Genomic DNA, 121,211 nt, shown 5'->3' on the forward strand with positions numbered 1-121,211 from the left:
TCGAGTTGACTTAGTTGAGTCATAAGGATTTTATGTTTATTCCTAGTGTAACAATATGATAATCCAGTTGCGAACTTTAGCAATATACATATATTCAGCATTTGCAAAAATACAGTCAGAGGCAATACGATAATTTCTTAAAATTATTCACTTATTGTTTTTGTAGAACTAATAAAAATAAATATGGAATTATTATCGGTTGCATTTACCCATAATATTATACGTACATACGTATAGAAAATTATACAGAAAATACCTAAAGTAAACCAGGCGAGCCGTGTTAGTTAATTGGCTAATCTATTTAGCCGGTTATAACTACTACATAACTGAATTTATTAGCCAAACCTTCATTGTGGGTGCTCCATTGTATATAACAGGTAGATGAAATTAAGAGTAATGCTGAGAAATATAGCCGATTATACAGGTTCTCTGCGTGTAACAGACGACTGAGAAGTGCATGTAATCATTTTTAACGTTCGGCGCAGTAAATTTTATATATTAGTTTTCTTTTTATTAAATGTAACATTATTAGCATTAAATTCACTGTCGTGACAAAACTTGTTTTCTCTTCACTTTGAATATGAGTGAAGTATCATCCACAAACAGTACACCCTATTTTTTCTGCAAGATTATAGGTAGATAATTAATGTAAATAATGTAGAGGAGCAATACAAAGATAGCTTTAAGGACCTTTTGGTACTTCTATATTGAGAAAAGTCCCAAGATATCTCGTTCCTTTCACGTCGATTATAATTCAGATACTTAGAAACGCAGCGCTTATTAGAATATCGATATTATAATATCCCATCACTAGACTACGCTGCGCGCGCCGCCTCAACACCGCACAGCCTCACACCTCATCTCACGTAGCCGTTGCATTTCCGACTTTATTTCATTTCGATATGGCATCAATTTCGATATCCATGTCGCGTCCTTCAGATGTGTTGTATGGTCCAAGTAAAATTCTCAGCAAATAAAGAACTATAACTAGCGAAATTTATTTTGTATCCGATCATTTGTATTCAAGCTTTAGTAGTTGATAGATTCTCTCTAGCCTTTAACTCTAATGGCAGCGACAGAAGATTGTATTTTATGAGTGTTCGTAAAACGAAATAGACTAAGTCTTACACGTAGGAGTTTAAATTTTCAGTTATAATATTAGGTTAGGTCGCATTGAGAAGGTAATATTGATGCTGACTACAATGTTAACAGACTTATCATCTAAAATTTTCACCCTTACAATAACCGCAATCATTTAAGAAACGTTACAAAAAAATGCACGTATCCAGCTTCATCTAATGATGGGATGTTGCAGTAGTGATAAAAATTGAAATTTCTTTTCCCATACGATACCTATAATTAATATTGGGGGTTAAAGTATACAAATGCCGTTTTGTACTGAAAAATACATTTTTTTTTTGTTAAAAATATATAACATTAATTCTGTCTAAGGTTTTAATATACATTATATTATTGCCATTTCATGTGAAGGTCATATTATATGGCTTTGCAATAGAAATCTGGGGACCTAGACTTAACAAAACTATGTGAATACAGTTTTCATTGCTACTTGAAAAGAAATTTTTGAACCAGGTAATAGTGTACAAATTGCGCGAAAAAAAAGGAAGGTTGGGAATGTATTATGTAACCTTCATATGAAATAGCATAACGGAGGATGCCGGAGGATTTTTAAATGTAGGTTCTATGGACTTCAACCTATTGCTCGAGCCGAGTGAGATATTGCAGTATCGTGGTGCAATAATAGTGAAGATCGGTTGACAAGGCAGGGGATTTAGATTTTATTTTTTAATTCAAAAACAAAATTACAGATACAAAGTCTTGCTTAAAAACTTGGCAATCCTATGTTTTAAACGTGAAGGGCTGATATTAAACACGATATTAAATAATCAGAAAAAAGAAAAACAAAATATATCACAAAGGTTTAAATTAATCTACAGTTAATGTATATACGTAAGTGGGTCAGTATTGTATGTATGTTAAAATCAAACCATGCCGAGTGAGCTTTTTAATATTGTGAGCTTTTTCTGCTGCGTTAATTCCACACCAGACCTGGTATTAAAAAATACTCTGATTTTCAATGTTTCCATCGTTACTTTCAATGCCAAATGAAAAAACAATTGAAGGTCAAACAACTCAATGTTAGAATTTGGAATGTTGTAGCCGCAATAGGAAAAAAAATACTCTTAAATTTCGCACCAAGCAGGGTTTTTTTAATTCAACGTAGACAGTATGCTTTAAAGTCAAATTCCTGCTTAAGCCCATTATATTGTTATTATATTATCTATATATATATATATAAAATTCTCATGTCACAATGTTAGTTGCCATACACCCCTGAAACGGCTTGATTGATTTTTCTGAAATTTATATGTATACTTCGGTTAGGTCTGAGAATCGGTTGTAATCTATTTTTTATACCCCAAAAGTGTAATCTCTTTTAATTTATATACACTAGCTGACCCGGAAATGCAATATCTGCCGGGTCAGCTAGTGTTATTATAAGTCCAGTTGTTATCATGTTCAGCATCGCATTTGACGACCTATATAGCCCAGTGGTTAGTGTATGAGCCCAGGTCCCTGGTTCTAATCTCGATAGGTGCAAAGATTTTTATGATGAATATAGTTGTTTGTTTCTGAGTCATGGATGTTTATATACAGATGCCATATTAATATATGCTTAGGAAAGTATTTGGCATTAAATATATCGTTGTCATACATTCATAGCGCAGGCTATCCGTAGAAGCAGCAGCCAGCTATTTGTTTGAGATTGACAGGAAAATAACATTTCTACTTTTAAGTGACCAGACTATAACCCCTAGTTGTCCAGGATTGTCAACAATAGTTCTTAAATAGTCTAATGAAGTCGTGTATCACCACCCTTAAATGTGTAGTGGAATGACACTGAATAAAAATCAATTTTGTACAAAAGGCTTCATTAATGGAATAAAGTGAATATAAAAGTACAAAAAGTTCCATCAACGGATCTTTTCAATGGATTTTATTATATTTATTATATGTACAAAGGAAGATTTAATTGACAATGAAAAAGTAATTTTAAGCCCTATAGAAGTTTTAACTTATTTTTTTACTTATCTTATATCTAGAGACAGCGGCAACATAGAAGGTTTTCACAATGTGACTTCCACAAGTGTGCTACTCCGTCCTACGATTTTTTTATCAATGTACTTATTTATTCAAACAACAAAGCTTAAAACTATATTTGGAATACAATGATTACATTAAATTAAAAGTACCATAATATTCCTGGCAGCATTTCCGCGATGGATAGCGGATGAAGAAAATATTTTTTATAACTCCATTGACCAAAATAGACTATTGCAGTTTAACTTCCAGCGCTTATGTTGCCAGTAGCCCTATTGAGGCGAGAAGATAGTACTATGTACATTCTCCGCGCCTCTGGGCCCCACGGGCCAAGTGTCTAGACACCAAACAGCACAAAGATGTACGCACTGATAACGACATATTTGTGACGTTTGCTGTTTTTGGCAGTCGAAGCAGCAGCCTCCGCACCAACTGACGTAACTTGGACATGAAAAGGACCAAGAGTATTCCCAGTGCCCAAGCCACCAGCGATTAGCAATATAATATTGAATAATATTGACACACTTTTTACACAAATTATCTTGCCCCAAGTTAAGCATACATAGCCTGTGTTATGGGTTACGAGTACAAGACAATGATATATTTAATACAATACACTTACCTAAACATACATAAATTCATATAAACATACATAAATACATTTAAACATCCATGACTCGGAAACTATAAACTTTAAACATCCATATTCATCATATAAATGCTTCCACCTACCGAGATTCGAACCCGGGACCTCTAGCTTAGTAGGTAGGATCGCTAACAAATCGGCTATACAGATCGTCATAGTACATAAAATTGTAACTGTTTTACATAAAGATTAAATATATCAATAGACGGCTGTGTACAAACCACTCGTCTTGCGGACGACTTGTGGCATACGAACCACACGTCACCTGCCACCGCTAATACTAAGCCGCTCATGTTTGGAGTGAAGTCACCGTTATGCGTGTCTTGTACCAGTGAACACAATATGTGAGACGGCTTGAAACCTTACGACTGGCAAATTGTTAAAAACAATTACATTAAACTCCGTTAAATTATCTTTCAGTTCAAAAATACTTAAGAACAATATAGAGGTAGGTGGTGAATAAACAGTAACAAAAGAAACTGTTTACGATTTATTACACCAAACACAACGGAGGTACAAACTAACGTACTTATAAATGACCAGAGATTGGAACTTGCGGACACTACGGTCTACTTGGGTTTCACGGTAGATAAAAAGTTGTAAGCAAATGTCATGTTTACCTATTGTTGGCGCTCCAATAAATAAAAAAAGATCACCATAAATGTCGCAACCTTTCAAAAACTGTCGACACATTGCGTAAAATTCTAATTCAAAGAGAAATTCAAAGTTTGAAATAATAAGCAAGTAGATATTATGAGAGTATTTCGTCACGCAAGCACAGCTTGTAGGATTTCAACATCAAACTTGACCTATTTCGAGAGGAAGCCGGGCTGGCAACAAGGCACTACCCGCTTGCCAGTGCCTATAAATATTGTACAATCCATTATTACCGCTTCTTATGACGAAATTGCAACTTATTTTATTTCATCTTGGAGTCTATTTCTGAATTCGATATCCATGTTAGATTACCAAATACTTGCTACCAATACATCCAAATTATTACTCGTTACCCAACTATAGCGGAACAAGAAGTTGGGCTATGAATTTAACCAATATGCATGTAAGTACGTATGCATATTCCTCTTAAATTGTAAAGCTATTTATTATTATTGATTATTTGACGAATGAGGTATCACAAAAAATTTAATCATCGGTCGATAGGTCACTCGGACAGTTGGCTCAGTTGGTAACAGCGCGCGGACATAACCCGAGAGGCACGGGTTCCAGTCCGGCATCGTCCAAGAATTTTGGTACAAGTTAAATTTGTATATTAAATCCCAGAAGTAAGGAGAATAAAAAATGTAACCACCGTATCATGTAAACTCGTATTTTTTATGTAGACAAGGCCTCACATGTAGAAGCACGTAACGCACAAAGGTCACTTAACAAGTTAATACCAGGTGACCCGTACGCTCGTTTGTCCTTCTTTTCCATAAAAAAAATACCAAACTGTTTAGATTTGCAAGAGCGACATCTCAAGTTAGTTTCCTAATAATATGTAATTGTTGTGGATGAGCAGGTTATCGACTGTAAAGTAGATCCTGAAGATGGAGCCACAACCTTAGAGTTGAACAACACATACATAAATTTCGCTCGATGCGTCACTCGGAAAGTTGTCTCAATTGGTAAGAGCACTCGGACAGAATTCGAGAGGCACGGGTTCGAGTCCCACATCGTCCATGAATTTTGGCGTAAATTAAATTTATATTACATATACAATTATATTACCTACACGTTTATACAAATAATCTAATCAAGAAACCTAAACATCACTGCACGTATTTTGCATAGAAATTAATATCATTAAAAATATGTCATCATCACCATACCAAATTTGAATATGAATTATACTTTTTTCATTCAGTAAATGAATGTAGTACTGTTGATGCCAATGTTTATTCCATCGGAATTTTTGCATAAAACCACACTTCCTTTTCATATTCTAAACTAGCTGCCCGACAGACGCTGTTCTGTCAATAGGAAAAAAAATTATGTACTTTGAAAAGATGTAGTCTAAAGCCATGGGAAATATGCATTCAAAGTTAATTAGTCAAATATAAAACAAAACTGTATTTTGAATGATTTTATAATATTTAGTTATAAAAAAATTCCGACATCTCCAACAAATATCGTTACTGAATACACAAATGTAGACAAAAACTTAACAAATTATATACTAAAACCTTCTTCAAGAACCACGCTATCCATGACAGCATGAAAAGGACTTGTTGTATAATATGTAGTTATTGCACGTAGCTGAGCTGAGCGTGATTGTTTGTAACATCCAAAGATGATATGATTTATATCCTGACAAATATGGTCACCACGCCCTAAGAAGCCGCCCAAGTCGTGGCGTCGCTAAATTCAGCGTGTCGTGGCAGTACGATTGCATCTGAGAATCTCTGCTCTTAATAGAGTCAGCATTACCAGGAGACTGATTATATGATGTTGTTATGATAACTCGCCGCCCAGGAACTGGTATATATCGAGTCATGTTCGGAAGTGACTTGTTCAGCTGATGGTAATTGATAGGCCCTACCCCTTACAATGCAGTGCCGTTCAGGATTCTTGCAAAACCTCAAAAATTCTGTGTGGTACTACAATCGCGCTCGTCACCTTGAGGCTTAAGATGTTAAGTCTCATTTGCCCAGCAATTTCACTGGCTACGGCGTCCTTCAGACCGAAACACAATAATGCTTACACATTACTGCTTCACGCAAGAAATAGGCGCCGTTGTGGTACCCATAATCTAGATGACTGTGCAAAGGAGCCTCCCACTGTGATCAGTTCCACCATTAGAAGAAGATAAGCGGAGCGTGACCTGAAGCCTCAGGTAATGGCCCAAATTGATAACGAAATGGCGCGCTTTAAATTCTTACATTACTCGAAGCATTTTAATTGGTAATACCTTGAACAAGAAACAAAATAGCTTTAAAAGAATATATACACCTTTATAATAAATTCCCAGCCACAGTTTAGGCATTATCTATAAATAGATTTAAATGTTTTATTAAAAAATGACTCTGTCGTAAATCCTACTGTGTAAGTGATCGGACAGCCTGGGACTAGATTATGATTATTTTTTAGCAATCACAATGATAGTACAATTAATCTTATTAAAAAGAACGCAAAACAAAAGCTGGCAGAGTTTCCTGCGCCGCTTCTTCTTTCCCAGAGCGAAATAACATCAAAAATAATTCTTTAGAAATCGATTTTAAGAAAATAAATGCCTTTTATGCCTTTTTAGGGCAAAGTACTTCTTTTAACGAGTGTAAGATGATGCTGTACCACAGAAGAAAGAAGCTGTATCTAAGAGAGGGAGAGAGTTTCGTACACTACTGAATAAGGCAGTTTTGTGGAGCATAAATACCGATGGAAAACAGAACTTAGTTTCTGGATATCTCTTACTCAGGTAAAGCTCCCTTCATTTTTGTTAGAAACAGAATGAGAAATAGTTTGAAAGTTTAAAGCTCATTTTCAATTTATCGCTGAATATAAAAAGTTAGAAATATCTGTTTGGGATGTTATAGCCATGATGCTTGAATTAAAAAAAAATACAATACTCACGTCGTACAGTATCATGTCTAGAGACTCAGTCGACACTTGCTTCGGTTCTTCTGTGAAACAACGAGAAAACACGCTCACAAAGCACTTCCACTGACTAATTATTTACGCTTAACGTACTCTATGGTAACAGTATCAACCATGATGCATTATATTTAATTATGTTTGTAACATTGTTTATTTTAATTTGATTAGCGTTAAGAAGTAAGCGTGCGTATTGTTTCTGATCGCATGCGAGACTACGGCGATGCGGCTACAGGCTACGTAGGCTCTGACTTGGATGTTAGCTGCTACGTTGCTACGGAAGGCGGGCAGTGCTACATTGCTACGGCATTTAATGATGCGTTTTCTCGCAGGTTTTTTAGACCTGAAGTTCATATGATGATAAGTGCAAGCAAATACTCCCTGCCTATTATAATCATAAAACGCAAAGAAGCCTCCCACTAGTAAGTTTTTTATGATAATAAGGGACGAGACGAGCTGGGCTTTCAGGTGATGGTAATTGATACGCCCTGCCTATTACAATACAGTGCCGCTTAGAATTCTCGAAAAACTCCAAAAATTCTGAGCGGCACTACAATTGCGCTCGTCACCTTGAGACAAGATTTTAAGTCTCATTTGCCCAGTAATTTCACTAGCTAAGGCGCCCTTCTGACCGAAACACAGTAATGCTTACTTATTACTGCTTCACGGCAGAAATAGGTTCCGCTGTGGTACCCATAATCTAGCCGGCATCCTGTGCAAAGGAGCCTCTCACTGGTATAAATTAAAGATAATAGTTTTATATAAGGCCAGGAATTATAAAGAAAAAATTCTTCCTTAGCTGACCTCTATTCCACAAAAGAAATATTCGTACCAAATTTCAAGTCCCTGGGCCATTACTGGCCTTATGGTGCCAGATATGTTGTGATGATACACATATATATACATAGATATGATATATACATTGGTGGAAATCTCTTGTATATGTTAAGATGAAGGTCTAAATGTTCTCGTAATACAAGCAAAATTTACCGCATAATTATTACCTGATTAAAACTCTTCACGACAACCAACCTTGAAAATTGTGAAATTAAAGTGTCTCCCTGCATTCAGAAGCTCTATAACTTTTACTCAATTAAAGTGGATTTACAGCGGATAAAAACTCATTCCTTTTGCTGCGAAGGAAATGAATACAGGGCAAAGTTTCTCGGCCTCATTTAAAAGGATTATTTGAATGTTTTATGGTTTCATTTTTATTATGAACGTTCTTTGGAATGTGGTCGTTAAAAGTCGGATGGACTTAATGGTAGTTGCAAGTTGAATTAATTTACGCGGTGAAATATTTTGAGCTATTTTGTGGATACATGAAAAACCTTTGAAAACGCAACCTCTATCTTAAAAGAGTACTCGTTAATATTTCTTATCTATGAAAACATAATTAACCAATAAGAGGAATACAATTTTCCTAAGTGCCACAAAAGTTAAATGATGGGGTACCATCATGACCTTAAAACTCTCAGGATTTGACTAATACAGGGTGGCGCAATAGAACGTGCATATTGCATCATCTTTTTTCGCGGGGTAGAAAGTGCGCGGGCGGGGGGAGTCTGCATCGTTGGGTAGGCGGACTCATGGAGTTTTAGTCACTATGAGTCACTTCGACGGGAAGCGTCGCGCATTTTGCGTGCGCGCATTTTTGAGAACTCTCGTTCATACATCGTTACTAGGCGTTTATATTGTTCTGAATATGGACTACGGTAAATTAGTGAAGCTCCGAGTGCTAATTGATTAAAATATGGGTACAGCGTTTTGAAGAGACTGGTTCAACGTTTAAACCACAAGCAAAAGGTCGTCCAAGAACATCTAGGACCGACGACAATATTGAGAGAGTTATGCAGTCTGTACGAGGAGATCCACAAATGTCTACTCGCAAGAGATCGTCTGTCTTACACTTATCGAGACGAAGTTTGCAACGAATTTTAAACTTGGATCTTAAACTGCAATCTGGTTCCAGAGCTTGAAAATTCAAGAATAGTGAATTCTAGGACTTGGTTTCAACAAGACGGAGCAACCTGTCACACATCAAATGACTCCATGGCGGTTGTGAAACGGATGTTCTCTGGCAGACTGATTTCGAAAAGAGGTGATATCTCATGGCCCCCACGTAGTCCAGACTTAACGCCTCCTGACTTTTTTTTGTGGGGATACCTCAAGAACAAAGTCTACAGCAATAATCCGAAAAACATCGATCAGCTCAAGGAGAATATCCGTGGTGAAATGGCAGCAATTATACCAGCATTACTGAAGAAAGTTTTCTATTGAAACGGAAACGGAAGTTATTACTTCCGTTTGCCATTAGAGGAGTGTCGTCGTAGAGAGGGTCATCATTTAGACGATGTTATTTTTAAAAAATAAACTTCAGTTATTTCTTAATAATACCTCAGTTTTATTTTCACTATACCTTTTGTATTTATTTTTAATCAATATTTTAAATATGCACGTTCTATTGCGCCACCCATAAATTAATTTATATATAAATTCATTTGTTGTTACTAATACAATTAGGTTTCATATAAAATAGTTACAACAGTAAATGTATATTTTACTCGTATTATACTTTTATAATAAGTCCCAACTACTCTTTTTGTTGTTGCAATTTATTTCAGTGGATTATTGGGGGTTATAGCTTAATTGGCATCAAAAACTATTGAAACAGAATAAATTTTTAGATAATAAATGCCTTCACGCACATGCATGTGTATATCGCAGGGATATGATAAAAACAGAGATTTGGTCAAATCCCTAAGTGATTTGATCAAATCACGGAAGATGTTAAAATAACGACAGAATTTAATGATTTCTCTAAACAAATCTAGTGATTTGATCAAATACCAGAATTTAATTATAATATATAAGTACCATTTTGTTCGATGAAATTTTGCCATCTTGTACGGTGAAGTGGATTACCACTAGTATGATGCTGTAAAAGGTTTGTTACTTCTGATCAAAAAACACGACAAAATATAGCTTTGGTATTCCCACAGTATGTATTTTTTCACACCGAACTTTGACCATGACCTTTTCTTTATTCGATTACGTACGACACTCTTGTGGATATCCACTTTTTGTCCCCAGTTATCAATCTGTTCAAAAATGGTTCGATTTAATTACGTCTCACGTCATATACTTACTGTTCTTTTATTATTCAATATTTTTTCAATACTATTTTCCAATGAGTAAAAAAACGCTATTATTTTCTCATGTGTTGGAACGCTGCCTTTACTGTAAAGGACTGATGAGAAAATCAGGTCTAAAGTAGGATAAAAAATTAACATTGGTATGTTCACACTAAATTGTTCGCATTGAACGGCTTCAAGAAACATTCCATAGGCTGACTGTGAACATGAGTAACTCCTGGAAAGAATTCTTGACATTAACTCCTGAGCCGTTATTACAAGTCTTCCCTCAACTATTGCGAAATTCAAGTAGAAGATTTTCAAACCTACTAGCAAAAGTTTCTTCTCCCTATTGTCTGTCATACTTTTCAAGTCTTTACCCAGACTTTACTTACGCAAAACTAAGCTAAGTGTGATAAAACGCGAACTTGACTTTTGTATTGGGCTGACTTAGCTTAAACATAGAATAATTTCAGGTGTACAATGACTATAAAAACGAAATCAAAGATTATGCTAGGCTTACACTCAGCTAAGTTTTACGTAAGTAAATCTGAGCAAAGTCTTAGGTAATATATCTCAGCCTTACCTAATCTCTCAAAATTACCAGCCAGCTATTTTGTTGCACGATCCATATTTTTGATTTCCTCTTATATCTTGATCTTGAAGAGATCTACTTCAACAACGCACTTATAAATATTGTAAAGGCCGTGATAGTTATACACGTTTTCCTTCGCTAAGAATAGCCTGTCTCCGATAAAACAACTGGGGAAAATCATTGATGTTACGGGTGACCTTCCGTCGAGAAAGCCCTATTTGGCTTTGATAAATGCCATATAATAATGAATTGAGCGTTACCTACCACATCGGCCAAGCTAATCAGTAATCAACACATCGCAATAGGTGACCTCTGCTTGGATCACGGTGCGAATTGCAAACACGCGCCAGAAATCGTGAGCAAGAAACCCTACCGCACGCGTGACGTCATACATCCAATTACAATCCACTAGGATTAGTGTTGAATTGTATTTGCACGTTTGAAGCGTGTGGGATATTATATCACGTGATAGTTATTGTGTAGTGTGAACGGATATAGGGCACATACTTGTGGAAAAAACACATGTAGACGATTAAAATATCAAATAAAATCAGATTATTTATTTTGATTATTTGGTGACTAGCTGAAACCCCTGACTTCGTCCGCGTACACACATTACTGAACACAGAGTGCTTATAAAAAAGTTTCTTAAAACTTTAATAACTAAATTTAAATCCAAGTGTCTAAGGAATCAAATTTATATAACTGAATTGAAATATATCCAGTAGTTTTTCCGTGATGCGCACACAAAAGAAAACCTCTTTCAATTTATTTAAGTATATAGATTTAGGTAAATTTTTTGATTAGGCGTTATTTTTCGGAAATCCATAGTTATCCAAATGTTGTGAGTGTTCTTGAGTGTAAATTCCGCCAAAATTATCTTTTTTCAATACGACACGTTTTTCGTCTCTGCACGAGGAATCCTTAGAAGATGTTGATTTGAATATACAGATTTACTCAATTGCCTGTATTATTAAATTAGTTCAAAAAATTACACAATATATTATGAATGTCAAAGGTTATCCCTTTTACCGCGAAGGTGATCTACGTTATGCTCTTTCGGTCTCCATTTTGTCTGAAAGAGCTTCTTATTTATTGTAAATGAAGTCAAGGCTTAATGTCAGTCAGTCACTTCAGTCTAAATAGCCCACAGTTCGGCCAATTTGGCTCTAATAGAACTTGTACATTTGGACGGAGAGTCGCTTTGGCTCCGACATAAGTGTCCTTATGGACTGTATCGGGTATCATGAGGAGGTAGGGGGTGGAAGCGGGTTTTTGTTTCTAAGTATGTACAGTTTAGTCGATGTATGAATAACGTCAGAGAAGGCAATATGCTAACAAATGCTTAGCTTTAATAGAGTTTTTAATTTTAAATAAATTTACAGAATTTATGACAAATAAAGTTTTTATTTACTTATTAATATTCTAGAGCTTAATAAATTTGAACACAAGCTTAAAGTTTCATTTACTTCTTACTTAAGACTACGAAAATATCTTAGATTCTTCTATTTGCTGTTAAAATTCTTCACAATTATCATCGTTGATAATCATTAAAATCTTATACCTATACTTATCCCTGAAATGCCTTTTTAGATGTTAACGTATCGTTATTTTACATATATATTACTCATCTCTTCTCAGGTCTTCACTCTCCACTGCAGCGCTCTATGAGATTATTTAATGAGCTCCTTAATAATAATTTTGATTCCATGGATGTGATCAATCACCGTTCCATGGATGTGATTAGCACCGACATCTCAAATGTCGGTGCTACAATTTAAACGAATTTGCAACAGTGTTATTTATAATAGTCTTTAATTATATATAAGGTTTGTTTTATTTATTTATTTATTTATTTATTTAGAAATACCAAAATTTCTTTACATTGATGCATTAAATATTTATAATAGAGACTACATAATATAATGTAATTAATGTAACAAAGGTGCAATTACAATACCGGATGCTTTAATAATTTTCACAAAGTAAATATTAATTTAAGAGAAAAATAAAAAACAAAAACTTATATGCGAACAAGTAATAATGGTTAAATTATTTGATAATAAACTATTACCACAAACAACTTGCTTCCGGGGATACCTAATAGGGACACGAAAATTAATTTTATTGAGAAGTTGAGAACATTCAATCTTGTCATTTAAAAGTTTTAATATAAAGATAAGATCAATTAGAGGTCGCCTGTCTTCTAAGGAAATCATTTTGAAAAATATTATTAGCTGCTAGTCTATTAGAATAGGAAGACAGACTTTTTCTTGAAAGTCCGTTCGCATAAATTAAATGTCAAATAAATATTTTTTCAATTCGCTCTATTCTTAACATGTGTGTCGCATAGTGAGTTCCAATATGCTCCTTACCAATGAGTTGTAAAGTGAAATTTTTATATAGTTATTACAAATACTTTTATGTTTCTAATTAAAAATCCTAACATTTTAGATGTCCGAGAGGTAACATACTCTATATGGGGAACGAAAGTTAACTTAGCATCAAAAACAATGCCCAGATCTTTAACTTGATTTCACTTATGAATAGGAGTACCATTAATGCCATAATTGTACGCTACGTTACTGCTTTTACGTGAAAAAGTAATAAAATGGCACTTATCTGAATTTAATACCATACCATTATAATGGCACCATAAAGAAATGCTCTCGAGATCTGATTGAAGTCAGGTACAGTCTTCGATCGAATTAATTTCTTTTAATATTTTCAAGTCATCGGCATAGAGATAAGGTTTTGATGGTTTTATGGAAGTGACGATATTGTTAATAAAAAAAATTGAAAAGAAGGGGCCCTAAATGAGAGCCCTGCGGTACGCCAGATGTAATAAATTGAAGAGAGGACTTCAAACCATTCACCACCACAAAAAAGTAGCGACTAGACAAATATGATCATAACCATTCCAAAAATATGTTGGATATACTATAAGCTGATAATTTGGCGATTAATGTTATGTATGACACACTCGGTCAAAAGCCTTACTGAAGTCAGTATATACAACATCAACCTGTTTCGGTCCATCCAGTAATTCGGTTATAGTTTTACAAAAATCTACGACATTGGTTGCTGTTGTTCTTGAAGGTACAAAGCCATGTTGGACTTCATGTAAGAACAATTTGAAGTGATTTTGTAGGAAAGGACAAATTATGGATTTTAAAATTTTGGAGATACTCATATTCAACATAAGAAATAATTTTGTATTTTTAACATTAATTAACCTTTAAAGTACTTTGCGATTTTTGTACTAACATTATTTTTAATAATACAACAGAGCTGTACATACCTGTAAGAAAGCTATTCTGTTCATAATGTTCATTTTATATTTTTCTTATTTTTGTTTAGTCTAATTAGTGTTTAGCTTAAAATTAAAAAAATTAAATAAAGATGATATTATAAGGTTTAAGTTCTTTATTATTTTTTTGCTAATTATTGCATATTTTGATTTTGAAGTAGGTAGCTACTTATTAATACCCGTCCGTGACGTCACAAGATAAAGATAAGCTCTCTACACCTCCACATTCCAATGTCCGTTTTTCCATTATAGCTGAAATAAACATCATAAACTCTCGTCCCATAAAGGTTTTATAGATCAAACTCTTTTTATGTTATCATTTTTGCTGTGTTTTTTTATGAACATATTTTAATATCAATCTATATCGGTAGTTATTTATTATTCTCTATTATTAAGTAAAGCATATTAAGAAACTAAATAGTATGAAATCGCTCAAAAGTTGCAGAAATAATATGCAAAATTTTCAAATTTAAGTGAAACAATCAGGCCATATAATTAGAGACAGCGTGAAATAGAAGAACATTTGGTTTATTATTATCCCTGCAACTCATCTCTGGTTTGGTCAGTATCAGCTCGACCCATTTGACCACGTGCAACGCAGAGCAGCTCGAATTGTCGGGGACCCAGTCCTCTGTGAACGGCTGAATCACTTGTCGTTGCGTAAACGACGCTTCATAGTGTGTGCGCCGTATTTATCACGGGGACTGTTCCGAAGAGCTGTGTCACCTGATTCCTGCTACCGAATTCCATCTTCGCACGACACGCCGCAAATTAGGATATCATCACCACCATATGGATGTGTGGCGGTCCTCCACAGTGCAAAGAAGAAAGAAACTCTTTTTCAAAGAGCTTTCTTCCACGCATTACAAAGCTGTGGAATGAGCTTCCTTGTGCGGTGTTTCCCGTACCCATGCGCTCGTTTGTCTTCCTTTTCCATAAAAAAAATCTCAAAAGTGAAACGGGGAATGAAAAAAAATGGGAAAGACAGTTTTTATGTTACAAAGACTATAATAAAAATAATATAACTTAAAAAAGACGTCATATAGATATGTTATTTGTGCAAATGTTATTAACATAAACACTTATTACTGATCATTGTTATTGAACATAAGTCACGATTGCAACTCAATAAACAACACCTCAATAATTAATTATTGTAAGCTAAGTTGAGTAATTTGCTAATAAATTATTTTCCATTCTTTTTTTTTGTTTGCTGTAACTCACATGCGCTTGCGGCTTGTGTAACTTTGTGAGCAAAATATAAATTCTTTTGCTATTTTTCATGCATACATGTGAAAATAATCTATTTTAATTTTACTGCCATTACCTACCTTGGATAATTTGTACGTATAGATAGAGCCTCTTCCTGTTAGGCAACGCATGACAACAAGCCAGGTTTATTAATTAAGTGTGCCTGACAGTTACGTCTTACACTGACGATTTGTAAGGCACTTTGTTTTAGTGTAGTAGTGAAAATGAAGGTCCACCGCTATTTTTTCGGCGCTTTCGTCGTTTTTTTGTCACAGTCTAACTAGACGTGTAGATTTATGAGACTAAAATGTTTTAAATAACCCAGAATATATAATATATTTTTATAAGTCTTCATTGTCCTCAGATCAAATGCAAGAAACATTTGAGTATTTTTAATGTAAAATAATATGGCTTTTAATTGAAAAAAAAAGTATGTGCGTGTAACCTTTACGCGCGATTGAAGTAAAACTTAATAATAATTAACTTTAGGAATAATTAACAGGTACATAAATACACTGTAATAATTATATGCTTACATTAATTAAAGCCGTATTACCAAGTAAGCACTCACGAATTGCTAAATAGCTGGGAGCATAGATCGATTTTTAGATTTTATTTGCTTTTTTTTTTCACGGTAATGCCGACGATATAACCTCATCTTTTTAGTTCAAAGTTGGCATTACATTCTTTACTTAGTATAAAAAAAAAGTTTATAATTATATTATTGTAACAAGCGATATTTTATTTATTTTACAGAGAATGATATAGAGTTACATAGTTACCTCGTAGTAGCGCCTAAAGAAGTTATAATTACTTCAAAAATCCATTATTATTAAGTACATAATTTTAACGACTGACATTTTATGTATTTTTCAAAGAATATTATAATTTAATATTAATTTTTATTATTATTCAATAAAATATTAACACTAACTTATTTTACAGGTCCGTAAATCAAGAACCTGATAATAGGGTCTTGATTTTCTGTTATATTTCCATTTATTAATGATAGAGTTATGAGTTCTCGGGACTCCACCATTTCATTTAACTGATAATTATTTTCATTTTATATTCTATATTAAATTTACTATAGCCACTAATGTCGTTCTATACATATAGACAATGCACCTCATACAAAATCAAATCCGCAATATGGCACATGCAACAAATGACATTATAATAAGCTTCAACTGCTATGTCTATACATTTCTGCGTTTACTCCAGTTGCTTAAAATATTATTGGTCAATAGGCATCAATGGAAACACTATTTCAGTTTCAGCTGCGTATTTTGAATTTAGAACCCGATTAGGACAGTGACATCAGTGGAGTAGCAGTTAGGTATTTTTTAAACCCAGAAGAAAAAGAGCGTTCCTATAAGTTTTACGTTCATCAGTCTGACCCTATTTTCCGATGTAGATATGTTCAGTCGGAGGTTTTTTACGTTTTTAATCAAAAATTACTTTCATATTATAAAGGGGAAAGTTTGTATGTTTATTTCTTGGCTTGTGTTTATATCTGTTACTTCTTTACGTTCTAAACGGATTTGGATTTAATAAGTTAAGGTAACCTTTAATGAGAGAAATTAATACTCAAATATAATATTTTTAATAACATAAAATAATTAATTAAACTGGTTATTTAAAATGTAAGGCTCCTTAAATTTAAATAAAATTTGTCTTTAAGACTTAGATATCTTTTTGGTATATGTGACAGCAAATTTGATTGTGCGTACACTTGGGGAAAAAAAAATCAAATTTTATGTATTACTTTTATTTTTGCGGTGGGATCTTGTACTATTGCGTTTAGATGTGGTTATATAAATAAGATTTTATCCCCCTATTGATATTCTACGACTGAGATGCAGTTGTCAATGTCATTGTCAAAACTTACACAACAATTGTCAAACAAGCCAAATTTGTGTTTACATTTTACAACTGTTTAGTGTTTACCTGTTGTTTTCTATTGGCATAATAAAATAAACCAACAATTAAAAATACATAACAAATTGGCTGTTAACTATATATGCTGGATTGTGAGTAACGGAAAGTATATATTGTTAAACACAGATGACTTTAGGACGTAAATATCAGAATAATTCTTCCGGGTAAATGGCTACATAATTGCATGGATGTCTAACGATGCATGATCATGGTTAAGGTATTAATAGAGAATTGATTAACTATTTATAGGAATGTTGGGGAGGTTCGTAAGGTCTCAACTAATCAGTCAAAGGTCGGGACGCTCTCTGGGTGTTCGTCTTCAGTAAGTGATATAAAATTATATGCTCCCATATCTTGCATGTATTCTTGTTGATAATAAATAAAACTTATATTAATTGCTATTCAATTTTATAGCGTATGATTTCTTATTTAAGTATCATTTACTTCTTTGTGAAAATAAGCCTTTGAGAGGTAGTTCTACCATGCATGATGTTACTATTAATTACATTGTTATTTTATTAATTTATGTATTACTCAGCTACCCTTTTATACTTCAATCAATCATATAATTTGCCTTAAGCTTCCATTGTTAATTGTATTGCTTGTTTTTTAGATGTTGATTAACACATTTAAGAAACTCTTTATACATCTCCACATGTTTAGCACTACCATTCCATGAGTATGCCCAACTGTACAAGTGGTAATGATATTTTCATTAGTAATAATTATTTTTATGTCTTTATAATATTATAACACCCATTTTCTAAGATATTTCCTTAAACCTTTCCTAACCCCAATCAACCCAGCCAAAATAATCAGTATCTGTCAATAATAGTTAAAAAATCTCCTACTTGACATATTTTCTCAATAGAGTTAGGTTGAGGAAACAGTTGTCAAACTCTATCTACCTTCCGGAAAGATCACAATTGAAACCATTATTATCATTTTCAGAATTTAATGTATTGTATTTCTAAAATATTATAATTTTAGTAGTAGAAGACATTGCTTTGCCATACAAATTATATCTTGTGAATATTTTGGCAATTAGTTAACTATGAAAATATAATTAACTCTCATAGTTGAAAAATGTAACATGAATTGAATGGTGGCTTGAAAAAAGGGTGGGACTTAAAGTTCATTGCTGTCTATTTATTGTAATAGTCTTAGTAGCTTAGACCCATTGAAATGTAGCGTAAAGACATTCACGCAAAAGCAGCATCCTATAATATTCAATACCAGTTGAAATGTGAACATGTGCAGAGTGTTTTACTTGATTTGAAGCTATTATTCATCCAACATATTAATAAAATTATATAAAAAGCTATGAAAGCCCTTGGTTGTGTAATAAGAAGCTCAAATGTGTGGGAGGCTCCATTGCACAGGATGCACGCTAGATTATGGGTACCACAACTGCGCCTATTTCTGCCGTGAAGCAGTTATGTGTAAGCATTACTGTGTTTCGGTCAGAATGGCGCCGTAGCTAGTGAAATTACTAGGCAAATGAGACTTAACATCTTATGTCTCAAGGTGACGAGCACAGTTGTAGTGCCACTCAGAATGTTTGGGGTTTTTTAAGAATCATGAGTGGTACTGCATTGTAATGGGCAGGGCGTTTCAATTACCATCAGCTCAAAGTCGTGCTTGTCTCATCCCTTATTTTTCATAAAAAAAAAAAAACACATAATTTCCACCAAATCAGGACATTGAAAATATTGTACTGCACCTTCTGTCATGGTAACTTAATAAAATATAGAACTTAATGTAGTAAAGAATATTCCTCTCAAATGTGGAGTCTCCGGCATGCCAAATATATTTCTAGAATAGAAAATATCCACGATTAATTAACACATTTTTATGCTACCATACTAATGACCGATATGATTCAAAAGTCCTATGAGCAACATTGTAAAAAGGATAATTAACTACCCCTTTGTAAATGAGGTATGATCTCTGACATTGCTTTCTTCTAGAAAAGCTCATTATAAGGTTGATTACCCAGTTCTTCTCTCAAAAATTTTATTGAGAACTTCGTTACTGCACTATGCCATAACGATTTATTATATGCAGCCCAATCATCTACTAAATACAACATAACAGTTATACACCAATCTAAGCAGTGAAACTAATAATTGATAGATTTTGAATACATCTTTTTATACAATGAAAATATTTTTGAATCAATAATCCTTCTCAGGTCTGAGGCAGACTCTTTTGAATGGGTGGTTTTTAACATTCAATAAGTGATTTTGAATCCTATTTTGAATGAAAATATCTGAATTTGAATCCATTGACTAACCTATAAATACGAAGTGTGCTTATTATTGGAACATTTTGTGTTTTATAATTTTCCTTCTTAGTACTTCTATTGTCTATTGGTGAAGATCTCTAATTAGTTCTAAGTTGAATACTCTATTTTTATTATGAGTAAATAGCTATTGATATTCCTAGAAGCGAATAAATAATCATGATCCATCTTTTCTTACTTATTTGAAAAAATTTTGTAATCTGTTTAATAAAGTTTGTTTCACACCAAGAACAGGGAATTTATTCAAATAATAAAATATTCATCAAACGATTATATAAAAACTCTGTCACAACATGTGAATATGAATTAGTCACAGAATTTTCATTTTGTTAGATATCACTATCAGACATGATTGAACCACCGGACTATGAGGATGTGTGCGACAGAATGATGGGTGATCAAGATGCATTGGCATATCCAGCCAATGATATAGAGTTGGTCACGGTGCCTCGTAAGATCAAGACTCTAACACACATACTCCCTGATGAAGATTTGTGAGTATTCTAAACCACTTTCTAGTTCACCTAAATGAATAATATATAATTATTAAAGAACATGTTTCCCTGTATCCCATAGTTGTTTTTTTTTTTTTTTAAGTTTGGATTTAGTGTAAATATAAATATAATATTTGCAAATCTATGCATTTAGTTTCCAAATATTTTCCCTAACAGAATACCTACCTAATGATATAAATTTTAGACTTGACCTTCAGACTAGACATAGATTACCAGTTGGAAGCTCCTTTGCACAGGATGCCGACTAGATTATGGGTACCACAATGGCGTATATTTCTGCCGTGAAGCAGTAACGTGTAAACATTATTGTGTTTTGGTCTGAAGGGCGCCCTAGATAGTGAAATTACTTCACAAACGAGACTTAGCATCTCATGTCTGAAAGTGACCAGCGCAACTGTCATCATCATCTGAATCATCAGCTGAAGGTCCTGCTCGTCTCGTCCCTTATTTTCATAAAAAAAACCTTGTTCATATGAAAATCTATAAAGTAAACTTTGCTAGTAAAATATGCAAGGCTTAAAATATTATATTTTGTATTAAATATGCTAGAAAAATTACACATTCACTCTTTGTTTTAAGAAGTTTTTTTTTAATTATTTGTTGCAGGAGCAAAGCACCAATGTTTGTAAGGGACTGCATCAGCTGCTACACATCAGATTACACTGTGGTGGAGTACAAGTACAGATGCTACTCTGGGTCTACGTACAACCGTGACAAGCTGGCCGACAGGATTGATAGGCTGCTTGTGGCGCCGCCCCAGCAGTATGAGATTGATGCCGAGTTTTCGGTGTCCACTGAGGAGCTTGCTTCACAACAGGTGAGTAATGAAGAAATACGTCAACACTGACATGTTTTTTATATAATATAGATTAGTCATGTCCGTCTGTATGTCACAGCCACTTTTTTCCGAAACTATACGAACTACACTCTTGAAATTTGGTAAGTAGATGTATTCTGTGAACCACATTAAGATTTTCACATAAGAATAGAAAAAAAAAACATAAAAATTTGGGTGTCCCCATACTTAGAAAAAAATTATATTGAGGTTATCAATATCATATTTTTCTAAACTGAATACTTAGCGAGAGATTAAAAAGGGTCCTTTTAAAATAAGAGAATAATATAACTAGAAAAATATATATGTATGTACATCATATATATTTTTTTTTAGTTTTCTCTCATGGTCATGTGACCATGCAAACTTCCACCGAAATTGGGTTTGAACGAGAGTTTTGTTTTTGTTTAAGTAGTTTTTTTAATACGTCAGAAATCGTTACAACGAACTACAAGAACTTTTGTATTATGTTACTTGCTGCCACGGAACCCTACAAGAGCAAGTTCGACTTTCAATAAAAACAAAAATCCTTAAAATAAAATATTTCTCGTGCTATTGCAATAAAAACAAAAATCATTAAAAAACAATATTTCTCGTGCTATTTTACGTGTGTAGAATAGCAATGTTGTAATAAAGAAGGTATTAAATACAACCTTAAATGATTATATTATTATACCGCATAATTTATTTAAATAACGTGTAATTAAATATCATTCAATTATCTTTATACAATTAGAAAGAAATTATTTTTTTTTATTTCAAAACATCAAAACTTGTATCTAAATTGAAATTGAAATTTATTTAATTCTCGTCCATTGGTTGTGGTTCTACACATATGAGTTAGAAGTATGATTGATACAAATGGTCTAGTTGACCAGTTAACGTCAGGGTGTCGAATTTACGTGCCGGTATGCGTGCGTATCGTAAAAATTCACTCTGATAATTTTTCCCTAGCGCGCCATAGCAAGTATTACTTCAAAAAGAGAATTTTCATCTAAATTCACAGTTATCAACACAGTTCGACTCCCAGCCATCAAGTGGACGCCAGTCAGTCGCATCAATATCGTCGTCGTCATCATGCAACGAGACCCTGACCCCGCGAGGTTCCTGGGCCAGCCTGGACCTTCGCAGCTCATCATCTGACCCTTTACTACCAGATTTTTTTGACAAGAAAACACAGGAACAGATAGACGCCATTAATGAAGCTAGAAGGTATTAGAAGTGGGAGGCTCCTTTGCACAGGATACCGGCTAGATTGTTGGTACCACAACAGAGCCTATTTCTGCCGTGAAGCAGTAATGTGTAAACATATCTGTGTTTTGTTCTGAAGGGCGCCGTAGCTAGTGAAATTACTGGGCAAATGAGATTTAACATCTTATGTCTCAAGGTGAAGAGCGCAGTTGTAGTGCCGCTCCGAATTTTTGGGTTTATCAATAATCCTGAGCGGCAATACTTTATAATGGGCAGGGCGTATCAATAACCATCAGCTGAACGTTCTGCTCGTCTCACCTCTTCTTTTTCGGTTTGTTTTGTGCTTTTATCTTATTCTTAAAGATATTAGATACACCTGTGAGTGTTTTGTGAAATAAATGTTTTTCTTTCTTTCTTTTTAATAAAAGAACAATAAAAAGTTAAATATTATAGATACGACATAACTATGCGTTCGTAATACTTATTAAGTGTTTAGCTAGGCGCTGCGTAGAGAACCGCTGACAACTGTGAAGGCTTGCGTGAAGCAGGGCGCGATGTTATGACGTCACGCCGTATGTTTTTTTTTAAATAATGGGGAATCGAACTTTATCAGACATACAAAAATAATGGCTTAATTTTATTGAAAAAAAAACTAGTGTATTTCTAGCTAATTAGGCTATGCGCTTTTTTGCAAGTAAATATTATGTCTTAAAAAAACACGTCAAAGCCTAGCTGCGTTAAGGTGCAATATAAAATTATTTATTGGAATAAAAAAATACTACATTATAATATAGTGAGTTAAGATTAAAGTGATTATTATTGTTATTAATGAATGTATACTTTTTCTAGATTGGAAAACAGACAGTCAGATTTACTTGGACTGTACTCACCATACCTGGATGAGGAAGAAGCAGTGGAGCGTCGGCTGACAGCGGAGATGCCGTGCGAGCTCATTGGGCATAGGATACTTGTCGTTTGTCATCAGCTAAAGTGAGCACCTACCCTTGTTGTCTTTTTTTTATGGAAAAGAAGGACAAACGAGCGTTTGAGTCACCTGGTGTTAAGTGATCACCGCCGCCCACATTCACTTGCAACACCAGAGGAATCACAAGAGCGTGGCCGGCCTTTAAGTAAGGTGTAGCGCTTTTTTTGAAGGTACCCATGTCGTATCGTCCCGGAAACACCGCACAAGGAAGCTCATTCCACAGCTTTGTAGTACGTGGAAGAAGGCTCCTTGAAAATTGTTATTAAATTAAAATTTAAATAAATAAACAAATTAAATTATTATTTGTCGTAATATAATGTAATGATTACAGTATAGATAAAACCTCGTTTGATCTAAATCTTCCATTCCATAACTTTTCACGAGAATATAGAGATGCATTTATTGTACTCAATTTTTTTACCTATAATTTACATTTAAGTTTTTTTACTTAGACGTATAAGGTATTGACGATTTGACATGACTGTTGACACACTTAACATATATTGTAATTGAAATTATTTATAAAACGATGAAGGTGTAAATGTTGATTTAAAATAGTGGCAATGAGTTTCTTGCCATTTCTCATTAAAGTTCACCCCTTTAAGAAGTGGCGGTAAAAATAAACACAAAAGAAATCTTTTCACATTCATTAGTGTCATTTGCTTGACCTACATGAATAATGTGATTTTGATTTGATTTGAATAATAATTTTACATCGTTTCAATTAATTTCACATTTAAACATAAACTCATATATCCACTTTCATCAAATTTCGCTAAGAACTGTTTAAACTAGTCATTAGAGGCCATTAATTAAAACAGGTATTTGTCATGTCGCCACAGCAAAACACCGCTCACAAAAAGTCTACTTTTTCGTTTGTCCTCCTATTCCATAAAAAAAAAAAGGATTAGGTAGAGCAAATAGGATTATAAATAAAAATGTTATAAATTATAATATTATTTGTGTTCAAAGCCGTTCCTACATTTAAGTTATTAAGTTAAATATCAAAAATAGGCGCATCATGCTTTGAGGGGTTTGGGTACCATGTGTAAGAAATCTAAGGACCACACAGTAAAATTTAATACTAGGAAATTAAGTACTAGGTACGAGATTTTTTTATAAAAATAAGGGATGAGACGAGCAGGACGTTTAGCTGATGGTAATTGATACGCCCTGCCCATTACAATACAATGCCGCTCAGGATGCTCAGGAAAAACCCAAAAATTCTGAGCGGCACTACAATTGCGCTCGTCAGCTTGAGACGTAAGGGGTCAAGTCTCATTTGTCCAGTAATTTCACTAGCTACACCGTCCTTCAGACCGAAATACAGTAATCTTTACTCATTACTGCTTCACGGCAGAAATAGGCGCCGTTTTGGTACCCACAATCTAGCCGGAATCCTGTGCAAGGACCCTCCCACTGGTATAAAATTACGTTACAAACACTCAAGTGGCGAGCTGTAAATAAGGGTCAACGTTCAGTTGATAGTAATTGATACATCCTGCCCCTTATAATACAATACAGCCCCTCCGGATTCTTAAAAATCCCAAAAATTCTGAGCGGCACTACAATTGCGATCGTCAGCTTGAGACGTAAGGTATCAAGTCTCATTTGCCCGGTAATTTCACCTCAGACCGAACCGTAAGTGCGTGCCTACACAATACTGCTTCACGGCAGAAATAGGCACCTAATAATTTGGATGCTAAGAAGTTCTCTCTATTGACAGACTGGAACTGGACGTGGAGCCCCTGTTCGCGTCGATGGCGCTCTACGACGCCAAGGAGAAGAAGAAGCTGTCGGAGAACTTCTACTTCAACCTGAACTCGGAGTGCACGCGGCAGATGTTGTCGTCACACGTGTCGCACGCGGACGTGTCCTCGTTGAGCCGCAGCGCCGTGTTCGACGTGCCCGCGCTCGCGGCCGCGTGCGACGTGTTCCTGGTGGTGCGACTGGAGAAGGTGCTGCAGGGAGACGTCAACGAGTGCATCGAGCCCTATCTCAAGGATGATAAGGTAAATGGACGTAGTTAAGCAGAGAGCACTCAAACCACACAAAGGCGCTTTTGAGTTCTAGGCATTTGAAGTTTCAGCTCAAAATAATCTTCCATATGAATATACTAGAAAAATTTCCAAAAAAAATATCAGTTTCCAGTTTTCACTACACGACAGTCGTCGACCTTTAGGAGTATGATGGCATACTTAACTCTATTTTGACCAAGTGTGGTTTGAGTCCTTTCTACCTAACTACGTCCAAATCACATTCATAAATTGATTACATAAACAGGATATTAAATCTAGGCCTAAAGTTCCCTAATTTTTATAACAGGCATATATGTGAAAATTAATAAGGTACACCTAACAATATTTTTCAGAATTTGGTTATAAGCCTTTAAATGTTTGGTTATAGCATTTTTAAATGACGCTAATGACTTAAACGCGAAAAGGTCTAAGTGGCAAAGTTCGGTATTCATATAATTACCTACACACTCTTCTCATAAAACAATTTTTAACATTAACGGTCTTGCTATGTGGAATGCTAAGTAACGGTTTATTAACACATTTACGCTTACATCTACGGGGTACTCTAAATGTAATGTTGTGCAAGAGGGCTGGAACGTCAGTTATTGAGAATTTTGGAAAAAATGTAATGGGTGTTATCATAATAATAATAATAATAATTTATTTCTCTTAAAATCATAGTTTACAGCAGCTAGTGGCCGGAGTCACCTTTTAAGCAAATAATGCCTGTACCAGGTGTCTCCACTCTTCCAATTCAGCATATTTAACAAAAGTTTTATTGACATGGTGGTGAAATAATAATAAAGTTATGAAATGAATATAAATTTAAAAAGGTTATGAAATGAATATAAATTAACAATTTAAATATTTGGAAAGTTACTTTTGAACACCTTAACAATTACAGCGACAAAGATTTACAATTACGATTTTTAATTCTTATCGAACATGTAAGTCAATTTTTATTATTATAAACATAAATGATAAATATGTGTAACTATGTGTGAGTGTGTGTGTGCGTGCGATACTGTGTGTTTTTGTGAGTGTTGTGTGCGTGTATATATGTTAAGTGCGTGTGGAATATTTTCTGTCTGATCTATGTAAACATTGGATAAGTTATTATACTCTGTACATTATTTAAGTTGTTTAAGTAAAATCTCCGTTGCCTCATAGTCAAGAGACTTTAACCACTTCTCTACGATTTTTTTACAATCGTTATATTGTTTTGAGTGGATATGTAGTTTTTTATTTATTTTATTGTAAATTTGAGCTGAGAGACTATTGTATTGTGCGCTAGCAAACTTTGTTTTTGTTCGAGGGACTTTAGTTACGTTAGGTTGCCTCCTACTTTGTTTATTATTTACGAGATATGGTACTTCTTTATGTTTTTTGATTAAAACATGTTTCAGAAACAGTTTCCTCACAGAGAGTAAACCGCACTCAAGGTAAAGTTGTTCTGTAGAATATCTGTAACGTTTGAAATACATGGCCTTAATCAATGCTCGTTGCGAGCGCTCAATGTCTAAAAACTTTATTTTTGCAGCACCTCCCCACACTGGAATGCAGTAGGTTAGGATGGATCCGTGTGCGAATCACTCGCATCCCATTAATTTATACATGTGTTTCCTATCATGTGTGCTACACGCGTGTAGAACGCGGATTGGTTACAAGTGGGACATTATCTTGCCTGTTGGCGTTTGTAGTCAACATATGCGGATGAAAATCCCCATGACAGGAAAACGGCCCTTATATAATAGATTTTAGAATGCACGCGTGATGCGTAGACTGCTATACGTTTTTCGTATCGCAGTATATATAGTTTTATTTACTTGCCTCTCAAGCTCTCTCTTATCAAAGCTGTAAATATAAAAAAAAAAACTATTTGTTGGAGGACTAAAAGAATTATAAAGTTTTATATAAGTACAACTGTGCCTGCTACTTCGCCACAGTGGAGTTGAATCTAACTCAGTTAGTTATTAAGTTAAATTGATTTTCCGTTATAATGACAATTTACATTATTTTAGGCATTTGTTACACCAAACGGCCAAGTCAATCTATTTATTTAAAACATAAAAGATTTTTAAAATTGATAATATGCCTCTATAGTTTGGTTGGTTAGTTGATTCCGTAATAACTTAAGACAGAAGGACCCTTAAGTAGGTACTATATAAATTAACCGATTTGGTATTGTAATACATCTCACAACTTTTTACGGTAGAAGAACTGAGTTGCGAGACTTTTTACATAACTTGTTTGATGTTATCTCATTCCTTTATTGTAGATAGTTCTTACTTTTATTCTTTTCCTGTACCTTCTACTTCTTGATTTCAACTAAATTTTTTTGAACTAAAAACTTGACTATATATTATATAATACTGCCACTAATCTTTTGTTAAATTGATATTATTGTTACTAATGATTTAGAAATATATTTTATAAAATTTTCACGTCATAAATGTGGCAAACATACCAACATAAAACTATATACCATAAACTTAAACATCAATCTAACATGTTTATGCAAATAAAAACTTTGACTTTTGATACCAACAACTGGATTTTCTTAGAGCTCTCTCATTGTATTGGGCAGGGCGTATAATTTACCATCAGCTGAACGTCCTGCTTGTCTCGTCCCTAATTGTCGTAAAACAAAGTGCGTTTGTGTTGCGACAGAACCGCGAGAAGGTGCGTGCGTCGGCGGCGGCGGCTTGCGAGCGACTGGGCAAGTTCCGCATGCCGCTGGCGTGGACCGCGCTGTCACTCAGCCACGTGCTGGCGGGCGGGGCGCAGCCCGAGCGAGAGCCCGGCGGCTCGGGCCCCGCGCCCGACAGGGACGGCTCCAGCACCAACAGCCTCGGTGAGAGACTCCGCGCTCGACTCATGAGCAGGGGCGTGCGTACCATACAGGCAAATAGGCAGTGCCTACCTCGTTAAGAAACTTAATATATATAGCACTAGTGTTATAGTTTTTTTTAGTTAAATTTTGTTCCGTTATTCTTTAACCAATCCTCTATTAACTCAATACAACAGTATTGCATTCTAATGAATAATAATAATAATAGTACTAATGTACCTATTAAACATCCACTCATTAAACTAAAGTATTAGATTGACCAAATGGTCCGGAAAATGTATGCGAAACACAAACAACTTCAATATTTAACCTCAAAGCCCAGTACTGTTCCCTACAAATTGATCTACAGTGCCTACCTTGTAGAAAACCAATGCACGCCTCTGGCTGTAGCTAAGATTTTGTTAAGAGTGGGCAGGCGTAGACATATCAAGATTAATTTATAATAAGTAACAAGAACACTTAAACACCGAAACCCGCGCCCCGCAGCTTCTCATACGTCGTATAAAGTAGATAATTGACAATTGGATTGTATGGGCTGAAAGTCTGAAACTATTAGACATACAAAAATGAGTTCTGAGGAACCATGTCATCGATATTAGTGACAAGAAAATCTGCATTCATAATTTAAAATAAAACTAGGACCAGGCATCGAAGCCTAAAGTATTGAAGACGTACATTATTTCTATGGTCGATGTTTATTCTACATTCTTGTGGATATCTCAAGGATTAAGTGCACAAAACAAGTACAAGTTTAAGCATAAATTTAACACCAAAAGATAAAGTGACATACAAATCGCTAGTGTAAGACGTAGCTTGTCACGTACACTAAAGTAATAAACCTGGCTTCTTTTCATCGGTTGTTTAGCAGCAAGAGGCTCTATACAAACGTAAAAATTATCTAAGGGGTAGCCCTATAGGGCAATGGAGAGGGCTATGCTCGAAGTTTCTTTGCGAGATTGAATCAGAAATGAGGAGAACCAAAGTCACCGACATAGTCCAAATGATTGCGATACTGAAGTAGCACTGGGCAGCGCACATAAACGAACAGGTGGCCGCTGGAACAGTAAAGTCCTTGAATGGCGACCACGTAACGGAAGACGCAGTGTTGGTAGGACCAACAAGATGTATCGACGATCAGGTCAAAATACGTTGGATGAGGGCAGTGCAGAACCGATCATCGTGAAAATCTTTGGGGGAAGGCTTTCTCCAGCAGTGGACGTCTTTCGGCTGATGATGAGCCCTGTATAGCACAGCGATATCGTCGATGAATATGTCTATCCAAGCTACCAAGAGAGTCCGCGATAAGCTGAATGAAACAACTTCGAAAACTCGTTTGATCCACCTGGGTCTTCCGCGTAGGGCCTCGCGGGCGTTAGGGTAACTGTTCGGGGCGATGGCCCCTTTCAGTGGTATAAATGCCGCCTGCTACTACAGGCGGAGCTTTGGGTGGGACCGGTTGGTCCATGGTGTCGTGTTCGGTGGTATCCTGCTGCAGTGCGATCGATCCCGTGTGGTTTCGCGAGAGATCTGCGGACTGTGGCAGGGTGTTTAGTCCGTGGTTGGCTTGCGCCCGCCGCTCAGTGAGGTCGAGCCCACGGGTAGTGTACCTGTTGAGCGCCCATCAGCCAGCGCGACGAGGACGCAGTCGTGTCGTCCTCTTATGTCCGGCGGTCGTCGATTGTAAATAGTAATGCGCGATGCCACGCAAATGCTGAGATCGAGCTTCATCGGCTCATTTGATCAAATTATTCACTTGCTATATATCCGAATTGCATAAGACCATTCATAGCGCGTTTTAACATACTTAGTACGCCATCTAGTAGAGAACATTGAAAGTAAGTGAACAATTATACAGTCGATCTTGTCGATTACTGAGGTATTGTGAATGATTGTTGTTGTTGTGTTTGTCCGCCCAGACCGCAAGGCGTCGTCCAGCAGCCTGGAGCAGCTCCGGCGCCGCGCGGGCGAGGTGGGCGGCTCGCTCACCCGCAAGGGCTCGGTGGAGCGCCGCGCCGCGCCCGCACCGCACTCCGCCGACGACGTGCTGCACTCGCTCGACACCTTCAAGCCTATTGTCATCACACTCACCAGCTTCTTCAAACAGGTTAACGCTTTTTTTTTCACGAAATTAAGGGACGAGACGAGCAGAACGTTCAGCTGATGGTAATTGATGCGACCTGCCCATTACAATGCGGTGGCGAAAGCAGTTGTGTCTAGAAAAAAAGAAGAACGAAAGGATGATTTTGATAGGAGGCTCACTGAAGATTTCCAGTCAAACATTAAGTTCTTCTGGAAATCCATCAAAACTGTTAGAGGAAAAACTTCTACCTCGGAGCTCAGTATAATCAGGAGTCAAGATGGGAACATTATAAGAGGAGAAGAATGTGTGCTAAAGAGATGGAAAGAGTATTTTGAAAGTTTGTTTGAAAGAGAGGAAGTGCATGAACAACATCCGGCAGCTTCTATTGAAACTAATATAAATGTTGATGAAAGTGAGATAAGCATGGATGAAATAGTGAAAGCATTGAAAAGTATGAGATTAGGTAAAGCTGCAGGGTATGACAGTATTACCGTCGAGATGCTGAGGGCTGGTCAGGGCATAGTGGCTAGCCTGTAATCGTGCCATTGTATAAGGGAAATGGGTCACGACAAGACTGCAGAAATTACTGCGGTATAAGCCTTCTCAGCGTCGTCGGTAAATTGTAAGCAAAAGTGTTGATTGAAAGAGTTGTGAATGAAACAGACGAAAAAGTATGGGATGCACAAGCGGGATTTAGAAAGGGAATGGGATGTACGGATCAGGTTTTTTCCTTGCGGTGCATAGCCGAAAAGTTTTTGGCTAAAAACAAAAAGGTCTATTGCGCGTTCGTGGATCTAGAAAAGGCCTATGATAGAGTGGTGAGGACTGAATGGTTTAATATCGAAAAAGGTGTTAGACAGGGATGTGTAGCGTCACCATGGCTGTTTAAACTGTTCATGAACAATTGCTTGACAGGTTTAAAAGAGAATGACAGTGGGTTGAGAATGAATGAGTTACTCGTCAAATGTTTTCTCTATGCTGATGACCAAGTATTACTTGCATCTTCAGCCGAGGAGTTGCAAGAGATGGTAACTGCTATGAATAGAGCTTCTGGTAGAAAGGGAATGAAGATGAATGTAAAGAAGACGAAAGGGATGGTGCTTGAAAGAGATGAGGTAGTGACAGACTGCAATATCGTGATTGGAGATGAAAAAATTGAACAGGTGAATGAGTTTGTGTATCTGGGTTCTAAATTTACAAGAGATGGAAAGTATGATATTGCCCTGTACTTTTCCCGGGGTGTAAAAAGAATAGGGGAGTCCCAGGCCCATGGGTGTCGTAAGAGGCGACTAAAGGCTTTTTAGAGGTGGGAGACTCACGCTGCCGTCTTTTGACGTCAGCACAATCGGGCCAGACTCGTCCGGGTTAATTACCACACTCGCACAGAATACCGGCGTGAAGTAGCGGCCTAGCGCCGCTATGTTTCGCATAGGTTAGTGTCGAGGACCGGTGGCCAACGACGTACTTGCACAGATCCCCTCCGCTGAAATCGTAGTCTTGGGTGATTTCAACGGGCACAATGCCGAATGGCTTGGATCACGTACCACAGACTACGCAGGGCGATCTGTGCATAATTTTGCATTGGCGTATGGTCTGTCCCAATTGGTTGAGTCGCCAACGCGGCTCCCGGATGTGGATAGCCACATGCCGTCCTAATTGGATCTTCTGCTGACTACACATCCCGATGGCTACCAGGTCTTTGTCGGCGCCCCTCTCGGAACGTCCGACCATTGCCTGGTCAGGAGTGTAGTGCCTATCCGACGCCAACGTCGACCACCAGCGACCCGCCGCGTTTGGCACTACAAGTCAGCAGATTGGGATAGGATGCGTTCCTTTTTTGCATCCTACCCTTGGGGCAGGGTTTGTTTCCCTTCGGATGATCCTAGTTAAAGCAGCATCTGACTGCAAAAAACAGGCGTATCGAACTTGGGTTGCGGCGCTGGGCACAAAGGATCCGAACTGCACAGTTCTTAAGAGGAAATACAATCGTGCCTCCAGATTTTTTAAGCGGCAAATCGCCCGTGCAAAGTCAAAACACGTCGTCAAAATCGGCGAGCAGCTTTCCAGTTACCCGACCGGAACACGCAAGTTCTGGTCGTTGTCGAAAGCTGCTCTTGGTAACTTCAGCCAGCCGTCCATGCCGCCGTTGCACATGAGGAATGACACCCTGGCCCATACGGCAAAAGAGAAAGCCGATCTCTTGTGCACTCTTTTCGCCTCCAACTCGACTCTTGACGACAACGGAAAAACACCGCCGACCATCCCGTGGTGTCAGAGCTCTATGCCTGAAGTACAGTTCAGACAGAAAACTGTTAGGCGAGCTCTGTTTTCGTTGGACGTCAGGAAGTCGAGCGGGCCGGATGGCATTTCTCCAATCGTGCTTAGAACGTGTGCCCCTGAGTTGACGCCGGAGCTAACGCGTTTATTCCGGCACTCTTATTCTAAAGGCGTAGTCCCTGACTCATGGAAGTCAGCCCTTGTCCATCCGATCCAAAAAAAAAGGAGACAGTTCGGATCCGGCAAACTACAGGCCTATTGCTATTACCTCCCTGCTCTCCAAAATCATGGAGAGCATAATTAGCCGTCAACTCTTGGTATATCTAGAGGGTCACCAGTTGATCAACGACCGACATAAGTAACAATACGGGTTTCGCCATAGTCGGTCGGCAGGTGATCTTCTGGTATACCTATCACATAGATGGGCAGCGGCTATTGAAAGCAAGGGGGAAGGCCTGGCAGTTAGCCTGGATATAGCGAAGGCCTTTGATCGTGTATGCCACAAGGCGCTCCTCTCCAAACTTCCATCATTTGGGCTTCCCGAGAGCTTGTGCAAGTGGACCTCCAGCTTCCTCACTGGGCGCAGCATATAGGTCGTTGTCGACGGATATTGCTCGAACCCGAAGCCCGTGAATGCTGGAGTGCCCCAAGGCTGTGTGCTGTCTCCCACGCTGTTTCTTCTGCATATCATTGATATGTTGGACACCTCCTATTATATGTGACTTACTATTCAACAGGATTTTTATACTACCAAGTAATTTAAATGACAGGTGACCCGTACGCTCGTTTGTCCTCCTATTCCAAAAAAAATCATTTTATTGATCGTATATTCGTAGAAAGTGAAAGAAATAGGAAGTCGACGAGAAGGGTTGAGTTTTTTTTTACATTTTATCATCCGCAAGTGTTGTATTAGTTTTTCGATTTAAAATGGTCATATTATATTCATTACATAATTTTTGAATATTTACATTACAAAATGTAAATGATGCAAATGATGCAAATGGGTGTTACAGAGTCTGGCATGGTCCCTAGCGCCTTAACTATGTTTTGACTTTTGATACTTAAAAGCGACATAGCACAGATAATATTTAAGGTTTGCGCATAATTCATTCACTCTAACATCGTATAAAATCAAAATATTAGTCTATGGTTACGATGCTGTTATGATAAACGATATGGAATACGAATATTTGTTAGAGTAGGCTAGGAGCGTTATATTCGGGGTATTATCGTATCGTTTCAGATATATCGCTGTCGATTTTGCTAGTAGAAATGCTGATTCGCGCGTTGCACGATAGCAGTGAAAATAACTCTTTTTAAAGCGTTCTGCACATCGCTCTACTCGAGTAGCCTGTGGGCAACACTAATAAATCGTACAGCGCCCTCGAGTCCAGTATAACAACACTTTCCGAGCACTGTTGGAGCTGCCACGTTTTTGTAGAGCGTCCGCTATGTTTGCACACGTAGAGGTTGATAGCTTTAGCGCCGTTCTACGTACAAAAGCGGCTTCTCTCCTACGCCGAATACGAGGCAGTAGTAACAGTTATCCGAAGGCGATAGCCGACAGCGGGGACTGTCCGTATGTTAGCCATTTAATAAAAATGCATATGTCCCTTCGTAGATATAATTACTAACACAATTAGATTATAAGTTTACTAACAATGGATCGTATTTATCTGAAAATAAACGTTTTATTTATTATAACCATACAGGAAACTGATAAACTTCGCGATGAGGATCTGTACAAGTTCCTGGCGGAGATCAAGCGGCCGAGCTCGGCGCCCAAGAAGCTCAAGTGCATCCCTGGGACGCTCAAGATAGAGGTGTCGCCGTGCCCGGACGAGATCAAGAACGGACTGACGCCAGAACTGGCCAGAATAAGTCCTTATGGAGGTTCTATTTCAATTACTTTTGATACTCTTTGTATGCTATTCTTTTATATTTCTTAAAACACTTACTATAAGATTTGCCTTCTGCTGGGCAAGTATCCAAATGGTTGCATCGGAGTGTATTTGTTTTGGTTCAAAGTCAAATAAACATTATTCAATTAGGCTTAAACTTAGCGCATTTGAATTGTAACTATAAATATTTCCTTTAAAATACTGCATCTTCCATATGTTCGGAAAAAGTGAAGCTCCTGCGAGCTTTTTTTTTATATAAGAGGGGGCAAACGGGCAAGAGGCTCATGAGATGGGGAGAGATGAGGCCACCGCCCATGGACATTCGCAACATCAGGTGTGTCAAGAAATACGTTGCCGGCCTTTAAGGTGGGAGTATGCTTTTTTCTTGAAGGTCCCTAAGTCGTATCTGTTCGAGAAAACCACAGCCGGTAATTGATTCCACAAAGTGGCTGTGCGAGGCAAGAAATTTCTAGCAAAACTCGCGATTGTGGAATGCCAGACGTCAACGTGATGTGGGTTGTAAGGTGCTGCATCCAATGTATGAATTGTGTCAAATATTTCTTAAATCTGAATAATATCAAATATTTCTTATAAAGTTATATAGAATAAACTGTATGAATATAAATATTGGATGTATCAACCTTTAGAGCTTGAATTCATTGTTTGTGTAAGAATGCTTCGATTACATAAAGCATGCTGTAAGTACATAAAATTGTAGGAAAGGTTAGTTTTTTTTAATTTATGCAATGTAATCATTAACACTGTGACTACTGTTTCTTATATTGGTGATCCATAAACGGTCGTTCCCTATATACTATCTTCAGATATAGATAAATTAATACCTTCTCCTGTCAGTAATTAGCTGTCAATAATCTGAAGCTGTCCCAATATACCCGATAAGTCATTCTTATCGCCTTATATTGGGACGCGTGAATTGCTTTTTCTATACAAAAAACTTCTATCGCCGGTAAGCTTTACGTCCTCCCACCGACAGACAGCGTGTACGGATAAGGTGAGTTACCGTCGCTAAGTTTATTGGTACAGAAAAGCTGGAGATATACTGAATATTGGGAACGGCCGTAAATAAATAAATAAATGAACATGATGGTCGTGATCGTGTTCAGACGAGAAGGTGCGGCCGTGCAAGGAGGTGTTAGTATTCGGGCCTTCGCCCCCCGCGCCCCACCTCCACTACCGCAACCTGCTGTTCGTGTGCGTGCGCGACCTCAACCTGGCCGCCTGCGCCTCGCGCGCCGGCTCCGCGCGGAACATCACGGTCAGTGTGCAGTCTCACTAACTCTCTAAGATAGGGATTCACTCGAAATGTCGGCTATAACCTTGTAAAAACGGAGACAGCAGAAATCCACTACGTTAGCAACTGTTTGCTTTCAAACTTTTACCAATGAGAGGCTCCGTTGTACAGGATGCCGCCTAGATTATAGGAAGCACAAAGGCGCCTATTTCTGCGGTAAAGCAGTAATGTGTTTCGGTCTGAAGGGCACCGTAGCTAGTGAAATTACTGGGCAAATAAGACTTAACATCTTATGTCTCAAGGTGACGAGCGCAATTATGGTTCCGCTCAGAATGTTTTTCAAGAATCCTGAACGGCACTGTAATGGACAAGGCGTGTCAATTACCATCAGCCGAACGTCCTGCTCGTCTCATCTCATTTTCATAAAAAAAAACTTAGCCGGATTATACTTCGTCGCCATATTGTAATTACTATTTCAAACTTATGTCAGATCTCACTGCACGTTTCAATTTTTACTTAGGCAGACCCGTCTTTAAATACGTAGTATTTACATACTCTTTGGTCAGTGTGCCTCATGCTCCGTAAATTAAGCAAGTTTACACATCAACGAATAATACGATAATAAGGTACGGTCGCTCTTTCGGTTGATCTTTTCAGTGGTAAACATCATTGCCATACAATGTTACTTTGATGTGCTTCGTCCAAAAGTGTGCTACGCCGGCAAAGAAATAGAATTGTTGATTGGGGCCGTAAGTGTTGCAGAATTACTTAAGACTTCCCACGTTTTATACATTTTTAAATCATATATTTAATTTCAATCTACCACCCATTCCCACGAGAAGAACGGGCGGAAGAAACCATGCAGACCTCTTTTTTTTAAATAGAATATTATTACAATAGAATTTATTCATTACATACCCTGAAGTGGTCACTCCATTCCCAAGCTATGCTATTATTTATTTTAAAAACTTTCACCACATAAACTTTTAGAATAATTCTTTTGAAAGTCCGAACACATGTATATTGTATATTGTCTGTAATCCTGTTGGAAAATCATACACTTGTATCATACGACCCTCGTCAGTAGTGCTTCTCTACTTAAAGTGTTGGCCACAGTGTCTTGTTTCCATTTACAAGAGAAAAGGGTGAGGGAGTATAATATTTACTGCAAATAATTAAAAAATAATTATCTATTTGAACCTTTGTGAACCAGAAAACAGTCGTCAGTACAGATACTTTTGATAGGAGATTTAGTAATTTTTGAAATGTGTGAACATGACGTCACAAACATGGCGGCCTGTCCACATCTTATCACGCATGGTTTTGTGGAACACACGCCGATGCCAATAACACATTAAATGTATAATATAACATTGACAAACTTTTACACAAATTATCTCGCCCCAAACTAGGCAGAGCCTGTACTATGGGCACAAGAAATTGATATCATATCATAACATCCATTACTCGGAGACAATCATCCATATTCATCATATAAATGTTTGCATCTATCGGGATTGGAACCCGGGACCTCTAACTCAGTAGGCAGGGTCAGGGGCTATATGGGTCGTCGTTAAATATTAATAGTTCATCGGTTGCTCCAGGTTCGGGTGCAGCTGATGTCTGGCGAGCATCAAGACAGTGCGCTGCCCAACATCTTCGGGCGGAGTTCGTGCCCTGAGTTCACGACGGAGGCCTATACCACCGTGCTGTACCATAACAAGTTTGTTAATCATTCAATATACCTACTTACAACAAACCATACAACATACCATAATTACCAGTGGGAGGCTCCTTTGCACAGGATGCCGGCTAGATTGTGGGTACCGCAACGGCGCCTATTTCTGCCGTGAAGCAGTAATGTGTAAACATTACTGTGTTTTGGTCTGAAGGGCTCAATTGTAGTGCCGCTCTGATTTTTATCGAGAATCCTGAGCACTGCATTGTAATAGTCAGGGCGTATCAATTACCATCAACTGAACGTCCTGCTCGTCTCGTCCCTTATTATCATTAAAAAATTATAAAGCGTCCCGATTTAACGGATCTTCTACATTTAAAACTTTTGTATGGATTCCAATACTAATATAATATTAATGTGAAATAAGCTTTGTCTATCTGTTATTTAGGCGCTGAATGGATTACGATGAAAGTTTGAGATAGTTTGAATCTCTGGAGTAGATCTAGATTAGTTTTTATATTTGTAAATAATCCCTTGCGGGGGTGAAAAATTTTGCGGGATCAAATGTTTACTCTTTATAATTATACTTTTTGTGAGAAATAAATAATCCTTTTCCATATTTGACCAACCAAGATTAACCTTATATATGGATTTTTAAGATTAATAGCTTAGCACAGGTTAAGTTGCATTTGTAACTTAGTTACAACTTATTTTTAGTCGTGAAAATCTCCAATTATTCTTTATGCCTCTCAAACATTCAAACAGCTTGTCTTTGCTTATTTTTGGTATCCACTCAAACTGCTTCAGTTTAACATTGAAAATTAATATTTGAAGGAGTTCCGAGTTGACAAGCTGAACAAATTACCATAGAGTCAAATTAAAGAGTTAATGCCTTCCAAAAACATTTGCAATTAGAAACTTTATTTTCTTAGTTATACAATGTATAATTCGTGTAAATTATAGATATTAAGTTACCGAGCTTCGCATCTTTCCCTTCGTGGTACAATTTTCAAATAAATGTGTGTGCGTCTGTAAAACAACGAAATGCACAGCAGTATTTGTTGACCGAGGTCTGTGTCAGGAACCCGTCGCTATACGACGAGATCAAGATCAAGCTGCCAGCTGACCTGGGTGACCAGCACCACCTGCTCTTCACGTTCGTCCACGTGTCGTGCCAGCGCAAACCCGTGGCACCTGACCACGAGAAGAACGTGGAGACGCCCGTCGGCTATTCCGTGAGTGAATTTATGTACAGCAGATTTATTTATTTATTCAGAAACAGACAGTCTTACAAATGAATACTAAATTAAATAACAGATACTAGACCTATAGTTTCCTTAATTAACAAATTTAATAGCGAACAGTCTTATAATTATACACAAATATAAAAATACTTCATTAAAATCATAAAAATCCTATAGTCTAGTCGACAAGTTGAAAATGGTACAAAATAGAGATACTGCTCTTAAAATTATGTGCGATAGCTCATTGGATCCGGAATGACGCCTAGAAAAATGTGCCAAACGCGTGTATTACCACATAAAAAATTGCAAAGTTATAAACAATTAAAGATGAAAAAAAAATGGCATTTCGTTTTTTGCCAATATTTCATAAACTATTAATATTTAAGAAATTTCAATTCTGAAAGAGGAGTTATATTCCAATAAAAAATCCTAACTCCTGGAACTCTATCTCAATTATTTATAATTTTAATTTAACGCTGAAAATAGGCGAGTACGGCACATTAATTAATTTATTTATCGGTTATTTTCGCATATTTTTTTTAATTTGAAAAGATTATGGTGTGTTCTGAACACTATAAATAATTTATTTCCGTCGGAAATTTTACTTAAAGTTAATTTTTAGTTTGGTTCTGCGCAGGCCATTTAATATATTGGATTAAATAGGCTAAGGTACAAAGTGTTGTTGCAATATGTTATGTATTGTCACTTGTTATGGTTGATAAATATATTTCTATTTCTGTCACTTTACACAGCTGGCCCAAGAGGGACTATTTTGTTAACAACTAAACTATCATGTACTTGAATTATATTCACTTATTAATTATTAATGTACTGAATATTAAATTTATCTTGTGTAAATAATTTATCAATTTTTTATTTAATATTTACGTTCACGCTACATACTCACTATGTAAACTTTTCTGTATCTATCATTCCCTACTCTGTGGTCCTGTCTTGTGGACAGTGACAGATAGTGCTAGTGCGCATGCAGTTATCTGCGTCAAAAGCCATGTACTGGTTTTGTAATAAGGCGGCATATATATTATTCAAGGATGTGGTTACTCGAATTTCAAACGTTTTTCTACCGAGTGAAAGTTGTAAGCGAGTACTTGGTAGTTATTGGCGCATATTATATACATTTACCCTCTTTTTCGCTCATTTACCGTGTCGAACGCTATCATCGTCACAACTACCGGTTAAACTTATAAATGCAACTCGGGGAAACTCAAAAAATCCTTGAATCGTTGTAATTTGGACCATATTTCTATCCATAACCATACCACTGATTTCTGTAATAAATATAGCAGCTGCTTTGTTTAAAGAATTCTCGATTTGTCAACATTTAAGTGCATTTTAAAATTGTATGTATTTAAATGAATGTTAATATTGTAGTGGCTGCCTCTGTGCCGCAACGGCAAGCTGACCAGCGGAGAGTTCTGCCTGCCCGCCATGCAGGAGGAGCCGCCCCCCAACTACTCGTACATATCGCCCGATGTACTGCTGCCCGGCACGCGCTGGATAGACAACCACAAACCCATCTTCACCGTGGCGCTGGAGCCCTACACCACGGTGCATCCGCAAGTGAGGCGACCTATGCGCACTCAGTACCATTTGGTATTTAAGGCGACACTAAACGCCAGTGACCTTGAGCGATATGAGTTCATTTAATGGCCGCCCGCCCACCATTCTGTGTGTGCAAGTTTCAGCGTGAATGAGAGAGAGCATGAAATGCCTGTTCATATTTTTGAACAAAATTCTTGCGTGAAAAATTAAGTATTTATTTTTTAAATTTTAACAGGCGCAAATAGTTTTTATGTTTACAATCCTTTTTATTGATTACTAATCTGAATATAAATTTAAATGCTATAAGAATACTTAACTCTTCTGAGTTTCGTACTAAAAAATGCGTCTTCCCGAAAAAACTTTTAAAAATTATATTATAAATGGTAGTTCAAAATGGCTCTGGAGTGCTAAGTGTAAAGTAAGACTTACGGGTATGTGTAACAGGATATTTATATGTTTTTATAAACCATATAAATATCCTCCAAATGCTATATTCTTAACCGACTTCAAATGGAGGAGGTTCTCAATCCGACCGGTATTTTTTTATGTATGTACATCGATTACTCTTGAGATGTATGATCCGATTTACGTAATTCTTCTTTAGTTCGATGCGAAATAGATGCCATTTGGTCCAATAAAAATTTTACATTACATTTTGCCCAGTAGTTTTCATTTGATGAACATTTTAAATGAAAATTTTTGTCTACGTGGATGATGTAATTGTTTTTTGTATACGGCTATTTTAGGAGTTTTCATTCAGGTTGATAATATATTACTATTATTAACTGACACTAAAAAGCAAAAAAAAGTAAATTTTTAGATATTAGATACTTTTCAGTTTTTAAAGTCGGTTTTTTTAAAAGTAGTTTTTTATCATCTTTAAACTTGTCTAAAAAAACAGTCTTTCAGTTTTTTCTGCTAACACTTCGTTACAAATAGATGTTCAGGATCACAATGCATTACTGTTATTGGTACAGGACAGCTACATTGAGCGGTTCGCGATGGCTTGCGAGGCGGTGCAGGAGGGAAACATTCCAGCACGCATCGGACTCGTCAACATGGAGGCCGAGCTCAGAGCCAGGTACCTCATATCACGTATTGGTACACCACTACCAGCGTGTTTATCACTTCTAATTTTATCTTCTTATTTTAAGGGACGAGACGAGCAGGACGTTCAGCTGATGGTAATTTATGCGCCCTGGCCGTAACAATGCAGTACCGCTCAGGATTCTTGAAAAACGCCAAAAATTCTGAGTGGCACTACAACTGCGCTCGTCACCTTGAGACATAAGATGTTGAGTCTCATTTGCCCAGTTATCTCTGTTGCAACTCTCGTTACCCATATTAGCTCTGGGCTTCCTCGGAGCATAAAAAGAATATGGAAGTCTCAGACCCAAGGGTGTCGTAAGGCGGGAGGCGTCCTTGCAGGGGATGCCGGCTAGATTTTGGGTACTACAACGGCGCTGTCTTCTGCTGTGAAGAAGTAATATGTAAGCATTGCATGCACGTATTCTGTTTCGTTCTGAAGGGCGCCGTAGCTATTGAATTTACTAGGCAAATGAGACTTCACATATTATGTCTCACGGTGACGAGTGCAATTGTAGTGCCTCTCAGAAGTTTTGTGTTTTTCAAAACGGTAATGGGCAGGGCATTCAATAAGCTGAAGGTGCTGCTCGTCTCGTCCCTTATTGTCAAAAAAAAAACAAAAAACAGAATGATGTATGAATGCTAGAAGAATAACCCTGATGTTAAATAAAGAGAGCACGTGGACCTTCAGTTAGTAAAACATGATTATTATTACTTTCCTATCATAAGACTGGTACAAGAACAGATGAAAAGTTTAAACAATTGCATTTGGCTCCATACCTACTTTGTGTAATGCTATCACAGCCGGCCGTAATGATTAAAATGTAATAGACGGTTCAAAAGTATTTTTTTAAAATCCAAGCTATATGAGTTTTGTCTTTTTTTTTATGGAAAAGTAACCACCGCCGCCCACATTCTCTTGCAACACCAGATGAATCACTGGAGCGTTGCCGGCCTTTAAAGATGTTGTACGCGCTTTTTTGAAGGTACCCATTTCGTATTGTCCCGGAAACACCGCACAAGGAAGCACATTGTACAGCTTTGTAGTACGTTGAAGAAAGTTCCTCCACAACCGCACTGTGGAGGACCGTCACACATCAAGATGGTGGGGATGATATCCTAATCTGTGGCGTGTCGTATCGTGCGAAGGTGGAATGTAGCGGCAGGAATCAAGTGCAACAGCTCTTCGGAATACTCCCTGAGATAATGAAGAATTTTCACTCATTTTGACTTTTAGCTTTTCGTATTCTCTATAGAAAATATGAAATTTGTGTTTAAAAACTATTTCGATCGTTAACACTCACGCAGTCCTTTGCGCGCTCCGGTAAGGGTCACTAGGAGATTACGCAAATATTGTGTGAAATGTTTAATTAAAATATAAGAAAGTTATGTGTTGTGCCAAAATGTAAAAGAACAAGCACTAAAGAAGGAAATTAAGGAGTGAGTGTTGATATGTGACGTCACACAGCGGCTTATATTCATGGGAACGTTAGATGTGTGTAAAATCTAAACTAATTGGTATTTTGAAATGAAACAAAGACCAGTGTATTCATATACATATTGACACACACACTTTTTACACAAATTATGTTGCCCCAAATGAAGCATATATAGCCTGTGTTATGGGTTGCAAGACAACGATATATTTAATACATTATACTTACTTAAACATATATAAATACATATAATCATACATAAATACATTTAAACATCCATGACTCAGAAACAAACATCCATATTCATCATATAAATGCTTGCACCTACCGGGATTCGAACCCGAGACCTCTAGCTTAGTAGGTAGGATCGCTAACCGCTCGGCTATACATATACTCCCTTATTCATAATGGTCCGCTAACTTTAAACAGTCGCTTAGTAGTGTTTTCTGACTTAGGTCAATAGAAGAAGACAGAGTGAGAATTAGCAATGCTTTAAGATAGCAGACTATTATGAATAAGGGTGATAGACTTTTGTTGCAAGCGATTTCGCATATCCATTAACATTCTTCACTGTCTTTTATGCCCGAGCAGCATCACGGAGCTGCCGCTGGCCAGCTCGGAGGCGCTGGCGCGGTTCCTGCCTGTCCTGGGTGACAAGCTGCTGCAGCTACTGGCCGCGCCACCTGAGCTGGCGGGTCGCTCGCTGAACATCGCACAGGACGTCTTCACCTGTCTCGCCAACCTCTTCACCGAGATCGTCGTGAGTCTTATAACATATCGGTGTGGACTACACCGCATCTGTCCTATCCTACATACACACACATGCACATACACACACACGCCTTTTTCCCGTCATCGTAGGCAGAGACAGCAGAATGCCACTTGCTTCTATCCTTTACACCACAATAATATAGATGTATATTGTGATTAATGTGCAGTGATCACTTCTTGCAGTGGGTCTAGAATCTCCTCAAACTAGTTTTAATAACTGTTTGGCGCGTACATATCGTATATACCTTTCGGCTGGCATACACTAGGAACAGGCAATCTGTGGTAAAACGGTATGTGTTTGAAATAACAGTCAGATATTTATTTTATGAACTTCTGGGATGGATTAAAAAAATGATGTTTTACAAATATTTTAAAAGAGACGCCATTGGTCACAGCGAAACTGTCACAAAAGTATGACAAGTGTCAGTTTTCAACCTAACCTCCACTGATTTGATTGTATGAACTATGACGTCATCGTACAAAAGGATCTGGGGCGCGAAACATAACTTTTAATTATTATATACTTTAATATACATACATATTTATTTACTTTTGATGCTATGCTATTACTATGTATTTATTTACTTACTTTTGATTTTTTTTATATTGATTTAAATTATGTCTCAAACGCGATGAAAACTTAACTGTGGGAATGATGCTGTGACAGCTCGGCTATGTAACGCTCGTTAAGATAAAGTCAGCTCGAGTTGACTGAGGGAGCTTGACCAATCAGTCCATAATTTACCTTACTATTTATTTTATGAATTTAGAACACAAAAAATAGTCGAAGTACGTATTAATAATATTGCTGTGATGAAGTTTTCACCTAAGTCGTTTGTTCTTAAGCAGACACCATTTTGTTATCATTAAGATGTATGCTATCGAATAGAAACATATTCATACTCTAGGGAATATGCTTATTTTCTTCTTCTTAGTTTTATTTTTCTGTCTGTGGTTTGAAATAGAACTAAAAATATATTTATTTACCATAGGGAGTGACAATAATATAACATTTTGCAACAACACTAATTGGTAAACGTCATGAATCAACATAATTTCTAAAAGGGCTTTGACATTGGGAGAAGAACTTATAAGAAACTCGCAACCAATCTTTTAAATCATATAACATGTAAGCCTACTTTATATAATATTACACAATTTTAGGTGGCCTGCGCAGAACCAGAAAAGAGACATGCAGCATTATTCTGTATATAATCTTCATTACTATGCAAAGTTTCTTATCCAAACTCAAATTCCAATTAAAAATCACTTTATTCATGCAGGTCACGGAGATGACACTTATGAATGTCAAAAAAAACGACAAAAAAAAATTTTTTTATTACTTAATTTACCGCTACTTCGTAAAGGGTTGAGCTAATGAGAAGAAGTAGTAAGAAACTCATTGCCACTCTTTTAAGTCGAGATTTACATTCTTCTTCTTATCGAGTCGACGGTCACCTCAAATACGGGCAGCCCAAAAAGCCGCAACCGTGATAGCTCGGTCGGTAGCCTCGTGTAGCTCCTCGTTGAAGTAGTCAGTAATCAGTAGGCTGACTAATCTTTTCACCACGATGGCCACCTCTAAAAACTAAGATTTACATTTTAATTCTTTTACAAATAATTTCAATTACAATATATGCAAAGTGACGCAAGAAAAATACTACCAGTAAGTCAAAAAATAAAAAAAAGTAAATTAATACTTATAAACACAAGAATTTTTGAGTATAGTAGATGCATCAATCCACACATACCGTAAATAAATACAGGTATTATGTGAGCATTTCATAAAAAAAAGAGTTTGTATACTTATGTATGCACGCAAGAAGTTATATACTTCTTTGGCCTAACGAAGCAAAAATCATTAAATGATTTATTCCTCGTGATATTCTTACGTTTTTGTAAAGAACAATTTTGTAAAAATCTCGCAAAGATGGCTTTGACAATTAATTAATAAATAATGAATACGGCTGTATGGGCTTGCCTGTCCTAATAATGGACGACGAAGAAAAAAACGAATGACGCAAACGTCAGAAAATTTTTAAGGAACCAACTTTACACTATTAATTTTTATTAACTAACTTTACGATGTAGAATTCAGGTGTCAGTGTGCGCGCGCATCGTAATAATTCACTCTCTTCATTTTTCTCCATCGCGCCATAAGAAGTATAACTTCAATAACATATGTAATAAGTTAAGTGATCGTTGTATTTTTCAGAACATGAATGAGTGTTCAACGTGCGACGCCCACGGCCGCAGCAGCTTGATCAGCACTTACATCCAGTACCAGTGCCACATCCCGCGGCCGGCGCTCTCTGACACTGACATCGGCCTGCCACTACCGCCCTCTGGTAACGCCCTTCAACTACTGTCTCAAAATAATCTTAAGTACTTTATTCTTTATCTATACAAATAAATAAAATTGGAGTGTCTGTTTGTAATATTGAAATAACCGTTTTTTACGACATGTATATGAATATATATGTTACGGGCAATTAGATAAGTCCGGGCACTATTAATAATGGCTGGTCTGTATTCATAATGCCTGACTCAATTGGACAATGTGATTAAAACAGCATGATTATTCACTTTTCCCGGCCATTATGAATAATGCCCACCCTATCTTGGGCAAAGTAATAAAATAGGTTAACTGTAGTGTTTTTGTTTAATAAATTAAATTAAACTCACAAAATTATCATGAAAAGTTAACAAAAAATAAACTATTAAACATAGTAGTTATAATAGAATGTAATAACATCATTAGTTTACTATATATAGGCTACCTACTTTTATTTTGACAAAAATATTACTTAAGAAGAATAGTTTAAAAATTAGTAAACTGAGAAAAATCAACAAAAATATCTAATAATTAAGGACTGTTCAAGAAAGTTATTAAGTTTAGGTTTATTTATTCTTGCAAGATGAGCTTTTGTGACGTTTGAAATTGCAAAGAATGTTTGATTTCTTGCATTTACAACGTTTAAAATTGCAGTCACCACTACAGTTACAATGCTGGAAGCCTTGTCCATCAAAATGAGAGTCTCTTCGAGCAGATTCTCGAAGAGTAATATCAACTTTTGGAACATCGTCGATCGAAATGAACTTTTCTTTACACACAGTAAACTGATTACTGGAGTACAGTTGGTTTAAAATACCGTGTTTAGTTCCAAACTTATAAAGTTTTTCTTTTCATTTATTTATTTTATTTTATTTATTTGGAAAACCAACAGCTTTCAAAACTTAAATGATACTTAAGATAATTACAGAGAGCCAATTATAGGTTTCCACAATTAGTGCTAGAGTAAAAAAATTTAACTGACAACGTGAGCATATACAATTCGAAAATTACAATTTACATTATCATTAAAGTTAAAGTTAATGTAACAACTTAAGAAGATGTAGAGTTATTAGTAAAGAATTTGTTGGCTAAGGCACGTCTTACAGAGTCTACGCTTGAACAGAAGAGATCTAAATTATTATCACTACTTGACAGATTGTTGAAGCTATTACTTGCTCGCCAAGTAAAAGTATTTCTTTTATAGTTTAGGTTAGTGTGATGAAGTCTTAGTAAATCATGCTGTCACAGTAATCTAACAGGGGTATTGAACTGAAGCTGAGCAAGAAGGTCTGGACAGTCAATTAGCCCTTGGGCTATTTTTAAAAGGAGAGTAATTTCGGCTATTTCGCGACGATTCTTTAAAGGCTGGAGGTGATGTTTACTGCAAAGATTGAGGTAGTCATCAGAGCGGTATGTGACTTTCACACGATAACAAAGATGTTTGAGGAATTTCCTTTGAATATTTTCGATGCGGTTAACATACTTCAAGTATGATGGGTTCCAGACCTGAGAGGCGTACTCTAGATTGCTCCTGAAAAATTAACAGTACAGAATTTTTAAAGTTTTGATATTTTTAAAGTCTTGAGTTACGTATGATGAAACCAAGAGCTCTAGAGGCTTTATTAACTATTGTATCAATTTGAGTGTCAAAAAGTAACTCTGAGTCATGGTGAGCACCCAAATCTCGAATAACATAGCTACGTTGAAGTTTATTACGTTTAAGCATATAATCAATCAATAGGACATTACGTTTACGAGTGAATGTCTGAATGTTGCACTTAAACGCGTTCAATTCTAACTGATTTTGAAGGCAACAGTGTTCAAGGCGTTTCAAATCAGATTGCAAAGACAAAGCATCAGATAAGGATGTGACTTTCTTGTATATTTTCATGTCATCCGCAAAGCATAGAAGCTGTGAGTGATGTAGGCACCTGTATATGTCGTTTACAAATATTACAAAGAGCAAAGGGCCCAAAAGGGAACCTTGTGGGACGCCACTATGGACGGGAACCCAACTAGATATATAGTTGTTAATGACCACTGCTTGAGTTCGGTTATGAACATATGATGTGAACCACCGCAATAAATCACCGCTGATGCCTATCTTTTTGAGTTTATCAATAAGTATATGATGCTGTATCCTGTCAAAGGCTTTACTGTAATCAGTGTAACCATCAGACCATCAGCCATAGCATCGGTAATACTGGAATTAAGGAGAATTAAATTTGTTGTAGTTGACCTATTTTTTAAAAATCCGTGTTGTTGGGAGTTGAAAGATTGTTTTAAGGCAAGACTGACCTGAGAATAAATTATTTGTTCGAAAACTTTGGATACTATACATAATTTGGAAATAGGACGGTAATTTTCAATATTGTTTTTGGAACCCTTTTTATGAATAGGTGTAATAAAGGCGCGTTTCCAGATGGTAGGGACAATGCCATCAGCTAGTGATCGTTGGAACAGAATTGCCAGAGGGACGGCTAAAGTACTAGCACAATTAATTAAAACACTTTTTCGACAGATATAATTATAGCAAGTATATTACGACTATCCATCTTGGCCCGATCTACATCTGGTATCCTTACTTGAACGCTTTGGCCTATATCTGCAATAGGAAATTTTGCATTTGAACGCGCCAACATTTTATCACATTGCCCGGTCCAAGTGATAGATTCAAGCTATCTCAAACACTGACTTATTACATGGACCACGGTCCGTCGGGCATTATTAATAATGGCCAGTCAAAGTGATAAATTAATAACTTTTCCCATCGCTCTTGGGCATTATTTATAATGGCCGGTCCTTATTAATAATGCCCAGTTAATCACGTTGCCCGTAACATATATACACCAAATTATATTTTTTTTTAATTTTTGTCTGTCTTTCTGTTTGTTCCGGCTGAATCTCTGAAATGACTGGACCGATTTTGACGGCAGTTTTATTGGCAGGTAGCTGATGTAATAAGGAGTTACTTAGCCTACGTTTATTTTAGAAAAATAAAGTAATGTCCAAGAAACTCTAACAAGGTCTAACTCTAAAAATAATTTATATGGAAAAACAACGTTTGCCGGGTCAGCTAGTGTATTTATATTATACAATACATTAGCGATGATAATACATTCTCTCTCTCTCTCTCTCACACACACACACACACACACACACAAACACACACCTTAGTAGTGTTAAATAAGTACATACTCAATTAAGCAGATAAAGTTCTTGTCTAGTTAGAGTTAAGTATTTTGTTTTTTTTTATAACAATAAGGGACGAGACGACCAGGATTCTTGAAAAACCCAGGAATTCTGAGCGGCTCTATAATTGCGCTCGTCACCTAGAAACTTGTTAAGTCTCATTTCTATCATTTTTATTTTTTTTTAAATCATAAAGGATATCTTTTGATGTTTCTTTGTTTATGTTATTAAGACGTCCGATCATGGGGGCCCCCTTTTTGGCGCGACTATGTATCATTTAAATTTAAAAGAAATTTTAATGGAGTTAATCTAATGGAGACAATCTTAATTGGAGTTATTTTGAGGAAAACCAGTTGGCTATCGAATCTTTACGATAATTTTAGAATATATTTTACAAAATTGAATAAAAACCTCATGCTTGTACTGCAGTGATGACGGACGGTTCGTGCAAGATCCTCCACGAGGAGATCGCGCTGCAGTGGGTGGTGGCAAGCGGCTCCACGCGGGACCTGGCCATGACCAACTCCTGGTATGCTGCCTGCACTAGTTAATATAGATTATGTGCTATAATAAACAATATAACAGTTGTGGCACTATAGTCTGGCTGGTCGGTTTTTCAACGACTTGTCTAAGCTGGATTTGTTCAACACTCCAATTAGGCAGGTAAAACAGCTCCTTACCGAGAACTTTTTCAATCATGTGTAATTGTAAATCTTAGGTCTTTTGTTATTTTTTTCCTTTATCATTTGTATATAATTTTCGTTTTAGTTGTCCACCGTATGCATCTGTGAAAACTTACTTAATTGTCCATCTGTAATTAAGTATGTAACTTAATTTTTTAACCTAGCTGTAAGTTTTCCAAAAAATGAAAAAAAAAAATAAAAAATAAATAGTCCAACAACTTCGTGCGCGACCATCTCACGGGGTGACAGGCGATGGCGGGGACGGGGTACTAAGAAGTCAGGTAGTGTTGCGAGGAAGGGGAACGCGTGAGACTACTGTAACCCGATAGTTAGTTACAGTTAACATAGATGATGTGCAATAATAAAATTACATTGTAAACCTATAAAAGTTGTGGCACTGCCTTTCTAGTTGCCTAATGAAGAGCTAGTATGACAAGTCTAATAGTTATTAATACAACTGTTGTGAAATAAGGGGTATTAAAACACGAATGTAGGTGATAATAGTATCATCACATGAGTGTTTTAATACCTAATTATCAACAGTTGCATACAATACTTTATCTACACCCATAATACGAATTCTCTATAAAAGATTCTGAAACAGTTAGCTTACTGCTAATATTAAAAAGCCAGTCCTAGTAACCATAATATCATCCAATGGAGTATTATTATTAAAACTGATGATATACTGTTGTACTGAGTTTCATTACAACACTCGTTTGGATCAAGACAATCGTGCGGCTCGTCTGATGGTTGCTCAATGTGAACAGAACAATTATAGTTATTCGTACATACACGACGATGCCTTAGATTTTTTGTCCTTGTGGCGTTAAAACTCTTATATGTGTAGAAAGAACGGTTTGGTAATTTAAACGCACATAATAAAATTGAAATATCTGTATTTTACAGTTTCCACTAATAATCACAATATGGCAACACTACCCCTTAATTTACAATAAGTAATGCCCACTCGGAAAAAAAAATTCAAATTCCAAATTTGTATATTTGATATTAAGATTATTATCTTATATTAGATAATATATACAAAATTAGTTTACAATTAAGCCTTATATATGTAACTATAAAACTTATTTCTACAACCCTATCTACGTGTTGAGGGATAAAACTTTATTATGCTTAAAAACTAATACATGAGGTTTGTGGGGGGGGATCCAGGAAACTGGGAAAACCTGGCTATTTGCTATGAAATACCCACTCGAACTTAGCGCTCTGGCTTATATAGGGCACGACCGTCTACCGTGATGATGCTACCAACTGTTAGATGGCACTGCTGTAGTGCCAAATAACTTACACGAATCAAGTTAACTAAAGATCTTAATATTATACGCCATTATAGTTATTTCTAATCATAGTTATAATTATATTCCATAGTATTTAAATATTAACAGTAGCTAAATAAATGTAATTATTAATTGGGATATCTTATGGCAGTTCATGGCGTTGGTTGCGCTTGTTAACACATCAAGCTGACATATGGTTTTAATAATTTATAAAAAAATCTATATTATTTTTTGTATACTTTGCCTGCTTAGCGTGACAGCGTTCAGTTACTTACAATAATGATATCTTTTGTTGGGCGACACATAATATAGTATTCTATATGTTAATCGTGTATTTTGTTTTATGAAAATTAAGGGACGAGACGAGCAGGACGTTCAGCTGATGGTAATTGATACGCCCTGCTAATCATAATGCAGTGCCGCTCAGGATGATTGAAAAACCCATAATTTCTGAGCGGTACTACAACTGCGCTCGTCACCTTGAGACATAAGATGTCAAGTCTCGTTTGCCCAGTAATTTCACTAGCTATGGCGCCCTTCAGAGCGAAATACAGTAAATGCTTGCACATTACTGCTTCACGGCAGAAATAGGCGCCGTTGTGGTTCCCATAATCTAGCCGGCATCCGGTGCAAATTAGCCTCACACTGGTATATTAATATTTCAAACTTATAGTTTTGACGTGTGCTGTTTGCAAGCAGGGCTTTGTTCGAGCTGATGGTCAAGTCCATGGTGGAGTACTTGTACTGGAGCGGCGCGCACGAGGCCCCGCGCAAGGCCCGCTTTCCCGACCACTTCACTGACGACCTGGCCACCCTCGTCACCAATGTCACAGCGGAGATCATCGCCAAGTCAGTTCACTGCCAACTGTTCTTTAATAATCACTCACGTTCCATTTATCCTTCGATTCTTCAGATTATTAAAGAGATTAGAAATTATTATTCTAATTACTCGCGGCCACGCGCTAAACCTGCACGATATAACTCTAGTAGGAAAGTTGTTCTATTTACTGGCGGTTCCATGTGCTTTATACTACGTTCGCCCATTCTCACTCTTTCTCAATCGGTCTCAATCTCCCTCTCCCTCTTCTTGGATAAAAACGTCCCACATTTTCGTGACACTTTATAGTCACATATAGACACTGGATTTACTAAATGATCCCAAATTCGTTCTCTGCACCCTCAAAAACCTCGGATTCGATATCCATATTGTTGAAATCATAATTTTGCGCGGCGGCCATCTTGGATTTCAAAAATGATCCCAAATTCGTTCTCTGCGCCCTCGAGAACCTCGGATTCGATATCCATATTGTTGAAATCATGGATTTGCATGGCGGCCATCGTGGATTTCAAAACGGATCCCAAATTCGTTATCTGCAATCTCGAGAACCACGAACCCTGCCCGATACAAGGCTAGTAGGGAAGCCCGAGAGTAAAAAATACTCTTCCTCAATCGGTATCAATCGCTCTCTCCCTTGAACAAGAACCTCCTCCTCTTCTTGAACAAAAACGTCTCAAATTTCCGTGACGCTTCCGTTTCCGTTTTATTTGTAAATATTTCACCCTCTTGCGCCTAAAGAAGTTTCACTTCAAAAATTTCATGTAATAAAAACTCTGTATCGCGGAAAAAATGGTCGTCGATCGGGGCCAAGTCTGTTGAGTACAGAATGTGTCGAATGGTTTCTAAGTGAGTTTGACCATAGAATTTAAATGGTTTCGAGAGACGTATGAGGTCTTGCGTTATTGTGGAGCAATGATGGTGAAGATCGGTTTACGAGCCGGGACTGACCACTGCAAGTATGGCCATCATTGTTCTCTTGCTGTTAGACAACCGATAAAAACAGGCCAGGTTTAATACTCTAATGTGCGTGACAAGCGACGTCTTACACTCGCGATTTATGATACTTTGTGTTAGTGTTCGTGAATAACTCAAAATAGACGAATGATCTAAGGTTGGAAGTTCGGTACAATAGATATGCTGTTGTTGCTTGACTGGATTTGAGGAAGGAGGATTATAACATGAAATGACCTACAAACAGTTACCAACGCTTTTCTTTAAGTACCAACATTATAAAATGAGTGCAAAATTTTTTAATGCACCCTATATACAGGCGGCTTTGGTGCACCCGATCCCTAAGAAAGGTGTACGCGCAGATCCGTCCAACTACCGCCCCATTGCCATTTCCTCCATTTTCTCCAAAGTAATGGAGTCTATCATCAACCGCCAGCTCTTGGGATACCTAGAGGGGCACCAGCTGATCAGCGACTGCCAGTACGGCTTCCGTCAGGGTCGCTCAGCTGGTGATCTTCTTGCATACCTCACCCATAAATGGGCGCAAGCGGTTGAGTCGAAGGGAGAGGCGTTGGCGGTAAGTTTGGACATAGCGAAGGCCTTGGATCGGGTGTGGTATAAAGCGCTTATAGCGAAACTGCCATCCTATGGGCTTCCCGAGAAGTTTTGCAAATGGGTCACTAGCTTTTTGGCTGATCGGAGCATCAAGGTTGTTATCAACGGTGCATGCTCCGACTTAAAACCCATAAACGCTGGTGTCCCGCAAGGCTGCGTGCTATCCCCTACGCTGTTTCTTCTGCATATCAATGATATGCTGCAAATCAGCAATATTCATTGCTATGCAGACGACAGCACAGGGTATGCTTCCTACACCGGCCGTGCCAACATGTCCCGGGATAGCGTCGATGAGAACCGGAACAAACTTGTGTCTGAAATCGAGACTATGCTTTGCAAAGTCTCGGAATGGGACCGACAAAATTTAGTCCAATTCAACCCCAAGAAGACATAAGTTTGTGCGATCACCACTAAAAAGTCTCCCTTTGTCGTATCCCCTCGATTCGAGAACACTCCTCTAACTGCCACAGCCTGTATTGGCATACTTGGCGTCGATATATCGAGCGACGTTCAGTTCCGTGGTCACTTGGAAGAGAAGGCCAAACTGGGCTCAAAAAAGCTTGGTGTACTCAGTAAGGCGAGACAGTACTTCACTAAAAGCCACCGCCTGCAAGTTTATAAGGCGCAAATTCGGCCTCACATGGAGTACTGTTCTCACCTCTGGGCGGGTGCTCCCCAGTACCAGCTTCTTCCATTTGACCGCATACAACGAAGAGCGGCTCGAATCATCGACGATCATGTCATCTCCGATCGGCTTGATTCTCTAGCATTGCGTAGAGATGTGGGTTCTCTCTGCATCTTCTACCGCATTTATCACGGGGAGTGCTCAGAGGAGATCTTCGGGTTGATTCCAGCGGCCGAATTCCACCACTGGACATTACGTGCAAAGTACCATCCGCATCACGTAGACGTCTGGCATTCCACAACCGCGCGTTTCGTCCAAAATTTCTTACCTCGCACAGCCACTTTGTGGAATCAACTACCGGCAGCGGTTTTCCCGAACAGATACGACTTAGGGACCTTCAAGAAAAAAGCATACCCACCTTAAAGGCCGCCAACGTATTTCTTGACACACCTGTTGTTGCGGATGTCCATGGGCGGTTGCTTCACCTCTCCCCATCCCGTGAGCCTCTTGCCCTTTTGCCCCCTCTCATATTAATAAAAAAACTACACGTACATTTAGGATATGTGTTAAAGATGTAAGGTTTTTTTTATGAAAATAAGGGACGATACGAACAGGACGTTCAGCTGATGGTAATTGACTCGCCGTGTCCGTTACAATGCAGTGTTGCTCAAGATTATTAAAAAACCTAAAAATTCTGAGAGGCACTACGACTGCGCTCGTCACCTGCAGACATAAGATGTCAAGTCTCATTTGCCCAGTAATTTCACTAGCTACGGCGTCCTTCCGTATTACTGCTTCACGGCAGAAATAGGCGCCCTTGTGGTACTCATTATTTAGCCGGCATCCTGTCCAAAGGAGCCTCCCACTGGTGAGTAGTAGTAGTACGATAATGAAGTAGTTGTTTCTGTACTTAAAAGTAAATTGTAAAGTGATAAAACTGATGTATATATTTTACAAATTATCTGAAATATCAGTGGCAGCAACCGCTTGCAAAATAAACATGTGTTACAGATACGGCAAGAACAGTCGCCTGACGCAGAGCCTGAACAACAGCCTTGCGTTCTTCCTATTCGATCTGTTCAGCATCATGGACCGCGGGTTCGTGTTCAACCTGGTGCGCGGCTACCACAAGCAGATGTCGGCCAAGATAGCCTCGTTGCCCGACGCCGTGCAACTTGTTCTGTATAAGGTTAGTCTCCTATTAACGAAACATGCTGTATTTATCAAGCATATAACTTAGTAAAGACTGGGTATTGGAATTCTCGCCCACTCCTAATTTTTGTTTGATTTTATGGAAAAGGAGGACAAACGACCTGGTGTTAAGTAATCACCGCCGCTCTTGCAACACCAGAGGAATCACATGAGCGTTGCCGACCTTTAAAGACTGTGTACGCGCTTTTTTGAAGGTATCCATGTCGTATCGTCCCGGAAACACCACACAAGAAAGTTCAATCCACAGCTTTGTAGTACGTAGAAAGTTCTTTGAAAACCGCACTTTGGAGAACGCCATATATCAAGATGGTGTAGATGATATCCTAATTTGTGGCGTGTCGTGCGAAGGTGGAATTCGGCAGCAGGAATCAGCTGATTATGTGAGGCACAAATAGCAATGGTAATAGCCGACGTCTTCAATAATTCGAGTCGAATTGTCAGTTTCACTACCCGTAGGGTAATGTAGTGAAACGATTTATAAGCGGCGACATTCCCAGATATCCCCTAGAACTTGCCATCAGGCGACTCGCCAGCAATATAATTTTAAGGTTTATCAAACCTAGCAACGTGCTTAATTTGCAAACGGAAGAGGCGAACTGGTATATTATAATGTCACAGATTAAACAACATAGTAGCTTACATTGACACAAATAGATGGTTTAACTAGTAAGTGGAGGTATATTTTAACACACTCATTTATGTAGACATGCAAGCTATTCTTAAAGTGATGGGTTAACTTTTACATAATGTTAATACTTGAATAAATTGACACACACACACACACACAGTGCACTCTTTGACCTTTCGCTTCTTATTCGTAACCATAGGTGGTATATTGGTTGTCATAGGGCATTTTTATTGAAGTAGGCATTACTTTGCAGAAATCCATAAGTATCTAGATGTTTTGAATTTTGTTTAGTGTTAATTCCGCCGATGTTTGTCTTTAAACAATTTGACACGTGTTTCGCCTCTACACGAGACATCCTCAGGAGATGTTGACGCCAAACTCTTGCTCGAGACAGGACAGGCTATGCCTAATGTAAGGACCAAATACCATAATATTCTCAAGCGATATAGCCTCTGTATAAAGAGTAAATAATTAAATAATTTTTATATTGTGTAAAATCCAACATCTTTTTCCATTACTTGAACTACCACGTTGTTCCAGCTGTCGTTCCTCCGCGTCCTGTGCTCACACGAGCACTACGCGGCGCTGTGCCTCCCGGGCGGGCCGCGCACCACCCCCGCGCCCCGCCCCGCGTCGCCCGCGCCCTCCGCGCGCTCGTCGGCGTCCTCGGACAGCCGCGGCGGCGCCGTGTCGCTCACGGCCGAGTTCCGCTCGCGACACTACCTGGCCGGCCTGCTGCTCTCAGACCTGGCGGCCGCGCTAGAACTTCCGTTAGTATTATTTAGTATGATATATCTCCATAAGTGCCTTACATTCTATGGTTAATGTGTGTTTGACAGATGTCTTAAAATGTCATTTTTTTTGCAACGGCTTTTTAATCCTAATTACAATCTAAGAAAACCATGTGAATTGTGAACATTAATAATTTAAGGCGAGGTAACCCAACACTTTAGGTAAAAATCGCTCGAACGTAAGATTCGATAGGTACGCATGGACACGGGCGTCGGGCATGGCTGAGAACGAACCGAGCAATGCGGGTCAACGACAGCCGACCCGGAAGGACCGCGTAATATTTTTTAAAACTTACAGTTGCGCTAGAGTAAGAAATTACTGTGATATTTTTTATGCATTTTTGAAGTAAATATTTTTTATCGACGTATGAGAGAAATGTTATATTACGCGCAAAATAATTATTTCAACATTATGGAAATCGTATCCGAAATTCTCGAGGCTGCAGAGAACGAATTTGGGATCATTTTAGAAATGCAAGATGGCGCCACGCAAAATTATTTTTTCAACAATATGGGTATCGTATCTGAGGTTCTCGAAGGTGCAAAGAACTAATTTGGGATCATTTTTGAAATCCAAGATGGCCGCTGCGCAAAATTATGATTTCAACAATATGGGTGTCGTATCCTAGGTTCTCGAGGGTGCAGAGAACGAATTTGGGATAGTTTCTGTTATTTATGCAAGATGGCCACCGCACAAAATTATGATTTCAGCAATATGGATATCGTGTTCGAGGTTTTCGTGGGTACAGAAAACGATTTTGAGATCATTTTTGAAATACAAGATGGCCGCCACGCAAAATTATGATTTCAACAATTTCAACGCGAGCCGCTTTTTGCTCTTCACAGAGCAAATGCGGCATCCATCGGGAAAACAACTTTTTTACACCTAATTGTTCATGCAAGATTATTTGTATTTGACTCATGCCAATGTCTAAAGTTGCCTGAATTTCGCGATATGTCACATGTCGATCTTACTCAATCAGCTTACGCACAGCATCAACGTTTTCTTTAGTGACTGCAGTTTTTGGACGACCTTGACGGGGATCATCACTGAGCTTGACATATCCACGTTGAAAATCAGCAAACCAGCGATAAATTGTGGTTTTGGATGGGGCTTCATCACCAAATGCAGAAATCATCCGGTCAACACACTGTTTTTGTGTTAAACCACTTCGAAAGTCATAATAAATCATCGCTCTAGAATTTTCTCGAGTCAATTCCATTTTCTCAACGACTAAACAAGTTTGAAAAGACCTTGTGACAAGACCGAGAATCTTTTTTTAAATAAATAAATGGTATTCGATTTTTAAAACCAAGGAGTTTTCAATTAAAAATATTTTAATATGACAGGAACAGTGGAAATATTCCATTCCCGATACTTTTAGTGCAGCCCTCGTACCCATATTGTGGCAATCATAATTTTGCGCGGCGGCCATCTTGGATTTCAAAAATGATACCAAATTCGTTCTCTGCACCCTCGAGAACCTCGGATACGATACCCATATTGTTGAAATCATAATTTTGCGCGGCGGCCATCTTGGTTTCCAAAAATGATACCAAATTCGTTCTCTGCACCCTCGAGAACCTCGGATACGATACCCGTATTGATGAAATCATAATTTTGCGCGGCGGCCAACTTGGATATCAAAAATGATCACAAATTCGTTCTCTGCACCCTCAAGAACCTCGGATACGATACCCATATTGATGAAATCATAATTTTGTGCGGCGGCCATCTTGGATTTGTCTAACTTCCCTAAAGTACATACATACAAAAATCCCGCGTTTTATTAGTAGTAAATTTTATTTTAGTACTTTCTGACTTCCATTTACCTATATATTTTAACAAATATGCTTTCGCATCATCGTCATTTTTTTACTATGATTCCTGACATGAGCCCGAGAGAAACAAATGCAACGAATGCTGGCATGAGCGAGCATGCAACCAAGGCGTCGCGTTTGGTTTATTACGAAAAAAATTAATATAAAATAATTCACAAAGCGAATTGATAAAACCCATGATGATATTTATAAATACTAATAAACTATCGAGTAAAATAAGTTTTGTGTTTATAGCCATCATAGTTTTATGATAATATAAAACAATTCATATAAAAAAGCCTATTTTTCAAGAAATGAAGATAAACATGTCAAACAATTGGAACCGTAGTATTTGTAGAAATATTTTAAGTAGATTTTCGATAATGTTACTTTTTAGGACTATAGCGCCTTAAAACTCTTAAATTAATATTAGATAAATGCTTATAACGTGTGTTGTTTCATTAATTAAGTGCAGTATCGCAAATGAACTTATATTCTGTATTTTATGGCACATATGTTCCATTTGGATAGCAATTGATAATAACAATAAAAAAATTTAAGTATCACTTAGCACGTACAGGATATTTACAATGATAGGTAATTAGAGTAACCGATCAAAACTACTAACAAGACTACACGGTAAGAACAGTGTCATCTTGAAACCGCTTTGTTTGAGTTTACATTCAGGTGGGTTATATATCTTATATCTTTAAATGAGCAATTCTTGTATATATATATATATATATATATAATTGGAATCTCGGAATCGGCTCCAACGATTTTCATAAAATTTAGTATATAGGGGGTTTCGGGGGCGATAAATCGATCTAGCTAGGTTTCAATTTAAAAAAAATGTAGTTTTATCCGTTTTAATGAGAAACAGCTACAATAACTTTAGAATACAAAGGTAAATTTCGACACTATATACAAGACTATAATAGCTCAGATGGGACATTGGGTGATCCGGAAAGCAGAAGACCCGGTTCGAATCCAGATGTCCTATTAGTTTTTTTTTTAAATTCAAGTTTGTACATTCTTAAAAATCCGAGCAAGGCTCGGTTGTCCGGATATTTATTATTAATAACTGAAACTGAAAAGTAACCGCACCGACTTAAAACCTATATATATATTATTTATATGTGCTACCACATATAAGTAATAGTATTTTATTTATATTAAAGCTACAGGTTTGCATAAGATATTTGATAAATTAAATTTTTATTAAGTTATTTTATACTCTTCAGTTCTTTATTTTTCAGGATTAGAAAACACTATTTACATAATGATATAAAACAAATTGTAATTATGAGTGTTTGTCACAAATTGGTCACAGTTCAACATAATACTGATAACTATAGCAACAAGCACTGATCCTCCAGTGGGACCAACAAATGACGCCACTTACAAAATATTCTATAAGTAGCACACGGCTATGTTAAATAAAATTATAAAATAAAAAGACGGACATTCAAATATAATATTTATGTTCGAATCATATCTAAGTTAGCAGTTCATAAGGTAGAACCATAATACAAACAAAAGGCATTTATTTTCTCAAAATTGATTCCTTTAGAATTGTTTTTTATATACTTTCTAATATAGTAAACTCTCCCAGCATTCTTTTTTTACACTCTTTTTAATGAAATATACAATATTGTACGGTCATTGCTATTGCTATAAAAGAATCATAATAAATACCTGAAACCCTTAAAGCTATTATATATCTTATGAAGCCTACTAGAATTAGTTACAAGCAATCCCTTATTTCTAGTGTTATAGTAATGAAAATCACTATTAAGAGCAAAAAGGTGATTATTTTTGTGAACGTATATCAAATTTAATTAAATATACTGACAATGAACAGTCATAATATTTATTTCTTTAAATTTTTCTTTGAGAGACTGTCTATAACCAAGCTGATATATAGCACGAACAGCTCTCTTTTGCAGAGCAAACACTATATCAATGTCAGCAGTATGACTCCACAGTAAAATACCTAATACGGAATGCTGATAACTATCGCAACCAAACAGCTGATGCAAACACACAAATGCCATAAGTAGCCCACGCCTATGTTAAATAAAATTATAAAATAGAAACAGACATTCAAAATATCGGAATCATATCTTCGTTAGCAGTTCATTAAGTAGAATAATAATACAAACAAGAGATTAGACTTTTAAAGATTACGTTACTTTGCAGAAATCCATAATTATACAAATGATTGTGAGTTTTCTTTAGTGTTAATTCCGCTAATATTTGTCTTTAAACAATTCGTTGTCTGTTGTTTGATAACAAAAAAATCAGTCTTGTGCCAGATTTTGGCGAGACAACACGTCCTGAGGATGCCTCGTGTAGAGGCGAAGCACGTGTCGAATTGTTTAAAGACAAATATTGGCGGAATCAACACTAAAGAAAACTCAAATCATTTGTATAATTAGGAACCAGATTGCATTGATGTCTTTAATCAACAATACCTCTTTTATCTGGTGATTAAAAATAGATTTCTTTAATTTAGTTTCAAAGCTATGTAAAGTACATTTCAAGAGATATCCGTGTATACAAAGTGTCTCGGTTGACAGTAGTCCGGCGGTGCAATGCGCGGCGGTAAGCGCGGTGGTGTCGCTACTGTCTGCGCACGACGCCGACCCACGCCTGGCCAGCGCGGACGTGAAGGCGCGTGTGGCGGCACTCTACCTGCCACTGCTGGGCATCATCATGGACGTGCAGCCGCAGCTCTACAGGAGCTTCGACAGTGGCAAAGGTGACCATATCACACAAATTAAATTTTATGAACGATGCGGGACTCGAACCCACGACTTCCGGCGTTCCGTGCCGGTGGTCTAACCAACTGAGCCAACCGTTCGAGTTACATATAGTTATAAAATCTTGTATGCTTTGTTAGACTCTCAGGTTGTGGCTTCGTCTACAGGATCTACTTTACAGTTGATAACCTGCTCAACCCCAATATTTGCATATTAGGAAATTGACTTGAGATGTCGCTCTTGTAAATCTAAACATTATGTTATGTTTTTAAAGTGATAACCCAATATTATACAGTTCGTAATGCTCACTAAATGACATTGCTTGTGGCGGCGTCGTGTGCCGGCTCGTCTCCTTCCCTCAAATATGTATGAAAGGAACGATTTTTTTATGATAATAAGGGACGCGACGAGCAGGACGTTAATCTGATTGTAATTGATTCGACCTGCCCATTACAATGTAATACCGCTCAGGGTTCTTGAAAATCCCAAAAACTCTGATCGGCACCACAATTGCGCTGGTCTCTTTGAGACATACGATGTTGAGTCTCGCTTGCACAGTAATTACACTAGCTACAGCGCCCTTCAGATCGAAACACAATAATGCTTACACATTACTGCTTCACGGCAGAAATAGCCGCCGTTGTGGTACCCATAATCTAGACGGCATCCTGTGCAAAGGAGCCTCCCACTGGACGTGTGCTGAGTCATCTCCTTCCCTCGAATATGCGTGAAGGGAACGTAGCTGGTTGTGAACGGGTGCTGCTTGTGGTGCCTTGTCGAATGCCGTAAATCATTGTATTTGGTGAATACGATTACAAATTATGACCTTCATGTTACGAAGCATCCGTATCAAGCTGTAAAGGTTGATGCATCCTATATAGTGTAATTATATTTATACAATTTATTCTTTATTACTTTTTATGAAATATTTGATATGTAAAAGGCTTTTATTTAACACGGTTCATATATTGAATGCAGCACCTAACCACAAACTAGGTTGTTTTGTATATTACAGCCATTGTTAAATACTCTATTGATTGAAAAGAGTGGCCGTTCAGTTTCTTGGATCTTCATCTCAGGATCTCTACTTTTTCCAAACATATGGAAGATTCAGTAATTTAAAAGAAATATACAAAGTGACTATTCAAAAGCGCTTAGTTTAAGCATAATTGAATAAAATTTATTTGAATTTGACTTTAACACTGCATCGCTAGTTTTGTTCTGAAACATTATCCCACTGTGCCCCTCATTGCTTCCGATTCGGAAAACTTTAACTACTAATGAATTCCATGTTCACGCGACCTAGACCTCTGAAGCACTTTCGCTGTATTCGAAGGCTACCTTTAACTTATTGAAAAAACTGATTCTTGAAAATCCCAAAAATTCTGAGCGGCACTACAATTGCGCTCGTCATCTTGAGACAAGATGGTAAGTCCTTCGCCCTTCATACCGAAATACAATAATTCTTACACCTTACTGCTTCACAGCAGAAATAGGCGCCGTTGTGGTACCCATAATCTAGCCGGCATCCTGCGCAAAGGAGCCTGCCACTGGTAAAACTTTCAATGGGCGGTTCCCTCACCTCTCCCAATCATGTGTGCCTCTAGCCCGTTTGCCCTCTCTTATATTAAAAAAAAAAATAGTATTTCATACATTACTTATTAAAAATCTGGCCACGCGAACTGCGGCTCGATGATTAAAAACATACCCGAAAATTATGAAACCATGTTGTGGAAGAATTCAAATTCCATCAAAGGATCGGCAAAGAAGTTTACGATATTTGCGAATTATATTTTATATCACTACTCTGTCCATAAATATTGAACTTAGCTCTTAATAGTGATTTTCATTATTATTACACTAGAAATAAGGGATTGCTTGTAACTAATTCTAGTAGGCTTCATAAGATACATAATAGCTTTAAGAGTAAATGTATACACTTCTATAATAAAGTCCCAGCCACTGTTCAGGCATTATCTATAAATAAATTTAAATGTTTTATAAAACAATGGCTCTGTCGTGAATCGTATTACTCCACTGCTGAATATCTAAATGATCGGACAGCCTGGGACTAGATTGTGATTGTTTTATAGCGATACAAATGACGGTACAATATTGTATATTTTTATTGAAAAGAGCGCAAAAAAAGAATGCTGGGAGAGTTTCTTGCGCCGCTTCTTCTCTCTCAGAGCGCCATTTGTTTCCGAAGCAGTAGTAGTATCTAGTAGTTAGTAGAAATGAGATCAAAAAGAATTCTAAAGGAATCAATTTTGAGGAAATAAATGCCTTTTAAAAACTTCTAATTATCTGTTTCGCGTGTTTATTTCACTTTTGTTCTATCTTTATCACAAGTTTTTGTCGATGTTATGTTTCTTCTGGCAATTAGTTATTCGATTAATTAATGAAAAGAGCATGCCTAAAGAATAACTTGATTGACATCAAAAAAATATCTTGAGGCAGTTTTTTTTTTATGGAATAGGAGGACAAACGAGCGTACGGGTCACCTGGTGTTAAGTGATCACCGCCGCCCACATTCTCTTGCAACACCAGAGGAATCACAAGAGCGTTGCCGGCCTTTAAGGAAGGTGTACGCGCTTTTTTTGAAGGTACCCATGTCGTATTGTCCCGGAAACACCGCACAAGGAAGCTCATTCCATAGCTTTGTAGTACGAGGGAGAAAGCTCCTTGAAAACCGCACTGTAGAGGACCGCCACAGTATTATCCAGGAATGACAATTAGTATGTATATACATCCAGGTCCTATTCTGTTCGTTTGTCATCATCCTAGTCATGTCGTCCCATATCTCCAGATACAACCGTAAATAAATAATTATAAAATTAAATAATTTTATGTGTATGTTTTCACAGAAATACTTCAATTTGATGGTGAGATGGGTCAATTGAGTGGCCTGTACCCAGCTTCCTCGCCCGAAGGGGATTGCAAGCAGGTAAGTGTTAATGCAGTTTAATTGAATTTTCATCGATTCAAGTGACTTGTACATTAATTTAAATATAATGCCTAAGATCATTTTTACGTTATATTGAATAAAATTGAGTTAACTAGCCTCTATTTTGAACAACTCACGCACACTAACACAAAATGTCATACAAATTGCGTGTGTAAGACGTAGCTTGTCACGCACACTAAACTAATATTCCTGCCCTGTTTTTATCGGCTGTCTAACAGCAAGAGCAACTCTATCTAGACGTATAAATTATCTGAGGCCCTCCGTCGATTGGTTTTGATCTAATAAAAGCACTCATCCCACTGGTCAGAGCTCTGATTGCATGTACTAGCTCTAGAATTACCACAGCTATCGAAGTAACTGAGTAAGATCTAAGGAACCAAAACTGATATATTGAGCCATTCGCGGTATCGCCTTACAATTATGGTTGACGGTTAACCTCTATGTTAAGCGATGCTGCACCCTAACACAGTGATATACAAATCGCAGTTTAAGACGTAGCTTGTCACGCACACTAAAGTAGTAAACCTGGCCTGTTTTACCCTTAACGTATAAATTATCTAACAAAAATACTTAAACAATATTAAAAATCAGCTTATACTTCCGTACACTTAGCAACAAGATCAAATGATTTTCAATACATATAAAAATTATGACAGTTAATGGAATACTCTATCATCTGTCAATATCTAAAATATATTTATATCAGTGTTTTGTTTTGGAACAGTTTTATTTTACCAATACTTCTGTTTCTTCAACTGTACCGATGGAAGTACAAAATATTTATCTTAAAAATGCATAATAAAAAAAAAAAACAATATAATGCTAAAACTCTGCGAAAGTTATTTAAATTATTCACACAATTAACTGACTTGATTCTTAATATTGATCTATTGGAATAATACTTACTTTAATAGAATATACTAATACAATTAGTTTTAAAAGATAATTGAGAATGTGGAACAGTCAATAATTAAATATGTTGATGACACAAATTGCACACGCATATAAAACGCGTCAAGAGGCGAAGAAAATGCTTGTGTAAAATTATATATATGCCAATACAAATTATTAATAAAATCAACCTTATACTGATCGAATAATGTATACATGTATGTATTCACATTCAAACACTTTTGATCTATTCTAGATCCTAAAGTTGTTCTCCTTTTCTATAATTCCTTGTACAATAGTATACCTAGCCATATGTACCAAAATTAGGCTCGCTTTGTTAGTTATGAAGAGATCTTACCACCGATCCTTATAATTGACCTAAAGATCTTCATCAATTAATAGTTATGAAACTTATCTATCATCTCATCATAACTAACAAAATGAACAATGGTTCCGTATATCTATTTGTACGGAAATAGGACTTTAATTTTTTTTTTATGGAATAGGAGGACAAACGAGCGTACGGGTCACCTGGTGTAAAGTGATCACCGCCGCCCACATTCTCTTGCAACACCAGAGGAATCACAAGAGCGTTGCCGGCCTTTAAGGAAGGTGGACGCGCTTTTTTTGAAGGCACCCATGTCGTATCGTCCCGGAAACACCGCACAAGGAAGCTCATTCCACAGCTTAGTAGTACGAGGAAGAAAGCTCCTTGAAAACCGCACTGTTGAGGACCGCCAATTCCACCATTTAACTCATTCGTGCTTATAATAATAATGCGGTCAAATGAAATATCAAATGAAAATATGTATAATTTTTGTTTTAATGTATAAGTTTTTAAAGAATTGCTAAAAATACACATATTGAAGGATTTTTCGTAAATACAAATAACTAAATTCTATAGCTTAAAGTAAAAAAATAAGATATTTTGGTCTCTTTGTAATCACTTTGATAGTAGATGTGTTTTGTTTTTATGTAGAATTTATGTTCAAACACAAATTTATTTTTATTAGAATAGTATTACCTCGGTAAAATAATTTATAATTCGTTTTTAGTTCAATAAAGTTTTTGATACCCGAAATTTTATAATAAAATTTTAAAATTGCAATTATTAATTAAAATTATGTAAGTATTAGTTTGATCATAATTTTACTTAATATGTAAGATTAAATAATCTTATACTTTTTTCATAGGAACATGTGGCAGCTTATTATTAGCTCGAATGAATTATTTAATAGGTTACACACAACACAATTACAACAAATACATAATTAACAAAAAAACTATCAGCAAAATACAAGATTTAAAATACAATAATAATAGCAATTTTAAAACTAGCTCCAGGTTATGTAATATTATTAAATAAAAAGACAGAGAAAATATATATATATATATATAGACAAATAGACGTGAATAATTATGGTGAGATATTAAGATTTGTTAAAATAATTTAAACTAAGTATTGAGGATAATTATTATGTTTGTTTATTATTTCAATGTAAGTACAACTCGCTGTTGGCTTTCTTAAACATATTAAAATAAACAATTTATGTTTTTAAAGTGATAACCGTCACTTCTTGGATTAATACACAAATTTTATGACGATACGTCACTCGAACGGTTAGCTCAGTTGGCAGAGCACTGCCACAGAATGCCAGACGTCGTGGCTTCGAGTCCCGGATCTTTCACAAAATTTTGTTTTCAAATTTTATTTGCTTATTAAAATAAAAAAATAAAATAAAGGGATTGCCACAGAGCGGGCGCGCCACGCTGAACAGCGAGACGAGCCGTAACCTGCTCATGTGTCTGGTGTGGGTGGTGCGGTGGAACGAGCGCGGGGCCCTGGCCGCGGCCGTCGCCGACCTGCCGCCCGCCGCACTACACTCGCTGTTCACGCTGCTAGACCTGTGCTTCAAGTGCCAGGAGTACAAGGTACCACTTTTAATTTTCTAATACAGTTGCTCAAAAAGTGACTTACTTGGAAATTACATACTCGAGCTTTTTCTTTACCTTTTCCGAACTCGTGCGTTCTCTTTCCCAGCTGTCAAAATAATGTCTATTAAAAAGAAAAAACCAACCACGAAGTTTTTATGATTCATGCAAATATTTCTAAAAAGAAGCTACTAATTTGTTTCAATATCAGATTTAGTGATTTGATTCAATGAGTTAGGTTAGGTTTCATTTAATTTTATCTCATTAAATTTCATTTTCATTTCATATGAATAAAAAAAATCTACTGAAGACTTGGCTGTATGGGCATAGTTCCCTTTGCCTACCCAGCATGGGTGAAGAAAACAAAAAAAATCTCTGCTTATATTCTTTTACGGTTGGCGCCACTTTAGTTTAGTTAGTTGAGTTTATTGTGTTATTATTCTATTAAATTGATTCATTTTTTCGAAACTGTATTAAAAATAGTGGTTCAGTACACGTGCGGAACCGTCATTGCAACTTGTTCCGACTGTCAATTTACGGAACTCTTTGCAATGACAGGTTTTCCGCACTTGTAATGAAATAATATACTATAGCAGTTACAATGAATAAGGAAAAAAACATAAAATAAATCCTTAATCTTCTTTTTGGGGCTGAGGTTGTTAGTGTGTCCACATTTCTTCTTACTGCAGTTAGTAGCACTAGGGTGAGGACAGGCATAGCATTTACGACAAATCATCTTGTCACAATTGTACTTACTAGCCAAAATACGCAGAGATGGTTCAATAGTACCTCCTCTCAGCGTCGACACCAGGTGAAGTCTAAGACTCCTTTTAAATGTTGTAGTCTGACAGTGTGCGACCATCTTCCAGTTCTTTACTGGCGAATATTAATTTCTGCTGGTCAGGTGGAATATCCTCCTTGTCTTGGATTTTAGTCTTACCATTCTCTATTGTGTTGGAAGCCTCCACCTGTGGGTGATGATCTTCCTCGGTAAGGGTTTTACCGAAGATCTGCATTATTAGTAAATTTTGAAGTTTGAAAGTGAAATGACCACTGACCAGCTCCTTACGACTGGCGGCTAGCGAGTTTCACTTGTTGTACTAAATGTAACATACCTGTAACGTATATATTATATGGTTGCAGGGCCGTAAAGAGATAATGAAATGCGCGCAACAGAACGTTCGTAAAACAACGGACATAAAAGCCAAGTTGGAAGATGTCATTTTGGGTCAGGGCTCAGCGAGGTCCGACTTCATAATGCGACGCAAAGGTTTGTTTATGTTCTTTTTGACAGGTTTTAAATTCTGTCCATCTCTTTCACTGACCTCTACTACCTGTTTTACATTCGCCATTTTGGCGCAGTTGACCGTGTGGCGGGGGTCTGCGGTACTAAAACTAGTGATGGCAACCTAGTGGACAACATAGATGGTGGGAAACTATTTACAAAAATAAATTGCGTACTTCATGACGTTGATTCTTGAAGTATAAATAACACGGACAACGAACGAAATTCATTCAAAATGTACTTCAGAGTATTGTACGTTCCTGCGTAACCATTTGTATTATTCGTCAAAATTAGTTCTCTGGACGCTCGCGAGTGGCGCTTCAAATAGGCACAAAAAGAAAGTTTGCTGTCAAACTTAAGGAACAGCCTGTCCAGTGGTATTTATACAGGTCAGTGATCTCTCTATGCACGAAAAATATTTTTTATAATAGTAACAGTCAGATGTGTTGAGTATTTACAATATTTCTGAAGAAGACTAGTATTTTTAGACTCTTGTGATAAATGTAGTGTACAGATATGATACAGCGTGTGCATGTCGCTTGCAGGCGGCGGGTCGTGCGGGCGCGGCGCAGCGCGAGACCGCTGGCGCAAGGAGTGGGTGCGCGGTGCCGGCCGCTCTCGGCCCGCGTCGCCCACTCGGCCGCCGCAGCCCGCGCTGGCCGCACACCTGGCCGCAGAGCTCGCGCTCACTCTGCTCCACGCGCTCGAGGCCATCGTGCAGGTACTCCGCTAAGATACTACCGCCTAATATTGTATAGTGTTTCTTTTAAATGAGATGTCGGTACGTCTTATTTAATATTGTAAAAACTTGGTTATTGACAGTCATATTAAAAATGAAAAAAATATTATGAATGTTCATTATCAGTATATCTGAGACATTGTAATAAAACTCCATGTGATACAAGCCCATAAAAATCGACAGTTTTTTTTTTATTTGAAGAGAAACAAAAGGGACTAATTCCTTATTTATGCATAAAGATAGTCTTTCTAGTAGACTCCATAAAATAAAATCAGTTTTAAGGTTTCACTTCTGAACGTGTTGCGGACAACTAATTTAGTAATGTGATTACTTAAGATTTTTGTAGTAAAATGGTTATGTAAATCAGTATTTATAGTAATGAATGGTACGTCGGGATGTTGCAGTCGTGCAGCAGCTCGGAGTGGAGCCAGGCCGCATGTAGCGGAGCACTGACGGTAGTACTGCGGGCGCTGCAGCGGAACCAGAGCACCACCGTGCTGCAGCACATGTTCGCGACCGTGCGCTCGCTGGTGCACAAGGTGCGGTCATATAAGATAGCAAAATATAATAATAGTTATTTATGCAACGGTTGGGTATTAAAACACGAATGTGCGCTTATCACACATATTAGTATTTTAATACCTAATTATCAACAGTTGCATACAAGACTTTATCTACACCCAAATATGATACCTTTATAAAAGATTCTGAAATATTTAGCTCACTACTAATATTAAGAAAACCAGTCATAGTAACGATTACATCGTCCAGACGAGTGTTGTAAAGAAAACGGATGATGTAATGTTGTATTGCATTTCATTACAACACTCGTTTGGATGATGTAATAGTTATTAGGATAATGGTTGTTTTAATGTTGGCTTATTGCCAACTGTCTTAGAATCTTTAATAGAATAATTAAAGCATGGGTGTAGATAAAGATATCAAACCCTGTCCCTGGACGAACCCCATGCAATAAAATAAATAGAGATATTCCAGATCCAAGAAGTGCGACTGAGGGCTTCTCCATAAAAGCACGACTAAGCAGAATGTGCAACTATGTGTCGCAAATGTTAGCTTCATCACTGAGTATTGCATGCAGGTTGTTGTAGATGGTTATATTTTTGGGACCCTAAGCTGAACGTCAGTATTTCTCAAGGCCGCCAATATATGCTGGATGCCTCAGTTTTATGAAACATTGTTATGCAATAATGAGCCAATATAGCCAGCATTGTTGAAAAAATCCGGAAGAAACAGTTTTTAATCGCGACCACTCTGATTCTGGTCGAAGAATGAGATAAAATGAACTGTTGAAGAAACTGGCGGTAGTAATTAGAACGCGTAAATATTTTAAGCCGCCCACAAACTAATGATCTTATGGCGCTTGTCCGACTCCTTAAGGGGTAGGTATTGTTCTAAGTATTAGCTAATTCACTATAAAATGTATGCTGGAACTAATTAACTGCATCCGAGAAGAAATCTGCGGCAGTGGATTGCCCGAATCTTGATATAGCCGGTAAGCTATGAATATCTCGATCGCTTACTAAATTACGTTCTTACTTACAAACTTTCTAAGGTCAGCCAAACCAAAGAGCTTCCTTAGGTGGTGATTCTAGAAAGATTAGACTTAGGTACCTATAAATCCAGCAACATTCCCTGCCAGAGAGTATGAGTTACGATAATTTATCCGGTCGTTTGTCCTCCAGATCCCATAAAAACTGGTTGCAACTTATGATCCAAGTGGTTGTGATTTACGGGCTTTTTTCGGTAGATTTTAAATAGTAATCTTCTCGTTAAATACTGACGTTGCTACGAGACGAGTTCATGACATGTGCCGTCCGCGGCCGTGTGTTGCAGCTGGGGTGGTCGTGTTGCGGCGAGGAGTGGGGCCCGGGCGTGTGCCGCGTGGTGCTGCGGCACTGCGCCGCGCTCAGCGCCGCGTCGCGGGCGCACGCGTCCGCCACGCTGTACGCGCTCATGAGGCACCACTACCGGCTGGGCAACGTAACTAACACTCACACACACACACGGACGTGACGAGCAGGACGTTTAGCTGATGTTTATTTATACGCCCTGCCCATTACAATGCAGTGCCGCTCAGGATTCTTGAAAATCAAAAAATTCATAGCGGCACTACTGTTGCGCTCGTCACCTTGAGACGTAAGATGTTAATTTCGAAAGAAACAGTAATGTTTACACATTACTGCTTCACGGCGGAAGTGGGCGCCGTTGTAGTACCCCTAATGTAGCCGGCATCCTGTGCAAAGGAGCCTTCGCACTGATAATATTTAATGTACTTAAACTATACTATGTACGTACGTGTATTAAACTATACTATATCTCAAAAAGTGTCTTGGTGTTGATATTGTAAGTTGTTTGCATATTGCTATTTAGCCTTTGAGGAGTATTTGTTGTTCAATGCCTCACTACTAAATGTGAAAATATAACAATATTTTTTATGGCAGAACTTCAGTCGGATAAAGATGCAAGTGACAATGTCACTGTCATCACTGGTGGGGACCTCTACCACGTTCAGTGAAGAGTCTCTCCGGCGAGCGCTGAAGACCATTCTGCTGTATGCTGAACACGACCAGGATCTTCAGGATACCAACTTCCCTGAACAGGTAACGATCGCAATTGGGATTAATTGCCAAAACGTCAACACTATTTTATGATTGCGGGTATTTTGTAAAAATAAAAAACAATATATTATAATAGGTTGGGGAGTAAGTTTTCTTCAGACACTGTTCGATGACTATTTGCCATTTTGTAAGTAGTGATATGATCCCGTTACTGTAGGAATCTTCGGACTTCTATCAAAAAAAATGTGACAAGTAGTTGTGGCAGTCTATTCTTGATGTTAAACTGACACTGCCCTGAGAAAGCTGAAGAGACCGAGAAATATGGAAAAATCTGAAAGTGAAAGGTTAGATCAGAGGAAGGCGTGCATCTTTGACATCAATTTTCCGGGTTTAAAGGCGCTTGAAACAAATTTCTGCCAGTCCCAATGACACTACATCTGGTCTATGTCTCAGTTTCCGTCATGACTTCCTTTGCATTTTTTGTAAAATAATTGTAAATAAATAAATTTATCAAATTTATTTATTGATCTCTTTTTCAGGCATTCTTTTTCGAATGGGTGATAGTTTTGGGCGTTCAGTGCGTGATTTAAAAAAAATATTTTGAAAGAAAATATTTTTATTTATATCAAATTGTAATGTCATCAAAACCAGCCATATACAAATATGTATTGCATTAACCAAAACTGATTTTCAATTAATTCAAAAAACTCTTGTGATGTCGAGCTGTAAATATAGTGAGCGAAATGTTGGCAAAAGTGTCATAATCTCTTTCTTTGTTTTATATTTATTTTAAATGTAATTTTATCTATTTCTCCTAAAAAAGATTGACTTTTGTTTTTAGGTGAAAGACCTGGTGTTCAATCTTCACATGATCCTGAGTGACACCGTGAAGATGAAGGAGTTCCAGGAAGACCCTGAGATGCTGCTCGACTTGATGTACCGAATCGCTAGGGGATACCAGCACAGCCCCGACCTGAGACTTACTTGGCTCAATAACATGGCACAAAAGCACATGGAGGTTAGCCATAGCATTGTTTACTGCATTATCTACCTTTTTTACATTTCACCAAAACAATGCTTTGAGATGTCCAGTTGACAATTCTTATACTTGTGATTGGTGTTTTGTCCAGTTAACTCATCTGTCGATTGAAGGCAGATAACTTGAATTGAATTTTTATACAACAACAAGAACTGTACTTTAGCAAAGAGGATTTTGATAACCCTCACTTCTGGGATTAAATACACAAATTAATTTGTAAACAAAATTTGTGGGACTAACTCTAAACAAATTGTTATTTTATATAAAAAAAAAAAAAACAAATTGTTTAGATTTGAAAGACAATAGACAATATTGGGGTTGAGCAGGTTATCAGAGTTGAACAAGACATATCAAGATTTATGAACGATACGTCACTCGAACGGTTGGCTCAGTGGGAGAGCGCTAGCACGCAATGCGAGAGGGCTCTTCGCGGGTTCGAGTCCCGCATCGTTTATAAATTTTGTTTACAATTTTTTCAATTTAATTTGTGTAAAACTGTACAGCCTTTAATAAGGATGTCCTTTGATTTTTAAATTACTTGCACAACATTGCGTTATTTGTGTATATATCATAACTAGCTGTTCCCGTCCGCTTCGCTGGGCGAATTTTAAGAGGAAATAAATTAATGTAGGAACGTTGGAATTCGAAAAATAAGCAGCCATAAGTCATCTAGGATAAATTTTGTATCGAATGGTGGTAGTTTCATGGCAATACGATCAGTGGTTTAGGTGTGAAAGATCCTCATACAAAGACCATTTTCATTATATATATATCCCCCAAACAATTAGACGTCCTCTGAAGAGAAAAATGCATTTAAACTGGTGTCCACCTGCTTTTGGCGTCCGCATACTGGACGCCACTTTGATAGCCAGTGGCATTTACGTCCCATTGGTCCTGACTAGCCGTAGGACAAATATCGATAGAAGCCAAAATATCGCTTAAATGGCTGCAATAATATATTAAGAAGTTCGCGACGAAATCGTAGCGCAGGTGTGGCACTGCTGTCGCGCGTATATTGACAGCCGCATATCTCGGGGAGTTCCTGACTATGGATCCGCGTATTTGGCGTCCACAACTGCGACGTTGCCACCTCGTTTGCAACAATAGATCACAATTATCAAACGATATTTAATCAAAACAATATATTCGCCGTAGGTTGTGTAAGCATTGCGTATCATTAGGAGCCCGAGTTTATTTAAACTTTTAAAAAGTCAGTGAAAGTATCGAAAAAAAATACGTGCAGTTATTGGAACGTATGTGGATAGAAGATGAATTCCCGAAGTCGAAAAATAATATCATTAGTCGAAGAAAATCTTTCGACTAAGGGTTTTACTACAGGTAAGTTTTATTTTCTGTATTTAAGTACATGAGTTAGTATAAGTAGGTATATGTGGACAAGTTAAGACACGTCGTGTTACAGAACTTCAATTCGATCTCTGCCGCTATTGTGTCGATATCTACTTATACCTAATAAAATATTGTATTACATTTCTCTTACAAAATGGTAATTTTTGCTGATATAGACAGGTTTTTAGACAAAAAATACTTAAAATATTTTATAAAAAACGAATTAAAGTGGCCGTGGCCTTCGACTCATTTCATATTGCGAGATAAGTGTGTAATTTGTGGAGTGTATTCAAGTTCTTCTGAAAATCCTATACATATGATTGTGGACATGAACAATAATTTGAACGTTATTTGGTTGCTACAGAATAGCGTGTTTTTCTGTCATATGTGTAACTATTTATTATACGATCACTACCCAGCTGATGAGTGTATAATATGTGCTGAATTAAACAATTAAATTATTAAAGGTTTGTGCCTATATTTATATTATTAATAATAGTTTACCTATCTACTCGTAGGTATATTAAACTAAGAAGCTAAGCTACTGCCGTACAAATTTTCATTCAAATTCCTTCAGTTTTTGTCCAGAATTAACTAACATAAAATCAGACACAAATAAAGATATTATATAGATGTTATAAAAATGTAAATAAATGCTATCCTACCTATGTTATATATATAGTATTTCGCGTTTCTATATAGCTAATTTGACGTCCGTATGTACAGCTGTATGGCGTCCATATAACTGTTCTCGAACTTTTATTTACCTACCACTCCCGTAGTCTTAACAAGGTACTAATTGCAAATCGCGACATCGTCCGCATTGTTTTTGTTTACGAATACTTAAGCTAAAGTAACTGAGAAGCTAAATTAAGAGTGGCTCAACGTACCCGGCGTGCTATGCCAAGGTTCCCGGGTTCGAATCTTGGTTGGGTCAAAATTTTTGATTTTGTAATTTCAAGTGTTTAGTAAATTATAAAAATGTTTCTATTCATAAATGTCTATTTGATTATAGCTTTATGTTATTTATCTTCTTCTTCTTTTGTTACTTTATCTTAAGTAGGTATTCGTAAGCGAAGGCAACGTGGACGATGTCGCGGTTGGCAACTAGTACCTTATTCGGACTGCAGGAGTGATAGGTAAATAAAAGTTCGAGATCAGTTGTATGGACTGTGTATACGGACGTCAAATTAGACATTTTTCACCTTGTAATTCTAAGTGTTTAGTAACAAGGCTAGTTATAGGTTCTCACTTACACTTAGTTAACAATAATGTTATTTTAACTGTTTACTATAAAGCACTTCTACGCACTACTAAGTAGGCACGCCTTTACTCAACTATTGAATATAGGTATTAAAATGTATCAGTTGTAAAAGTAAACCATTCATTAAGTAGGTATAATTACAGTTTGACTACAGATTTTTCATTTTATGTAGGAGTATTTTATTCATAAATGTTAGTTTGTTTGTGTTTCCACACAGAAAATGTCATAACGTGATTTACTTAATGAATCATTAAATTGCTTTTTTTTAGCTCAAAAAAGGAAAAATTGTACCGGGAATATGAAGGGAGGACGTAAAAAGAATACAAGCCAAGTTAATACAAAGTCTGTTCAAGCAATGGATCACGAGATAAATGAAGAAGATACTACATTGTTAACAAGTACCCCAGTCAGTGCTCATGCCTTCAAGTTCCACTGATAACTCAATTAATTCTTGCAAATATTACTAATATCTCAGACTGCAATACGTCCGTTTTAAATAAGAACCTAGATTACACTGTTGATTCTTCCATTTCTACGAATATTTCTCATGTCTCGTACTCCTACGCGTCTCTTTTACCTGATAACCAAGAAAATTCTAACCCTTGCATTTCTTCAAATGTAAGCCATATATCAGACTCTTATGAATTTATTTCTACTAAAAAACTAGAAAGTGTGCACCTTAGTGAAAACGATGATAATAATTATTCTAAATCCATGGAAAAAAGAAAGAGTACGTCTTATTTCAATGGGTCTCTCAATGACTTGCCTGATTCTCATGATGCATAGTTTTTGCAAATTATCTGATATATTAAATGTTTCTATGTTAAAATTTTCGCCCTTAAAAAATAAATCCACTTCCTTTGAGAATAAATTTTTTCTTGATTCTAGAAACGAAATCTCAGATATACGTACTTACGCCTTAAATGTTACTGTTATTGATGTGCCTCCGTCAGTAGCTGTGAAACCTTCTGCTATCTTGAACCACGCGAGTCACCTTAACCCTGAAAATGTAGAGATAACGTCCACTTACCTCATAAGTACTGTTAAGCCTCCAACAGTAGCAACTGAACCTCTTGCTATCTTAGACAGCGTTAGCCCCCCAATCCTGAAAATATAGAAAAAAAATCCACTTAGAGTGCTGATAATTTTGAGCTTCTGTCAATAGCAACAGAACCTCCTGCTATCTCAGATAGCGCAAGTCGCGTCGATGCTGAAAATATAGAGAAAAATTCCACCAACCCCTTAAGCACTGATAGTGTCGAGCTTCTGCCAGTAGCAACTGAATCTCCTGGAATCTTGAATCACGTTAGCACCCTTGCTCCTAAAAATACTGAAAAGAATACTACTTACCACTTAAATAATGACACTGATGAATTGGTGGAGGACCAGTAGCAGTTGAATCGTCTACCTTGAGCCATCTCAGACATCTTGATCCTACTGGAAATACAATAATTAACAAGCCCACTTACGCATCAGAAGTAGAACATCCATGCATAGTGTCAGATGATCGGAATCAAGACTAATATGTACCATTATTTGACAATGAGTCTGATTTTTCTGAACTTTAAAATGATAAGAATTAAGAACCATCATCTTATGAATCTTCATCAGAATCTGACCAAGAACTATTAATGGAAAACGAATGTTTAGATGGATCATGTAAGTTTGCTTCAAGCTATTGCTATAATACAAGTCCAGCAGGAAAAAATAATGTTTCGTTGAGAGAAGATTTCGTGGGAAGACTCGGAAGAAAATTTGAATGAAAATGTGGATACAGAAAAGGAAGTCACAGAAGATAAAAACACATCGGAGGATAATTTAATAGGTAAACGCATTCGAGAAAGAGATTTTTGTTTCTACTGTGAAAGTTTTATTTTAAATTTTTCACGACATATGGTTCGAAACCACTTATCTGAACCTGAAGTGCAATTAGCATTATCACATCCCAAAAATAGCCTTAAACGTAAACAATTTTTTAACGATTTAAGAAAAAAGGGTAATTATGTGAGTAATTCACAAACTGCATTCAATCCACTGAAAAAGTAGTAATCCACTGTAAGTAGATAAATTAAAAATAATAGTGATCCGTGGTAAAAGAGGGAGAGGGGTGCCAGTACTGTTTAGTATTGAAGTGCAAGACGATATTAAAAAAATGTTATCAGTGAGACACATGTATGTTAAAGACGACAATAATTTGCTATTTGTAAAATCAGGTGGAAACTGTTGATGGCTACAAAATTTTAGAAAAATATGCAAAAGCAATCGGTGCCAAAAACTATAAAGCTCTTACATTAACGCGCTTGCGAAAACATCTAGCAACGATGACCCAGCTATTTACAATGACTGAATTAGAGCTCGAACAACTAGCTACTTTTATAGGTCACACCCTGAGTGTACACAAAAATAATTACAGGTTACCCAGCGACGTTTATCAAACTGCAAAAATTTGAAAACTTTTACTATGATGGAGGATGGCAAAGCGGATGAATATCAAGGACAAACTTTAGATGAGATAGAATTGAACATGGACGAAGAAGTGATAGGAAACGAGATCGAAAATCAGGAAGTTGTTGATATGGAATTAGAAGAAGCAGGTCCGTCGCCAAAATATTAACCTGAATAGAGACGAGCAAGTTGCTTCAACTTTCCAAGTACTTACTTACAACACATCTGCAAAAAAAAGAGGACACTTGTACCTTGGACAAATGAACAAAGAAACGTGGTAACCAAATATTGTACCGACTGAGCCAAATACCTATATAAAGTTATTTTATTACATATTGTAATTGTTGTGATGTTAATTATAGCAACTAAAGACTGAATTGTCCTAATATATCATACTATTGTTTAAGTACCGACTGTGTAGGTGCCAAAGTTACAAAGTGAATTTTTCAAGTGGGAGTGGATGGCCAAATCCGAAATTATGAGTAGTAGCGAAAAACTCTCAAAGGAGTCTCAAGGCCGATTTTGATGAAAAATGAAACTGCATAATTGGATTTGAAAAATATCTATATTTCTAGCCAGGAATCGAAATCGGTGATTCTGAAAAAAAGACATGTCCTTTATTTCTCTTCCTTGTTACCGTATATTATAGTAGTTTTCATATAGTAGTTTTCATCAAAATCGGGCTCGAGACTCGAGCGTTTTGCGCTCATAGTCTCCACTTGCAAAATACACCTGTATAAAGTTGTTTTATTACCAATTTGTAATTGTTGTGATCTTAATTATAATAACTAAAGTCTGAAAATTCTGCTTTAATAGTTCTTAAAGCAATATTCACGTCCAGCACTAAGTGCTGACATATAAGATGATTTTATTAATATTTGTGACATTCATTAGTTATAGTAGTTGATAATCTGTTGTGAAAATAACTTTTGTTAACAATGTACGGCGAAGTTGACAAATTGTTAAAGGCATAAACTTTTAACAATAGTGCGTTAATTGTCTCAACCTAACTCTAAATATAAATAGTAATTGTGTGTCTAGCATGAAGTGCCAAAGTTGTACCTTTATAATAAACGTTGTGTTGTTGGTGTTGTTGACAAAATTAATCAAGGCTTGTCTTCTTATTTCTAGCTCTTGCGTATTAGAAGTCTACTCTCTCTCTAAAACACTGAATAAAAGTGATATATCTACATGTTCTTTGTTTTTATTTATTTACCTAATATGGGTTACCCCGTATAAATAAACTGTAGATTAAATACATACGTTCTAACAATTTGAGGGCCCGCCACCCGGCTCCCGAGTACAAGAATAAATTGTTCGTGTACCCACGACTCGCCTCCCGAGTCGTGCCTATATGTAGCTAGCTCAGCACCCGCTTACCGAGCGTAAATTAAAACACGATGATAAAGCTGCTAAATATGTTTAGTAAATTCTTTAAATAAAGGAGAAATCGGACACCCAATAGCTTTATACGGACGCTCAATTACTATATTCGGATGTCCAATTCAAATCTAGTGGGATAGTCAAGAGAAGTTGACTAAAAATATTTCTTCCTACTGCCAATAATTCCCATTTGTCTCGGGGAAATCTGTGGAGACAAATGAGAATAATCCAATATGGTGCAACACGATTGGCAACAGTATTTCCACCATACAGCAGCTTGTAGCCAAACAGTACTGCCTCACATAGTGCCGTATTTTTATAATTAAAGTAGCCAGGTTATTGGACGTCCGATTTTATCAGACCTTTATTTATATTAAACCCACAAATGAAGTTATTACGTATCTACTTGTCTTAAATTTATAAAAAAAATAGACTAGACAAATATGTTCATATTATATACTTGTTATTCTAGTCTACTACATGCGATTTTTCATGTAAAAATCTCAGAGACAGGAGCTTAATTTTCTTTATCTTATTATAAACTATTTGTTTACTTAACTTTATCAAAATCCATTGTTACTAATACGTGTAGATGACAATAATAAATTATATAAAAATATCGGGCATCCGTATATGTATGGATTTGACGAAATTGGTATAAATGTAAAGACAAGCGATTGTCAAAGAAAGAGAAAGAAAACATAAAGATGGCAACGTCGCACTCACAAATGTCGTTCATCCTATGAGGATGCTAAATAGTAGATGCTATAGGTAAATCACGATCAATATATCCAGGACGCCCATAATTTATCACCATGGTTCAGGGTTCAAAAATGTTGCGGCACGAACGCAAGAAGAATATTGCGAAAAATTATCGGAAAATGTCGTATCTCACGGAGCTGGCGATCGAAAAACTAAGCAATATTCATTAAGACATGTTAAAAAAAGCAATGGGAACTGGAGGACGTCGTAATGATGCACGACTTGCATGACGCCAAAAAGATTGTATGATGTAAATATATATATACTAGCTGACCCAGCAAACGTTGTATTGCCATATAAGGTAATTTTAAGAAATTATAATTAAAATTTTTGGGGTATAAAAAATTGATTAGGACCGATTGTCAGTGCTACCAAATATATCGTACTACAATTATTGCATTCGATTGCCATCTTGCAACCCTATTGCGGATTTGTGGAAGGAATACAATAATATAAAAGTGGTGTTTAAAAAACAGGAGTTGAAATTAATAGAAGGGTGAAAATTTGAAGTTGTATGTGTTTTTTAACTCTGAATCATAATAATATAAGAATAAAAAAAATTACAAAAAATAAAAATATATATATTTAGGGGTGAAGTATCCTTAACATTTAGGGGGATGAAAAATAGATGTTGTTCGATTCTCAGACCTACCCAATATGCACACAAAATTTAATGAGAATCGGTCAAGCCGTTTCGCAGAAGTGTAACTACAAACACCGCGATATGAGAATTTTATATATTAGATATCTTAATAGACAGGAGAGCATTGTCTTGCGCCTGTAGTACATATATATATATTGCAGCGGTCCAATCACGTGGAAGCCGGCATGTGCCTGGTGCACGGCGCCGCGCTGGTGGCGGAGCACCTGCGCGCGGCGGGCCGGGGCGCCGCCCTGCTGGCACCAGTCACACACAACGCGCTGGACGAGAGCTGCCCTGACGTGCAGCTGCCGCACCACCACCTGAGCTGCCAGGAGCTGCAGGTACCGTACGATCTTGTACAATAACTATTTATTTAGAATTAAAACTAGTTTTAACTATCTTCTCAATCGTTCACTCTTGTCAGAGTGGTCGTGGTTGCCAAGATGACGCAACATTAGTCGCCGTTACCACAGTTATGGGTCGCACTGCCTCCCTCGCGATGCTCCTCCACTTTTGACGGTTTGCAGCATTGCGGGAGCACTCCACCACAGGTAGACACCTGTGGTGGAGTGGTCCACCCAGACGGTCACTGTTTTGATCAGGTCCGTCCATCGTGTGGCTGAGCGTCCTCTCGCTCTTTTCCCCTCCACCTTCCCCTGCAATATCAACCGCTCAATCGATCCTTCATTTCTGGAGATGTGACCAAAGAACTTCAGAATTCGTAGTTGCACAGTCGACGATAGCCTTTCTTTTATCTTCAGTTCTTTTGCGTGATACTGAGTGAGTTTTAACTATACAAAACTTTTATTCTAATATAAATTCTAGTTTATACTTCATCCCACTGCTGGGCGAAAGCCCCCCCATTTTTCTTCCACAGTAGAAAGAAGAAAGAAAAAATATTTATTGACGTCATTATACATTCTTATAATAATTATTAAAGTTATACTAATCTAATTATGATCTAATGACGCCAATGGGCCCCCAACTCAGCATATTTGTGGTTTCGAAAGAATCCACAACGCTGGTCTTCCGTGGAAACCCAGAGAGCGCTACTAACGCACAGTCCTGTCACACGAAGGTGTACAAACTATAAATTCTCTATGAGCACAAAGCACAAAAAATAGTGAAACTCTGATCTAAAATTAAAACTAACAACAAATAAAAACTATTAAACTTGATTTAAACTTGCCATTGTCACACAAAACAAACTAATTTTTTTAAATATTTTAAATTGATTTTTGGGCATTAATAAGATATTCCTTGTATTTTAATTTAAATAGCCCTAAACTAATGCAGTTCCGTATGGGAGGCGGAATATTATTCCAACACTTCGTGGAAGCATACCGAAAGCTGCCACGAAATGCACTTGTACGGTGTTTAATATTTTGTCAGCTGTTGATCGGGTCGAGAGCCTGCCTGGTTGTAGGTCTGCCTCTTTTTCGTTTTGCGTCCCTCGGATACCATGATGTGACCAGACTACTCCAACTATTGCTAGATCTTCTTGTTATATGTCCTGCCCATTTCCATTTCATTCTTTTCGTTACTCTTGCTACATCTTGTAATTTACTTTTGGAGTTTACTCCTTAAGTATCGATTTTCATATAAGGCGCGCGGTATGAGAAAAATATGGAGAGTTAAACCTACTCATCAAATGGGATAGTAACGTTTTTGGTGCGCATCCATTCTCGCGCACCTTTCACTTTTCAGTTGTGTGTGTGTGTGTGTATATATATATATATACTTATGTGTAGCCAACATACACAGTATACTGCGTGATGCTACATTGAACACCGCGCAAAGAAGGTTAAAACCACGTTTGGTTTTAAATGTTAACGTTTTACTTGCTATGCAAACTAGTGTTGCAACAGAACTCTGCTTCCGTATCTGCGGAAATTCTTCATCCGGGGAAGTTCTGCATATCTTTTCACTTTCATTTCCGTTTTTGGTGCAAATTTCTCTAAATAGAAGTCGACAGCGGGGAGAGAGTTGAAATGCGGCCAGCGGGGCGACTGGATTGGACGCGACGGTAAGTACGAAAAGGAGGACAAACGAGTGTACGGGTTAAGTGATCACCGCCGTCCACATTCTCTTGCAACACCAGATGAATTACAGGAGCGTTGCCGGCCTTTAAGGAAGGTGTACGCGCTTTTATTGAAGGTACCCATGTCGTATCGTCCCGGAAACACCGCACAAGAAATCTCATTCCACAGCTTTGTAGTACGTGGAAGAAAGCTCCTTGAAAACCGCACTGTGGAGGACCGCCACACATCCAGATGGTGGGGATGATATCCTAACTTGTGGCGTGTCGTGCGAAGGTGGAATTCTTGCTTAAGTAATTTGGTGTCGGCAGGCGCTGTTGGAGCACGCGGCCAGCGAGCTGATGGCGGGCGGTATGTACGAGACGGTCAACGAAGTGTACAAGGTGCTCATACCCATCGCCGAGCAGAATAGGGACTACAAGAAGCTGGCCAACATACACAGGTGTTTACACTACCCTGTACTTTTTATATGACAATAAGGGATGATTTGTTATAATTTTAAAGTGGATTACCCTCACTTCTGGGATTAATACACAGATAAAATTTGACAACAACATTTTTGAACGATACGGGACTCGAACCCACGACTTACGTCTCGAACGACTCGCGGTCCAAGCGAGTGACGTATCGTCATAAAACTTGTATGCTTTGTTCAACTTTCAGGTTGTGGCTTTATCTACAGGATCTACTTTACAGGTGATAACCTGCTCAACCCCAATATTTGCATATTAGGAAATTGACTTAAGATGTTGCTCTTTTAAATCTAAACAATTTTGTTTTTAAATAAAATTACAAATTATATAGAGTTGTTCTGCATCGTCCATAAATTTTATTTACAAATTAATGTGTGTAATTAATCCCAAGTTATGTATGTTAAGTCTTATTTGCCCAGTAATTTCACTAGCTACGGCGCCCTTCTGATCGAAGCACATTAATGCTTACACATTACTGCTCCACGGCAGATAAAGGCGCCGTTGTGGTACCCATAATCTAGTCGGAAACCTGCGTAAATCCCTCCTACAGGTAAATGCCCTAAGTGTCCTATTACGACACCCTTGAGCCCGGGTCTTCCCTATTCTTTTTGTGTCGTGACGTGAGTCGGGTGTTGCAGCAAGCTGAGCGAGGCATTCACCCGGGTGGAGCAACTGGTCGGCAAGCGAGTCTTCGGCACGTACTTCCGCGTGTCGTTCTACGGCGCGCGCTTCGGAGACCTGGCCGGGGAGGAGTTCGTGTACAAGGAACATGCGCTCACCAAGCTACCCGAGATATTCAGCCGCCTCGAGGTCAGCGACTTGTTAAGTAGACCATGCACTGACCTGTGGTGCAGACACGAAATGCGGATAGAATTACATTTAAATGTCCGTGAGCCATTCCTCCAAAATTTGGTTATCCAAATGTTGTGATTTTATTGAGTGTAAAAAACTTAAGGTTTTATGTTTAATCAAATCGACACGTGTTTCACCTCTTCACGAGGCATCTTCAGGAGATGTTGACTTGCCAAATTCTAGCACGAGACCTCGAGTCTTGACGAAACATAGTGTAATATGCATTCAATATAAAAAAAAACCCGCTGAGTTTCTTGCGCACATTCTTCTCAGGTCTGAGGCGGTCCTTTTTGAATGGGTGGTAGTTTTTGACGTTTAAGAAGTGATTTTGAATCCTATTTTGAATAAAAATATTTGAATTCGAATAAAAATCAGAACACTTGGATAGTTATGGATTTCCGAAAAATAACGCCAATATACTTTCAAAATTTTCTTTTTAAAGAACTTTCGGCTTTTTTCAACTAAACTACGGAATGAGATACCTTGCGCGATATTTCCAGGACAAGACAGCATGTTTACCGTCAAATAAAGCGTGTACACCTTCCTAGAAGGCCGGCAACGCTCCTTGTGATTGTACTGGTGTTGCAGGAGAATGTTTACACCGGTGATCACTTAACATCTCGTGAGTCGTGACTCGTATCCTCGTGCACTTTACTTAAATATAACACTAAAATATAACTCTTATAGCAGAAGTATATAGAAGTGTCACTGATGCTGACAAGTAACGGCTCCTTATACCATTTACATTCAGAACTTCTACGGACAGCGCTTCGGTGCCGAAAACGTAGTAATTATCAAGGACTCCAACGTGGTGGACGCGAGCAGCCTGCAGCCAGACAAGGCCTACATCCAGATCACGTATGTGGAGCCCTACTTCGAGACGCACGAGCTTCGCACCAGGGTCACGCACTACGAGCGGAACTATAACATCAGTGAGTACTGTCACGTGACCTCGTCGTTTTCCACACACTCACAGGAGAAATCCTTGCTCCGTGATCTCTAGATTGGCTTCGATGGAAGCCGCAGGGTTCTTACATGTATTTGATGCCCATTTTGAGAGAGGTCCTACAGAAATCCTTGATTCCTGTTTTGTTCGTGCCCTAGCTTGTTCTTTGAGTGGGATCTATAGGCCGTTAAGACGTTTTTTAGTTGGATCTTATTGATCCATACAATATTAGTAATAAACGCCAAGAAAAGTTATTCCAAATTTAAAACTTTTTGTTTTTATCTTACCTTTGCCACTACAGACAACGAGAAGTCATTTTAAACTTGGAGTAACTACATTGCGTTTATTAATAGGACAGACAGTGTCTTCTGTATTAAGATTGCCGGACTCCAATGTTTATCCGGCATCTGTAACAGATAATAGAAGCTCAATAACAGAAACTCGGCGGTCCTCCACAGTGCGGTTTTCAAGGAGCTTTCTTCCTCGTGGTACGAAGCTGTGGAATGAGCTTCCTAGTGCGGTGTTTCCGGGACGATACGACATGGGTACCTTCAAGAAAAGCGCGTACACCTTCCTTAAAGGCCGGCAACGCTCTTGTGATTCCTCTGGTGTTGCAGGAGAATGTGGGCGGCGGTGATCACTTAACACCAGGTGACCCGTAGGCTCGTTTGTCCTCCTATTCCATAAAAAAAAACTGCCACTTTTATCTTCTTCTGAAGACTGGAAAGACATAAGTATGTAGTGTCTTATCTACTTTTGCGTGTTTTGTGCCTTTGGCGTGTGTGCGTTTAATAATTTATAGTACCCGTAATGTCCCGCCAAAAAGCGTATCTGTAGACTTCAGCGGTTCGAGCAGTAAGGCAATTGCTCGAGATAATTATTCACTTCATAGAAACTATTATTTATTTATACGTGTGTGTGTAGAGCGGTTCATGTACGCCACGCCGTTCACGGCGGACGGGCGAGCGCACGGCTCTCTGGCTGAGCAATGCAAGCGGAAGACCATCCTCACTACGGCGCACCACTTTCCCTACCTGAAGACCAGGATACAGGTGAGTCCACATGCGCCACATATTATTATAATACCGGTCATGTGCGAGTCGGACTCCAAGTTTCGCAAAATCGCACAAGATATAACATTGTGATTTAAATACTTTTTTATTTGTATGGCGCTTATTTATTGTTGAATCGGCAGTAATAATACACTCTGTCAAAATATCAGCTATCTAAGAATAGAGTTTGATAAGATACCGACCGCTGACGGACATAGCAGTCGTAAAAAGGTTGCTGTAGTCTCAACATATTATACTAAAGGAAATAAATGGCGGAACCAAAACGTCATTTTGTTAGTAGAGGTCATTTGACCGCTGCGCGGTTCAAGGGGAAAGCTTAGCTGACAGGTTATTGTTGGTCTATATTCTCTTTGGCTCACGGCAATAACAATTTATTTTTTAACTGACTTTAAAAAGGAGTTGGTTCTCAATTCGATTGTTGAAGTGTAAACTTCACTAACCGCACTGAGACTGAGCTCTAGGATATTTAAAATTCGAGCGAATAAAATCAGCTCGAGTCGACGAAGGGACCGCACAAATTTTACACAGTAACTTATACACTATTATAATAAGTGTTCCAATGCTGCCTTAGGCTCATTTTTTTATTTTTTCATATATAATATGAAAACAGAAAAAGAAATTCATATCAATTCGACCCGATTCGAGATCACTGCCACTAGCGCCAGCATTTATTTAACTATGTTCGTCGGATTGGTCATGTCGTCCTATATATGTGCCTATGTATTTAGTACTTTTATCTACACCCATGCTTTAAATCCTCTATTAAAGATTCTAAAACATTTAGCTTATTACCAACATTAAAACACTCAATGTCTTAATAACCATTATATCATCCAAACGAGTGTTGTAATGAAATTCAGTACAACATTATATCATCCGTTTTCATAATAACACTCCTTTGGATGATATTATGGTTACTAGGACAATGGAATATACTTATGGCTATTTTAATGTTAGCAGTAAGCTAACTGTAACAGAATCTTTTATAGAGGATTCATATTATGGGTGTAGATAGTCTTGTATGCAACTGTTGATAGTTAGGTATTAAAACACTCATGTGGTACTATTATATACAATAAACCCACATTCGTGTTTTAACACCCCACATTACACAACAGTTGCATAAATAACTATATATGTTAAACTTTTATTAATATAGAACAAGAAATAATTTCGTTTGGTATTACAAACCGCGCGTTTATCAAATTTTTACTTCTATGAGTTTGTTGCGCCCATTCTTCTCAGGCCTGAGGCATTCATTTTGGAATGGGTGGTAGTTTTTTGACTTTCAATAAGTGATTTCATATCCTATTTTCAATAAAAATATTTGAATTTGAATCGAGTCGTCTAAAACAGATAGTTTTTTTTTAATATTCGTGTAACGGCTAGTTGCTCCTGGTGACGAGCATTACACAATACTTACAGTCATAGTTTAGTTAGTTCAACTGCTCTTATATGCGAAACATAACTATAATAACTAATACATCTTTACATCGGGATGTAGGCCTTCTGCAGTGTAATCCTATTTAACTTAATAGATATGGAGAATCAGCTATATTATGTATAAAATATTGTATCTATGGGTGCGACGGAATTCTTAATTTTTGTAAATATTTTATTATCATCAGCGTATAGAAGAGAGCTTGTATTCCGAAATATATTGTCTATATCGTTGATGAAAATATTGAATAATAAAGGCCCAATTTTGGTAATGATACATTCTAATTTTATATTAATTCAAATTAATAAATAATTATTTGCTTTGAGCAGGTAGTCCATAGAAGCACAATAATATTGAGCCCGATCGAGGTGGCGATTGAGGATATACAGAAGAAGGTATGTAATAACATTAGCACAACCCTTGATTTTAGTAATTATTTATATTGAGCAACGCGTTAAAAACTACTTTAATAAATTTATGTCGACCGGCCGCGGAAACAGGGGGCCTACTCCTAAAATAGATATTCGATAAATCGTGGAATTAGTCGTGTCGAATCCTACTCTTAGTTACATCGTAATCAATGTCGAAACGATGATTGAACGAACGAAACATTATTCGATATTATCAGTCCTAACCCTACTCTTAGTTGAAAATGTCAGAGACGAATATTCGAATTTCACAAATAATCAAACGTCACTTTTACGATAATCTCAACGACAGCATCTAGGCTGTCGTTGCTATTATCGTTTCAAGTTGTATAGATATATTTGCCATACAATATACATAGTTAATAAATATTATTAAAATAATTATATGTGATTTACTATTCAAGAGGATTTTTTTACTACTAAGTTATTAAGTCATTTTGTTGATCGTTTATGCGTAGAAATAATGCAAATGGCCGCCTGAGAAATAGGAAGTCGACGAGAAGGGTTGAGTTACTTTTTTTTTACATTTTATTATCCGCGAGTTTTGTATTATTTATTCAATTTTAAATGGTCATATTATATTCATTACATATTTTTTTAACATTTACATTATGTGTAAATGATACCAAATTGGTGGTGCAGAGTCTGGCATGGTCCTTAGCACCTAAACTATGTTTTGACTTTTGACACTTCACAGCGACAAAGCACAGATAATGTTTAGGTTTGAACATATTACATTCACACTAACATCGTAAAAAAATCAAAATATTAGTCCATGGTAACGATAAACGATAAGGAATTCGAACATTTGTTAGAGTAGGTTAGTTGCGATATATTCGGAGTATTATCGTATCGTTCCGAATGTATCGTTGTCGATTTTGCGAGTAGACCTCCAGCTGTTAGCCTCTCTCTGTGTGCCGCTTGCGCAGCCCAGACCTCATGAATATAAGCGTTCACTCAGCACTTTACACGACACGCATGGTATAACATCCTGGTACGATCTTGCGGCGAATACTAACCGCGCGTGCTTATTAACATTAACAACAACATATTTTTAATTTGTATATTATATTTCATTCCTGAACAACGTCTTTCACTTGACTATCGTATTGTAGCAACAGTTCGTACATAGTCAAATTGGTCCTTCGAGCCAGATCTATAACAATAATTTATTTGATCTACTCTTAACAAGTTCACATTTGTTTTATTTTTGTAAATTAATAATTATTCATGCAAAATGCGGTCAACCTGAAGACTTGGTCTATTGAGAATGTATATAATTATGTCATTTTATTAATGAAGTTTATTTACCAGTGGGAGGCTCCTTTGCACAGGAAGCCGGCTAGATTATGGGTACAATATGTTGTTTCGGTCTGAAAGGCGCTTACTAGCTAGTAATTTCATTAAATTACTGGGAAAATGAGACTTAATATCTTATGTCTCAAAGGGACGAGCGCAATTGTAGTGCCGGAAGAATTTTTGGGTTTCTCAATAATCCTGAGCGGCACTGCATTGTAATGGGTAGGGCGTATCAATTACCATCAGCTGAACGTCCCGCTCGTCTCGTCCTTATTTTCATAAAAAAAATATTTAGAACCTGATTTTGCAATAATTTTATAAATACCGAGTGGTTAGCGATCCTACCTACTAAGCTAGAGGTCCCGGGTTCGAATCCCGGTAGGTGCAAGCATTTATATGGTGAATTTGAATGTTTGTTTCCGAGTCATGGATGTTTAAATGTATTTATGTATGTTTATATGAATTTATGTATGTCAAAGATTTCACCACCACTTCGGAAAAGTTGAGATTTAATGAGAAGTAATGGCAAGAAATTCATTGCCACTCATATTAATTAATATTTACAGTTTCAGCATTTACATTATATTTTATACAACGTATGTAAAGTGAGGCACCGAATATCCTCAAACGTTTTGACATTATGTGTAAGTTAAAAAAAGAAAAACAGTAATCAGTGCAGTAGATTACACTGTAAATAAATAAAAATTATATTTAAACTAACAACTTAAAATTGTATACGTTAGCACCCGTTCACGAGGATGATGCATCGACCAGCCATCGCTTACCTCGAATTTACCTTAGAACTTTAGGAACTCAAATAAAAATGACCCAACAGATGCTCTGATATTATACACATCATATTATTGTGTCGATAGATAAGTGAGCTGTCTGCCGCAACCAGTCAGGAGCCGGCCGACGCCAAGATGCTGCAGATGGTGGTGCAGGGTTGCATCGGCACCACCGTCAACCAGGGGCCGCTGGAGCTGGCTCAGGTACCCACTCTATGTTATGATCCTATCAATACTACCGCAGAATATGTAAGAGGAACAGCCATGAAGCTTAGGTAATGAACTACGTGACCGTTAGATCATTATAAAGTCATAAAATCTTAGATAATTTACGGCTAGATAGAGCCTCTTGCATCGACAAGACCGCTGAAAATAGACCAGGCTTACGAGCGTACAGGTGTTAAGTGGTCACCGCTGCCCACATTCTCTTGCAAACATCAAAATCACAGGAGCGTTGCCGGCCTTGAATGAAAGTGTAGGCGCTTTTTGATGGTATCTATGTCGTATCGTCCCTTAAACACCGCACAAGGAAGCTCATTCCACAGCTTTGTAGTACGTGGAATAAAGCTCCTTGAAAACCGCACTGTAGAGGACCGCCACACATCCAGATGGTGGGGATGATATCCTAATTTGTGTGTTCAAAGTAGAGGTTAACTGTCGACATCTATTCTATTCTTTCATATATGATAATGAGATATTTCTCGTAAAATATGTCATTTTTTCATACAGCTTGTTCGGAAAGCAGATTTCCTCAGAGAAGAACGAGCAAGAAACTCTAAAACACTTGTGGAAAGGTCACTATGTAATTACTGTGATAGTATTGTGAATGTTATATATACATACATACATTATTCGACATTTTATTTTTTTAAACTGCCTCAACTGATATCACAGTTAGAACTATCTGAATCGTCACTGAATTCGTCTGCTGATTCTGCCACTTTTAACCTAGAATAACAATCAATTGCGATTGTTTTTAACATTTCGTTAAAAGTACATCTTGCCATGACAATATCAGTTCTCTACATAATATTACATCCTATTATTAGTTCCTTTTGTAAACCTTGCGATTGTTAGCAAAACCGATATAATATTTCAAAACTTTCGCCGCAACGATGGACTGCCATCTTCATGCAAGTTTCTTTCAATATATTTAGCTTGTATAATATTTATAAATATGAAAGCATTTAACATTGTGAGACATTTTTTATTAAATCAATGAAAAATATTTAGATATTGTTTTTTGTCAGGTGTTTCTGTCCCCGGTGGCCGAGGGCACGCAGCCTCCCACGCGTCTCACCAACAAGCTGAGACTCGCTTTCAAAGATTTCTCCAAAAAGTAAGTATTTATATTCGTTTTGTAATAATCAAGTGGCAACATCTTATAAAAAAATACGCCTTTATTATTGATACCATAAGCAAAGAGTTAAATAAAAGTAATTGGGTGTGCTGGTGAGAAAAGATATTCAGGGACGGAGGGAGCTGACCTGGTAAATGCTGGTACTCCTCTCCAGCCCCCGGAAGAATCAAAATTGGCCTTTATATATATATATATCCTTTCTTCTACGTAAGTACTTCTAGGTCACTTATCACTGATGAGGTAAGTTAGGTGGCGCGTCCGCCATTATTAAGAGAATACGCGGAGCGCTGCGCAAGCGTGTCAGCGCATGATCCACCGACGAGAAAGTGCATCACGAGGTAGGGGAGAGGGCACGGGGTGCGGAAAGAGGGATGAGGAAGCGGGGAGTGGAAACGAGAACTTGACAACTGACGTTGACGCTGACAGTCACAAGTTCATAAGCAAATGAAAAATAGTAATAAATTATAGAAAAAATACAATTTTATTCCCCATCAACGCGTCCTCTGCCGCATAGGTTCTGTCCCACAGCAATCGGCGGTAAATTTGGTGTAAGTTTAGGTCGACTGCTCAGCGCTGTTTGCGAAAGCCATCACCAATTTTGTCCATCTATTTTTCCATTTTTGGAGCTTCTCTCCATCTCCATTTCTGCTTTTTTTCCACTTTGTCCTAGTTTTCATGTGTATCAATTTTCACTTGACCAGGATTAAATAAAATATGATAAAAGATACAAAATATTTTTGAAGGTCACAGAATAATAATTATATCTTATACTAATATTAAAGTTACACAGTTTTAAAATATTAAATATCAGCAGGTAAATTATAAAAGATGGTGAGACGACATAGAAGCTGCATTTCTAGTCATGGACTGCAAATAACTTTGGTGAGGCCTATGCCACAGGGAAAACTGATAAAGCCAGTTTTGTGAGACGTGTAACTTGATTATTAAGTTAACTGTCGTAAATTATCTGAATTATAGGTCTTTTCTAAACATTGATTGATGCTCATTGAATGTATATCTACAAACAGATGCCAGGATGCGCTACGTAAGAATAAGAACCTGATCAGCAGCGAGCAGCGGGAGTACCAGCGCGAGTTGGAGCGCAACCTGCAGCGGTTCACCGCGCGCCTCGCCCCCCTGTTGGCTTCGCCCGTCTCCCACGCGGCGCTGCTCACGTGAGTAACTACTAGCACCTGGTGAGCGGGAGTACCAGCGCGAGTTGGAGCGCAACCTGCAGCGGTTCACCGCGCGCCTCGCCCCCCTGTTGGCTTCGCCCGTCTCCCACGCGGCGCTGCTCACGTGAGTAACTACTAGCACCTGGTGAGCGGGAGTACCAGCGCGAGTTGGAGCGCAACCTGCAGCGGTTCACCGCGCGCCTCGCCCCCCTGTTGGCTTCGCCCGTCTCCCACGCGGCGCTGCTCACGTGAGTAACTACTAGCAGCTGGTGAGCGGGAGTACCAGCGCGAGTTGGAGCGCAACCTGCAGCGGTTCACCGCGCGCCTCGCCCCCCTGTTGGCTTCGCCCGTCTCCCACGCGGCGCTGCTCACGTGAGTAACTACTAGCAGCTGGTGAGCGGGAGTACCAGCGCGAGTTGGAGCGCAACCTGCAGCGGTTCACCGCGCGCCTCGCCCCCCTGTTGGCTTCGCCCGTCTCCCACGCGGCGCTGCTCACGTGAGTAACTACTAGCAGCTGGTGAGCGGGAGTACCAGCGCGAGTTGGAGCGCAACCTGCAGCGGTTCACCGCGCGCCTCGCCCCCCTGTTGGCTTCGCCCGTCTCCCACGCGGCGCTGCTCACGTGAGTAACTACTAGCAGCTGGTGAGCGGGAGTACCAGCGCGAGTTGGAGCGCAACCTGCAGCGGTTCACCGCGCGCCTCGCCCCCCTGTTGGCTTCGCCCGTCTCCCACGCGGCGCTGCTCACGTGAGTAACTACTAGCAGCTGGTGAGCGGGAGTACCAGCGCGAGTTGGAGCGCAACCTGCAGCGGTTCACCGCGCGCCTCGCCCCCCTGTTGGCTTCGCCCGTCTCCCACGCGGCGCTGCTCACGTGAGTAACTACTAGCAGCTGGTGAGCGGGAGTACCAGCGCGAGTTGGAGCGCAACCTGCAGCGGTTCACCGCGCGCCTCGCCCCCCTGTTGGCTTCGCCCGTCTCCCACGCGGCGCTGCTCACGTGAGTAACTACTAGCAGCTGGTGAGCGGGAGTACCAGCGCGAGTTGGAGCGCAACCTGCAGCGGTTCACCGCGCGCCTCGCCCCCCTGTTGGCTTCGCCCGTCTCCCACGCGGCGCTGCTCACGTGAGTAACTACTAGCAGCTGGTGAGCGGGAGTACCAGCGCGAGTTGGAGCGCAACCTGCAGCGGTTCACCGCGCGCCTCGCCCCCCTGTTGGCTTCGCCCGTCTCCCACGCGGCGCTGCTCACGTGAGTAACTACTAGCAGCTGGTGAGCGGGAGTACCAGCGCGAGTTGGAGCGCAACCTGCAGCGGTTCACCGCGCGCCTCGCCCCCCTGTTGGCTTCGCCCGTCTCCCACGCGGCGCTGCTCACGTGAGTAACTACTAGCAGCTGGTGAGCGGGAGTACCAGCGCGAGTTGGAGCGCAACCTGCAGCGGTTCACCGCGCGCCTCGCCCCCCTGTTGGCTTCGCCCGTCTCCCACGCGGCGCTGCTCACGTGAGTAACTACTAGCAGCTGGTGAGCGGGAGTACCAGCGCGAGTTGGAGCGCAACCTGCAGCGGTTCACCGCGCGCCTCGCCCCCCTGTTGGCTTCGCCCGTCTCCCACGCGGCGCTGCTCACGTGAGTAACTACTAGCAGCTGGTGAGCGGGAGTACCAGCGCGAGTTGGAGCGCAACCTGCAGCGGTTCACCGCGCGCCTCGCCCCCCTGTTGGCTTCGCCCGTCTCCCACGCGGCGCTGCTCACGTGAGTAACTACTAGCAGCTGGTGAGCGGGAGTACCAGCGCGAGTTGGAGCGCAACCTGCAGCGGTTCACCGCGCGCCTCGCCCCCCTGTTGGCTTCGCCCGTCTCCCACGCGGCGCTGCTCACGTGAGTAACTACTAGCAGCTGGTGAGCGGGAGTACCAGCGCGAGTTGGAGCGCAACCTGCAGCGGTTCACCGCGCGCCTCGCCCCCCTGTTGGCTTCGCCCGTCTCCCACGCGGCGCTGCTCACGTGAGTAACTACTAGCAGCTGGTGAGCGGGAGTACCAGCGCGAGTTGGAGCGCAACCTGCAGCGGTTCACCGCGCGCCTCGCCCCCCTGTTGGCTTCGCCCGTCTCCCACGCGGCGCTGCTCACGTGAGTAACTACTAGCAGCTGGTGAGCGGGAGTACCAGCGCGAGTTGGAGCGCAACCTGCAGCGGTTCACCGCGCGCCTCGCCCCCCTGTTGGCTTCGCCCGTCTCCCACGCGGCGCTGCTCACGTGAGTAACTACTAGCAGCTGGTGAGCGGGAGTACCAGCGCGAGTTGGAGCGCAACCTGCAGCGGTTCACCGCGCGCCTCGCCCCCCTGTTGGCTTCGCCCGTCTCCCACGTGGCGCTGCTCACGTGAGTAACTACTAGCACCTGGTGAGCGGGAGTACCAGCGCGAGTTGGAGCGCAACCTGCAGCGGTTCACCGCGCGCCTCGCCCCCCTGTTGGCTTCGCCCGTCTCCCACGCGGCGCTGCTCACGTGAGTAACTACTAGCAGCTGGTGAGCGGGAGTACCAGCGCGAGTTGGAGCGCAACCTGCAGCGGTTCACCGCGCGCCTCGCCCCCCTGTTGGCTTCGCCCGTCTCCCACGCGGCGCTGCTCACGTGAGTAACTACTAGCAGCTGGTGAGCGGGAGTACCAGCGCGAGTTGGAGCGCAACCTGCAGCGGTTCACCGCGCGCCTCGCCCCCCTGTTGGCTTCGCCCGTCTCCCACGCGGCGCTGCTCACGTGAGTAACTACTAGCACCTGGTGAGCGGGAGTACCAGCGCGAGTTGGAGCGCAACCTGCAGCGGTTTACCGCGCGCCTCGCCCCCCTGTTGGCTTCGCCCGTCTCCCACGCGGCGCTGCTCACGTGAGTAACTACTAGCAGCTGGTGAGCGGGAGTACCAGCGCGAGTTGGAGCGCAACCTGCAGCGGTTCACCGCGCGCCTCGCCCCCCTGTTGGCTTCGCCCGTCTCCCACGCGGCGCTGCTCACGTGAGTAACTACTAGCACCTGGTGAGCGGGAGTACCAGCGCGATTTGGAGCGCAACCTGCAGCGGTTCACCGCGCGCCTCGCCCCCCTGTTGGCTTCGCCCGTCTCCCACGCGGCGCTGCTCACGTGAGTAACTACTAGCAGCTGGTGAGCGGGAGTACCAGCGCGAGTTGGAGCGCAACCTGCAGCGGTTCACCGCGCGCCTCGCCCCCCTGTTGGCTTCGCCCGTCTCCCACGCGGCGCTGCTCACGTGAGTAACTACTAGCAGCTGGTGAGCGGGAGTACCAGCGCGAGTTGGAGCGCAACCTGCAGCGGTTCACCGCGCGCCTCGCCCCCCTGTTGGCTTCGCCCGTCTCCCACGCGGCGCTGCTCACGTGAGTAACTATTAGGAGCTGGTGAGCGGGAATACCAGCGCCAAACTTCAAGCGGTTAAGGCACAAAGTATTACGCAGTTACGAATTTTAGTACAAATTACGTGATTCACTTCTTTCAACAAAGAATGGAACGGAAAAATATTTTTTCTCCAAAGTTAGCAAAAGTAAAGTCTATTTCGCGATACATTGGTAACTTAGATTACCCTTTTTCCGTTTTACCCGTTTTCAATAACCTATCTATTCCTTAGTTTAAATTACTAGAAGTAGACAAATCTGTTCTTTTACGTTTACTTACATTTCAATAACCTATCGACATAGCATTGGACTATAACTATGGATAGATAAGATCTTGTCATTAAACGGTGACAGCAATGTATTCGTAACTGATAGATATGTTATTGAAAACGGCCGTATATAAAACGAAGTTACGATCCGTTACCCTGACAGATTAAGTACTTATGCGCTTTGGACGTTTACAGGAGATGTTTCAAATTTATACCATGGAATAAAATGCTTTATTAGTTTTTTTTAAAACAGCTCTGCTAGAGTTCTCACTCAATATCGCTATTGTCACAAAACAAGTAATATAACAGTAGCGTAACTCAGCAGTCTCATTGAAATTTATACCTAAGTCTAGGGGGGAGCGCTTGGGTTGGTACACACAAAAAAATTGACGACGCGGAAGGCGCGGCGCAGCTAATTCAACTCGGACACCAACCAGTCTCGCCGTTTTGTCTTCTCAATATTTCTTAGCGGCCGTGTAAATCGTATGTATGTGTGCGTGCATCAATTCGGGCGCTCTAATATGAAGAGAAAGTACTGTTCTATTTGTATTGTGCTATTATAGCTGGCCACCACGTCGTACATCTACTTCAATTATTGAAGTAAAACTTCTTCTTTTGACAATGTTTGTCATGAAAAACTATTAGATAAATGCGCTCAATATGGTATTCGAGGTCTAGCAAATGACTGGCTTAAAAGTTATCTTTCAAACCGTACTCAATATGTTGAAATTGCTAAATTAAATAATAAACAAGAAGTAATACCTTATCGATCAGAACTTAGACTTAAAACAAAAGGTATACCACAAGGAAGTATATTGGGTCCACTTCTATTCATAATCTACATAAACGACTTACCTAGCATTACTACTAATAACTGTACTCTTTTTGCTGATGACATCTCTATTGTAATTAAATGTAACAATGAATTGACATATGATATAGAAATTAATAAAACAATAAAGGACACAATTGAATGGCTTACTGAAAATAACCTGACTGTAAATATAAAAAAAACAATGTATATGCAGTATTATAATAAGAATGGGAAAGGAAAAGATATTAATGTTAATTATCATAATGAGAATATTAAAGAAGCACAACTTGTCAATTTTCTTGGTATTTCTTTAGACAGCAACTTGTCCTTCAAGTCACATGTTGACAAAATTAGCAAAAAAATTAACCAACATGTATTTGTCCTCAAACGCGTATCAAAAAAAATAGGTGAAAAAACAGCGCTAATGGCATATCATGCATTCGTGGTTTCAGCTTTAAGATATGGATTGGTCATATGGGGCAACTCGGTGAGCATAGGGCATTTATTTATTGGACAGAAGAAGTGTATGAGGGCGGTTTGTGGAGCCGGCCCCCTAGATTCTTGTCGACCGCTATTTAAAAAATTGAAAATTCTATCGCTGCCATGCCTATACATTTATGAAATAAGCCTATTTGTTCAAATACATATGTCTGATTTCTATACAAAAAAAAGCCAGAAGGTTTTAAACACAAGGTATCCAAATAAACTCATAATGCCCTTCTGTAGAACTGCATCTTTTAGTAGAAATTGTTTCAGCATGTCTGTGAAAATATGTAATAAATTGCCCAATGAATTGAAAGATTTACCGTTCAAAGTTTTTAAAAGAAGACTGCATCAGTGGTTAACAAATAAGTGCTTCTATAGTTTAAATGAATTTTTCAATACAAAATGAATTAGTCTATTTGATAATAATATATGTAAATTAATATACTTTTATGACATTGAATTTGTTAATATTATACATAGGTACTAAATGAATTATTAAGTTATTTACGTCTCATATTATAATATCTTAAAATTTCATTTTATAAATATTATTGATATCATTGTGAAATCCGACATGTTTCAATATAACAGTATGATTAGTGTTTAGACAATTTTGTAACATATTTTGCATGTCAATTGACGAAACATATTGGATTATCCATTATATTGTTAACACCTTAAGTACAATGTTTCCTGCAAATAAATTTCATTTCATTTCATTTCTTTAGGCGTGACTTGGGGGTAACTCAGAGTTACTTTCGTCAGAAAAAAAATCAATTGGAACAATTTTTAACCATTATAAATAAATGGTTTAATTTCTTTTTTTTTTTCAAATTGCTCAGTAATATTTTATGAAAAGTCTCCAAGTGTATTTGTTGTACTATAAAATAAGTAAAAGTTCTCAGTCTGACGTTTGCGACTATTAATTAATTATTCTTGGTCCATCGGACAGGCAAAAGGTCCGAGCCCATAGAGCCATATTCGTTAATATTCAATAACAACGTTATATTGATATGTGTGATATTAATAATTTAATTATTTTTATTCAATTATTTATTAATAACACTGCTTTAATGAATGTACGTATATATTTAATGGTATAAATAAAATCTTCTTGTCTTTAAACTTTTTAAGAATATTTGTTATATACTTTTACTTCAATCGCGCGTAAAGATTACACACACTATTTTTAATTTACATAATAAATCTTACAGGAATGGAGTGAGCAAGACAGACTTCAAGCATCAACAATAAGAAACGCACCTACAAGTACTAGTGCACTCAAGTATCATTATTTTAAAATAGTGCTGTTATTTACCAGTATTGTATTATGATAAGATTATTCATAATTCGTTATAATTGATGTCTATCTAGTAGAAGTCTAGTTTTCGTCTATTAATTTTTAATAGTTACATACATCCTATTTACTCATTACGATATAAAAAGTATTTCTTTAAACTTATAATGTGAATTTTATTATACCACTTTTAGGTCCATTAATCAAGGCACAGTCATATTTACTTGAAATAAGGTTTATTTTACCTGTGTTTATAATAATTTTCTGATTAAGTTTCTTATGGGGACGAAGCATTCTTAATTTTACCATTGCTTTTAGTCTCTTTTAGACTAGAGACTTTATTAAATTGAGTCTCGTGCCAGATTTTGGTGTGTCAACATGTCCTGAGGATGCCTCGTGTAGAGGCGAAACACGTATCGAATTGTTTAAAGGACAAATATTGGCGGAATTAACACTAATGAAAACTCAAAACATTTATATTTTAAATTAGTGTAAAATTTTAATACCCCAAAACCTGTGGTTTAGGTTGGTCCACATTGAACGTGAAATGTTAGCCAACAGAAACGAAGAAGTCTCTTAGAGTCACCCGTAGTGTGTACCTATGCTCTCGCATACCACCAATATTGTATAAGCTATAGTACCTACTCCGGATGTTAAAGTTTCTATGTAGTCCTTTAATAAAAAGACAGATCTTTACACTCTTAGCTTCATTATCACACTCTCGTTGCACTATAATGACCATCTTGTACCTACTATAACTTTTATAAGATTACAATTAGATGTTTATTTATTAACTAATTCAACACTATGAATTATTAGTGAATGGTTATGCTATTTCTTAATTATAACACAAGTGAACAAATAAAACTACTAAAATTGTTTATAAGATTTTTATTACTATATTAATCCGTCATAAAACGTAAAGATTAAAAGCGCTATCTGAAAGTCCGATCTTAAATCAAATAAACAAAATACCATTCGTAACAATAAAAAAATTTGAACTTTGTGTTCATATCTTAAATAATAATTTGTTCACTAAGTGAAAATGAAACTTAAAATCCTTATGGAACAAGTCCGCACTTGTTCTATCAGGATTTATGCTAAGTGCAATGTGTTTATTGACACCTGCTCCTAACTCACTCCTAAAATAATAATTTGTTGATTGAGAACAAATTAAAGACACAGATATTATTATTGACTTTAAGTTATGCTATTCAGTTTGTAGAAAGTGAATTAAGTATATAAAATTATCTCACTAGACTATCCATAGGTATTATATGCGCCACACATATTTTATATGCACATGTTACCGGCCAAATTTTATTGTCCTGGGCCAAACTGACAACAGAACTAGGATATAAGTTTTCCTGGGTTACCAAATCTTATTGTGAGTATTGCGTTGTGTATTATTTTTTTAAGTAGCTTGTTTTTATTGAAATTTATTTTTATTTAAACCATTATTATACCTAAATAACTACAAAGTAGTGTAGGCCTGGGCTGTACCACTAAGAGACACTGATTTGACCAGTAACATTATATATAATAACTTAATCTAATTAATGAGTAAAACTCATGTCTATCTCTAATACATTAAACTTATAATTTATTCCTACATGAATGAGTGGGGTCACCACTGCCTGTCTCATACATCCACAGTGCTATTAATGTATGAATGTTGAATGGCTGGCACTACTTTTCACATTGTTACTCTTTGCCAATGGAAGCCAGCCAGAGTGGTGGCATGGCATATTGCATAATCAACAAAGAGATATTTTAGAGTTTAATTTAAAATAAAAACCAAAAAGCTAAACAATGTTTGGATGGTTGAGGTTTGACACATGTGACCCCATCCTACCATACAACTACAGTGAGTCAAAATATTATTAAATGAGTTACAAGAATCACTCTCACACTACTACACCAATAACATATATAAAGAAATCCTGACTGGGGCTCCTAAACAAGTGTTTAGTTGAAAGCTACCTCAAATACTGCTAAATAGACAAAAATAGAAATTACAAGTTATAACTTACAGCTAATAAAAAGTATTAATGAGGTTGCCAAGTCCTAATATTCCCCCCAGTGCTGGATGTATACGAGTGTCGAGTGCACAGTTGAGGGCGCGGCGCTCGAGGCCGCCCGCGTCTCACCAAGCACGGGCCGACAGTCATTCTGACTCCGCCGGGTTGTGCCAGGTCAGACGCTCTTCGTAGAACGCAATCACCTGCACGAGGATGAGTTATAATCAACAACCAGTAAAATAACAAAAAGCTGCTACAACAATTGATCAACATGATGTAGGGGCGTATGGCGAGATGGTGGGGGTCATTCCCATTCACTTTGGTCACACTATACATTTGTAATCAAATTAAAATTGTACGGAACCCTCGGTGGGCGAGTCCGACTAAAAATCTATAGATCGCTGGTTCAAATCCGGCTCGAAGGACCACGATATACGGTTTTATGGTTTCCGTACAGGTTAATTTACGTTTGTTCATACATTAAACGAGACATAAGAACAATTGGTTTATAGAAATAAGTCTAAAATTGTCAAAACACACCCGGAAACACAACGGACCGATTCAAGCTGGAACGTGTGAAAAGGACAAAAATGTGGAAATACGGCAGTCGCTGGCGCAACCGAAAACATTCAATGCTAAAGACTTCGTAGTTAGGACTGCACGTGTCGCTAGAAGCAAGTGTAACGCGCATGCTCGTTGTTTGCAAAGCCAGACAACATACCTCCTGAGGACACTTGACGTTGGCGACCTTGGCCGGCACCAGCTCCGCCTCGTCGGTCTCAGACCACTTGATGAGGAACATCAGCTCACCCGTCGCATCCGACGCGCCTGTGCACACCACGTGTATCATCAGAAACCGATAACACTAGATATAGATTTACTCTGTTAGCTGGTGCCAACTAATATGTCTATATGCAAAATAATAAGTTATTAAATAAATGAAAATTAAAGCTCCTAACTGTGTAAAAATTAAAAAAGGATTTCTAAAATGTATTTCTGTCCTACTCTATACATTGCTTGACATAATTAAAAATAGTACAAATAGGTACTAGGCTAATCCAAGTCACAATGTAATTTTTGACCAGATGTAATGATGATTATAATATGTGTGATTAATAAATTTTTGAAGTTATACTTATTTAGGCGCGTTATAAAAAGTGGTGAGTGTGAAATTTTTAAGATGCTCGCGCATCACTGTAACACAAAACTTACAGGTTGAAGTTGGTTCCTAAAACTTCCAGAAGTTTGCTTCATTCGTTATTTATTTTTGGTTTCTTGGTCCATTATCCTAATAATTTTCCTAACAGGCAAAGGGTTCAAGCCCATACAGCCGTATTCATAATTAAATAATTAATTGTCAAAGCCATCTCTGCAAGATTTTTACAAAATTGTTCTTTTTTTTATGGAATAGGAGGACAAACGAGCGTACGGGTCACCTGTTGTTAAGTGATCACCGCCGCCCACAATCTCTTGCAACACCAGAGGAATCACAGGAGCGTTGCCGGCCTTTTTTCTAAAAACGTAGAATAGTACGAGGAATAAATCATTACTCGTGTGCATACATAAGTAAACACACACACTTTTTTTTAACAACTATTTTCATAGAAAATTAAAATATTTTTAAAATTAGGACCCCAAAGGCTAATAGAATTGGAATACGTTTACATTAGTCTTTAATTTTTATTCACCGTACATGTTGTATCTTAATAAGATAAAATTTTTATAAATGAAACAAGGATACCAAACTTAGTTTTATTTTTAAAAATTATTAATCGGTTTTTCACAACCGACGTTAATAACAGTTCGGTATCTGTTGTTAAAATAAACAAATTAAACAAGATGATTCAAATCAACTACCTTTGCGCTGTTAGATTATTGTAACAAGAATTAATTTCTCAATAGTCAAACTCGCAATCCGAACTATTTACATTTTTTTATTTTTTGAAAGAGGCAACCAGATTCATTTTAGCATACAACTCATTTTTTGTACTCCATACAGTTTTTGATGAAATAGGTATAAAGTTATTAATGAAAAATAACAAAACTACTAGCTTTATTTCAACTTACCTATAATCTTTTCAGCCTTGAATCCTTTGTCAAAGCCACAAATAACTTTCTCATCTTTCTTTTCACGTCTAGAGTCCTTGGGCTCTTCAACAGAAGACACGCTAGTAGCCCTCTTTGTCTTCTTTCCACTGTTGGTCTCCTCGCTGAACTCTCGAACGCGTTTCTTAGTACGGTCTTCAGGTTTCTTTGGTTTGGACTAAAGTGTAAATAACGGCAAAAATATTTTTATTATGTGTCTTCGAAAGCACAGCAATGATATGAAGAAGCAGTCCTATGATTCTGTTAAAGACAGGAATATCAGCCATGCTTAGTCTGTATATTGAGAATATGTTCGGCCCTTTCTTTTAAAGAAGATTGACTCTCAACGGGACTTCAGAGGGGGGTGCTTAAAATATTCCATAGAGAAATGGGCTCAGTTAGGAGCATACCAGTTCATTTTAAATTCAATAGCGAGCTACCTACCGCTTGCCTTTCAGAAAGAAACCCCCTCTGAAGTACCCAACCTAACATCTTTTAGAGTGCTTAGGAACCAAAGTTTTCCCGGAAATGACAAAAATGATTCAGGAGTTGAAAAACCAGGGCATCTTAGGAAAAAACTTTAACATTGGACCCAAGTTTCTTTTCAAGTGTTTCTAATACAGAAAACCTATGCACCCAATTTTCAACCTCAGGGCTCTAAACAAATATGTAGCAACAAATCATTTTTATTTAATATCACAAATGGACATAGTAAATTTTCTTCAGACAAACGAATGGTTAGTGAAGCCTTAACCTTCACCAGGCTTACTTCCATTTGTGTGTCGTGGAGACTCACAGAAGGTTTTTAAGGGTGGCTTACAATGGAGAAATTCTCCAGTTAACAGCACTACCCTTCGGCCTATCTTCGGCACCCCGTGCGTTTGCAGTGGTTTCAAACTGGGTGTGCGAAATCCTCAGGGTTCGGGGCATACACCTATTAGTATACCTAGACGATTCCCTTCTAGCTTGTCAGGACAGATCCAAGCTAATGGCTCAGGTTGCGGAAAGTCTGGCCATCTTGGAATCACTGGGTTGCCACATAAATTACCAAAATCGGTAACACGAGTTAGAATATTTGGGCCTCGTCTGGAACACTCAGATCCAGACAATAGCTTGGCCCACTCGGAAAATTCAGGGTATAAAAACCTCTCTAACAAAAATTCTAAATCGAGGCATCTGCTCGTTAAGAGAGCTTCAGAGTTTGTTGGGCAAGCTAAACTTCGCCAACTATGTGGTCCCCCGTGGCCGGCTTCACTGTCGCAGGGCACAGCTTTTCCTGAAGAGATTTCTGGTTCAAAAGGGCCTGAAAAGAGCACTATGTCCCAGAGTGCGAGAGGACCTGCGGTGGTGGTTGGATGCAGTCCAACGCCACTACACAAGAAGGAAATAACGCATTTCTTGACTACAGACGCAGCGGATGTTGGCTGGGGAGCAAATTTAAACAGTCAGTACCTTTCAGGCAGATGGGCTACAGGCCAAAAACTCTGGCACTCCAACATGAAGGAGATGTATGCCATTTTTGTTGTCATAAAGTCTCAGGGCACCGTTACAGAATGCCCACATTTTAGTTCAATCGGACAACAGGTCCTTGGTAGCATACATTAGAAATCAGGGCGGAACTCGCTCCTTAAACCTTTTTAAATCTAACAATAAAATTAATGGAGCTGACATGTCGATTGAAGATAACAATGTCAGCTTACCATCTACCACAGGAAACCTAAACGGCATCGCAGATTGCCTGTCAAGGGGAAAGTCAGTTCCCGAGTAGCATCTGTTACTACCAGCCGCGGAGGCAATATTCAGGCAGGTATTGCCGAAATAGATCTCTTTGCAACAAGAGACACAGCTGTAGTGCCAAGATGTGAGTCTAATATAAAGTAAAAAATAATAGTTAATATGAACTATTATTTTGTAGTCCATATGAATGTTAAAACATAACATTCCATTGTCTTAAATGTTAAATCTTAAAATTTATTAAACGAAATTTTCTATCACATTGCATCCATGTGTTTTGTTATTTCTGATCACCAGCAGATATCAAACAGGTCTTCATATCATTGCTGTGTTTTCGAAGACATATAATATGACTGTTTTGCATTAAGACAAAACAGGTATTATATGATGGAGAAAACACAGCAATGAAGCAAGGACCTTGCTGATGATGAAGACTACAATGGCGCCTGATAGCGAAACTGGTGGTAGTGCTTACAACACCCTATGGTGAAAGAAATAGGAAACATATTCTCAATATACAGACTAAGTATTTCTGATATTCCTGTCTTTAACAGAATCATAGGACTGCTTCTTCATATCATTGCTGTGTTTTCTTCGTCATATAATACCTGTTTTGTCGTAATGCAAAACAGTCATATTATTATTATTTATTTATAATATGCTACTCATAAAATATGTAAGTGCAATAACTGTGTATTTAGAACATACCAACATTTAGAACAACCAATATTTCAATAATTATTAATTATGTTGTTATGAAGTGTGAAAAAGGGCCTAGATTGTTTGAACAAATACAATACCTCTTTTTCTTTCAAATTATCTTCAAATATCTTGATGAGTTCTTCACACTCTAAATTCTCTACTGGCTCCCAAGTACTATCTTCCTCTTTGTAGCCTTTCCATTTGAGCAAGTATTGTACCTTAAATAGATAAATTATACAAATATTTATAAATAGCACTAATCATAAAAGGGTTAGAACACATCCAACAACACATTTAAGGAAACATAAAATACTATATAATATAACTATGACAAAATTAATAATATTCTGATAATATGTACTGGTTCAGGGCCAATCAACTATTATTAGTTAATGCCTTAATTTGCATTAAGTAATTAGATAACATTACACTTGTCGAGATTTTTGACCTATATTTTATTACATAGTCACTTACTATTGAATTGAATTCACACACATTAATTAGTGTGTCGAAAATAAATAATAAATAAAATTAGGAAAAAAAATATATATAGTATAAAAGATGCGGGACTTGAACCCGGAAGTTGTAGAGGAACATACGGTGTTCTGTACCGGTGCTCTAGCCAACTGAGCTAACCGTTTGAGTGATATATCATAATAAAATCTTGTATGCTTTGTTCAACTCTCAGGTTGTGGCTTCATCTACAGGATCCACTTTACAGTTGATAACCTGCTCAATCCCAATATTTGCATATTAGGAAATTGACTTGAGATGTCGCTTTTGTAAATCTAATCAACTTGTTACGTTTTTAAAGTGATAACTGTCACTTCTAGGATTAATAAACAAATAAAACTTTAAAAACAAAATTTTATGAACGATGTGGCGCTCAAACCTACAACTTTTTTTTGTGTATTTATCCTAGAAGTGAGGGTTATCACTTTAAAAGCATAACAAATTGAATACATAATAACTTGGAAATTTAAATTTATTATAAATACATACAAAAATTAATATGATTCTTTAGTTTTATGAAAGAATATGATTAACCAAAAAAATATTTTTCTTTATTTATTTTTTTTTCATTTCTCCTTCCCCTTGGATTCACTCTCTTCTCATCCATTCTACTTTACCTATTATTCTCATTTTGAAGAACCACAAGTTGAAGAGTTAATACAATAAGTATATCACAGTAAGAATGTTTTAATAAATTATGACAAAAATATTTTTATATATAATATAGTCCAAAGTTTAACAAGAGTTAAAAAAAACATGTGTAAGTAACATGTTTTCACATAAAATATTTTGATGAGACAGCACTAAAAAAAAGTACCAAAGAAGTACTTACCAAATCTATCAATGTATGAATTAATAATAAAACGTAATAGTACCTAATTTATATATTAATATTTTTTAGCTAAATAAGACATTTCGTTGCACAAAATACCTACTGCTGTAGTGTTTTTGGCATAGCCCATAGAGTAAAAATTGTTATTGTACTTCCAATAACAATTCAATTGATTAGCCTCATAATTTATTAAGTTTTAACTACTGATTTCAAATAAGGACTGTTAGAAGCATCTTTTACATTGCATGTGTATGGCTGCAGCTTCTTTGAACAATAGATTGTTTTTGGCTTATCACTGTCAGTACTTTACTGATAACACCAAGGAGATAAGAATATAAGTCTATTATTGTGTTGAAACATAAAATATTTTCAACGGAATACTGAAAATTGGTACCTCATGGGACATATTTTATTTGGTGTTGCTAATGTAGTAGGCATTTGGATTTTTATTTATAAAATTCCTCCAACAACACTTTTATAAATATTTTTATTGATTGTTAATGTGTGTTTTGATACACAAAAGAAATAAAGCACATTTCATTATTTTACTTGTAGATAGGTATAACCTATTTACAATTTATAAATTTACCAATATGGTCATTTAAGTAAAATAACATGTTACAATAAACAGTCCCAAAACTGGAAAAAAATAAATAAAAAAATGTAATATTAAAATAAATGCCTCTTATACTCTTATAATAAAATACATCCTAAAAATGATGTACTAGGTGTGTGCCTTCACTACTAGTAAGACAAGATGTATGAAATGCCGCACTGCAGTTATTTCCCTTTCCGAGGTTAGCAGTGAATGTGTTAAAAGCAAACAAAAATGTGGCTGTGGTACAGAAATAGTTGCTGACGAGACGGCATCAAGCAAACAAGCATCACAATGGTAACTTCTAGTTCCCATTAAATACCCAACAACTTGTAACTACATATAGGTACCAATCTCTCATTAAGTTGTTATAAAGTTTGTATCTGAAGAGAGGAGAATATTATGCTGTAGGTCATTTTGTGATACGATATCTTTAACACACCTTACTTTGACAGCCTAAAGAAAACTTCACTCTGGTTGCCTGGAGTGTTTATTCCTCTTTTGTTCTTCTGCCAATTTTATCTTGTCTTTCTTTTTTTGAGTGACATGCAGATATGATCAAAAATTTAGTAATTTTGAGCAACATGAATACTTTGTTATGTGGTATATTTATTTACGTAATATGGTCACTACACTATCGATACTAAATATTATTTAATCGATTATTGCATGAGCAAACACGTAAGGTTACAATACCCTTTATATCCTAGTACCTACTATAGTACCCAATTTCCAGACGGTCCCTCCCTTTCCCTGAATCAATAACCACCATGGTCTACTCTGACTTCCGACGTTCCAGGAATGAAAGTGTGATTGAGAAGTGTGGTGGGCGTCATTACTCATTACAAAAACATTACAATACAACATCATCTTGTGATTTCTAAGATATCCCGGGTATACTAACCTTTCCTTTCACAGTTCTCTTATTTAACACCTTTTCAACCACATACTCCTCCTCACTTGAGCCATCAGTAGTTTCGGTTTTTTTTTCTTTTCCCATCTCTAATAATTACAGTTATGAGTTTAAAAACCTTAAGCTTTGTGAGACAAGTCGTACTCACAACTCAGCACAAGCACTCTAGCAAAACAAAATGGCGATCTTAAAGCGTTAGGCGAATGGCAAAGAGTATAATAATATATATTATATAGGGAATGGCAACTGCGCACTGGCGAGTGGTGACCGAAGAGAATTTAAACATGGCGACTGACTGATTGCGGTGGCGAGTTCCGACTCGAAACGCCGGTTACACTCTATGATACATAAAAGAAATAGATATGCCATTAATGAAATACTGCGGCTGTCACTTTATCCTAAACTAAACTTTCATCCATAATAAAATATAAAATATTTTACCGCTGAGATTATTTGATCCCCCGTCCTTGCGATGTTTCGGTTCCGCAATCACAATAATTCAACCACTGCTCCAATGACCGTCTGATGATTAATTTGAAATAGCCGAACTATAATCAGCGATAAGTATATATCTTTCATCCATAATATCAACGATTGTCTGGCCACGTGTCCTGATGCGAGTTTAATATTAATTTATATCCATCCCTAGAAAAATGCTCAACGCCGCTAAAAAAGTTTTCACTTCAAATACATCCAGATTTGAATTGAGAAACTGGGTTTAAATTACCAACTACATGGGATCTAATAATTTTAATCCTTTAATGTCAAAACTAAACATTAATATAACACATACCAAATAAGTAAGAGGGCACAGGTCAGTTTTGTGAAAAGTCAACTGTGAACAGCAAATACCACCTAGGCCATGAAATGAAATTTGCAGTATATAATAACAACTACAATGACGTCAAACTTGTATTAGCTACTAAGCTAATGAGACTAGTGATGCAAAAAAATATATTATTTTATTAATAAATTACAATTCTAGCGCTTAAAAATAAACAGAAATGAATTATTTGGAGAAAGCATTAAATAATATTAAGACCTAACATACAAACCCTACTTACCAAGTCATAAAATTAAGAAAAACAATAACAAACACTCGAAAAGTTAAAGATGGGGCTCATCAAACTTAGCCCCAAAAAAAAAAAATTTTTTCTATTTTTGAATTTTCAATATCGCATATCGTTAGATCGTATTTTGTTCTTAATTATTCGCTATAAATAATTGTTTGTTAAACGCCTACTATTTGGTTCTGGCGTTGTTTTAACTGTTCTAACATAACCTAACCTAACCAATTTTAATGAATTGCAAATTTTTTTTTAAATAAATAAATCGAGAACAAACAAATGTTTATAGAGAACAATCAAGAACAAATGGCGAACTAACGATGTAATAAAAAAAAAATTACAAAATAAAAAAAATCGGCTTTGATCAATATTCTTTGTCAATAGTGTTCTGTGCTATGATTACGATAGGTATTCTTGAGACTTTTGGCGGGAACCTCAATTGGCGCGGATTACAAAAATTTTTGAATTTTAATTTTATATTAATAATTCAAGTATTTCTGTTATTTATTTATTTAATTTAGGTACAAAAACGATTACAAAGTAAAACATGTGTAATATAAAATAAAAATAAAGATATTATCACTATAAAATTGTTAATCTAACTATTGTACACAGCGTTATATTATTTACAATCACATTGAAAATATGTAAGTACAACTAATATTTGAGTTCTATGGTACAGTGCTTCTTAATTGTTATTTTAAAATTATATAAACTTTGATTAAATATGTCAATTTCACAATTTTTAATACTATTATTATACTAAGAGCAGAGTATCAGCAGTAGACTATGAGCAAATCAGTGCATTCACCATTATTTAATATAAGAAAACAATTTTATAAATTAATTACAACTTTTTATAAGCATGACAACGTAATAACTGCTTTGTAGTCATAGTAACCAAAAGTCACTTATTTCTTCTTCTATGAGTAAGACCTCTATGATACTCCCCCTCACGATGACTTTCAGGTCTGAGTGACGCCTATCATCTTTAGAAGCTTTAACAATCTTGGTTGTGGTAATGCCTTTGTAAAAAGCTCTGCCTCCATATGCTCTGTGTCCTTGTAACGGATGGTCACTAATTTCTTCTGGACACAATCCCGTATAAAATGTTCCTTTATGCTGATATGTTTCGATCTCTTACCAGTCATTTGATTGTGCTGCTAACATCTGTGCAGCCAAATTATCATTATAGATCGTAACAGTTTGTTGAAAAACTCCAATATCTTCCAACAGATATTTCAAGTGTAAAGCTTCCTTCGTTGCTTCTGTCATCGCCATATATTCGGCTTCTGCTGTTGACAAAGCCACTGTTCTTTGTTTCTTTGATGCATAACTGATAAGGCCACCACCATACTTAAAAATATAACCGGTATATGAACGACGGTCAACGGTACATGCCGGCCAGTCAGCGTCAGCCATGCCTGTTAGTGCCATTCCTGATTGTTTATATCTGATGGTTACATTCTTCGTTCCTTTTAAATAACGAATCACCCTTTTTGCAGCTTGCCAATGTGTATTATCAAAACATGTATTATATTGGCTTAAATAACTAACAGCAAACATTATATCTGGTCTTGTGGCTATAGCGAGGTCCATTAGAGATCCAATTAACATTTGGTATGGTATATTCTCCATCTCTGTGAGTCCATTACCCTTCTCCAGTTTCAGACCAGTCTCCATGGGCGTTGACACTGGCTTACATTCAGCCATGTTGAACTTATTTATTAAATTTTCAATATAATTCTGTGACAATGTTATTTCTCCCCCTACATGGGTGAATTGTATGCCCAGGCAATGATGGAGTGAACCCATATCTCGTAACTCAAAAACTTTTTGCAGTTTTGTTTTGACTTCTCGTAACAACATTTCTGATTTATATGCTAGTATTAAGTCATCCATATAAATGTTTGCAAACAGCTTTTCTCCTCCTTTTTCTAATATATACAAGCAAGGATCCGCTGAAGAATTCTTAAATCCGATTTCCAACAATTTCTCATGTAACTTTAAGAACCATTGTCTTCCTGCTTGTTTCAAACCATATATGGCTTTGTTTAGTTGACATATCCCATTATTTTTATATCTATTTATATCTAAAAGCATTTCTTTTGCTTTTTTAATCAACTCTATGTCTTTTCCATGTGTAATTATGTATTTTAAATATTTATCCAGATTTTTCGGCTTCTTCATATAAATTTGTTCATGAAATCGCCGTTTAAAAAAGCAGTACACACGTCTAGTTGGGAAAACTTAAATTTGTTTTCAATTGCATGTGCAATAAGTATTCTAAGAGTACTCATTTTTGCAACAGGTGCAAATGTTTCAGTGTAATCAATTCCTTCTTTCTGATTAAACCCACGCGCCACAAGTCGTGCTTTTCGTCTATCTATTTCTCCCATTGCATTATATTAATATTTTAAAATCATTTTACTATCAATCAAATTTTTGCTTTCGTTCCTGTGTACAATTTTCATTATTATTTTTAAGATGAGATTCAATTATTATTGCATCTTCCCATTCATCCATGTTCTCGTCTATTTCACAGAGGAATGATTGTTCAGCATCCATCTCATAATCTTGATGCCATGCTGGTGGTTTTCTCTGTCTTTTATCAGTAGAACTAGTCGGATCTATTTCATCTGTTTCTGTATTTGCGTCAACAAATATTTCATCATTGTTCAATTCCTGGTCAGTTTCATCAATTTCATGTTCTTTCAAATCATTATTATCTTCTACATTTTCTTTTTCAGGAGAAAATATAATTTCTATATCCTTTTTATTAACTACATCTTGTTTTTGTTCTCCTTTGATCTTGTTTTCATAAAACATTATGTCCAGTATTTTGACATCTCTGCTAATCATTACCTGGTCTGTTTTTGGGTTGAAAATCCGGTATGCCTTGTGATTTTCCGAATATCCTACAAAAATTCCAGGTGTCACTCTGGCTTCAAATTTTCCATTTTTCTTTCCATTTTTATGTACAAACGCCTTAGTTCCGAATATGTGAAAATGTCTTACTGACGGAACTCTCTTTACCCATTTTTCAAATGGAGTCGCGTTATCAATACTTGTGCAAGGACTACGGTTTGCCAAGTAGTTAGCTGTATTAATAGCTACAGCCCAAAAAACTTCTTTCATATTGGCGTCTATCAACATACATCTAGCTTTATCAAGCAATGTCCTATTTTTTCTTTCTGCTAAGCCATTCTGTTCTGGCGTGTATGGTGCGGAAAGTCTCCTTTTGATGCCATTCTCCTTCAATTATTTGTCAAAATTATTGTTAATATATTCTGTCCCATTGTCACTTTGTAAGCATACTATCTTCTTTTTGGTAAATCTTTCAGCCTCATTTTTGAATTCCTTAAATTTTGATAGAGTTTCATCCTTAGTTTTCATTGTATATACTCTTGTATATCTTGAATAATCATCTGTAAATGTGATGAAATATTTGGAACCCCCTTTCGATGCCCCTGCCTCATGGGACCACATACATCAGTATGCACAATTTCTAATCTTTCATTTGTACGTTGCTCAATTTTAGGTGCATTAAACGGTAGTTTTGTTGCTTTGCCTTTAGCACAGACTTCACAGTCTTTAACTGTGTCACTTTTATTAATTTTAAGCCTTCCATAATTTTCTTATCAAGTGCTATTCTCATTTGTCATTCATTTAGATGTGCTAACTTTCTATGCTGCATTTTGCTTGCTTCACAGTAATTAGCTTTCTCTTCTATGTTTTCTTTAACGTAGTACTCTTAACGTTGGATTTATCCATTCATTTATGTAACCGCAATTAAATTCTACTTCCCATAGCCATGACTAGATGGCGCTAGTGGTGAAATGTATAATAGTTTTAAGACACACTATTAGTATTTAATGGAAATGTGTTAGTACTTAATTAAATATCCAATAAATCGACGTTCTACCTAAAGCGAACCTGTGGTGGTATAATTTTAGTGTAGTACTGAACTCCATTCCCCTTCACCACCTCCGGCTTCCTTCATGGTCCTTCGGAACGGATCTATCATATAGACGGAGCCAGCTTTTTGTGAGATACTTGCGGGCAGTGGGTTGCTGCCGCAATCGCAAGTGGGAGACTAGCCATCCGGCTAAGTGTCCGCCAGTATCCTCGTGGGAGGAGACTGTCAGGTGAGCAAGCAGCCGGGAGCGTTCGTGTCTGGATGGAAGGGACGTCAGGATCCGAGAAGAAAGTTACTCTTGGAAGATCACGAGATAAGTGATTGGTGTGGTGAAATCGTGAGTAAAAAGCTATATTAAACTACTAGTGAAGAGAAAAGTTGAAAGAACATTATTTGCTTTGCAATATTGATCTTTAAATCTTATCCTTCTGGAACTTTAACTATTCTTACATCGTGTTTGAACTTAGAATTATTTGTTTTGAAAATTTACTTTGTGTTCTGGGACTTGTAATTTTTTCGTGTTGTTAATATTTAGTGTTTGCAATTTTGAACTATAAACCTTACCAATTTGGAACTTTAAGTTTAAGCAATAAGGACTTAGTTAATTTTAATTGCATGTTAGTTTAGACTTAGAATAATTTTGTAAAATCTGATGATACGGGGAACCTATGCCCGATTTTTCTTCGGTTAAAGAGTGTTCAAACACTTAGAAAAATTTCATAAATTTTATTTGACACGTAGAATATTTGAAAATTTCATCAATTTTATTTGACACGTAGAATATTTTTTTGAATTTTTACCTTTTTAATTTTTGTACAATGGAATCTACAATTAATTTACAAATAGATTTACAATCAAGAGTATATAGGGCTCACAGTAACTTTAAAAAATCTCCTAAAGATCGGATATCTAAGGTATTCCACCTTGAAGGGAGTTTAGAAGCTTTAAATTCACTTTGGTTAAAGTTCGAAGAAGGTCATAATGAATTGATCTCTAAATATAATTCAAAAGAGTTATAACTTAAAAATTATAATCCGGATGATGTAGACGATAAGACAGAAGACGTGTTTATAGAATACAAAAGTGATTTACAACAAACACTTTCAGGCTTTAATACACAAATCGAAGAATCTAAATGTAATTCTAGCTCTAGTAAAAATCAAAGTTTTGTGAAATTGCCAAAAATTAATATCCCTACTTTTTCTGGAACCTACTCTAAATGGTCTTCTTTCCAAGATTTGTTCAGTTCACTTATTATTAATAACTGTACATTAAGCAATGTTCAAAAATTGCACTACCTAAAAAGTTCGTTGCTCGGCGAAGCTGAATAATTGGTAAGGCACATTCCTATACAGGAATGTAATTTTGAAAGGTGTTGGGAATTGTTGGTTGAGAGGTACAACAACAAAAGACATATTTCTCACCACGCGTTGAAACGATTGTTTAGCCAAAAGAATTTATTAGTGGAGTCTGCAAATGGGCTAAAAGATTTGATAAATACCACAAACGATTGTTTGGCATCCCTTAATAATATAGGCATTGATACATCTATTTGGGATATTATAATTATTCACATGTTAACACTAAAATTGGACACAGAGTCAAGGCGTCAGTGGGAATTTAACATAACTAAACTGACTAATGATTTGCCTACTTATAAAGAATTTTTAACTAATCGATTTAAAGCGCTTGATTTTTTAGGTACCAAGCCAACGTCAGGGAATAGCCAATTAGCTAAGGTAAAATCGCTGCATATTAGAAATGTAAGTGACGTTATGTCGATTTGCCCATTCTGTAAGTCTGATCACAATATACCATTATGTAAAAAATTCCAAAATTTAACTATAGATTCTCGTCGCAAGTTTGTCTTACAAAATAATATTTGTTTTAATTGTATGGGTAGCAACCATTCGGCCAAAGACTGTCGCTCAAATGTTAAATGTCGCATATGTAAGCGAAGGCACCACACGATATTACATCCCACGGGAAGTAACAATCCAAATATAAATAAAAATGAAACGAGTGGGAGTGTTGCCACTGTTTCAGAGGTGAATACAACCGACTCTACGCAAGTGGTCTCCTGTTTTTCTACGGACAAGGTACAACAACAAGTCTTACTCGCCACGGCGATTGTGAAGGCTATGTCCCGACATGGAGGCAGTCATGATGTTCGTGCACTTTTAGATCAAAGATCACAATGTTCGTTCGTAACTGAATCAACAGTGCAGTGCCTAGGCTTAAAGAAAATGCCAATAAGGAGCAAAATAACCGGCCTAGGAGGAAACAGAAATGTAATGTCAAAGGCAATGGTTAGCATCGACATACAGTCCCGGATTGATTCCAACATAATCATACCGGTGAAGGCTTATGTTTCAAAAAATATAACTTCTCTTCTTCCAACAAGAAGAGTAGCCTTGGAGTGGGAAAAACTTCAGAATTTGAAGCTAGCAGATCCAGATTTCTATACGCCTAACTGTATTGACCTTCTGTTAGGTGCAGAAGTGTATAGTCAAATACTTCAGGAAGGAGTGAAAAAAGGTCCAGTTGGTACGCTTGTGGCGCAAGCAACCAATCTGGGCTGGATATTATCTGGAGTGGTAACTCAGAAGTAACAGCTTCAAAAGACATAGCTGAAAAAAGACGGAAACCAAAAACCATAGAACATCTGGAAGTGGTAAAAGCACATTTTGATAAGATTGATGAAACGGTTTGCAATAAATTATTAATTAGGCATAAATGGACTCATCAAGACTTTCAAGTTAATCACGGGAATGTAGTAGTGATTAAGGAGGACAATTTACCTCCATGTAAATGGTTCTATGGACGAATAATTGCTACCCACCCCGTTGAAGACAATATTGTTAGAGTAAGTTACTCTCAAAACTAAAAACAGCATTCTGAAAAGGCCTGTCTCAAAATTGTGTTTTTTACCTATCGATAAGTAATATAATATTAAGTTTAAGAAAATTGTAATTTCAAAGGTATGTGTTTTAAATTTATAAGGGTTCCTATAGCGTTTATATTTGAAGATTGTTATGTGTTTTTAAGTTAAAAAAAAGGGCAACCATTTTATGTAAAATTTTGATTAAAATTGTTTTGTGTAATTTACTGTGTAATAGGTAGTTGCATAAGGAATAAGCTAGCTCATGGTGGGCGGCATGTATGTTCACTTTTCATAAGTAAAAGGACAAAGTCTACTTTGCCCTTGGTGGGCGGTGTGTTAACGTTGAATTTATCCATTTATTTATGTGACCGCAATTAAATTCTACTTCCCATAGCCATGACTAGATGGCGCTAGTAGTGAAATGTATAATAGTTTTAAGACACACTATTAGTATTTAATGCAAATGTGTTAGTACTTAATTAAATATCCAATAAATCGACTGAACAGACAGAGATTGTTTGTGTATTGTTGATTGATCGATTGTTGTTGTTATTGTTTTTGTTGTTCTTTGTTATCGGTTGATTCTGACTCACCGTTTAGAGTCGTGTTCATCATCTTAGTCTTTTTATGAACTCTCTGCACTCTAAACAAAACTAATATTAGCTCACTAGATTAACAATAAAAACAAAAAAAAAATCTTATAGCATTCTTTATATGTAAAGAGTGCTATAAGATTTACCGATAGTCTCTGACTTTTGTTGTTTCATTAATTATTTCGGGGGCCGCCACATACGTTAGAAACCTGCCTGTCTGCGACTACTCTCACTTCACGAAGTAACCGGATCTCGTCAGCGGGATCCCCCGGTGAAATGTGGTCTGGGGGGAAGTTGCGAGAGGCGTGAAACAGTGTCGGTGAGATTTCCCTAGCTGCATGTTGCACGCATAACTTGCCAACATGGAGCACGAATCCAAAGGTCCATCTGAGGGCAGAACGACAACACCCGCCACCCGCGCTCCGCAAACGCCCAGCGCCGCGACTGTGACCGCGTTCCGCGCGCCCAATGATGCCACGCCATATACCCACGTACGGTGCGCGATCGTAAGGAGCCGCGCTTCATCCAAGTCGCGAGCCGAGCGACCTCGCTCGATATCATACTCGCGACCGAAAACGCCGGTCGCTGCACATGCCACCACGACCACTGAAGTTGGCCTGCCCTGGGTCGACAACAGTCCAGCCACTTGCGAGCGCCCAGAGGAGGAGTCTCCGCATACATCAGCGAACAACAGTAAGGTGTTATTAGCTTCCCTACTCACCTCTGGAAATCTGACGACACCTCTGTACGAATACCTCAAGCTGTCTGGGCCTGTGCTTGAGTTCTTCGAATACCAGCAGAGTATTGGCCAACCGCTGACCATGCAGGAATGCACGAAAATATTCCATTCGCAAGGCCCAAGCATGCCTATTGCGCCTGAGCCCGCGAACAGAGCGTCACGCCGGCCACGCCCCTCACCGAGCCCGGAGGCATTGGAATCGAGTAAGAGGCAATGTGTAATACCTCCTCCGATTGCGATCTTATCCGAGAGCCAGCAGCAGGAGTACGCCGCAACACCAAGGGCACAGAGGGACCCCTGCACATTCCGCAGCCAACGTAGCATCGACGTAGAAGCTACGGCTACGCTTACGCCTGCTGTCCCGGTGACATACGCTGCCGTCGTCACCACACCGCCGGCGTCTTCAAGTGCGGTGAGCCCACAGCAACCGTCGACAGCCGGGTCAACAGATACCACCACATTGACCACCGCCGCGCCATCCAAAAAAGTGCCTCAGCCGGCAAAAAGATTCCCGCCGCTCATTTGTGAGATCCTCCCAAACTGGGTGCACCACTTCCGTGCACTCAAAGAAAAGTTGGGAAGGGCTCCTAACGCCCGCCCCTTTGGGGAAGGGTACAGATTCACCCCGCGCAAAAGCGCGAAGTTCGCAATACGAGGGCTACCTGCGACAACTGAGCCCAATGAAATGAATGAAATGAAAAGAGGAGTTACGCGGGCTCGGCTTCGAGCCCGAATATGTGAGGAAGATACGGGTCAGACAAGGGCGTCCGGGCTGTATCTTCTTCGCAATAATGAAGAGGACGCCCAATCTTACGCCCGGCATATTTGAGATTAACGAGCTACTGTGTATGCCTGGTGTAAAATTCGAAGCCTGGAGATCAAAGAGGGGGCCAGCACAATGCCACAGGCGCCAGCAGTTCCGTCTTTCATCGCATGGGTGTCACAGACCCCGCTTACTCTCGGAACCCGCAACCTGTGCAAATTGCGGGGGTCCTCACCCCGCAAACTAAGAATTAAGAAATAAGAAAGCAGGGCCAATCGCCAAGACTGGCATAAAAGCCAAGCACCCCCAACCAGCCCGGGAGCCAGCTCCAGCGGTGGAGCAGCCTAAGGAGGCAACAAGCCTTATTGCCCCGGCAAACGAGGCGATTCCCAGGCGCCAAGCACCACCCACGGTTGCTGGGGCCAAAAAGAAAAAGAAGAAGAAGGCCAAAAAGAAGGAAAAGAGGAGCCTAAATGAGAAGCCGGCAAATGAAGAGGCCAGGTTCGGGACAAGGCCTCAAACTACGGCCACAAAGAAGCCAATGAAGGGCAAGAAAGACCTAATGATCAAGGCAGCTATGGAGATCTTCCAAACGGTCATTCTTGCCCTTCAAAAGGAAGATGATGTGGCTTCAGTCATCCTCAGCGGGATGAACAAACTAATGGATATAATAACCGCATAAATGGACAACTCGCTGAGAATTATTCATTGGAATATTAGAGGCATTAAGAAGAAGCTACCATTGCTGAAGAACCTCCTTCGAGACCAAAACATAGACATCGCCCTCATCAGCGAAACACTGATGTCGAGGGCGGACACACTTCGGGTCTCAGGCTTCATCACTTACCGCAAGGATGAAGTCGGCGAGCGTGGTCCGTACAGGGGATTGGTGGTGCTCGTCAGGAGGGGGTTGTTTCACCAACCGCTCCCGATGGTGGACCTGAAAAGTCTACAAGCCCTCGGTGTTGAGCTCCAGATCAGCGGCCAGGACTTGCGTATTTTCGCCATTTACAGGCAAACGGAAGGCTCGTCCCCGGAGACGTGCGACAGTTACTTAACTCCCCGAAAGCAACTCTCGCCGCCGGGGACTGGAACTGCAAGCACCCTGCCTGGAATGCCAGAATGGCCAACACCGCGGGCAAAACACTTTTTAACGACTCCTTACAACACGGATACGAGGTCCACGGCCCGGAGGTTCCAACCCACTACCCGGACAACCATGAATACCTTCCGGAAGTGACTGATTTCGCTGTCCTCAAGAACTTGGACTGCCAGCTGACTCAGGAAACTATTATCGATGAGCTTCTGTCAGACCACCTTCCAGTCCTTCTTACCATAACCGCCACCGCAACGCGAGCACCATCACGACCATCACGCCGGGTCACTGACTGGAAGGTGTTCGCGGAAGAGTTGGCAGCCAACACTCCATCCCGGAAGTTAGAGACAGCTGCCGACGTCGAAGCCCTCGCCGTGGACCTCACGGGGAGTATCCAGCGGTCGCTGGCCACCGCGACAAAGGAGACCGAGTCCAGAAAGATGCCGGAGTTGCCCGCAAGACTGCGGCAACTCATCCTCGAGAAACGAGCTTTACGCCGCAGATGGCAGGTGACCAGATGCCCAACACTCAAGACTCGTCTTAATAGGCTGGGCAGCCTAGTCAAGAAGAAGCTCGAAGAGGATGCCGCCGAGAGCTGGGAGGAAACGATTGGCGAGGCCGCAGATGATGTATCAGTTCTTCATCGTCTGTGCCGCCAAATCACAAATCTAGCGCCCCCAGCTCGCCCGCTGCGTCATCCCGACGGAGCCTTGAGATACGCAGCGGCAGAGCGTGCCGACATCTTCGCCGAACACCTTGAACGCCAGTTCCAGCCGAATCCAACTGACGACGTATCGCACGTGACAGCACTTGAGAGAGAGGTCGCCGAATATCTTGAACGGCCGGTAGAGGCACTAGAAGATGCGGTGTTCTTCTCCCCAACTAAAGTGAGAAGTTGCATCCTTCGGACGAGGCCCAAAAAAGCCCCGGGCGCGGATGGCATAACAAACGCCGCCCTGTGTCATCTGCCGCGTCAAACCATCGCGGCGATGACGCGACTCTTCAATGGCATCCTGCGCTCGGGGTACTTTCCAAATATCTGGAAGGAAGGCCTCGTCATTACGAACCCGAAGCCGGGGAAAGACACCGCACTAGCACATAGCTACCGGCCCATTACTCTTCTGGCGACCCAGTCTAAGATATTCGAATCTCTCCTGCTGTCACTCCTAAGACCCTTCATAGAGCTTAGGGAAGAACAGTTTGGATTCCGCGCTGAACACAGCACCACGCTCCAGCTGTCCAGGGTACTGCACACCCTCACCGCTTCTCTCAACAAAAGAGAGAAAGCTGTGGCAGTATTCTTGGACATGGACAAGGCGTTCGACCGTGTTTGGCAAGTTAGCTGCAACCTCGACACCTCCCCGCCTGGTGAGGATAGTCGCCAACTTCCTTGAAAACCGTCGGTTTTGAGTAAGGGTAGACGATGCCATTTCAGCTTCCAAGATTATCTCTGCTGGCGTACCGCAGGGGAGCTGCCTATCTCCCCTGCTGTACGCAAAATACACAAATGACATCCCGCTTGAACCGTCGGCGCTGTATGGAGATGACGCGGCGTATATTACATCGTCACTCAACCTAACGCACGTCGCCGTGAAGATGCAGCGCCAGCTTGACACCCTGCCAGAATGGCTCAAGAAGTGGCGGCTATCGGTGAGAGTTGGCAAAACCCAGGCGCTCGCGACTGGGAGTGTGCACACTGGCCAGTATAGGTTGCAGCTAAACGGACAGGATATTTCGTGGTCCCCGACGGTAAAGTACGTCGGGGTCACCATCGACCGCCGGCTCAACATGAACGAGCACGTCACGAAGACCATCGCGTCGACAAACGTCGCGATGGCCTTACTTCGTCCAGTGCTCTCCTCAAGCCTCCCTCTGAGGGTGAAGGTCTTGGTGTACAAGACCCACCTACGCAGCCGACTCACGTACGTCGCGCCTGCATGGTACGCGCTCGTGAATCTAACTAACCGGAAAAGGTTGCAAACCGTGCAGAACAAGATCCTCCGCCGCATCACGGGCGCACCATGGTACGTGAGGAACCAAAC

The 121,211-nt window shown here is 38.2% G+C and overlaps 2 protein-coding genes and 1 pseudogene across 3 annotated transcripts; 1 reads left to right on the forward strand and 2 right to left on the reverse strand.

Annotated features, from left to right (window-relative positions):
- Positions 1-17,580: 17,580 nt before the first annotated feature.
- Positions 17,581-98,881, forward strand: LOC126979683 (dedicator of cytokinesis protein 7). Of its 2 annotated transcripts, XM_050829121.1 has the most exons (40): positions 17,581-17,752; positions 17,838-17,910; positions 20,227-20,387; positions 21,015-21,225; positions 22,250-22,455; positions 23,284-23,424; positions 25,146-25,431; positions 28,108-28,291; positions 30,205-30,392; positions 34,358-34,538; positions 35,671-35,822; positions 37,403-37,521; positions 38,558-38,711; positions 40,113-40,301; positions 41,261-41,364; positions 43,397-43,565; positions 45,792-45,924; positions 49,533-49,632; positions 51,787-51,936; positions 55,128-55,305; positions 56,497-56,726; positions 61,151-61,332; positions 64,201-64,280; positions 66,948-67,124; positions 68,268-68,394; positions 68,955-69,130; positions 69,553-69,687; positions 71,003-71,149; positions 71,611-71,769; positions 72,569-72,745; positions 80,772-80,951; positions 82,961-83,091; positions 83,761-83,932; positions 84,726-84,906; positions 85,845-85,972; positions 87,764-87,829; positions 90,037-90,153; positions 91,200-91,288; positions 92,338-92,484; positions 98,631-98,881. In XM_050829121.1, the coding sequence occupies exons 1-40, from the start codon at positions 17,715-17,717 to the stop codon at positions 98,668-98,670; spliced, it is 5,958 nt and encodes a 1,985-aa protein (XP_050685078.1). In that variant the 5' UTR covers positions 17,581-17,714; the 3' UTR covers positions 98,671-98,881. The 2 variants fall into 2 exon arrangements, with proteins under 2 accessions (XP_050685078.1, XP_050685080.1); XM_050829123.1 differs by lacking the exon at positions 17,838-17,910 and having other exon boundaries at positions 17,619-17,752.
- On the reverse strand, positions 67,612-68,140 carry LOC126980015 (ubiquitin-60S ribosomal protein L40-like; annotated as a pseudogene).
- A 708-nt stretch (positions 98,882-99,589) lies between the features above and the next one.
- LOC126979829 (chromobox protein homolog 1-like) lies at positions 99,590-108,325 on the reverse strand. Its single transcript, XM_050829390.1, has 5 exons — positions 108,100-108,325; positions 105,354-105,473; positions 102,802-102,997; positions 101,456-101,562; positions 99,590-100,937 (listed from the first exon to the last, which is right to left on the reverse strand). Exons 1-5 carry the CDS (start codon positions 108,193-108,195, stop codon positions 100,881-100,883), a joined length of 576 nt encoding a protein of 191 aa, XP_050685347.1. The 5' UTR covers positions 108,196-108,325; the 3' UTR covers positions 99,590-100,880.
- Positions 108,326-121,211: the final 12,886 nt, after the last annotated feature.

Source organism: Leptidea sinapis, chromosome 4 (assembly GCF_905404315.1).
Source record: "Leptidea sinapis chromosome 4, ilLepSina1.1, whole genome shotgun sequence".
Lineage (NCBI taxonomy): Eukaryota > Metazoa > Arthropoda > Insecta > Lepidoptera > Pieridae > Leptidea > Leptidea sinapis.

Coding starts and splice junctions, on each gene's coding strand:
- LOC126979829 (XM_050829390.1), bottom strand. CDS start 108,195: ATGGGAAAAGAAAAAAAAACCGAAACTACTGATGGCTCAAGTGAGGAG. Junction 105,474..108,099: donor AGAGAACTGTGAAAGGAAAG/GTTAGTATACCC, acceptor TATCTATTTAAG/GTACAATACTTGCTCAAATG. Junction 100,938..101,455: donor ACGTCAAGTGTCCTCAGGAG/GTATGTTGTCTG, acceptor ATCCTCGTGCAG/GTGATTGCGTTCTACGAAGA.
- LOC126979683 (XM_050829121.1), top strand. CDS start 17,715: ATGACTTTAGGACGTAAATATCAGAATAATTCTTCCGG. Junction 17,911..20,226: donor TCTCTGGGTGTTCGTCTTCA/GTAAGTGATATA, acceptor TCATTTTGTTAG/ATATCACTATCAGACATGAT. Junction 72,746..80,771: donor TGGCACAAAAGCACATGGAG/GTTAGCCATAGC, acceptor TATATATTGCAG/CGGTCCAATCACGTGGAAGC.